Genomic DNA, 141342 nt, shown 5'->3' on the forward strand with positions numbered 1-141342 from the left:
AAGAAATGATGTAATTTAGTTGAACATATCTGTATGAAATGGTGCTATTTGAAAGGGAGTCATAAATGCTAAAACATTTTTTAAAAATGTAGTTAAGTGTTTTGGAGCCAGGTTCTGAGGACAAGGTTCTGAGCACAAAAGGTTTTTTCTTTTTCTTTTATTGATGCTCTGGAAGTTAGGTAGGTGGGGACGATGTTGTAACATGAATCAGCAGAAGAAATGAGCATTACTAGAGTGAATTGACATTTGAATGTGGGCAACTGGTATAGTTATTTTTTCCAGCATGTACTTAGCATGTGCTGTGCTATTGTCAGAAAATTCTTTCTAGTATACTGAATGAGATTTGACAAATGATCCTTTATTTCTAATCCACTGGAGATGTGAGAACATTCTTCACAATAAATTTAAAACCCACTGCTTCACTAGACAAACAGCCAAATATTAGGTATTACAAGGTATTTTTATTTATAAAAATAATATATATATATATAATGATCTAGAAAAACTGACCATTGTTTATTTTCTATGGTATATAGTTCTCATTATTCTAGATTTTTTCCCTACTGCAAACAAACATGGACATGTTTGTGTATGTTAAATATATAGTCTTGAAACAAGCCTCATTTAGATCTGTGTGATTGTATGGTCACATTTTTGTCCTAATTTTGTGTCACATTTATAAAAATATATGTTTTATGATTGACTATGAGCTAATACTTCAAAGAGTTTTTAATTAATAATTTGTAATGTAGCTGTAGGAAAATATGAGGAGTTAAAATTTCAGAATAATTTTTATTTACAGTAGCATTGGAACGGCCCTGTGCTAAATTGGTTTATTGCTTAAGCTTGCAAACAGCACACTGAAATTTTATTGCAAAATAACAAGCCAAATGATTAATGCAGAATATTTTTTTTTTTTGTGATTATAACTTTTATTTCACTCATACCAAATTGAATATATGTGTGTCTTGGATTATTTTTTACATGGTCCTAAAGGAATCTTTTAATACAGTGAACCAGGCAACCTTTCAAAGAGATCCTATGCCCACTTTTAAGAGTCTGAACATTCAGCTGTTTGGAAATATCTGCAAATGATCTCATGTAGAGGTTCTCTTATTGCCTAGATAACTACAATCCAGAAAAAAATAATGGAAGATGTATAAATTGTCATTATATTTCATACAGTAAAGGAAAAAAATAGTAGTAAGGAGTGTATGTATGTGAGTGTATATATGCATCTATCTATCTCCATTTGCTTTATACTCAGTACTTTAATTTAGAATAAGTTGCTAGTAGTATTTTTATAGGCCTGGTTCTACTATGGTATACAGAATCCCCTCTTTTCCCTTTAGCTGGTTTCTATTGGGCACCCTGTGGAGAAAGATATTACTAACTACAAGATATGCATGTTTATGTTGTGACATTAGATGTTAAAACTTACTCTGCATTCTCAAGTGACTTCAGCAGGCTTCTCAAAGGTACAGATGGTGATCCTTCCTCTGAAGTTCATTGGAATTGCTAAACAGCTCTGGCTAGCTAGCTCAGAACTGGCTGATGATCACGAAGAATACCATTTTCCCTCTTGATTTGAAATGGACTTGGTACTGAAATGTTCATCATCAGTGTCAGGCACTGATGTTGGCCATGCTCTGTAAGCTGGCCAGATGCCTTGTTGTAGTTTCTCAAGCTGCACAAATCTCTCCTTTTGCTAGATCAGGCAGATCACATCTGACTGCTTTGAAGCACACGTTTGCCTGCATAGACAATATATTTTGTTGATTTTAATACTTAGAGACTCTTGGCCAGCACATTGTAAGGTAAAACCTGTCCAGTTCTACAATAAAACCATTTCTGCAGCTACTAGCAGAGTGCTGATTTTTAGACTTCTCCATTCTTCCACTGGGAGCTCTAACCTACTTAATGCTTTGTTCAGACCCAGAATCATCCTGGGGAGACTGCATTGTGTATACTGACTGAGAAATACCTTTGAAATATTCTAGCATTAAAATCTTTTATTCCAAGTTTTTTTTTCTTGCAGTTTCAAATTATTAAAATCTATAATACCCAACATAGCAACACTACTACTAATAATAATGCTAAAGCTTTGTTTTAAGTGGTCATCTGTCAAATATCCTTTATCTTTGTGGTTGGTAATTGTGGTTTAGCCCCAGCAAGCAACTCCACTTCACACAGACACTTGCTCACACTCACCAGAGGATGGAGGAAAGAATTGGAAAGGCAAAAGTGCCAGAACTCATGGGTTGGGATAAAGACAATTTACTAAGTTAAGCAAAAGCTGTTCATGCAAGCAAAATGGAACAAGGAATTCATTCACTGCTTCCCATCAGCAGGCCATCTTGAGGAGAGCAGGGATCATCATGTGTAAGTGTTCCTTGGGAAGACAATCGTCATCACCTCAACATCCCGCCTTCCTCTTCCTTTCCCTCAGCTGCTGTTGCTGAGCATGGCGCCACACTGTGTGGGACATCCCTTTGGGCAGCCTGGACCAGCTGTCCTGGCCATGTCCCTTCCCAGCTCCTGGGGCACCCCCAGCCTCCTTGCTGGCCGGGCAGCATCAGGAGCATGAAAGGCCTTGGCTCTGCGAGTGCTGCTCTGCACCAACTGAAACATCCCTCTGGTATCACCACTATTTTAATCACAAATCCAAAAAACAGCATTGTGTGAACCTCTACGAAGAAAATTAACTCTGTCCCAGCCAAAAACATGACAGTAGTATGTCTTGTTCATTTGTTTTATCTATGCATGTTTGAAAATTTACATTAAAAACTTCTTGGGACTACACTGGATTAGCCTACACGAGTTTGCCAGGCTTCAAAAGAATTTGTGTTTGTAATCTGTGTAATGGTGGTGAGTAGGAAAAGAGGAGGAAAGCATTTCTTGGCTTACGTAATTTCCAGTTTAGAAATTTAAAATGCCATTATTACTTTTTCCGAGCATTTCAGTGTGGAGCTGAGAAATGGATCTGGAGAACCTTTTGTCATTTGGGGGCTGGCAGTTATTCCTAACAGACTCTCATTTTGCTCACATTCTTTCCTTAACAGATTTTTTTTTTCATGAAAAAAAAATCCATGGATAATTAGCTGTATAATTTTCCTTTGCTGCATGCGTTTATCCCTGTATTGCTGATCTCCTTCATGCATTAATGGGACAACAAAGTTAAGCTTTTGGTGGAAGTATACGCTACAAATCATTAACCAGTTTCATCCCACCCAGTTCTGGATACTTAAATAAGGTATTGAGTTGAGAGTTACCAGTGACCAAACACGTAATATTCAGAAGGCAAATGCCTAGAGAAAGCAGGTAAGTCCAAAAAGGGTCTCTGAAGCTTATTGTCTTACTTCATTGACTTGAAAAGGACTCTCATATGGTTAGCCTTCAAATTTAGTACATGAGCTGGAATGCTCAAATGTGGATGGGTTAAAACTTGTCTAAGGTGTTTGTAATACCACAGTTGAAGAAAGAAATCCTCATTTCTTGAATTATTAGCATTTTTTTGCTTCTCAAATGAGAGCATTTCATTGTCTTCACTGTCTTTTCAAAGAAGTAGGTGTGATCTTGAATTCTTCACTTTTAGTCATCCCCTCTCCTGTTTGAAACAATGAGTTTCACAGCTTGGTAAGTATCCTAACCTGCCTGTGGACCTTGTATTCAGGGTAGTGTTGATAAAGTCTGAAGTTCTGACACTGTTCATTCCAGCTGAACTGTGTATTGTGGAAGTACTTGTGGTGTCATACATCTGTATTCCCACCACAATGCTGAAGATTTTCCAAAGGGACTAGGCAGGCATGAGAGAGTAAATCCAGCAGGCTAACATTGGTATGGCATTTATTTTTCTAAAGCCAGTGGGAAAAATTAAATGTGCCTCACCAACCTGACAACCCAGGTACTAGTTTCCACTAAGATGAGTAGAGTGGTTGAAGCAAGACTGGAGTGAGTCTTGTGATGGTGTGTCTGGATTGATACATGAAGCACACTGCTATCCAGACATCATCTTACACCAAAAAAAAAAAAAAAAAAAAAAGAGAAAATTTATATTCAAGAAGTATTGCTGAGCTCTTAATGGGTAAAGGAGATAGGGCATCTGTTCTGTAGTGTTCAGCTCAGATGTCGTTGTGGCAAAGACCAAGGTTTCTCAAAATTTCCTCTTGTGTTTTTAATAGCGCCTCTTAAAAATGAACAACAGATGTTTGCCACCTATGCAGCGTATACAAATGAGGGAAGGGATTTACACTTGGACCTTTGAAATATGAGACTCAAAAAGTAAGCTATTCCATACCTAACTACAGTTCTAGGCTCCTGTGATAGAGTACAATGTTTGCAAATAAGTAGCTAAACCCTGACTGACAAGCAAAGCCATATAATGCCTAGCAGGTGCAGCTGCAAAGCAAAGTAGCTATTAAAATGGGCAGAAGGCATCCCTTAGTAACAGTGCCTCTGCCCACTTTGTTATGTGTGACCCTAGGCTAATCATTTACTTCTCTGTCACTGCATCCGTGCTTAAGAATGAAAGTAATATATGACATACTTGCTTTCTTAATAGTGTTGCTTGGAAAAATAATTATCTGAAGTGTACACAGAGTTCTGAAAATGTAAAATTCTGTATGAATCCACAGATGGCATTTGATTCCCAGCCTAGAGAGACAGCTGTGTTTCTTCATATGCTACATTGTTAATTATTATAAACACATCCACAACACCAGTAATAAGTTTAGGTAATACCAAAGGGACTGCTATAAGGCCTCCTTAGAGGAAGTAAAAAGACAAAAATGGCTGCTGAATCACTGGTTGGGATGGAGTTGATAAGTTATTGCTAATAATAATAATAATAATAATAATAATAATAATAATAATAATAATAATAATAATAATAATAATAATAATAATAATAATCTATACATTACTAAAAATAAACTGAATATTGCTCAGATATACTACATTTTTGAATTTGTCCTTAGTGACAGGCTTTCTGAGTTTGAGATGTTAGAGAATTGCATCTCCCACATTTACTAAACAAAATGTTCTTCTCATGCATTCAGGCTATAAAATTGCCCTTTGTATAGATTTCATGGTTTTGAGCATTCCGTATATAAGCAGAAATGATGATGAGTTAGTGTCCTTACACAATTGTTTTAAAGTGACTGCTTATTGCTGACTGTATTTCTTCCATTATACCGGGAATTAAAGACTAAAGAGGCTTGTTTAAAGAGTGCTTATGATTTTTTTTAGCATGGAGAGTTCTAATTTGCCATTGTAAAAAAATTTAAAAGTACAGTGATTCCTCATCATTTTGTGGTCTGCATTGAAATTAACTCTTGTGAGAAGAGAGAGAGATTTGAGGGCACTTCTGGAATAGGTGTAAAAGCATTAAATGAGTCATAAAACAATCAACAGCGGCAGCTATATACATAATCTGTTGGGCACTATAAAGGAGGCCAAGAATAATCTGTTATTTTCACATGTAGCATCAGGAGTTACTAATAGTGAAATGGTGCCTTAACTCCCCAAATAGGCATCAAGTGAAAGAAAATAGCTCGATAAAGAGGCCTGAGCCATCTTGCTAGCTGAAATTCTAAAAGGCATCCTCTTCTAGAGAAATCTGTCTCCACAAGCTGAGTGATTTCTGACAGAGCAGTGTGTGCCCTCACACTAGTTTCCCATGCCAACTACAGTTTATTTGTAGAGAAGTTATAAAGGGGCTCTTGTCATCTTTTTGTCTAGACTTCTTTCCCCTGTTCTGCTCCTTGCCAGAGGCTTAGAACTGAGAAGGTCTCTATCAGAGGTTCTGCAGTTCTGAGGCACCATTTCCAGAGGCAGTTTAATTTTATATGTTATATTGCTCTTCCGAATAAAACAAGTAAAATCTTCATCTAGGCTTGTGATGACTATTGTTTTCAAAGTTTAAATCAAAGGCAGCAAGTGAGATGCCTTTAGAAACATTTTGGAAATTTTAAAATTTTACTCTTGCATTTCCCATTCTTGAACCTTTACTGACAATATGATTTGGTCTTCCACTTGCCTTCACCAAAAAAAAAAAAAGCCAGTCAAGTATGCAAGAAGTTGACATGTTACTGGAATAACTGAGTGCTTCTTTCTTTCGATCAGAGTAGGTAAACTGCAGGATTTTTTTCATTTGGAGATTTTTTGTTTGTTTATTATTTTGTGTGTTTCTGCTGAGTATGAGTGTTCATCATCTGTTGAGTAGTTTCATCAAAAAAGGTGTTCCAACAAATTTCTGCTTTTTTTTTTTTTCTTTTTTTGATTCATGAGTACTTGGAAATTCATTAGGCACTCTATCTCAACTCCTTCTTCTTATATTAACATTTTTTTATGAACCTATTTTGTTGGTGTCTTCATTGGTTCTACTGGAGTAAGCAAAAAATAGCTTTAAAGAAAATCATATTACAGACATATCAAGAAAGGTCCTCTAAGACAGAGGAAATTAGGCTTATGGACATCTTGCCTGTCTTTTTCTCCCTGAAGGCTTCTATTTTGATTTATCCCCGAGATATGATTTAGGTTGGACAGCTGAAATGCTTTAAATCAGCTGTCTCATTTAAATACCATACTCTGGAAATTCTGACAACATCCAAGACTGAACTTTTTTGGCATGAAACCTACTGTATAATAATTTATTTGTTGGCCCAGTAAAAGATATTGCATTATCTACCTTGTCAGTAGATTCTGACATTTACAGTGCTTGGCCCTTACCCTGGGACACATAAAACCCTCTTGATAAATTGCTTATTAAAAGGCTGGGTAGACAATAGGCACAATGACAGTAGCATATCTCTATTCCCTACCTCATTATTGTGGTAGCCTCTACGAAGAAATTAACTCTGTCTCAGCCAAAACCAGGACAATATCTACCTCTTACTCCACACCATTTTCATCATACTCAACACTTCAACACTTTCCAACACTTTCTATTACAACCTAACCTTCTACACCACCTGTCCTGCATTTTGATATATACACATGGATATCATTCCCTTAGTCTATGGGCCATCCCTCTAAAATGTCTGTTGAATTTATTTGGTCCATGACTTTGGGCTCCATCTGTTATAACAGTCAGAAGAGGAGAGGGTGTGTGGTGTTAGACTGTTGTATGCTGAAGCCAGTTCTGGTTCTATCACCACTGTGCTTGTTCAGTTCTATCACTGACACGCTTTGCTTGGTTCCATCAAAATTTATTCTTCATTAATCACAGAATCACAGAATGGTTTGGGCTGGAAGGGGCCTTATAGATCATCTAGTTCCAACAACCCTGCTGTGGGCAGAGACACCTCCCACTAGATCAGGTTGCCCAGGGCCCCATCCAGCTTGGCCTTGAACACCTCCAGGGATGGGGCATCCACAGCCTCTCTGGGCAGCCTGTGCCAGTGCCTCACCACTCTCTGAGTGAAGAATTTCCTCCTAACATCCATTCTAAATCTCCCCTCTTTTATTTTAAAACCATTCCCCCTTGTCCTGTCATTATCTACCCAAGTAAAAAGTTGTTCTCCATCTTTCTTATAAGCCTCCTTTGAGTATTGAAAAGCTGAAATAAGGTCTCCCCAGAGCCTTCTCTTCTTCAGTCTGAACATCTACAGCTTTCTCAGCCTTTCTTCCGAGGAGAGGTGCTCCAGCCCTCTGATCAGCTTCATGGCTCCTCTGGACCCATTCTACAAGATCCACTTCCTTCTTGTGCTAGGTGCCCCAGACCTGTATGCAGTACTCCAATCTATGTAACTCTTACTGTAATACCATTGATATGGCATAGAGCAACTAGTGATGTTGTACAGCATCATATAGCAATTAACATCATTCCATTCAAATCATTGGCTGTTCTCACCCAAAATCAATCTCCTTGAAGTGCACATTGGAATTCCTCATCCTTCCACATTACCCACCAAGTTCACCCAGGTCCTTGAGCAAAAGCAATCCCACAGATGGGTTTGCTTTTGACAAGGCAGGAATAACCCAGACTGTCTTCCCCAGCACATTTTTAATGTGAACTATGGGGATTGTAGCCCTTCATGCAGTACATAAGTGTTTTGATTGAGCACAGCCAGCTCAATTGGCAGATCTTCTAGTGTTGACTAACTAGGTGGCTTTTGCTAAATATGTATCCCAATATTTGAATGTTCCAGCACCTATTGCTCTCCATGTAATCTTTAACAGTCCATTGTATCATTTGATTTTCCAGGATGCTGGTGCATGACAGGGGATGTGATGTACCCACTCGATGCCATGCTCTTTGGCCCATGTGTCTATGAAGTTGTTTCAAAAATGAGTCTCATTGTCTGATTCAATTCCTTCCAGGGTGTGATGTCACCATAAGAATTGCTTTTCAAGGCCCAGGATACTGTTCCAGGTGGTGGCATGGGGAATGGGATATGTTTCCAGCCATCTGTTCATTGCTTCCACCATTGTAAGTACATGGCACTTGCTGTGGTGGGTCTGTAGGATTGTGATATAATCAATCTGCCAGGTCTCCCTGTATCTGTATGTCAGCCGTTGTCTTCCATACCAGAGATGCAGTGTATGTTTCACATTCATGGATAACTTGTGTAATAGCGTCCATGCTCAGGTCCACCCCTCGATCACGAGCCCATCTGTATGTTGCATCTCTTCCTTGATGGCCTGAGGTGCCATGGGCTCACTGAGTTCTAAATAATTCACTCTTTTGTTGTCAGTCCAGGTCCACCTGAGCCACTTTGGTCTTAGGAGCCTGATCAACATGCTGGTCGTTGTGATGTTCTTCAGTGGCCCGACTCAGGTATATGAGCATCTACATGGCATGCTTTTAAAACCAGGTTCTCTACCTGGCCATTTTTCTTGATGCTGTCATCAACAATGTCAGATAACCAGAATAGTGTGTGTTTGTTTTGTTTTGTTTGTTTGTTTTGAAATAATACCTTTGCACTTATTTCAAATGACTTTGCATTCATTTAGTCTCATAACTCTCTTACAAGAAAGAAAAGTATTAGCCTTCTGTTGTGGATAGAAAAAGTGACATACAATGTGATTCATATAACTTCTATCAGGTCATACATGGAGTTACTGCAGAGTCACTATGATGCAAAATTGCTGAGTGTATTCTTTTCTCCATATGTGTTTTGCCTGTTCTCACACACAGACCATATTGCCTTCCAGGAGAATGGAGATATCAGTGGGATGCTTTGTCTTCTAATGAATGGTAGATGAAATATTGAATAATACATATAAAATGGGAGCTTTTGCTTCATTGTGAAAGATGAAAGAAGAAAGATGATATTTTTGCTTTAGAGCAACCAAACAAAACATTTAGTATAGCAGGAATCCCATAACTAATTAGAACCACTGATCACTCACTTAAGACATTATCTTAATGAAAAAAATAATAATAATAGAAGAATGGAAGAATGAAACAACAAACTTTGGAATGTAGTTCAACTTTCTGATACACAAGTAAGAATTAGAATAAGATATTTATAAGATGAGAGTTCTTCCCAAGAATTTTTGTCAGTGTTTGGTTAAAAAAAAAGGACTACAGTTTGGGCAATGATTTCCAACTTATGCTATCACTTTTAACAGTTGCATGTTGGAGCTCTTCTCTAGCAAAGCCATTTATCTATAAATAAATAAAAAACATGCTACACTTGAAAGATGCATCCAGGGATAAAAATGAGTTACCATCTGCACTAGAACATGCATGGTCCTTGGATGCAGGAGCAGAATTATACCAATGAAGATGTCCACAATTTAAAGAGCACATTTTAAAATTGGAAAGGGTTTAACAAAGAAATCAGGTGATTTTAGTGCTAGAGGAAAAAAAATAAAAAATAAAAAACCCCACAACAGTAAAGACTCCACTTTAGTGAGAGATTTAAGAAGCTCAGTCAGCTTAGTGCTTGCTTTATTTTAAAGTGACAAAAGGTGAATTGACTACAATATGGAGATACCTAGATACTGTGATTTCTGAAACCAAGTAGCTTATTAAAATAGCAGAAAAAAAGCAAAACATTAAAGAAGGGTAGAGTTCAACCAGATATGTCTGCATAATAAAAATTATACTGCTACTTTTCGCTTATCTTAAGGATAGCAATTAAATATGGCCATCAAGCAGCATGACTACCCTTTAATACCTGAGCCTTAAATCAAGACTTTGAGGTAGAGATCAAATAGAAGTTGTCAGTTGGGTAAGGTGTGTGGCCTGTGTTAAGTACAGAGGCAGTACACAGTCATAAATGATTTATTTGGCCTGAAGATTTGTGAATTTTCTGTCAAAGCATTTTTCTTATTAGTTCTTTAATCCTTATTTCCAAGGAAAAGAGCTTTACCCTTTAATCTTCAGTTTATCTACAACTAGGTTTGTTCAGAGTATTTATGCTGTGCTTTTTGGAGTGGTCCTGATTGAACTTATACTACTCATTCCCTCAAAATTGTCCATACAGCCTAGATGCTGTGTATACGCAGGCTTTTTCATTATGTGATGAGGAGACTTGAGCATGATAGAAAACAGATGGTGGTAACTTTAGACATGTCTATTGCTTTTCCTTGGTTCTTGTGAAGGTAGGGATGTATTCTATGTATCACTAGATAGATTTGGGATCAAGGTGCTTGGCTCTCGGACTAAGTAGCAGTTTGGTTTTGGGGCAGAGATAAGGAAAGACCCCCAGTGAGCAGTAAAGAGGCAAGTAAACAGTACCCTGAATATTCAGAACCAGTGCATTTTCCCTGGCAACACATTTACATTCAAGGCATTCAATGTCACATCTCCTACTTTGATCTTAGATAGTAGAAAGCAGAACCTTTTTTACAATGCGTATTAACTTTTGCTGGGCAGGTGCAGAAGTATCACAGTCCAGTTCTTTGCTGTCATCATGGGATAGGATGGGAATATTGTAGATGGTTGGACTATGTAATCATGCAGAACATTTGGACTGCCAAAGAGATGCTACCACAAGGGAGTTGTTGTCCTCTTACTTCACCTGTTGTCCATGCAGGTAAACTGGTGCCTAAACAGAACAAGACTATAGTCTTTCATTGATGCAATTATTATTCAACCCCAACAATAAAAATAGAGAGCCGGTGACTGCAGACAGAAAGATTCCTACTGAAGTGGGTTTTTGTCATACCATGTAGTGTTTCATCTTAACAAGGACTTGGCCAGTTTTCTTTATGCAGTCCCCATGCATCTGTCCATCAGTGGAGATAGTGGGGGTCTGCCTACTCAGAGATGAAGTGACAGCTAAAAGACATGGTCTCCATCCTCATTTAATTTAGCTCCAGATTGATGAGATTCAGGCAGTTTTCCTTTCGTTCCAAGGTGAAAATCTTTTAACCGTACTTCAAATAGAAGAAAGCTACTCACTTTGTTTCTGACAGAAAACCCAGCAGGGAAGAATCATTACTGAAGTGGTAAAAACAAAACAGTCTGTGCTGTCTTCACTCAGTCAAGTAAGATTAGTTTCTTTCAGGTCTGTGTATTACACATCCAGAGGCTGGGTATACGTTCTGAGGGAAGCCAGAAGCAATGAGTAAGTCAGTCTCACTTCTTTATAATGCTAGCATCATTTGGGTTTATAGTGCCCTCATTAGCTAAATCAGAATAAGTCACATAAGTCAAAGTTATGACATCTCATCCCCTAAAACCAGGAGGAAATCGTTGTCTTTTATACTGAATTATCACCTTCCACATGGGCTGTGCTTTCCAGATGTGGCCTGAAACAATTTTCACAGCAGTTGAAACCTCCTGTATTTATTGAGTGTAAGGGAACTAGAGGCCAAATGCACTACATCTTTTCAGCTGAATTCAATTTGTGATTCTAGAATGGAGACTAGGCTTTTACTAATAAAGCTTGGAGTGAGGCTGAGAACAGAAAAGATAAGCCCTTTTTGCTCTTTTTGCTACTCATTTCTGTGACTGAAATGTGAAGTCTGAACTTTTGCAAAGGTGCAGAACAGCACTTTAGGATTTCTTGAATAGCCCATTCTTCTTAATGGGCTTTTGAAAATCCTATTCTGAGTGGTTTTCAAATTGTAGCTTATTTCAGCTTTTGTGTAACACTTCTACCTATACTCCACACTAACTCTCATTGTGATAACCAGAGACTGTCTGCATAACATATGTGTGTTGCAGAGAAAGGCAGAAAGAAGTTTTGTTTTGCTTTGTTTTTTACGTAAGGCATCACGTTACATCACATCACAACATTACAATACCCATGCATTTTCTTGCTTATATACATACACATTGCTTATTGCTGACATCATTGTTCAGGCTTATTCCTCGTTATGATCCTCACTGCAGTTGAAGTAACAGTTCCTGAGATGGGTTAATTTTTGTAGATGCCATGAATTTAGACAAAACCATGACCACTCAATATCAACACAGCATTGGCTCTGCTCAGATTTAATGTTTCATCCATCTTGCCAGGAGTTTTCTCATCTCTTCTTGAAAGAAAAATGGAGTTATAGGACAGAGACAATATTCTCAGTAACTGTAAATCATTGTAGAATTGATTTTAGTGGGATGGGGGGAATGAGAGGATGAAGGTGTAATGGTTTATTAGAGTTGAGATATGTGACCATAATAGGTAGATGAAATAGACATTCATTGCAGTACAGTACCATGTATTCCTTCTTTCAGGAAAGACCTTTCTCACGCAAAGGGGACATCTATATGTGTTTGTAAGGTGTATAGCCTGCATGTACTGCAGTGGGTGAGGGAGCTGGGGTGGAATTGCACTAAGCCACCCTGCTTGTATTCTGCCCATGGGTTTGGCTTTGTGAGGATGGTGGGAGCTCAATGCCCTAGAAAATGCCAATGGGCTGAATTAAATTCAGGAAAGGGTGATTTCCTTGTCAAATTGTGCTAGTCTGAACAGAAAGGCATCAGTATTCCCTATGAACTGATAACAGCTTTGAAAGATGTAGTATAACCACCACTGCCAGGAGACAGCATGGGAGAATCATTCCTTTGCTGTTGTAGAATAGAAATTACACTGTCCCAAAAGGCTGTGTAGAAATAGATCTTCAAACCAGTGTTTTGTGCTTTATAAAAAGTTGTGATGCTTGGGGGTTGGTGAACCAAAACTTTTCCCTTTTCCCTTCCCCTTCCCCTTCCCCTTCCCCTTCCCCTTCCCCTTCCCCTTCCCCTTCCCCTTCCCCTTCCCCTTCCCCTTCCCCTTCCCCTTCCCCTTCCCCTTCCCCTTCCCCTTCCCCTTCCCCTTCCCCTTCCCCTTTTCATCTGCGGAAGTGGGAGAAGTTTTAGTATAGGGATATTTGCTAACAGGAGTTGTTGAGTGTGTCAGTATATTATAATGCCTAAAGCAGGAAGCAACAACTTAGCCTAAGGGAATGCTTTTTGGACTCTAGGTTACCTGATAGGCTATGTTTTGAGGGTTGCTCTTGATTTTACTGAAGTTAAAGAAAGAACAAAAGGGAATAGTTTTTCAGCAAAGGTCTTTCCAAGTTGAGCCTGTAAATGTCTTACTCTTGAGGCTCTGCTGCATGAATCATAAGGAGATCAGCAATGTCAGGTGTTATGTTTGCACAAATAAATAACAAAATATGAAACAGTTTTCTGTAGCTTAGTTGCGAATCATAAAAGCTAAAGATCTATTAGAGGCATCTGCACACTTTCTTGGAAGGAGAAGCACAGGCTGGCACCCTACATCATTAAGTCTGTGTGGTGTTTTTTTTCCATCTGGCTCACTTTTAAGAGTACACCAGTTTAGCATTTGATACCCAGAGTTACCTTATAATTCTGTGCTACTGTGGAATTTACTTTTGCATAAGTGATGTGGACTAAGGTGAGCATTGCCCACAGGAAAAAAAAAAAAAAAAAAAAAAAAAAGAAAAAAAAAGTAGGTCTGAGCTATGAAATTTGCATCACGAAATGGTGGGTCATAAAGTTTTTTAAATATCTGAGTGTCCTGTTAGTTTTGCATAGGATCACTTTGTTTAATGAGATAATCATGGAGCCATAAATTAGCTTCATTATTAATAAAAGAATAAATCAGGACTTCACAATAATGGGAAAAAAAAAAAAAAAAGAAGTGGTATTTCTTATTCTTCCTAAGATACTAACAATGTATAGAAATTTTCAGTTTTCTCTTCTGTTGGCATATAAGAGAAGGGGAAAGAATAATCAACTTTTGAGACTTTTAGCCATGCACTGTAAAGGTTTCTGCATGCGCTGATTATGTTCAGAATCATAACTTTTATTTATGGAAATGTAATCTTTCGATATATTTCGTAAAGACAAGTTTCATTCTGAGTGAGGGTAAGGAATGGTAATCTAATGAGAGTCAGCTATGTTCACAGCAAATAACTGACAGCTTGTAAAGGAAGGCTCCCTGAAGAGTTGCATCACTTCTTAAATGGGCTGGGAAAGCAATATGAATAGTTACTTATTTTCCTCATCTGCCTTTTTAGCTGTCTGAGTTAGTTTTGCTATACCAAATCAATTCATTGGCAGTGACACCCAGTGAAAAGAGTCTCATTTCCTGTCAGTCACGCACTAAAAAACCCATTGTTCAAGACCACAGTGTCAGGCAAAATGAACAAATTATATTTCACCCCTATCTAGAAGGCTGAGCTTCTGATGATGACTTTCATTTCTCTTAAAAGGAATTATGTTTCACATATTTCTGAGAGCATGGAGAATCATCCTAAGTACCTCAAAGAGGCTAAGGCACCAAGTCTTTTCTATAGTTGAAAAATGATCAATTCTTGTAATCAACAGGAAGCAAATGTCAATTCCCCTGACACACTGTGTATCCAACATTGATTTATTGCTCATGAAGTCCTTCTGTTTTTTTCTCACTGATGCTATAGGATTACCAGGCATCCTCACAGCTAGAAGAGTAGATCGCACCGTGGTGTGTAGTCAACTCAAGGTAGGATGACATTAAAAGGCTTGGGATGAACTATCTGGGACCTTCAAAAATCCAACCCTTGGCAAAGCTGGCCTTGGTGTAGTGCAGGTGTGCCATGCTAGGTGTTTAGCACTAAATTAAAGCTAATCATTACAGGCAACATTGTAAGGCAGGAAGAACAAAAAAAAAAAAAGACAATCAAATAAAGCAAAGTACATTTGAACTAAATAAGGAAGGATTTAATGTGTGGCTCTTTTTTTTTTTTTTTTTCTTTGTATGTGTGTGTATTGAAAAAGTGTTTTTCTTACTGACTTATTGCTAAAGTCAGTAACAATAAAATGAAACTGGACTGTTAATAACATAAATAATTTTGATGATTCAGACTTAGTGCACCTTTAATTAATTTTATTGGAACAAGTGCTTTGCTTTTCTTGGAAAGGTGAGAAATATTGATAATTGGTAATTTGAGATCTGCATTTTTGTAACAATCAATGCAATTAGTGAGGGTTGCTTGGATAGTTTGAAGCAAAATGTAACATTTGAAGTGTTTTCTCTAATCATTTTACATGTGTAACTAGTAAATAAGATAGTTGTAACAGTAAGATGATTATTCCTTCTTAAAAAAAAAAAATAAAAAAATCTCTGTGCTCTCCCTACAGCAAGTACTGCCACTATTATTAAAAGAACAGTAAGAAAAAAAAAAAAAAAAAAAAAAAGACTGAGTTGACAAAGGGAAACAAAATGTATCTGTATCATTTCCACTTTGTGTATGTGAACGATGTGCCATTAAATCTTACCTTCTACATAAAAACAAAGGTGGAAAAACAAAAGGTGAATTACCAAGTTACTGAAATTGCTGAGAAAACTACCCTGACATTATTGGAGGCCACTGTGAACTCAGCATGAACGCTTAATGGCTGAAAGTTCATGTCTGGCAGTAGGTACTGAAAGTACACCTGGCTGGCTGATGCACACCTCAGCACATTAATGCCTGTCCACTTGCCTGAAGAAGATGTAAAATGCTTACATGGTGATGGTAGGCTCCTTATGAAGTCTGATCTCCAAGGGAAAAAAGAAAATGCTAAGAATATTGGTAATGCAAAGGAGCTTCTGCTCTCATTAAAGCCCTCCTGATGCTGGTATATGGTGCAGTTTGGTACTCCGTGTTGTTTCAAGACATGATCCACTATCAGGGAAAGAATCCTCCTGAACCGTAAACACTGGGTTATGTCAATGGATGGTAGTAATGACTCCCCTGGGGCTGTCTTTGTAAACGGCATTAAGGTCTGCTGTGGTATACTCAGTATTGGTTTGCTTGATACAGAAGAATTTGTATCAGTAATATGCTCTAAAACAGAAAAGAAAAGAAAAGAAAAGAAAAGAAAAGAAAAGAAAAGAAAAGAAAAGAAAAGAAAAGAAAAGAAAAGAAAAGAAAAGAAAAGAAAAGAAAAGAAAAGAAAAGAAAAGAAAAGAAAAAAAAAAAAAGGTATCCAATAAGATACTACTTATAAGATACTTTTTTTTTTTTTTTTTTTTCCAAACCAGTCATTACTGTTCAGCAACAGGGGTGCACCCACCTCTGAAACACCAGTTAGGTTAAGATTAAATTTTGTTGGTTGTTGGATGTTTTTTGAAACAGAAATGCCAGAGGCACTTCTGCTTTCCAGGTATTCTGTGCTCAGTAAAATCAGAAGTTGCTGAATACCATACATGCTCATGGGCTAAGGAAGTTTTTAGCTTTGTGAATTTACATACTTCCATGACAATATTAATCATAGGAAGTACATACCATGGAGTAAAACCACTTTTAGGTATAGAAATGAAAATACCTAGTACTGATAGATGACATATTGAACTATTAATCTGTTTTTTAAAATGGGTGGAGAAAGCAATGTCTGCAATATGTGAAAAAGTGCTGTGAATTCCAGAGTAAAGCTATGCATGGTGAGAAGAAGGGTGCTTGGACTGGAGGCAGCAGGATACTTGTGTGTTCTGATATAACAACAAACATTGCTAACCAAAAAGTCCTAAAGCTAGTTGTCTTACTTGTCCAAACAGTATAGTACATGTACGTGTATATGGAGAAACATTTCAAGAGAAGAGGAATGTTATAAACTGAAAAAGAAAAATCAAACATATACAAATGAAGTTAACATAGAGATATTAAATGAGTAGTCGAGGAAATATTGTGTATATAAATTCTTTTAATGAGCCTCTGCCATACAGAATGAATTTTTAGTTGCCCTGTAGTAAGCATGTGTAGCAGTCGTCATTAAGGTGTGCAGACATTTTCAGAAACTGCCTCTGAGGAAACATCATTTAGGGTTTTTAAGGATGTCAGGTGACAGTCCCAGGGTGATAACAAAAGCCTTGAAAGTACAGGCACAGGACAACACAACAGGACCTCAGACTATAAACACAGCGGACTATTTATCGATCAGTCTGAATGCAACCTGGTTTTAGAGCATGACAAAAAAAAAACTCACATTGTTTGGTTTATCTGTACTGATTACAGGCATTAGAGATGCCAAGGTGTATCCTGGAGAGTGTTGAGGTAAACAGGAATCTCCTGCTGGAAGAAACTGTATGTTGTGAAAGATTGGTAAAGCAAAACAGAAATTTTGTTAGATCTTTTGCCAAGATTTTATATGGAGCATTCAGATAACTTAATCAGAAACAGAATTGTGTATCAGCTTGTGAATATTGACTATAACTTAGCGTATAGGTGGAGGTGTCTTTAGACTGTGTTTGCAAGTCTGCATGACAAATTGGTGGGCTTGCTGGTACCATACTTCAGAAGTGAATAAGCAGAATTGATCAGGCTGATATCTTGTACTGCACTAATACACATGCAAGTATCATCTTATCATTAAAGAACATTCTAGCAGTGAACACTTGAAAGGGATGTTGGAAGGAACAAAACTGAAAACTAATTCTAGCATTTGCTGAAGAAGGAGGGTGAAGGGAGGGGGAGAGAGCAGACAAAACGAAGCTGCAGTATTAATTTATACAGACGTCTGGGAGTGATCACCAAAGTATTCTTACTGCTTTGTTCTTGGTGTGGTTTCCATAGGAGGTTGTGGGGGTGCCTTCCTTGTTGCTTTTGAAGTTTGAAATCATAGCTTCAAATGCAAAATGCCTAGTTCATATTTGGCAAAGGTTCAAAAAACCATTTTAAAGAAAAACGAAGGCCTTTTATCTTTCAAATGATCTACTCAGCAGGGTTGAACCCATGTTGGAAACAGCATATGCCATGATGGAACCCCTACCAAATTATGGCCTCACACAGCCTACAGCTCTGCAAACTCCTGCCTGGCTCCTGGAGACTAAGCAGAAAAAGAATGAGTAGAAATGTTACTTAAGTATGTATCTAAAGTGCTAATATAATTCTGGGTCAGTCATTAGATATAAAGCTTACACCAGAGAACTCTGGCTTGCAATGAGTGAACTTCTATTGCTTAAACTACAGGTCTTGATGAGCCTACTGCATCCCTGCTGTTACAGGCAAACAGCTAGAGGGGAACTGAAGCAACACAAATGAGGACTGGTGTCAGGTGCACGGTGGCCTTAGACTGGTTGTAAAAAATGAGCCCTTAGAGTTTCTTTAGAAACGTAATACATGTAGCTAGTTTAAATTTGTTTTACTGATCTCTTTTGTACATGGGCAGATAGACTGATAATACACCTAAAATTTAGGTATAATACTGTACAGCTTTAGGAATTATGGAATATTCAAGTGTAAATTTTAGAATTTTAGTAAGGTTTTGGCTGCAGCTTGCATCTTTTGATTAGAGCAAGGGCTTAAAATGGGGTTGGGCTCAGTATGGAAATCTCCCTAGCTGAAATTTCAGAGCCTGAAGTATCTACTGAGTTAGATCAGAGATTAGCAGTGATTTTGACAATATCAAAGGCAAATTAACAAAAAGGTTCATATATAGCTTGGTCCTAATACCTTTGGTATTGTGGAAAATTGCCTTTATTGTAATATCATCACAATTATAAAATAAAAATACATTTCTCCTATTGGCATCAGAGTGAGATGTGGACCAGAAACTCTTTAAAAAAGAGAATGAGAAAATGTTTCCTATCCAATCTCCAGTTTTATCTTTCTGTCTGGGCTGGGCCTTGTTGGCTTACAGCCTGAGCTGCAAGTCTGTCTGATGTTGCAAGATGAGTACATGTATGTTCTTTGCTCCTGCTGGGGTTTGCCAGCACTCCCAGAGCAGACAGGATGGGAGAATGGGAAGAGCTTGATCTCAGGTAGGCCAAGCAGGGTTTTTAATACCTGCTTCGGGTTTATGCAAAACTCTTCATTCTAAGGTGTTTCAAAAGAGATGCCTGAAGCTCAACACACTGTCAGTTTTATCAAAACGGTTCTGTCAAGAAACTGTCAGCTGCATAAACACAAGGCAACATTGCACAGAAGGCACTGTTCTCCAATAGGGCGAGAGCTCTGTTGATTTCATATACCCCTTGAGGTTGGTTTTTGTTGCAAGCGGATAATACTTTCATATCCATTGGAACTGCAAATTTAAATTCTGATTGTCTCTGTTGTGCTCTGATTATTTTATGAAGGCCCTTGCTTTCCAACTCCATGCTGGCATACTAATTTGATAGTTATTTCTTTTCTAATTTCTTAGTCTCAGACCTAATGTTTACACTCCCTCTAATTGTTTTTTATTATTACATTTACTGTTTTAAATTCTGGTTTCTCTCTGTACCTTAAGTAGCTTGCTGCCATTGCAGCATCTTTGCTACACCACTGTGCACACAGTGTTCACTGTCTGCATTTGCATAATGAGCTAATCTTTGTTGGCTGATTACTTTGTGGAAAGAATTGAACATTTAACTGGTAATAATTGCAATCTATCAAACTGCACAGTCACCTCAGAAGTGATCACAGTATGTTTGCTGGAACTTCTGCTGAATTTTATGAGCTCTCACTCGCCATATTGACGTCTGACTAGAAACTTTACCTAACATTTAACTCTGTCAGAAGAAAACCTTGGATCTTAACAGGCCAGTTGTTCTGAAACTAATAAAAGCAAGAGATTTCTCTCAAAAAAAAAAAAAAAAAAAAGTTAAAGGTAATGATGTATCTTAATATAATGTTAGTCTGAGACCAACAGAGATCTATGTACTTTTCCAAGGTGCTGTTTTAAATTATCTGCTCTGCACTGGTGTTCACCAAACTCATAATTTTAGTATTTTCTTTGCAAGCAGAACACCTAAAGCTTTAATTTCTTTAGCTAGATTAAATGACTCTAAAGTTACATATTGACTTAACCATCACATCTAGCCTAAAATCATCAATCTGCCTTTTTGCAGAGTTGATTTATCAGGTTTTAGCATGGTATTCTGTATTCACTGATGACACTGTTGAGGTTAAATCTAGGGAAAAATAAAAATAAAATAAAAATAAAATAAAAATAAAATAAAAATAAAAACAAACAAACAAAAAAAACAACACCAAAATCACCAACGTAATCTCAGTAAAATTACAATTTGGATTAAATAAGGAAAAGATATGTCAATATTAACCTCTACTACATGGCAAAATGTGGTAGGACAAGGAATTAAACACAACTCTGTCTTGAGTCTCTGCTGACAAAAGACCTATGAAGACATATACGTAGACTTTCCCATATAGCTCATACCTTTTTTTTTCCTTCTTCTTCTTTTTTTTTTTTTTTTTCTTAAGTAACTACCTCTCATTTAGAGACTGTGTTTAGAACATTCACTTTGAAAAAAACTCTAGACAGATTTCTGTAGGAGCTGTCATAAATTTTAAACAGTAACAGGCTGAGCAAAAACTTGTAAATCCTTGTGCAAGGAGTTAGTGACTGTAGTCAGGGAAGCTGGGGAAAGGCTAAACCTGGCTGATCCACAGCACACATCCCTGCCCCCACGTCACGACAAGCTGACCCCACATCACGACAAGCTGACTGTATTGTCATTAACCTGGATTTTGCAATTAATGGTTTGGGTATTTTATAGCTACTGGTTCAAAAACACCCTTCTGCTTCAGGCTTAACAATTTGGTAAAATGAATTCCTCATCTTATACTGTTGCAGTCATTGCATAACTTGCTATTGTTTCATTGTTGTTTTGTTTGTTTGTTTTTAAAAAAGTATGTTGGGTATAGAAGGACCCTAGGGATACATGCTGGCAACTGTGGCATTAGTGGAGGAAAAGGACAGTTCAATCAGCAAGCTGAAATCAAACTACATGGAAATCTACTGTGGATCTCAGCCAGGATTTTCCCAAAGGGTGCTGTGTTGTAGGTGCTGATCTAGCTTTCTTGGTTAGAACAGGAAAGAACATTTGGCTGTTGCTGGTTTATTAGCTATTCATATCTTCTGAGGGATTCATTTGGAAGACACAATTCTGATTGCTTACCTCTGCTGCTCTCCAAAGTCATGTCAAACTTGCTGCTTACAACCCATACCACAAAGTACGTTAATGTATTTCTTCAGATCTTTCAAACTTCTTCTTTAATAGCTGAAATTTGTAGTAGGAATATCTTTATATAGCGGGAAAGCAAGCCATTCTGTACTGGAGTCTTGACGATTTCATTTTCTTTGCTCTAACAAAGGACAGTTTAACTGCACATGACACAGGTGGAGGTAAGGAAATTTTTCCATGTGTGCACACAGGTTCATCACACAGGTTCATTACTCATCACACAGGTTCAGCTTGCAAGCCTGATGTCACTCCTAGCACCTCAAAAGCAACCCCACAACATAAGCAGATGTCCGTCTGTTATTTTGATGATAAAAAAACAGCTAGTGGAAGGGTCTGGAAAAAGTCAAGGTGGCTCAAGCACTGGCAGTGTATAATATAGGAGCCAGGGGATTGTGGGAGACAGCAGCTTCACAGGTTGTTCTAGCTGTGAGTAAGAGCATGTCCTGGAAGTTCTTTACTACTCTTTTCCTCCAAGGAGTGTTATATTTTAAATAAATCCTTGTTATTTTGGGGGGTAGTGATGATTGAAGGGGAGTGAGTGGTGGGTACGTGAAACATTTAAGAGGTTTTCCTCCTCTGAAAAGAATCTGGAAAATATTTGAGGAAAATATCATGTCAGAATGTTGTTGCAGTGACCAGTTCCGTTATTATTCACAAAAGTGAATGAGACAGCAGCCTGCAGATGGAATACGATGCTCTTCTCCTCAGCATAGCATGTTAGTCTTGCACAATGTTGTCAGTAGCTGCTTCCAGATCTGACCTCGTAGATGAAAAGCAGCTGGCACTATGAACAACCACAGTGGCAGCCTGCAGCAGCACTGCAGAATAAATCTAGAGCAGTGGCTGTCGTGTGCTGTGCTGAGATTCCACCATTCCTGCACTGAAGGATGTTTTGGAAGCTTCAAGTCTGCTTACTGCATGTTGAAGGCAATCATTCAGGATATATAATTAATTTCTCTAAGGGAGAAAGCAATTTGGCTCCAAGTGTTTTGGCTGGAAAGTCATTATATTTAATTTTCCTGGGAGTCTAAAGAAGTTGAGGTATCTAGAGGTCACGTTTTCCCCTCCTCTCCATGATCTTATGAAAATGGACTTCCTAAGAGTATCTGAATGCCTCTGAAGTGATTTAAACAGATGGTCTAACTAGCTTTATGGGTATATAATTTCCCTCAGAAAGAATTCCTTGCCAAAGTTGTGTTTGTTCCAAACCTTGCATTCCTATTTTCTAACAGGAAGCTTTTCTTTGTTGACATATAGCTGGAGAAAAATAATATCATAACTAAACACCACACCAAATCAAAGTAAGGAATAAGTTCTTCTGGACCTGAAAGCTTACAGGCACAAAGTGGGAGAGTATACTGGGCTGTTCATAACATGGGGTTTCACAAACTAAAAAGAGGTTAATCTGAGAAATACTTGTAATGTGCCTTCTGAGTGAAAATTGTGCTGCAGAAGGTAGTCTTGATAATTCCATAAAATGCACTTTATCTAAACAATCAAGAATTTGGAGAAGAAGGCAATTCAATTAGATGAATGCAGATAAGACAAAATGGGCACAATTAGTTAAATGATTATATTCTCTGTGATTTTTTTTTTCATCGCTTTTTCCTACTTTGCTTGAACCTTTCATCTTCAGCTCTAGAGAACAGCTGACAAATGGATTTTGTTATTAGGCACTCCTTTCCCTTTCAATTAATGTTCATTTTACCAGCATGGCGAGACCCTCAGCCTCCAGGTTTTATTAGGAATATTGCTTTCTTACAGCAGTGACCTTACCTGCAGCCGTGATGCAGAGGGATGCTGCTGTGTATACGGATTGTTGTATTGGCTTATGAATGTCTGCATTAATATAAAGCAACATTTATAAAACAGAGTCCATTTTAAAAGCAGCTAGTTCCCACATCATGGATGAATGTGATACCATGATGGGCTCTGACTTAGAAACAGGAAATACCGAGAGCAGATAAAAGCTTTTGAGAGAAACATTGATTTCTTTCAAATGGTTAATTTACCCTGGAGTTTTTATTTTTGCTGTGTTCATTTCTTTAAAAATCTACCACAAAAATCCCTGCTTTTCCTATTCATCATTCTGAGGTAGTTTCATATGTTCTCCCTGTCTCGTTCTATTTCTGAGCAGGAAACCGACCTGATGAAATATTAGTCAAGTGTCAGTGCCGAATTTAACCCCATCTGAACTAATTTTTCAAATCATGCTGCTACCTCCCTATGCACCAGTGCATTTGTATGTTAAGCTTTAAACCTTTTTTTTTTTACTTTTTTTTCTTTTTCCCCTGCTGAAACAGAATCAAACAGTATCATGCTTTTTCAATTTACTGGTTGCTTGGTATTGGAGGAATAGAGGTGGTATGGTTTTTTTTCCTGTCAGTCCACTCAGTATATGAAACTTTTAGAGCAGTTCTTGTTAGTTGAAGCACTAAAGCTGGTACCTCATTCATGATCTGAAAATAAAATATTTGTTCTGTGTTAGCTCAGAATTTGATCAAAAGTGGAATCCGAAAGCACATGGTCTATGTGTCCAGAAATAACATTGTAAGTGATTGGAAACTAGGTGCAATAAGCTAGCTTTGAAACAAGAATTATACCTTTTCTATTTAGGTATAGCCAGTTAATAAGTAAAATGCCAGAAGAGGTGTCATGAATATATTTCTCTGATTTGCAGAAATGGTACAAATTTTGCAGCTCTCCAAATGACTTCCTTGCAGGGAATAAATGCTAGTTGCTTCTTCTGACACTAATGTAATGATGTTATGTTTCAAACAAGTTTTGATTTTTCATCTGCTCAGGCTACTTAAAATTGTATCTACAGTTCTACTCCAATGTGGTATACATTGTAGTTTGACATGGGAAATTTGCTCCATCATTATCACCTACTGTTAAATTATTATCTATTTATTTATTGCTCTTCCACCTCAGATATGAGATATGTCCATTTCAAACTCTTTTTGTTGCTGTTATTTACCTAAAATGCATCAAAGATAACTGGAAAATATCACATCCCATTTAATAATAAATGAATGCAATTTAAAAAAAATACATATTCTAGAAATAAAACTATGAAAAACAGGCTGTGGAACTTGGAACAAATTATATACTTTAGTATGGCCTGTGTTCTAGAGCAGCACGTATCTCAAAATACCAGATCTTGACTGTTGATATTGATCTGATGATTTACTATGTTAGAAGCAAACCTGTTCTAGTGGATAGTTACCTTCCTTGTACAAATAACTATCCCTACCCAGGTGCCCAGCCCTCATACCCAAGTCATGGGGCTCCATCTGGTCCAGCCTGGAGCTCACTGCTCCCATGCGGCACTCGCACACTCTCCCCTTGTCCCACCACCCACAACTCCCCCAGGCACACTGCAAGGCCACCGCCTGGTAGCTAGTGGCAGCCAACCCCACTCGCTACAGCAGCCAGCACTGTGGGCCAGGGTGCCAGGGTGCCTAAAGTTCCTAATGTTATGAATAGAGAAGATAGTCTCTTTATTCACAAATTAGGATTACTTTCTTAGCCACAACTCACAAATTTCTCTGTTGCAACAGTATGGGATTCTTTGTGGATAGCAAACTTGTCCTTGCCCTTGTCCCTGCCTTTCACAACAAAGTCCTTCATGTTTAAACACGGTGCTAACCCTGGTTGAGATATATGGTCTGGCAGTTGGCTGTATTAAAATGCAATTAAAATTAGCCTGCTTCACCAACTGACCCAGATAAATCTCTATGACTTAGTTGTCTCAGTCTTTATTTACCACTCCATCAGTTTTTGGGTCATCTGGAAGTGTTCTGAAAGCAGGTGTTAACATTTCTCCCATATCACTGGGTAGGTTGCATTTCCTGCTGGTGGTGCAAGTCCTGCTATGTGTCCTTGCTCTGGGCATGTGGATAAGGATAAGCCTGTTTCCTTAGGAGCTGTAGCTTGACATAATTGCTCTTAGCAGTTGTTTTTTTTTAGTAATGATGTCCAATAACACACCTTGTTGGCAGATGCCCTGACAGTCTTCCTCGGGAGCTGCTGCTCTAACTCACTAGTGAGTGAAGGACCTGCTGTAATCTGAGTTTGATGTTAACCAAAGTTAGCTTCTTTTGAAATCAATGGAATATCACTGTGGATTAGCTGGACAGTGTTGAGATAACACAAAATGGTTTAGAGGAGCTGAGACTGTTTCTCTGTTGACCTAGTGGCTGTTTGAGTTGGACATCTTAAAACAATCAAAAACAGTTTAGAGTATAACTGTCTTAACTCTGATCTAGTGTTTTTTTCCTACTAAATGTGAAGTGTTTTTTTGTTTGTTTGTTTGGTTGGTTGGTTGTTGTTGTTTTTGTTTTTTTTCTTCTATTTGCTTTCAAATCTGGTATTCCTCTTGTTGCATGAACACAATATACAGTAATGAGGAAGCTAACTGCTTCCACCTGCAGATCTGTCATTTGAACAAAAACGAGTAAACATTACTTGCATTTTTGTAGATGACAGATACGCAAAACTTTCAGAAGTAAAATAACTTGGCAAAAGGCAACATGGTAGACATGACCAGGTGAAAATTATTTCTGTATATTACTGATTTCTTTCCAAATGGCTGAGTCATGCTGCAGAGGCTGATGAAGGAGGTGGTCTGGAAACTCCTTTTCTCTTAGGAATAATACAGATGTTTCTAATCAGCTTGGCATCCCAGCTGATGCTTGGGGGGATGGGATGAGAGAGAGAGGTGGAGGCAGCAGTGGTTTGGTAGCTCCCTGCAGTAGGAGTGTGGGTCAGGACTGCATAGCTGGAGGGATGTGTCTGCTTACAATTTTTTCTTAACATATCCAAGTTGGGGTTTTATTTAGTGTTTCCTGTGCTTCTTTGGTTGGTTGTGTGTTTGTTTGTTTTTGTTGTTGGTAGTGTTTGTGTCATATTCTTCTGTGTCCACCCCACCCCTTATGTTTCCTTTAAATCACGTTTAATTACACTTGTTAGATATAAGCAAGGAAAAACTTCTTATCCTTCAGTGCTTAGACTAGGGGCATGTTGGGGACTGGGTACAATGAAAGCTGAAAATAAGAGAGAGAAAAAGACTGAGAGAGGTAAGTATGATTGAGATAGAAAGCAGAGAAAAGGAAACTGGAAATATATAGAGACTTAGAGACAGAAAATGCTTACATCTTAGTAGACTTACTGGCTGTTTATTTTATAGTTTTCCTATGCTTAATTATTTTCACGAAAGAAAGGGGGATTTGAGTGAAGGAAGAAATTTATATGTAAGCCAGCAAAGCTGAGTGAGGGACTCTTCAAACCAGAGGTAACATGGCATGTCAGCATGTCTTCAGATATCTCTTGCTTAAATGGTCATTTGTTTTTACATTACCCTTGATCCAAAGAAGATACTAGCGGTTTCCCTGACTACCATCACTTCAAACTGTTTCAGTCTCCTAGTACTGTGTGTCAACGTACTGCTTCTGTTATAATGGCACAATGGAATTTTAGGTTATTTTCAGGTACTAATATTTAGCACTTACATTTTCATGCATTAAATGTTTTACAAATACTCCAATATACCATCCCAGCTCCTACATGGACTGTTTGCTATTGTAAGCTGTTTTGCAGATGAGGAAACTGCAACTGATTTAATTGCTGGAGGCAATGTAAAAAGCGCTTTTGCCTGAGCAATTGGGTGCTAAGGGTGTTGGCTTTATATTAGCATTCGACTCATCTTTCTGATTATTGTGTGCTGTACTTTGCATTGAGTGATGCAATATTGATGAAACTCATTGGTATTAAGGGTCAGCTCTGCAGTACCTCTCTCTTTCTTAGGGGATAAGGAATATAAAGCGGCAGCTATTTAGCTGTTAAGAGTCCCTGGGTTACTCAAATGTATAGTACAGGAGCTAATTTTCTGGACAAATATCTCCTGCTGATAAAGGAATTGATAGCTTTATAATTGGTATGTTAATAACTACCAAAAATCTCTTTAAAAATGTGCAGAATTCTTAAAATCACACGTTTTCTAGTGCTTATTCGCAATTTGGTTGTTTGTCATTTGGTTGCTTAGGGAAGTAAGCCAACACAGTTGTCTTATTTTTTAAAAAGAGATTTTTTTTAAAAAAAGAGACTGTTTTTTTTTTGTTTGTTTGTTTGTTTTTTTAAAAACTAACAGATTTTATGTGAGTCTTAACATTCTTTGGCCCTGGTGTCAGGCAAGAACTTGTTGTCATAACTCTTTCCTCATACTTGCCAGCCTCTTTTATCAATGTAGGTAAGCCAACATAGTTCACAGCAGTCCAAAAATATTTTAAACATTTTTTTGTAGATAGGAAAAAAAGTTAAACCCATGAACTTATGAAATGCACAGTCAGGAAAATAGAAATTAGCGGCAAAACCTTTGTCAGTAGTGCTCACTCTCAGGTTACATGTAATTACAGAAATTCACTGCAGGTTCTAATGTAGTTTTATAATTTGAATGTGTATGTGCTCACACATTCATTTTATCCAGTGAAGTGATTTTTCAAGAATTTCACAGTAATGTTTAACTCATGGTGAAGTGTGGAATGAAATTGGTAAGTCTAAATTCAACACTTGTCGTTTCTGTTGGTGTTACAAAAATGTTTTATTATATCTGAATTCTAATCAAAATGTTTTTGAAAAGCTAATCTGTAAAGAGAATGTTATTGCAGGTGTCAATAAAATATCGAATTTTCCTTTGTTCTTTAACTGAATAAGGAACTTCTTAATGCTTAACTCTATGCAACATCACCTGGTAAACATAACTAGCATGCATTTGGGGAATTTATACCGCTTAATAATTAAAGTAGCCATAGCAGACAGTTGACCAATTATGCTGGCTATTTATACTTCACCCAACAAAGACTTACTCCTATAAGAATAGAGCTGAAAAATAACTTTTTGCTAGAGAAGCTGAATCTTGTTTCATTTGATAAAGAAATGTCATTGAAAATATCACAGTACTGAACATCTGATATTGTACGATACAGAACTTGCTAGGTGAAGTAATTACAAAAAAAAAATCTTTAAAGGTAGCTGTAAGAACAGGTTATTTCACTCTGGACTGAAATAGTACGAAAATTATTTTGGCTGAAACTTAAACTGAAATCTGAAGAAAGGATATATCTGGTAAGAAAAAGATATATTTGGTATTTTGGGGATAGGAGGGTGTATACAGATGAAGCTCTCAAAGCAAAATCTCCACTAAAGCCATTAATTGGTTTATTTAATTAAGTCAACTTTCATCTAAGACTTGCCTACTAACTGTGACATTTCTGAAAGCAGACTGCTTCCCACCTCTAAACAGGAAGATAAAATGATAGTCATTGCTTAATCAACTGCTTGGGAGCCAACTCATCACGCAGGAATAAGATTCCTTAGTGAATTTCTTCAGAGTAGTTATACACCAATTTCAGAATCTATCCAGAGGCCTTTTGGCCTTTTTATGTACAGTTGTGATATAAAATTATTAATAGACAACCTAGAAAATGTCATCTAGTTGTATTCCAGGCCACTTTTAGAAAAGATGGGTACCCTGCACCAGTGCAAAAGGATTTCCAGATGCTCTGAAGTAAACATAGCATTTAAAGCCAGTTCTACAGCTACTGCAGCATGTTCTGAATCCCAGCATGACTCCTGAACAGTTGGTTTGATGACAGCTGGTTCTGTTATGATAGTTCTCACCTCCTTCTTCTGGTATATCAGATTTGGACGCTCTGGAAGCCATTATAGTAGAAATTTCCTCAACAGCCTTTCTTTAGCTGCTTCTTTCCAACCGCCACCAGCACGAAGATGCCCTGTACTAGATATTACCCTTGAACAATCCCAGAAAGAATGAAATGCTATGTAGAAAGTGGCACTGCATATTAGCTTAAGAGAGTCAATATAGAGGGGTATGATATACTGCTGGTATTTATAAAACATAATGCCTACAGCAGAGTGAATTGTCAGACCACCAGATTTGTAAAATATTTGCAAAACACAAACCCAGCCTTCAGGACACAGTCATAGATGATCAGATGTCATAGATGATAAACTACCTTGGCAGATGAATGGGTATTCTAGCAACATCACTACTATTACTGAGGAAAGCACAAATGGAAAACCCTAAATAGAGGAGCCCACCAAAATACAGAACTGAGCAAGTAAAATTCTTGCAAAGCGAAAAGAACAAGCAATCTCCAAATACTGTGGAGGGTGCGAGGCAAGACAGGAGAGAAAGCTTCAGCTTGGCCAGTGATTGCTAGGATGTGCTTTATTCATTTTTTTCACTGGTAGAGGGAGTAAGAAGAGAAATGAGACATAAAACAATGTCTACAGTGACCACTACAGTTAGTATTAAGTATTTGCAAAGAAAAGTGCTTTTTTTTTTTTTTCTTCCCTGGATTAGATATCTATTTAAGAGTTATATAATGTAATATAGAAAAGAAAGCTGTTAGAATGTTTAATCAACTCAGCTGCCCACTGACTTATCTAAAATCTGTCCCAGAGCAAATGGGATACAGTGCTCTTCAAGAAAACATGTTTCCTCTGAAATTGGGAATTTCAATCAACTTCAACAACTTTAAACTTTTACCTACATTGTACCGGTGTTAGAAAACACAGATTTAATTCTAGCAGCCTTAATTCTTGCATTTCACAGATGATGAAAGGGAAGTGTAGATTAAACTTTATATCAGTGTTTCCCTGTTTGAATGAAATCAAAATCTTTAAAGAGGATTGTTTTCAGAGATATGAAAAGCAGGCTGCCTAGGGACTTCTCATTCACTTATGCATACCAGAATTATATGTTACAAATAGATGTTTTAAGACACAAAATGATTTATTTATTTATTAAAAAAAAAAAAAAAAGGGAATATCAGTCTTGTTTCATTGCATGCATTTGATCACTCTTTTCTCAACCTTATCCACAAATTCAGAACGGCTGTGTACAGAGAATTTATTTTTAATTTGTTCAGTTCTCATGCATATGAATACATACTAACAGTTGCTTCTAAGAAAAATCACTTTGTCAGACCCTTACAATATAGGAAGCTTTTAGGACTGTGCTACAAGGATATGACAATAATGAATTGATTTGGAAACAGGTTCTAGGCATTTTAAGGAAGACACTTCCAACAATCTACAGGTGATTTCTGAAGCTTTCTCTCAAATAAAAATGAGGCTATGCATATAGCCTGTCTGGGAAAATATGATTACTGTAAGTCATCCAATTTAAATGAAGTCCTTTTTCAAAAACTATATTCTGAAAACCCTCCTTATTTATTTTACAGTATATACATTTACACAGCCTGACTTGTATTAGTGCAGACTGATATATCAAATAATCAGTATTCTTTTAAAGAATGTAACCAAAACTGCAAAAAATCTATCTTGCTTGATCTATGTATTCTGTACTCTGATGTTCTTCATGTCTTTCAGTAGCACTGGTCTGTAGATCAGCTCCAGGCTTTGCATGTATTCTAGATAATCACTCACTCGAAATCCATGGAGTGCTTCTTCCTGCACAAATACACACAGAGAACATTTATTAGATAAGAAAAAGGATGCATGACTCAAATGTAATGAATTCCAGGCTGCTGAATAGAGTTAGTTTTGTTCTGTTTGCCATGGCTTGAGTACTTAAAGTACACACATTAAAATATATTTAGAAATAAATAATAAGCATATCTGTTCCAGAAGGTACTTCCAGTAATTCCTTAACTCTTGGTAACAAATAGTTTTTTCACAAAGAAGTTGTTCATCTCATTTTTGGAAAGTATGACATATGAAGATTTTTAATGAAAATAAAGTGAGCTTTAAAAAGGCAACATCAGGTACTAAAATACTCTTTTTTTTAAAAAAGGCATAACATCATCTTAATTCACAGCAAAGTTGTCTCCAACCTCTTTCTTTATGTGCAAATTTAAATATATATATATTAAGAAAAATAATATTTGTTTTTAATTTTACTAGCTACATGTAACTACTCATTAGATAATAGCAACAAAGGTGTATTGCTATCAAATCATAATTTTTTCATGAAATATAATGTAGGTTAGAAGCTTGAAAAATTACTATCAGTTCTTTGAAGGAAAACAGGCAGAAGGACTTCTTCATATGCTAAGTGACCACTGCTAGTATGAAATTGTGACATTACTTAAGAAAATATAAAATGAATACTCAAAGGTTGTTTTTTATTATTATTATTATTAATTTTGTTTGCTTTTGTTTTTTAAACTTGGATTATGTTCTTAGAATAGTTTAGACTTCCATTTTTGGGGGAATTGCTCCACTACAGCAATTAACATTTGTGAATGCTGTGCTGAGAAGTTACAGGCTAAAGCTCAAACCTAAATTTTTGTATTTCAACAGAATGGTAACTGACCAATACCTTTGCAAGTGTTAAACCCAGGTGACTGAGCTGACATATTGTTCATATTTAGAATAGTTCACTTGGAAGGGACCTACACAGATCATCAGCTCCAACCACCTGACCACTTCAGGGATAACCAAAAGTTAGCACAATACGGAAGGCGTTGTCCTTATGCCTCTTGAACACTAACAGGCATGGGGCATCAACCACTCCTCTAGGAAGCTTGTTCCAGTGACCACTCTCTGCGTGCAGAACCTTTCCCTAACCCCCAGCCTGACCCTCCCCTGTCCCAGCTCCATGCCGTTCCCTCAGGTCCAGTCACTGTCCCCAGAGAGCAGAGCTCAGCGCCTGCCCCTCCACTCCCCTCGTGAGGGAGCTGCAGGCCGCCATGAGGCCTCCCCTCAGCCTGCTCTGCTCGGGGCTGAACAAACCAAGGGGCCTCAGCCGCTCCTCACATGTCTTGCCCTCCAGACCCTTCATCATTTTCATAACCCTCCTATGGACACACTCTAATACTTTTATGTACTTTTTATCCTGTGGTGCCCCAAACTGCACATGGTGCTTGAGGTGACGCCACGCCAACGCAAAGCAGAGCAAGAAAATCCCTTCCCTTGACTGATTAAATATGCCGTGCCTGATGCACCCAGGATATGGATGGCCCTGTTGTCTGCAATACCACACTGTTGACTCAACTTGCCACTGACCAGAAATCCCATACAGGATCACAAAAGAAAAATAAAACCACACACATACTCACTCTGGACGTTGAAATAACCCAAAGGATGAATATTATTGTATCAGAAGAATTGCACAAACAACTTTCAAAATCCAGAGCTGCCACAAATTTAATAAATTAATTGAATTAGAAGTCTACCATTGTTAAATGGATGTAGTTATATCCAAAATAACCGTAATTAAACTAGAGATCAAAATCACTGATTTTTGCAATGACTTGCTGTTAACTGATGACTTCATTTTAATGTAAAGTTTAGGTGGTATCAGATATGTCAAGATCTTGCCAAAGGAGTATGTATCAATCTCATCCCGCCTTACTTATATATACTCAGCACAATAGAAAGAAAGACAAACAATAAATCAGATTCCAAGTTGAGTTCACTGTTTTTCCCCCAATTGCTGTGCTTTTGCTTTAGTATACTGGCAGAATGCAGTTGCCTATTATCTAAGAAAGGCTGATTGTATAGTAATTGGCATGTGTTCAGAATAACAAAGATCACTGAGCTTTGTGCCACATCTCTTCAGGCTTCAGAAGGAGACCACTGCATAAACCCACCCTTCTGAAGAATATCAACTTTAAGGAGATCAGGGCCACATATATGGAATTGAAACAAATGCCCTAGTAAATTAATGCGGCTATTTAAGTTGCTTACAAGGAGAGGTGATCAGGACAATATGCAGGAAAACCATTCTCTGGAAAATACTAAACCACAATTTCCTGCCAGGAAGAAAATAAAATTAAAGTGTTATTTCACTCAGTTAAAATCAATAGGTGAAATTCAGTAAGTGCTTCAGATTAAGTAGTATATTAATTTTCAGTATAGAGAATTTTCCTTCCCTTTGGCAATTGAAAGAAATTCAAAAAGAAACCCTTACTTTAAGAAAGACCTGAAGATCTTGGGCTTCAGTGTGCTTCAGGATGTCTTGCTCTAGATGTTTGAACACAGAAATACACATATATACCTGATAATCAGGACCAAGGAAAATACATGTAGCAATGTAGTGAGAGATCTCACTCCAGTCCATGTAATTCCAGAAACACTGAGTTATCCATTGCAGACAAATCTAGGTGAGAATAAAATTATAATTAAATTGCTGTAGATATTCAGTCATAATTTATCAGTATTATCTCCTAATTTTTCTATACTAATGCCCTTTTCCTATAACATTACCCTACTTACAAAAATAAAAGGTACAAAAGAGGCCAAGAATCCCTTTTTCTTCCTGCAAAAGCACAGCTTCAAAATAGTTTCACTGAGTTCTGCTATACCTCACACCCTGCTTCTGTTCATATCATATCTGTTCATATACATTGTACCTGAATATATAGCAACTGTTGAAGTTGAGGCATAAAACTTCAAGACCAGTGAAATACAAGATGATTTTTCATCACCTAATTATAGGCACCTCATTATTCCTATGCTGAGATAAAATCCCTTATTTGCCACTCTTCTCAAAAAAGAAATCCTAAACTGACTATTTAAAGCTGGCATCTGCCCCCCTCTTATGCTGCAAATCCTGGCAAAAGGGAATTTTGAAAGCATAATATGAAAAATATATTTCTTGCCTTGGAACGGAAATAAGCTCTCTTACTCCAGTGAGATATCCTATGCATTGGCATGAAGCTGTTTATGCTTCATCGTGACTGTAGTATAAGCAACGTTCTGTACAAACATGTAGAATTCGGTATTTCCAAAGCACTGTATTAAGTATGTAAAATAAAAAGTAACTAAATAAAAACTAACTAGAGAATATTTTTCTCTAGTAACATTTCATTATTATAAAAGTTTTTGGTTTGTTTTATCTTTTTTACCTGATTGTAATAGTTATAGTAGTCCTTAAAAAGTATATATTTTTTTTCTAATATAAACTGAACTGCTTTCTGTTACATATCTGTCCCAAATTTATCATTTCCTCCCCGTGGAAAACAGTGAAAATTATTCTGGAGAATAAGATATTCTATAGTTTTTAATGATAAATCTGAGTTTTTAGTATCTCACTTTTATCAGATTTTCTGCATGAACTTGTAATGGAAGATCATCAGTTGCAGTATACTGTCATTACTCTACAGAAGATAGTTAATATTTATGTTAAAATGCCCTGAGTCACTATGCATTCAACAATCTCTTATGCTGTTTCAGAACCACCACGCACGTGTATAGAAAAACCACAGTAGTTCCAACTTTAACTCTGAACATCTTTGATTTTGTGGATTTAAATCAAGAAGTTGAAGATACTTTGATATTTCATCAGTTACCTGGGATGGAGCAAAACCAGCCATATGGAAGGCAGAGGAGACAAGTGGTAACTCAGCTTTCATCAACATCTCAACATAGTGTGCACTGCAGAAATAGACTGGATGGATGCCAGATTCCACTGTGGTAATAGGCAGGTGCACCTGATTAACAACAAAATTGGGGAAAATGATTATAGATCACAGAACTGTGTTACTTTAAAATACCTTTCTGAGAAAAATATATATACTTGTAACATAAGTCATCACAATTATTTTAGAGACAGGAAATAAAATAAGTGAATACGGAAAAAGATTGCATTGACATCTTAAAAACACGTAGTTAAACTAAAGAAAATCCAAAGCTAGAAACTGTTGTAAAACATATCTTAACTAATCCTTTACAATCTTAAGTCTTTATTGCATTTATGCTTTAATTCTCAAAGCAGGGAGGGAGAAAATGTTGCTGCATTTTAAACAAACAACAACAATTCATTTTTGTTGGATTTTTTTCCCTTTTACTGGTGGATAAAAAGTCGAACTTCTGCGGTATTTAAAGTTGTTTTCTAGGTGCATGTTTCTTTGCAGTACGTGTGGTGAGTATGAGAGAAATTTTGTTATGAGCTGCAAAAGAAACAGAGGTTATCATTATGGAAAGCTTTGGGTATCCGTGTTTGGTTTCTAGGTAATGAATCTTTGGCTTCGTGCTAGAAGGTTAGTGCACATCCTTGGGAATTTTCCACCTTCCTAAGGCAGTCTAATGCTTCCTAAAGCATTACAGTCTAATGGCTGGATAATTCCTCATTTATGTTTTGACATTTTATTTTAGTTTACATTGTGGAAATTATGCAAATAGGTTAATTATTTAGTTTTCTCTTTGTTTCTTCAAGATATATTGTGAAAGAGAAATCATTTAGGTATTTAGAATGGACATTAGTAATGCAGCAACTTTGCAATGCTGTCTAGCTCTTGTACGGAAGAAGACACTTAAATTCTCAGCACTGAGAATTTAGCACAATTATATTCACATAATGGAGCAAAATTTAATTGTGTTGGAACAGCCTTAGGGCTGGCCTTGGCGTTGTGAGTGGAGCAATACAATCATTGCTGGTGAAAAGACAGACCAACTCGTCTTAACAGAGGTTTGCATACAGAAGAGGCACAAAATCTAGATGGTGCATCCTATGCCCCAAAACTCTGTAGTAAAGACAACAGTTATTTGATAATTTGTGGTCAAAACATTCAAGACAATGTGAAAATGTATGAAGTCAAACTGAAAGATGAAAGATTTTTGTTTTACACTGATGATTCCACATGCAATCAAAGATGGAAATCATGCTGCCTATACTACAAACTTGATCAAAATACTAATTTCAAATTGCAAAGCATTCAGAATTTGGGCGTTCAGAATTCAGTAATAATTCTTCAAATTTAATAAATACATGTTAGTGCTTTTAACCATAAAACTGAGTTTTACTGAAAATCAGAAGGATAAACTTCACATTGTAATACTACTGCTACTAATAAAAGGTCTTGCATCAGAATTAGATGCCACTAACAAGGTTTATTTTACTGTCAGCTTTAAAACTTGGTAACATTGCCTTTACCATCAGTCTACCTGTTATTTCACTACTTTTAAACAACCATTTGAGCAAATCTGTATTTTTCTGGAAAAAAAAAAAAAATCAGGGTTATGCATTCAGTTAGAGGGCTTTAATGAAAACTTAATGCAATTTTTAAAAAGGGGGAAATTGATAACATGTATTTTAACTTTCAAAGTTGTCTTTCAGAAAGAATCAGCTTTTAAACTCTTACAGATACATGCAGTCTTTGTAGCCAGAGAAATGCTGAAACAAGAAGATGAGAAAATTGCTGAAGAAACGTTAGAGTCTTCTCCCTGTCCCCTGACATAATGAGGAACACAGAAGATGCAAACCAGTCATAGCCAGCATAGCGTCCCTGCAAGCAGTCTGCATTAAAAAGTTAAGGAACTTGGGCAAAAAACTTCTCTGCGCTGCCATGCAGGAATTGCAGCCTTCCTCACTCCCCAGGCCCGAACATACAGAGTTAAGAGCTTGTTTGTTATAGATGGGACAACGGAATATAGCTGCACAGAAAGCAGATTTCTAGAGACACACCTGTCTCTACAACTGAATTAAGAGAAACAATTTAAGCTGTTTTCCCTGTAGTCTACTCTTTTCCAGTCCATAAGCAAATGTTTCAAATCAGGAAAAAACAACAACAAAAAAACCTAGAGAAATATGTAAGTACAAAATATGTAAATACAAAACCCTCACACAAAAACAAGTGTGCCCACAGTACAGGAACAGAGGATGGTAGGGGAAGAGGAGGAAGACAAGAGTTGTGAAGATTATGGGGGGAAAAAAAAAGAAAAAGTAAAATAAAAGCTTTCAAAAAAGAATTAAAGTATATGCTGACTACCTGAAGTATATTTTAATAGAGATACATTAAGCCTAATGCTTGAAGAAAAAAGCTTATTGGAAACAGTTATCATTGCTATATTAAAAATATAGATATATAATGTTCCACAGTACGTATGTACTACATAACACATATGCAGTACATCTACATAGTACATAGCACCAGAACATTGATACTGCGGGAGTACCACAAATATTTATTAATGCTCAAAGGTATATTGCTTCAGACTCTTTAGCATATACAGCGATATGTGACCCTACACCAAAAAACTTTATGACAAAAATGAATGAGAAACAATTTTAACAAAATATGGAACAGAATGACAAATATTTTATGGAGTGCATTGTGTGTGCATTTTAACTTAACAAAATTTCAAAGAAAGTGCCTTTTTTTCTTCTTCTTTCAGGATATATTTACACGTATAACACCACCATCATAAACCCAAATTGAGGGCTCAAGTTCCACTAGCATTCTTAGGCCACACAATTTATGCAATCAAGAAGGATACGAAGTGAGGATACCACAGTTGTCTGCTGTTGTTTCAGAAATTGCTCACAATTCATTAAGACGAAGCACAGATCATTTTCAGCATGTTCTTTTAGCAAATTCAGGTATTTTCCATATCTAACACAAGAAATTAAAAACTGAAATTGCTTAAATACGTTAAAATAAATAAATAAAATAAAAATAAAAAGAAAGAATTCATACTTAATAGGCCTGTAAAAGTTAAGCAGTCATCACACTGAACATCAAAACCACAATGTTGTAGATATATAAAAAATGGTTTAATAAAAGCTATGTTTCTTCATTTGGGAATGGCAGACTATTATACTCAGTGTTACAATTTCTTACCCAAATTCCTTGTAGTTCAAAGTTTTAGCAACTGTGATGGGAAGGAACAAGGACTTTGTCTATGATACATGACTCATTTTCTTCACGTATGTTGTTTAGAATTCCAGCTAAGTATATTTTTATATGTAATTAAAGTATATTTTATATGTAACTATTGGCATCAGAATTCAAATATTAATGCTAAAGAAAACAATCTGTGGAAGTACAGACACATTAACTTTTCTTTCATCATAGCTCTGCAAATTATGAGCGAAATAAAATGTGTTAATGGCATATAACTAAGCTTAGCTAAACAGAACCATTTAGAGAAGTTATGTGAGAAGGAAAAGAAACATAACTCAGGATAATGTAATTTAAGTGGTAAATCTTACTAACAAGTTACAATTAGCCTTTGCAGCAATCAAGGACAATAACCTATATAATCTGTAAAGATAATTTAATTATGTACTAGTACCTTTTTCATTTTGAAATTTAGAATTCATTTTCTCAAAAGATTATCTTTAGATTTAGATGGCATAAAACACTGAGTTAATGGATTAAGTATCATTAAAGTCATTCCATGAAATCAAACAAATTCTAGAAATACACTAGGGAAATATTTTAATACCATGTACCTGACTGTCATTTCAACACCAAGCAGCTGCACAGATGAAAGGCGTTCCTTCTTCACATCTGCATCCATGGCTAAAACAAAAGAAAAATATAATAAAGTATTATGAAAAATATGATTTAAACTGAATACTAATGTAAAGTTTCCATGCACAGATACTAATTTTGGAGATCTGTTTCATATTTAAGTGAGTTTAGCAGTATTTGCAAAGAAACATCAAGAACCTGTATTCCTCATACACTTTTTTTTTTTAAATTAAAATCACTTTCTTTACAGGAAAATGTTCACTTTTAATATGGTTATCATTATCTTTAAAGCATGATGAGAACAAACATCATCTTCAGACCCATTTCTTGGCAGAGCTTCATTCCTTCTTGCCAAGAAATCAAAGCTGCATTTTCTGGTTTACTTTCTTCCATTCCAGTGGCCTTAAAGTCACCAAGCTGTAAAGCCAACCTTGCTAACAAAAATTCTATTTTGATATTAATCTCATTGAACATTTTATAATCGATTGTTTCTTAAATATCCTGTAGTTCCATATTTTTTCTTTCACACAGTAATATATACCACCATTCTTTTGCATTTATTTAAATGAGAAATCCAAGTTAGATAAACAAATTAATAAATCGTGAATTAAAACAACCCCGTTAGTAACATTTTCTCAACATGCTAAATTTTAAATGCAAAAGATGAAGTTCTGTCTATTTCGTGTTCTCATCTCATCTAAGATAACGACACCTCAAAAAAAAATTCACTACAGTAATACTATGAGCTAAAAGCTGAGGTCTTAAGCCTTTAATATACTTCTTTGAGACAAAGTGCTAATAAAAAAGAAAAAAAAATGAACTTAATTAAAAAATTGTCTAAAAAAGAAAGAAAGAAAGAAGAAGTGTCCTGCTCAGATGAGCTGTAGACTGAAATTATCTTGAATTTATTCAATAAACTGATGAGATTGAAATAGTAATCTCAAGTCAAAGCTTTTTTTTTTTTTTTCAACCCCAGAACAGAAGTTCAAGAAAAACAGTATTTGAAAGAATACATATAAAATCACAGGGCATTTCAGTTATAAAGCCCTGGAGATGCTTGAAACAGTTGCTAACTTTTTACAGCTACTGTTCCAAGCTACCTTTTTTCTCAAGCTGCAAATACCACCTAAACAGTGCATCCATTTCCAGGTTCCTATTTGCAATTGTGCAGGCCAGAGCTATACTGTAACATAGAAGCCATGTTAGAAGACAAGCCAAGGAGAATTTGAATGAGTTGACTAATGGTAACTAATGGTTAATTCAGTCCTGGCATGACTGTATATATTCAGTCCTGCATGACTGCAGGAGAGAAGGAAACAGCCTAACAATCTCTACACCAAGGAAGCTCTACTTCCTTTTCAAGATGAGCCTTGTGTGGGTGGAAATGCTGGAACTGCTCTCAGAGTCCAACAAGGGTGTCGTGAGAAACAGCCATATGACAGCACACCATCTGAACCAGTTTCCACTTTGTAACAGCTTACAGCAAGTACTGAATGCTTACTTCCTACCAACATTACAAGAACACAACTGATTTCATTCATTCTCATTGCCTTTTATTTTCTGGTATAATAATTCTTAGTTGCTGAAAAGGATCTTTTCCTTATCAGTTTTCCCTTTGATATTTTCCCCTGTATTATGAAAGAAGATAAAATTAACATAGAGTTTGGACCGAATAATTCTATATTATGCAGTATCTCATCAAGGCAAAAACTCTCACTTTCTTACACCAGTGTACTTGATATAATCATAGCTCTGTACACTACGCAGTTGAGTTACTACCAATCGACAACTCACACTATGAACACAGAAATTGAGGTTCCTTGTCAAAATTTTTGATTTCCATTTTGCTTTTCCAATTAACAAACCGGGAACACTAGGCGTTAGAAAACTACAAAGCCATTTAGAATACACAAAGGACCACTTCCTACTGATTAAAAACTGGACCTAGAAACCTTGAATGTTCCATTAAGCTAGTGAATTATTATTAAGAATAAGTTGGGTATGAAGATATTGCATATTGCAATCCATCGATAAAAAGCTTACTAGCAAGCTTGCAGTCGTATGTTGTGACTGTACTATTATAATGATGCTCATGACTCTGTGGATTTAGTACACAATTTGATATTCTACAAAACATATTTGACAATTATTTATCAATATACCTGAAAACTAACTGTCTTGAAAAGCAGAAGGCATTGATGGAACAATTTTCTAAACAAGAATGCCATTTACCCTCAAACAAATGGCAGAACACCTCTCTGAACTGTAAATTAGATAAGAACATGATACTGCGCTGTGACTATTATTAAACGGAATGAACAACATGCTTTAGTAACTTCCTTTTTATTTATCTAATAAAAGAAAAATCTATGTCAAATAGGCATTTTATACTTCTTATTTTAAAAATCAAAATATGGTAAAATGGAAATTAACCCAAATTGAAACTTGAAGGATGACTTGAAAGATATTCCACATGTTCCTTTAGGAGCTGTATAGACTTACAATTAAAATAATAATAGTTACAATGGGAAGATGACATTGTCTCTCATTCTAAAATACATATGACTCCACAGCAGTAGGTATGGACCACTTTAGGATGTAAACAATTCATTTTGTTTAACCCTGCAACTACTCTTTACATTAGCAACCTACCATGCACTCTTCTAAGAAGCTGATCATAAAAAAAAAATATATCAGTATGGCTGCTCTTAAAACAGGAAGGCATAATTTATGTTTTTGGAAGCCATAATTTAATACAATCTTATTAATTCAAAAGAGAAAAAGATTCCTTTGAAACATCAATGACTGCAAACTCTTAATTGCCAATAATGACTTTAAACATGAGAATATAAACACTACGTATGAAAAAATGTAGAATAATAAGTTTTTCTACAATAAGGAAGTACTTATTTTTATCATTTTGTGATCTTCCCTTATTTCCAACCTTTCCTTGTCTTCTTGTTTTATTGCAAATTCCTTTCCTTGGCTTTCATGCTTTCCCAAAAAGTTAGGGGAAGCAGGAAGAACAGGAAAAAGGGAAGACAAGGAGCAATTCTTTATGCAATCTCAGTGTTTTCTTGCTTTGAGGTTATGATTGATCAGTTGTACTATGGTTACGCCCATTTCAAGTGCTTCAATGCACAGCACTTTGCAAAAGTTTTGTAACATTCAGGAGCATAAAAACAGACATTCTGAAAAAGCACGACTTGCAAAGGCAAGTAAATAGTACTATTAAAGTCAATCTTTAGCTACAGATACTTCAGAGTGAGTTAAGTGGCACACACAATCCAATAGTATTCTTCCTGATCAGGCTAAACTTCAATGCATCAACTTTACGACTCATCTGAAAGGTTTTCTTATTCATTTTTCCTCTTACCACAAAGAAACTTTTATGTGGTTAAGTCAGAAAATGGGCTACATTGCATTCACAATGAAGCGACTGGATGCCAAGCTGAAACAGCTTTACAGTACATTTCATACAACTTGTATGGTCTTTGGGTAATAATTTATTCCCATTTCACTGCTGTTATCCCAAAGAAACTATTGCCTTTCCTTTTGTGGTAAGTGGGAAAAATGACTAATGCTGTACTTACAGTATTGACTTACCTTTTTTCACTTGTTGATGTTCAGGCCAAATCTTTTTATGGTAACATAAATAACCTCCGCAAAATTCTAAATTTTAACTCAGTCTATTTTTAGGTAACAAATATTAGTTTTCTTTGTATAGATAGAAATTACATGGTTCCTTTAATCAAAGGTAAGTAAAAAAAATGCAAACAGCTACTGAATATCCCATGATGGTCAGAGGCACCTGCATAATTCTTGTATGAGCTTCAAGGAACTTTACAATACGTAGTTATTTTTCCTATCAGATCTCTAGTCTTTGGCTTTGTCCATAAAAACTAGAATTGTGAAACCGACCAAATCTTTTATTTAAATAAAAATCAGCTTTTCTTTTTATTTTTCTTCTTTAGTATGTGTCTAAACATTGGCACTGTAAAGGTACCCAAGGAGGCAGTATAAAACACTGTGTGATATCCTTATGAAAATTATCTATTTTAAAACATATTTTTTTGGAGTTGGGGAAGAGTGGAAATCATACTTTTATCACCATATTCTCTTCTGCCATTTTGCTACTGTTCTTTAATGAACATCAAAACATCATCTCCTCCAAAAAATTATCCATCTATAACGCTTCTGACAAGATTCTGACTGAATCTTGTATTCATTGTTTGAATTGTCTCTAAAAAAATCCCATTTCAAAGAAATATATTATTATTGTTGTTTTTAAACTGTGAATGAAGACAGACAATGGCTCCTCATCAGAGGTAAGTAAGTAATCTCAAGTGCAATTCTACTCTAATTGCTGAAAATATCTGCTAGGTCATCAGAAAGATTCCTCATCATAATAGAAGATCAAAATATTCGTATCTAGAACTTCTCTGAGTATTGGTCATCACAAATACTCAAGCTGTTTTTGGCAGCAACATCTTTAAGAATAAACTACATTTTCAGTCCAGTTACATAACAACTAGGAAAGGGCAAAATGCTTTTTGGTAATAGCACCTATCTTTAAAGAAATGCATCCAACAAATGATGCAGGAGGAAGGGATGAATGCCCCTCCTTCCGTCCTTCCCTCTCAGCCCAATTTGTGATGTAGTCCTGTATTTCTCATTCATTGCTCCCTCTAAGAAGCTTCCCATTGGCATTTTTAAAATTTCTGTTCATCACCCAATCCACCTGATCCTTAGTAGACTAAGCTTATTAAATGGTAGAAAGTTCCTACGAGATTTTGTTCATCTGGAGAACTGAGCCTCAACTAGAGAAGGAACAGAGCAGGATATTTCAATTTTATTCCTAAGGCCTGAATACCTGCGATTCTATTGCTTCAGCTGTTTCAGAGGTAGAGGTCAGTGGAAATAGAAAACTCAACTGCAAGGTCACCTGCACCAACAGAGCTACCCAAAAGAACAGTTAACCATGAGAGGTCATAGCATTCCTGAGTCTGGGAAGTTTGCAACACGTGGTGGAGACCATGACACTAGCATATTACAGAATCACAGAATGACCGAGGTTGGAAGGGAGCTCTGAAGATATCTAGTTCAACCCTCCCTGCTGAGCAGGATCACCTGGAGTACATTGTGCAGGACGACATCCAGGCGGATTTTCAATATCTTCAGAGGAGACTCCACAGCCTCTCTGGGCAACCTGCACCAGTGCTCTGTCACCCTCACGGTAAAGAAAAAGATAACACTACAAGTGGAGTTCTTTGAGAAATAGGCTTGCTGGAACCTTGAGAAAACTAATACATTTACAAAAAACATTTGTGTTTCAATGAACTGGAATTTGCTGGTAACAGGAAGATAAAGTAGCTATTTTAGTAACTTCATATCCCTAATGCATAACGCCAGTTTTACTGCTATAGCAAATTTCAATTCCTTGCCTCCTGCATCCTATTGCCATCCTATTGCCTCTGACAGCTAGGCATCAAGGATTGGCTTTCAATGTTCATATCTTTTTCAGAAGAAAGACAAATAAAAGCAAACTGTAAAGTATTAATCTTGGGAAAGGGGGTGGACAGAGTTCATTAACATTTAACATACGTACTGTATATTATTTTCCTCATCTGAATCCACATCACTGCAGTATCATTGCTGCTAGCAAAAAGTACACTTCAAGTAAGATTTGTATTACTGTTTATAATTAAGCACTGCAAATGCATAGTGGTTTATCAGTTATTTTTTCTTATCCCTTATCTTCAAAATGATAACAACCCAAACTAATTTGATTTTTCCATATTTGCAGATATTATAATAGACTGAAATCCTGAGGGATTCCACAGCAGATGGATGACTGTGTTATTCTAATTACAACTACCTACGGGTTTAGAAAGCTGTCATTTTTTTAAGATAATCTATTTCCCATTTCAAGGAACATGATAAACACTGAATATCTATACCCTATACTGGATCCAGTTTCATGAAAATTGTGGCTTCTCTTCATTAAGACTAAACATTAGTTAGAAATTGTTTCCCCAAATCCCGATTTATTGAAGATAGTGAATGGGGGACACATGCAATTGCAAAATGCATTTTTGGCTTACTTAGATATTGAGCTAGGAAGATGCATCCATTTCTCCCTTCTGTGCAAATACTGGAAGTGTAATACAGAGTTGTGGCCTCTCAGCACATTCCTTCTTCATAGGAATGCCACGCTGTATATTTTATTGGGTAAGAAAGAGTGAAATGAGTGTAAATTTAGCTATACAACTGATTCATACAGTCAAGCTTTTTTAATCTACCAGAGTGTTGTATAATCCTAGATTCAATTTTGGAATCATATTTTTGTTTCACCTTCTTGACAATCGGCATGAGTTTATTGGTCTTAGCTGGTTTTACTGGAAAATACTCATTGCTACACCTGTCTGAAAAATGTGTTACGAAATGTTATTAACTGACTTCCTGTAAAACATAAAATAAACCTTTGATGAATCACACCGTTTGACTGAGCAACACTTTTTCCTGGACTGGAGAACTCTTCACAAAAAGAGTGTGTGATGATGGCACTGTTGACCGGGGGGTAAAACATTAAGAGAATACCTGCCCTTTGCCTCCAGTTCACATCAGTGTCTTATCTCCAGACTACTGACAATCCTTCAGAAGGCCTCTCGCTATCCCATTTCTAACCTTATATTTATTAAGACAGGGCATATCAAAATTTGCAAAAGAAAATTGTTCATCATCCAACCTGATTTTTTTTTTTTTACTGTGAAAGTGTCATCTTTAATTTCTGATCTTAAATGTATTTACTCTAGCTTCAAACTCCTGTTATTTTATTTGGGTCACTTTAGGGTTTAATTTATCATCTAGTAGTTCTGAAGGAATAAGTTCGTCATAATCAGAGCAAATTAGTATAATTTAGAGAGAATGAGATATCTGATAAAACTAGTCATTTTAAATTATTTGGGAGATACAACAAATCTTCCTGTAGAAAAGCAGGAGGACTTTGCATACTGCTGAATTCTGAGATTCACTTTTTTTCTCTTTGCAGCTAAAGCAGTGAGGTCACAATGCATCATTGAACTTTTATTTGAGAACTGTATACATAAACTTCTTTAGAGAATTCATGTCCAATACTGCCTGTATAATTATGCATGAAAAAGTGATTCATAAAATACAGAAAGGAATATTATACAGACTGGACTGGTTTTCTGAAAAATATATTAAAAAAGAATTTTTAAAAATGGGTTGGTTTGTTGAAAACCTGTCCAGCCCAAGATTTTCAAGAGCTTTTAATTTGTTATATTTGTTTTGTCTCTGTATCTATCTTTTAAGAACAGAAAATCACAAGGTATAATTTCATGTATGTGATTGTCATACAATTTTCAATCTTGGTTTCTTTAAAGTTGGCGTTAAATTTTAGATGAACAGTATGTTATTGTTGACAGCTCCATCTGATCAATGGTTCATGTTGAAATCATAGGTTAATGAAGTAGAAGATTCAAGTTCAACCTTCCTGAACTTGTTTTAAATACTCATTTTGAACAATGGGTGGACAAGAGTGGATTGAAAATAAGGTTCTGCACTTCTAAGTGCAGAGGGTACAGATGTGTCCCTTCATTAGAGTTTTTCCACATTAGATGGGAACACTTAATGATTAAGTGTTGTGATTAAGAAACAGCACGAATGCTCTGCATTGCTGGGCAAGACATCCACTTGGAAGTTACAGAATCACAGAATCACAGAATTTCTAGGTTGGAAGAGACCTCAAGATCATCGAGTCCAACCTCTGACCTAACGCTAGCAGTCCCCACTAAACCATATCCCTAAGCTCTACATCTAAACGTCTTTTGAAGACTTCCAGGGATGGTGACTCCACCACTTCCCTGGGCAGCCTGTTCCAATGCCTCACAACCCTTTCAGTAAAGAAGTTCTTCCTAACATCTAACCTAAAACTCCCCTGGCTCAACTTAAGCCCATTCCCCCTCATCCTGTCACCAGGCACGTGGGAGAACAGGCCAACCCCCACCTCGCTACAGCCTCCCTTGAGGTACCCATAGAGAGCGATAAGGTCGCCCCTGAGACTCCTCTTCTCCAGGCTGAACAAGCCCAGCTCCCTCAGCCGCTCCTCGTAGGACTTGTTCTCCAGGCCCCTCACCAGCTTCGTCGCCCTTCTCTGCACAGTTGCACAGTTCCTCCTCTGTTCTTCTTTCAGTTAAGTTTTTGCCTTATTCAGATCAAATCAAACAGACAACATCTAACAGGAAGAACTTTTATAGTCTGTAGGCTGTACTATCCTCTAAAGAACCAAGAGATAGGCAGCCCCCACGGCAGGACAAGAAATTGCACCTGAGCCTTTAATATCATTGGAGATAGTACAATACCTTAAACTTTGACCCAAAAAGAAAAATGTACAGAGAGGAGCAAGTTGGGAAGTTGGGAAGTCTAGGTGTCAAAACTTTTAAGTTGTGAAGATGTTATACTTTTAACAGAGTAGCTGAAATAATGATTTGAATTGAGACAGATCTATGCAAATAGCAAGTTTTATGAGTCAATAGCAAGTTTTATGAGTCAATGAAAAATTTTTTGTTGCTCATTATGCCTCTTGAGAAGTCAAAAAGTAAGTAATAAACTGATGAAGGACAATAGGGTTTAGAAGAATCTTTCAGTACTGATCTTTTAAGGAGGAATAAAAAAATGACAGAACTGGCACTTAGCAACTCTCTTCCTTAAGCAAAGAGAAAGATTTTCAAATAAAATGCTCTGTTAAAGTATTCAGAAGATACTTGGCTAAATGGCAACACCACTACATAAAAGAAAGAGATCTAAATTACTAAAGGTGTTTTATGCTTTGAAATTTCAAAGGCATGTCTGAAGACATTATATTTTCATCCTATGGATGTGAGAACAAAATAGAAGTATAAATAATAGGTCCTCCCCAAAGATGGCTTGGGTCTCTAGAACTCCAAATAAGTAAACTACGACCTAGGAAAGAAGTCTTTACAGATATTAAAGAATGAAACTGCATTTTCCAGTAGTTATTAACTATGCTTTTGTATCTTCTGATTTTATAAGTAAACATATAAAAGTAAAACATATAAAACATATAAAAAGTAATATAAAACATATTACTTTACATTCAGAATAAATTAACTTTATCATTCCTCCTTTGTTCCTGGCTGTAAGCATGATATCTGTATGAAACTAACACTCAGATTGCTCTGCCAACAATAACAATTCTACTAATGCGATATAAATGGCATACTTAGGGGCTGATTACATAATAAAGGGTTTTCAAAAGGTACACCAGATTGCTTAAGCTTGTTTAAATATTTATGCCACCAGGTCTGCAAATCATCCTGAAATAGGTGTCAACAAATACTTTGAATGACACCCTTGCCTGTTCTTCATCTCCTTTCCACTGCACACTAGAAATGTGAAAATATCACTAATAATTGTCTGTACTGCTTCCTCAAGTACATCATCTTTTGCTCCAAACTGAGGTACATCAGTTAAGTAATGAATTTCTGAGTTGTTAAGGAAAATTTTCACCAATCCCCAAACCACTACAGAAATATTTAAAAGGAAGGTAATTTGAATATGAAGAGGCTTCACAGCAATAAATTATTAGGAAACTGACCTTTATAGCTTTCCATGCTGAAATAACAATCCAATCGGCTTTCAGAAAGATGTGACACGAACTTTTCAATTAATTCTGCCAAAACTGCAAAAAGAATAAAAATATTTAAATGTTAAAGGCAATGAACAAAGTGGGGAACTGTATTGCCTAACAAGATAACTAAAGCTATTTGAATTTCTGCATGTTTATTCATGTTTTTATGGGGGAACAATTCAAAGCATACTTAGTGCTTTTGCATTCCTACCACCATTCCTAGCTTAAATTAGATTTTAAATAGCTTTATTTAGAATATATTCAGTGTAAACTGAAAGAGAATTCCCTATTATCTTTGTATTACTTCAGAATTTGCTACATTATTTCAATATAAAATTACAATTAACTATAATTAAACTACAATATTTTATCTTTTTTTTTTTCTGTTTATGTAGACCAAAAAAAAACAAACAACAACAACAACAACAAAAAAATGCCAAGAAAAGTGAATAAAGTTTTAAGGGCTGTTTCCAACATGACCTATGACCCCAAAAGATAAAACCTATACACTTAACTATAAAAGCTATACACTGAAAGTTAAGTGAGTAGAGTATTTCCATTTGGAAAATCTGTAATATGATGGCTGGAATGTTGTTATTCAGTTCTTTCTGTGGAATTTTGAGTCTGCACATACTGCACAGAGAAGCCCAATGCTGAAATCTTGTCACTACATAAGAAATTACATATCCCACCTTAACAGAATGTTAGCCAGGAAGTTAGTGACAACTTTCAATGATCTTCAATTCTGCAAGTTTGAGGCTCCTGCAACTGAACACACTAGCACCCTACAGAGGTAAACTACAGGATACAAGGAAGTCTTTATAAATATTGCATGGAGGATATTGAGATTAGCCATATTAAGAACTTGATATAGCAATGATGAACATTTTTGATAAGTAAATGCTATTGTTATAATAAGCTGGTTTTAAAGAATAGCGATATAACTTTTTGCAGTAATGCAAAGCAAGGGAGCATTCTTACAGAGTAAAAAAGAGTTGGGATTTCCCGTTTTAAGTCTGCACTTTACAATTTCCTTGACATCACCTCAAATGCAACTCAACAGTGTTGAAGCTTCAGCACCTAGCCCCATAAAACTTCATGCATGCACAGGTCTTGTCATTTTTAAGCTGAATAATTCCGATAAAATATTTTAGCATGTAGCTGTATGTACAGTCATAGCAACACAAGCGAAGCATAACAATCTGTGGTGGAGATGGCAACGGAGAAAAGCAGAAAACTGTTGGTAGGAAAACTGACAGAGAAGGAGTGCAAGCTTGCAGTGCATGAGGAGAAGGAGAAGGACAGAACCTCCATGCACAGTCTGATGCTTGTTATGCCAGAAAAATAATGAAGAAAAGAATCTCAAAGACAATAACTAACTCTTATTCCAACCATTTGGAAGCTAACAACCATTTTTTAAGCTAATATACTGACATTAAATTGTGTGTTTTTGTTTGTTTGTTTGTTTGTTTTAATGATTAACTGGATAAAAACATTTATGGAAATTTATCTAGAACTAATCCAGTTTTGTTTTGAAGTTTTTTAAATGCTGAGTTTGGGTATTCCCCTATATGTGAAAAAGAAGTTTCACTACAACAGCTAAAAACAGGTTTACAGTTATAGTAACCAGGTCCAACAGTAAAAAAAAAAAAAAGAAAAAGAAAAAAAAATTTGCATTGCAAAGGATTAGCAAATCAAAATGAAAAATATTACACATATTATTTATATTGTTATGCATTTTTATGAAAAGAACTATTTGAGTCACACCTTTAAGAAACCACATAGGGCTAGCAAAAAAAAAATATTTTGTAGAAGAGCGATGGTTTATTTATTTTGTAAGAATAAACAATCTCACATCTTCACTAATAGGCTTAGTGAAATTTGGTCCACAAACATTGTAACAAATATTTGTGTAAGTAAAGCAAGAAAAAAAAATAGCAAAGAGGAATAAAGTATTTCATAATTCAATGTAAGTCAAGTCAGAACACTGTGTTTTTCTTCCCCTTTTTGTTGGAAGCCATCCACACGCTTGACCTAACAGTTAAATATACCAGTTCAGTGCTTGAGTTAATATGAGAAGTGACAGCTCAACAACTGCTAAGCAATTTTTTGAAACTCAAGCACAAAATTGATTTCCACCATTTGAAAGTATTTATCTAAGTGCCTATCAGGATCTTTGAAAAGCTTTTAATCAAGTTTGAGAGGAGAAAAGATGCAGAAGAGTTTATCAAAACAAATTTGGTTAATATGGAAATAGAGGGTTTTCACAGGACATTTTCTCTTTCACAAGAATGTTCATGTGAAATGACAAGTAGTTATTTTAATTTTTGTCTTATAATACTAAATCATTTAGCTGCCATGTAGACACAATCAGGGAACCTTTGTAAAGATGGAGACTGGCTCAGTGATTTTTCATTTAATTGGAAAAGGAGACAAATGAAATTTAGAAAAGTGCATTGTACAACACAGTCAGTGTTGTCACAATAGCCCACATCTCACGCAGAGATTATGTCCATATACAAAAATTAGTGTCAAGGCCTACCAATTTGTTTACAATGTTAATTTTCTTAAATTATGGTAGCTTGGCAGTATAAATATCAAAGTTTTTAAAACACTGACAATTACCTCATGTAAATTGAATCCACGCATCCGAAATAAAGAGAATTGTAGCTTGGGAGTGTGTAATCATATACAAAATAAATGGAAGAACTTTGAAATCTACTAAACTATTTCAGTATGCCATAAAACAGTTGTATTCCTACAGGACATTTGTTTTGTTTTGTTTTGTTATTTTTTCTTGAAGAATTAATGTACAAAAGGAAGGTAATTCAAATTGCTTCTAAACTGCGTAAGAACACTGATTTAAAAAATTATGATTCCAACTGTTTTATTAGGTAACAACCAGAAGAGGTTACTTAATTACTTCTCTGAGGGGTTTAAGCCAAAAAGGTCAAAAATCACAGCACATATTAGAAAATTTTTGATCCTCTAATGTAACTAGTATTAGGGGGTCGTATTCTATACCAACTGACAGATACTTCAAAGGAATTTAGAAGAAAAAGAACTCTCTTAAGAGTCAACAGTAGTCCTTCTTGACTTGTGTTAGAGGTTAAAAATTCATGAATGAAAACCTTGGACAGTTGACTTTTTTATAAGTAGCATCAGAAATTTTCAACTCCATCAACCATAGATCGTGACAATAAATCTATGAAAAACGCAGTCAGCAACTCCATTCCTAAAGGCAACAAGAAGGAGGACTTTTCTGAATTCCCAAGACAACGGAGAGACTTCAGTTATTATACATTGAAATGGCAAAAGCACAACTTGCATTTTGTTTGAATATAAGAAAACGAGGCAATAAAAATTCTGACAGTGTCTCCATTAGAGATGATGGTCGCATATCTTTTATCAATATACTTGTATCTTCTTTATCAACAGAAAAACAAGACTATCAGATCCTACACTCATCAAACGGTGTAATCTTTACACACAAGCATGAATGTTTACATGCATTTACACCACTTACTGTATATTCCTTTGGATGTTTTCAAACTGTTTTGGGGGCAGAAGTTTAGATCCACTATTGTTCTTCCTGTGTGACATGGAATACCTACTGTTTCACTCTAATTCTGAAGCAAGCCCCCTTGAAAAATCAAGTAAAGACACAAAAAGGTAAAAATCTTTTTTTTTTTTTTTTTTTTTTTTTTTTGTATTATTCCAAAGCCCTCTGCTGCAAATCCAGTATTTTGCAATTGGTCATACAGAAAATGAGAGCAGACCACTGACAGAATCAAGATCTGATTGCATGATCTTTGAGGCAGTAGATTTGGTCCATATTTTAAAAGACTAAGCTCAAATTAGAGAATCTAGGTTCTTCTTATAGGCTCCTCTGGAGATCAGTTCAGAAGGGCAATCTAATGCAGTTACTCTGATTTGTCTTTTTGAAATCATAGCTTAGAAAATTTTCTGTCACACACTTTAAAAAGAGAATCTATGGAAGATTACTCTGCAGACTGAAGTTAGTCAAGTCTTCTTTAGTAGCACCAACTGAAGGCTGAAATTTAAATAATTTTCAACCTCCAAAAGTAGCAACATGTTCTAATAATGGTAGAAACATAGTATTTCATTGTCTTTGAATCCAGAAGACCCTTTTCATCAAAAACGAAAGTCTGTAACTATTATCTTAACTTCTACAGCAGAGTGCTGACAACTGAAATACTCTCTTTGCTGCGATTCAGATAGCTGTCAAGTGTGTCTTGATATAAGCTACATTTTCAACCCTTGACTGGGTTATTTTGAAAATAACCAAGTCTATTGTCTTCTGATACTGAAGAGAAAAAAATAGTCATACCTATTGAAAATATTCATCTTTTTCATTGCCCATCCCATGGAGTAAGATCTGATGTTACTTTCAACTTTTTGCAGTGATTGCTAAAGGCTGTAGCACAGGAACATCACAATGACTTTTCATGAATTCCAAAACACTGTGTTGATTGTAATGACTCTATTGTCATTAAACATTCAACTCATTGTAAAAGATAAAGAAAAATCCTGTGTTTTCTAGTATGATTTCAGATGCAATTTCAAGAGCTTCTGATTATGTTTTTTGTATCTTTGAAGCCAATCAATGGTTGCTGAGACCAAAATAATAACTACCTGAAGGTAAAAATTGCTCCAAAAAAGAAATATCCTTCCCACATTTATTTTTTGTTTGTTTGTTCACTTTTTAAGAGAGAACATTTTGGAAGTAGATGGATAGATCCTAAAGAATACTCCTGATCTAAGTCCAGATTCCTGAGGGAATCATGCCATGATGACTGAATGCCCCCCAAGGAGCAAGTCATTGTAGCTGAGCTTGTTATCTCTATCCGTATCCACGTATAGATATAAAGCTTGACGAAAATGATTAGGATTTGGGGATGGATTACCTCTCATTATAAATGAAAGAATGTTACTATATAATTACATGATCTTTGCAACACCCTCAATTTCTCTTATGTAGAGTTTAAAGTCTCCTAAGATAAGAGTGGACTAAGGATGTTGGATTGCCCCCAGACAGGAGAGAGGTCAGCTGCTGATACAACACCGACTGGGAAAAGATAAGTGAGATTTCTTGGGCTAAAAACCAACAACAACAGCAACAACAACATAATAAAAAGCTTCTGCAAATCCCGATGGATGAGGGATGAGACGGGTTTTTTGAAACAGGCCAAAAAAATAGTTTGCTATCACACAAACGATTTGAACATTCAATACACTAAGCCTAGATACACAGCCCTGCAATTTTCCATGTAAATCTAATCTTTTTTGGGGGAGAGTTGATTTACCTGTTTCTCTTCCTGCTAAAGCCTAGGTTCAAATACAGAGAAAGCCCTGATGTGCTAAAGATGCTTCAGGGAGACTGCAAAGACTATTCCAAAAAGACTTAGCTTGACTAAGGACTGTATCAGTGGTCCTCTAGCTGATCTGAGCAACCCAGAGACACGCAAAACTGCACTATAAGCAGCTATTTCCTGAGCATGCACAAATCTATGGAACGTTTACAGAAGGAATGATTGGAATGTTTCTGTCTGAGCTTATTGTGCTTAGAGCTGTGGAATGTTGAAGCTGCTTCTCTATTTTTTTATTTTCTTTTAGAAGAAAATATTATTTTCTTTTAGAAGACCAAAAGAAATTCTGTACTTTCAGTCCTGCTGCACCAGAAGACATACATGTAAAATTCTGAGGAATGTTCGTATCTCCTTTTAGCAAATCAAGAAAGCCATTCAAAATATAACATAATCCTCAATAAAACTTTAAAGAACCATTGCTTACCAATGGCTTTACGTTTACTTGCTTTTTTCAACTCTGTAAGTCATACTTACTTGTTCCACTGATGATATCCGGTCTGGCTTTCATGACTTTGCAGAACTGTCTTCTACAAATATCTGCCCACCCACTTTGTTTATCTGGATTTTTTAGGAGTGATAACAGCTTGTCAAGGTCTTTATCTAGAAGAAATTAAACTAGTGTTATTTTTTAGTGACAACCTTGGGTTCTTTTTGTTCATTTTTCTTTCTTGTTTAAAATTTAACTATGGTAAGTAATAAGCAGCTACTAGATACAAAGTACCACAGAGACAAAGTAGATGCATTCAGAAGCACGAAACCGTACCAAGTATCAGGGAAGTCAGACACATATAAGAGCATTATCATTGCCTGGTATTTTTGGCAGACCTCACGCATAATAAAGAAAAGACTAACTAAATATCCCCTATCCATGACAATTAAACTGGAGAAACAACTAGTCTTAAAGCTGATGATGTTCTGCTTTACACAGAACAGAAATATTCATTTTAATTATTGAAGGGTTTTGAACATTTAAGATGTTCTTGAAGCACATTTTATAACTCCACTATATTTATTCCTCATTTGTCCCAAAATGATAAGAACTGGAAACTTATTTTAAAGATAGAAGTTAAACCTAAACTAAAACCTAAAATTTCATCACAGAAGCTAAAAGAGAAAAAATGGACAAAGAACCTTTATCATACATACGCGGATTAATAAAAAAAAACAAACTGTGAGGTGGCAGCATTATTTTGTTGAACACAAAATGAAGCATGCTAGATAAACTGCAAAGTAACAATGTTCCTCAGAAAATTTCTACTTCTTTCAGTGAGCAGATTTCCTTCAGATGCTTCTGCTATGGGTGGATATAAAGGCATATATGTGTATGCCTTCAGATTGCTAGGCATACCTATCAAGTAAATTTTGTGAAAATATACTGGATTGTCAATGGTATGAGAACTCCTATCTTCAGTGTTTCCCAACTTTAGCACAAATACACAAAACTTTGCAGAAGACTACACTGAATGTATATGTTTGCTGTCACTGAAACACGCCCTAATAGCCACCTTGCCTATTTATTTTAACATTTAGAGAAATTTAGAATGTCACACTCAGTTCTCTGAAGAATCTAGGTGAACCCAGCATGTTCCACAGCCAAGGGCCACAGATTCTTCATTGGTGCTGTCAGGATACAAGAATATAACTCAGGAATTTTCTGAATTCCGAATGCTTGAATTTTACCTGAGCGCTACTAAAGTACAGTATATAATTCTGCTATATATGAGGCTCAAAAATATCAGATAACATTTTTCATTAAAAGTTCAGCCTGCTTATAAAACAAACTCAAGGAATAGTTTACAAAAGGATTTTTATGAAAGAATCCTTTTTAATGCAAAGATAGAACTTCAAAGATTGCTCCTTACTGTTATTCTCACCTTGTTATTAAAGCCATATTCTCTCTTTCTTTACAATAGGAACACATCTTCAATATTAATATTGCCATTGATGCAATGACAAAAGACCAGTAAGTATGTACGTTCTTTTCTCTTGTCTAAAAAGTTTGTGTTGTGGTTTTTTATTATTATTATTACTATTTTCTACTAAGTTGGAGGAAATTACACATACTCTATCATTTTTCTAGAACAATCTCAGACTGAGCCAGTAAGTTTCACAACTGGCTGAGTCTAATAGAGGTTTGAAAACAGAAGAACCACAGTGACAAATGCAAAACCAGCTTGTGTAATCATACATGAAAATGTTAAGTTGGCTTTCAACAATACGGTATCTGTACTTAAAGTCTGAATATATTTTTCTTTAAATGAAACATCTTCAGCAACCAAAATTTCTATCTTGGAATTCAGATTGAACAATGAATACTAGCAATCCATCTCTTGACACATGAGACTGCACACTGAATAATGCATACAAAGTACTGATTAAAAGAATGCATACATATGCTTTGGTTAATCAAAGAGGAAATATTTTCTTCCCATATCCAAGATTTGTTAAAAAAGAAAAATGCTAATATTAATGTGAAAGACTTGCTCTTCTACTCTTTTTTTTTTTTTTCCCCTGAAGGCAGAACAAATTTCAAGTTAAAATGCAAACTAATTTTATAAAGTAATTATATGTAAGATAAGACTGATCAAACCCAGTTTTCTAGCATAAAATACTGGCCCTACAAAACGGAAACAATCAGTAAGACCATCTCTCCTCAGGCTACTTGGTTCCCAGAGCACCTGGGAGTGCTATGAAATATTTTGTGGTCAACTAGAGGGAAGAAAAATGTTGGTATCCTGCAGCAAGGTAAATGCACATGAGTTCACTTCAACTGTGCACATTCCCTTTGCTGCGGGATCATGCAGTTCCTATTGTTATGAAAGATCATAGCCTGCACTACCACTAAGCATCCACTATGATGACAGAGTTTCTTCATATGTTTCAAACTTTCTTTTGCTCTGTTTTTATGTTTGGGGTAAAATAAAACAAAAAAAAAAAAACAACAATCACTACAGAAATGACTTCTGTCATGAAAGGTGACTTCTAATTAAAGATTCAAAAAGCATTTGAGCCACTCTATGGCTATTTACAAATCTTGCTGTAATTTCAAAGAGTAACAACAGAAAGAGTGATTGGGCATTGGAACGGGTTGCCGATGGTGGAGTCACCATCAATGGGGGTGTTTAAGGAAAGGTTGCACCTGGTGCTTACGGATGTGGTTTAGTGGGTGATATTGGGGAGGAGAAGGGGAGGGGGGGACTGTTGGACCAGATGATCTTGGAGGTCTTATACAACCTTAATGACTCTATGATTCTGTGATTTTACACCTTCACAGTGTTTCAGTATTCAGTTTTCCACTACACCTTAATTGTTTCTACAATCAAAATACATTTTTCAAATGATCTTATTCTTTTAAGCTGATTAAAGGATTTTCAACAGAATTACTATACTGCAAATAATTTATTTTAAGCTGGTCTAATGACCTTAATGATGTATAATCAGCAAATTGTCTCCCTGTCACTGGAATTTATTAAAACAATACATAGTATTTTTAAAAAAGCTGATTACAGTAACTTAATTATCATTAATAATTCTTCCAAACTAATTAACATTAAATTCCTTTGTTATCCTCAAATAACTAAATCCTCAGTTAGTATCTTTCCAAATAACATGGCACTGATGCTTAGAACAGCTTATGTGAGTACAAAAATTTAATGCAAAGAATGATTTACTCTTACAGTATTATCAACAGGATTCTTAGTTCTTTTTCTCTCTTCCTCTGCCATTTCCATAACAGGTGAAAGTTGAAGAAAATCATAGAACAGCAAAGCAACATAGCTCTACAAGTTAAACAGGTTTTCACTTCCTAAGGACTGTAGTAATTCAGTTTGGCAGCTGAGGATCAGAAAATACAAGCTGGGATTTAAGAAGTCAACTTACCAAACAGAGACCAGGGTGAAATTTTGATACCACTGAAGGAAATAAAACTACTAAAAAAAATCCCCCAATAATTTCAAGAAAGTAGCATTTCAAGAACATGGCCCATCCATCTTTGCTGCTTCCTCCTGGCTTCTTGATTTGACCCCTATTTTTCTTTGCAGATAGTCTCTATCATACTCTTCCTCTCCTGCAAGTTATACAAAATTAAATCTTTATTTTATTTTGTGACTGCTGAAAAGCACGCAAGCTAATAGCTAGCAGCATCAATGTGTCTAAAACTATACTGTTTAAATGCTTTTTAAATTGGTCTTTTGCAATGCTAATTTATGCTCCAACAACAGAATAAGGAAATAAAGCTTACTGTACTACAGTCTTTTCTGAAACTTTGCTAGAGACCATAGACTACTGCATTTGCCTTAAGGTTTCTCTGGGAAGGTAATACTTACTAATTAAAAACAACAACAGAAAAAGGAACTTACGCAACTTCAAATATGTACCAAATATAAGAAACATAGATATGTTTGTATGTATCTACTAAAGGTCTGCAAAAGTAACAAAACCCAAGAATAAATACTCTCAGTAAAGTATTCAATACCCCTGCCGTGTCAACACTTATTTTTCATTTCTGACAGAGAAACTAGCTTGAGATCCATGCAACCAGGATACTAACATAACCATGTATTTAATATACCCATTACAGTCTGTAACGGGTAACTCTTTTTCTTCCAGCTAAAGCATTTGCTTCTCCTAAGTTTGTCATTAAACATGGACTAGCACCTCCTCCAACAGGTCGTTGTAGTACAAAAAACTGTGTCTAAGAGCATCTTAATTTTATTTTTGAATGAAAATTTCTTCCAACAAACTTATGATACCAAATAAACGCCATCCCAATTTCATGAGTTAGTAGGTAACTGTAACTTGCCCAGCAGTGACTAGCTGGAAGTCGTATCACCACACAGTCCTCAGCAAAGGAGGAAGCCTACTGCACGTTACTAAGGGTGGAGTTTCACATTATTGCTAGAAGCGTTCTAAAAACATACTGATGCCAAATCTTGATCTTCTTTTACCTCTCTTCTGGTATGTTTCTAAATGGGTTCACTAGTTATCCTAGATAAATGGCATGAATAGGTTTATTCTGTAAGAAATGCCAGAACTGCTGAAAGATGGGAAAGACAGAAAGTAAGGAGGGCAGAGGAAGAAAATAAACAAGAGAAAGGAAAGAAAAGGTGAGGAAGGAAATAAGTGAGTCCTTCCTTTCCCAATGATAGTGACCTATTAAATAGGCCAAAAAATAACAAAAAATCATACCTTAACAGGGTGATTGAAGTGAAGCTTATGTCAATTTAATTCATATGCTGCAGTCCCGCCCTTTTCCTTGTATGTGGTTGTTTTCCCACCCCTTCCATTCCTTTGTGCTAGCACTAGTTTTTCAATGTAGCCTTATTAAAAGAATAACCACATGTACCAGTTCATGAGGTTTTGGCTGGGATAGAGCTAATGTTCTTCCTAGCAGTTGGTATGGTGAAGAGCTTTGGATTTAGGATGAGAACAATGCTGATAACAGGGGGATGTTTCAGTTGCTGCAGAGCAGTGCTTGTACAGAACCAAGGCTTCTCCTGCTCCTGGTGCTGCCCAGCCAGCAAGGAGGCTGGGGGTGCCCCAGGAGCTGGGAGGGGACATGGCCAGAACAGCTGGCCCAGGCTGCCCAAAGGGATGTCCCACACCATGTGGTGCTGTGCTCAACAATAAAACCAGGGGAGTTGGCCAGGGCAGGCAGCTGCTGCTTGGGGACTGGCTGGGTATCAGTCAGTGGGTGGTGAGCAATTGCATTGTGCATCACTTGCTTTGTATGATTTTTTTAATCATTACTAATATTTTTCCTTCCTCTTCTGTCATTCTGTCTCTAGGTGACCTGTTAAACTGTCTTTACCTGAACCCACGAGATTTACCTTTTTTTCCTTTTTCCGATTCTCTCTCCCATCCCACTGGTGGTGGTAGTGAGTGAACAGCTGTGTGGTGCTTGCTGTCTTCTGGGTTTTAACTACAACTCACTACAGCTGCATGTGTGAGATTTAAATCACCACACCATAGCTTCCTGCAACTTTAAACTGATTTAACTCCCTGAAATATGTTGCTTTATAATTCTTTAAATTATTCTTGTGTTTAAAGCAGGCAAAGCAGAGGAAAATTCATAAATGCTTTACAAAACATCAGAAATGCCACAACCCCCTTCTCATTTGATTATGTTCACAACAAAAGTGGTTTTCTGTTACAAAGAAATTCAGATCCGTAAAGCCATGTGTATCTTATTCAAAATCTGAAGTAAGAGATAATGAATAACCTGACCATATCATATTGCACTATCACATGAAAACAAATCCCTGCAAGGGTTATTATGAATTCCTTATTTTAGGAAAATCTGTGCTCATTTCAGATTTGCCTGTACGCTTACTCTTTCACCTTTCATTAATGGAGTAGAATTTCTTCAAGTGGAAAAAAGCAGCTCATATGTGAAGACTGCCAAAAATAAAATAGAGGACAAATCACAAAGTGCAGGTGACGAAAGTAACAGGAAAGCTATCACAGCTGGTTCACTGACAGAGGACCAGGGGTGGGGGTTCCATTCACATTAGAGGATAAGGTAAAGGCAGAACAATGGATAAGATAAAACATTAAAAGTCTGTAAGAACATGATTACAGAAGACTTTTGGTAGCGATTCTGAATTCTAACAGTCACAGAGACAAAACGTATGATGGGGTGTGTATGTACATTGAAAATTCTAAGCAGTGACTGTAATTGTAGGAAAATTATGGACACAATTCTTCAGTCACACTCATCACCAACTGTCACAACGGCAGAGCTACGAGAAGAAAAGGACAACAGATCTGTGCTAATAGAAGAATGAATATTACATGGAATATCATTTTAAAAGTTTAACTTTTAATAACCCACGGTGTAGTTAATAGTACAAGTCAAAAACAAAACAAAACAAAACACAACATTATTTTTAAGAGTTGTAACCTGAATAACAAAGAATTATATCACTCTGAAAAGCTCTTGAAAATTCTTCCTCAAATTACATTACTGAAATTGTAATTGAACAACTATAACAAAAGAAAAGCAACAGGATATCTTGCAGCAGTGTAAACAGGTGGAAATGGCATAATTAATTTCCACACTTAAATAATGATCTGTAGAAATAATTTGAAGTTTCATTATAAATTGTATTTGACAGAGGTGAGCCATTAATACACTGCTATCCAACAGATTTGCAACTTTAAATACTGGCTGAAACAATTAATGCACATTAAAGCACAACTCGTCAAGTTGATTTTTCCATATATCCTTTCCTACAGCTATGTACATCATTCAGGCAAGTGCCTAACTAACACCTGCTAAACCAGGGCAGATATTTGTAAAGAATGAAGCACTACAGATTTTCCTCAAACACACACAGTCCACACCTTCCACAAACACCCCAAAAGTTGAGTCTACCCATTGAAAGTATCATCATGAAATGGAGGAATGTAATTTTACCAGCATAAATTATGATTGCTTCATTTTTGATCCAGTGAGGCAAAATATCCAGGTGCCAGTCCACACCCAAAATGCACAACCAGAAAGGTACCACTGCTGCATGTATACTTCAAAAGAATTTAGAGATGGAAGAATAAACTATTTCTTGGATTTTCTTCATCATAAACACAGCATGAGTAAGTTCTTTTCAATGACCACCCATCAATATTCTACTTCAACTTTTATCTATGACTTCCATTACCTTTGCTACTTTCATAAGCTACTTCAGGTCTGGGAGTGTGAAAATGAAGCTCTACGGTTCCCTGACTTCAGTAGTACATAATCTTTACAGAAAGCAACAGCCATACTAGTTCCAAAATATTCAATCTAATTTCAGCTTGCATTCAAAAAGGCAACTTCCATCTTTTTTTTTTTTTTTTTTTTTTTTTTTTACAGCTGACACCACAATTATAAGACAAGAACCAATTTTGAAAGGAAAAAAGAAAGGTAAACTTCTCTTCAGGTGTCCATGTCACCTGGGTAAGAATAGGGGAGGTTAAAAAGAGGTCAGGACAGTCAGAATAAAACCTACAGTTAAAACCTTTTCCACTTCAGCCAAAGAAATTGTACATTCTTTAACAGTGCTAAGAATCTAGTAGTTTTAATTATTTATGTAGTATAAGCACCCCAAGAAGAAGACAGAAATGATACCATAGAAGTTACATAACATCACAGCGTGAAATCTGAACACCAACAACTTCAGGGAATCACAGAAGAACTGTACTAGCCTTTGTTCTTTAGTGATGGATATAACAAGCATTTAAACATCCCCACTCATATGATGTACAATTTTTTGAATGGCTGCAGAACTCTTGCCATACAGATGAAGTCTGTGTGAGCCCTGTCCAGCTATTTGCACTGAAAAAGAAATAATGCCTAACGAAAATGTCTTAAACTTTCTAGCAAGCTGTGTAACAGCTATACAACATGAATGCTGAATAAATACAACTCCAAAGAGGTTGCTTTTAAAATCTCCACTGATGATTTCATGACTTCTAGATGCATCCTAATAAATTGTTTTAAGTTAATTTGTAACAAATCTTCATTGCCAAATAAACCAACTACTTTTTCTGCACAGGGACATGGAAGAGCTAACTGTCCTCCTTAAAATTGCTTTTTATATACTGAGAGACTTGCCTTTGCTTTTTCAACATCAGCCAGTTGCAATTATTCCTTAATACTAGGGCCTAAGCAAACAGCATGAAGTTGTGTAAAGGGAGGTTCATGCTGAATGTTAGGAAAAGGTTCATCATTGAGAGGGTGGTCAGGCACTGCAACAGGCTCCCCAGGGCAGTGATCATGGCACCGAGCCTACTAGAGTTCAAGAAGTGTTTGACAATGGTTTAACTTTTAGGTAGTCCTGTGTGGAGGGAGTTGAACTCAAGGATACTTGTGTTTCTTTCCCGCTCAAAATATTATGTGATACTGTGATTTCATTCTATATTCATACATAACATCTCAAAGGCACGATTTGTAGCTCTGCTCTAGAATCCCCCTAATGTACTTGTTTTTCTTAGACTGCTATACCCATGCTAGAGGCATTCCACTCAAGGACTCACCGGCTTCAACTGGCAAACAATTATCTTCTGTCCTGTACAAACATAACCCATAGATATTAATCATAACTTGTTCCTATCTCTTGTGAAAGAACCCTCATATCACTGTCATATTATAGTATTGAAAAATTGAGTCCAGATATACCCCATTTTCTAATCTTGCTCTTGATTTCTTTTTTTCCAATTACAGGAATCTGTAATTTATGAATTTAATTCTTTTCATATTTGATCTATTCATTCTCATGCTTTTTTTCCACAAGAACTTACACATCCTGAAAGCTTCAGCCCAGCACATCAGAGATTCACAGTTTGATGAAGAATAATTCATTTTAAAAAATTAGAATTGAAACAGAACACACTCAGTAGTGTCTTTTTTTTCCCAAGTAAAAAGCATTAAATGTTTTGTTTGACTATAAAACCAAATGCACTGTTCATTTTTGAGTTATATAGTATTTTATAATATAAAAATGCCATTTGAAATAAAATATATTTCCATACCTCTATCTAACATACTTGCATATCTTTGAAACTTAATTCTAGTAAATTTACTGTTAGTCAAAAAGTTTTAACCAAGCTTTCCTAACTGGTTGTCATCCTGTAAAGCAACAAACACCAACCCCATTCCATTAGGCCACTTGTTAATGACAAGCAACAGAATTGCTCTGAACAAGACAAGAGAAGTTCTGAGAGATACAGCAAATATTGAAGAGTAAGGCCACCTGCCTTCTTGAAGACATTTTTAAAAGAACTGGGCACCCATTTTACAGTGATTTGATCTAAAAATTTAGTGTCTTATGAAAATTACCATGGGAAACCTGAACAGTATTACTAAAGTAAATAAAATTCCCTTCTTTTATAACTACACTGCCTTTTCTCTTATCAGAGAAAGGAATCAGAGTATTCTGTTCTTTACAAATTTTGTCAACTGCTTTATTTTTCTTGATATCTATATAGAGAATATTATCTAAACTTCATTTGATGTAGAACTTCTATCACTTCTGAAAATCTACATTGGCTGAAGAAACAAGTAAGTTTAATAAGAACATCTCAAGGATATAGTGAACATGAACAAATACAAAAGACAATTTACTTATTATAACTCATTCACCAGGTTCTTTTGCATTGTCTATGCAAATTAAAATCTTAAAATGTTTTCTCCGTATGAACTAAACTGCTTTGCCTAGATAGTTCTTCAAAGGATTCTTTAGTCTACCCACATGACAAATTGATATTCAATGTGGAAACCAACTATCCTAAACACTGTCTATTTCACACACCAACAAGTTTTGTAAACACGGGGATCTGAATCAAGAAAATAGTGTACAAAAGATATGTAGCTTAACCATAATGTCTTGCTTCAGTTACTAGAGAGATGATATAAATATATCTCATGACTCACCCACCTGAGACAAGCCAAAAGGTTAATCTTTAAGTTTGCATTGGAATTAGATTAGTAAACAGAGCTTTGCAGATTGACAGTTGCACAAAGCCAGACATGGAAAACCAAACCAACTTACTTAGCTACAAATGCAGCCAACAATGAAAAATCCTTAGGTATTTATGAGATCATAATCTAAGGAAAAAAAAATAAAAAAAATAAAATGACAGATGTTTGTTCAACATCTACACTATTTGAATGCTTTGTACATACCTTGTCTGAATTCAGTTTTCCTAGGAATTTCTGCAAGATAGCACTTTGGCAAAGGGAACGATGAAAACATTGGCCAAGGATATGGATCACTGCCCTAGAAACAGGACCAAAAAAGAAATTAAATTAGGTCAAGTTCCCAGAACTATTGATTATATAAGAAAATAGGCTTGATATACAATTCAAGATGATATACTTCATAACTAAAATAAAAGTTAAAGGACACAAAATCCACAAAGACTTTGAGCCAAAACTTGTTCCAGTATGTACCATTGACAGTTTTGATGTTACAATTCTTTTTTCAACCAAAAGGGAAATTGGAAGGTTTTTTTTTAAAAAAAACAAAAAAAACAAAAAAAAACCCTTGTAATTCCAATTTTATGCATTGATCTAGCTGTCTTTCCTGTGCTGACAGTAATTTGTGTTCCATTTTTGTAAGAGTTACTTCATAAGAAGTAGAACATTTAAAGGAACTGTTTAACGAACACTGTACTGTTAGAACATTGATGAAAGCTCCAAGTATTAAGTACCACAAATGAAAACTCAAGCATGGAAAAAACATGATATAACAAATGAAAATGTAATAAAGAAAAAACAGAAATATAGAAGTAAAAAATGGACAAATTGCATTCATTCTTATAGTGAGAAAAGTATTACTAAAATGCATCAATACAAAAACTTCATCTGATTGTGGAGTGTCCTAGGCACATGCCAACAGTGCATCCATTAAAAAAAAAGTATTTGTTTCAGTGTCAGTGTTAGCCCTTTATAAAGCTAAAGGTGGACTGCTATTTTATAATGTTAAATAATTTTTCATGTCCTAAAATATCAACAAAATGTTCAATTAATGAGGATAAGAGGTAAAGAAACAGAAATTAATAAATTTTAAATTCTAACCTTATCTAGTACTCTCTGAGGCAAAATCCTTTCCTGTGGTCCTCCAATAAGATATACTCTAACAAGAACATGGTTTCTCTCAACTGATAGGCCATCAATTATAATATCTCTGGAAAACAAAACAACACACAAAAAAAATTTAAAAATCACTATTACTTTGATTTACCAATCAAAGTTTACCAAGTTTAATTCAGAAAACTGTGTTGAGCAAGAATAACTTCAGCGCAGAGTTAAAACATGACTTGGGCAATAAATAGGCATAAAGAAATAAACAGAAACATGAAGTGTTTTGAGATGTCTGCAAGTATTACTCTAATTTTGTACTCCTCTACCTAATACTGGCTGGAAACATCTAAGCAATTAGGGGAAACAAAAGAGTAGAAAGGAGGGTTCCAAAGCTGGTGAAGGGTCTAGTGTCCAAAGGAGGACTATGAAGATGGTACAGGGTCTGTAGGGCAAGACATGTGAGGAGCGGCTGAGGCCCCTTGGTTTGTTCAGCCCAGAGCAGAGCAGGCTGAGGGGAGGCCTCATGGCGGCCTGCAGCTCCCTCACGAGGGGAGCAGAGGGGCAGGCGCTGAGCTCTGCTCTCTGGGGACAGCGACAGGACCCGAGGGAATGGCATGGAGCTGGGACAGGGGCAGTTAAGGCTTGATATCAGGACAAGGTTCTTCACTGGGAGGATGGTTGGGTACTGAATCAAGCCCCCCAGGGAGCTTGGTCATGGGCACTGAGCCTACCGGAGTTCAAGAAGCATTTGTACAGTGCTTTCAAACAAATGGTCTAATTTTTTGGGCGGTCCTTTGGGGACCCAGGAGTTGAACTCAACAATCCTCATGGGTCCGTTCCAACTTGGGATATTCTATGATTCTAAAACTTCAGGCTTTGTTATACCCACATGCTCAGTAACTAGGGCAGAAACAGTTAACAGCATCAAAATCTGTTACCTTTTTTGGCCTATCAGCAATTTCTGCTTTCCCAAATAAGCAGTTATTCAGAACTTAACACACACCTAACTTGCTGTCTTAAATCAATTTGTACCTCAGGGTACAAATTTTTTTTTTAAAGGAACTAAAAATCAATTTTTATATACCGAGTTTTTTAGAATACAGTATCTATTGTTTAAGGAAACAATAGGTCTCCTGTTCAAATAGTATATAACAATAATGTTTATCTGCTGAGATTTTAGCCCATACTGTTTGATTCAAGCTCTGTACTGGTCCCATACAGCAAACAGAAAGAGTTAAGTTTTTAACATTAAACATGTTGAGAGAAAGGACAAAGTGGTTGGGACTAAACGAACATCCACTTCAATCCCCAAAATACACTTTCATTTTTTAAAAGATAAATTGTGCAATTTTACTTAAAAGTCAGCAATAGGATCTCACAGAAGCTGGAGAGCTGACTAAGGTACAAATAAAAAAAAAATTCAAAGTACTGGTGATGCCTTTAATATGCCTTTAATACATACATACCCTTATTTTATATTATATACATAGAAGAGTAACATCAAGTAATTTGAAAAGACACAATTGCACCAACAAATTTTGCACTCCCTTTTTAAAAAAAAACAAAAAATAAATAACTTAAGATTTATGCAAATGAAAAGGAGAAAAATACTTGCCTTTCACTTTTACACTTTTGAGTTGGAAGTAGGAAAAAGAATGAAGTATCTTCTGACAATTTAAGATTGATGATAAACATGCTCGTAAATAAACATATACATTAGATGCTAACTACAGTGAGAGCATCTCTATGTTCAAAGCCACGAAGGAACTCATATATACTCAGGAAAAAAGTCTGACAATTAAAATAACATTTACATAGGCCAATTCTTACCCTGGTCCTTCAGAAGTTTCTGTGACATTTTCTTCCTGAGCAGTTAGTAAAACTTGTGATACTTTATAGCGAGTCTCCAAGAACAAAAGGGTATTAAGCTCACAGCAAAGCACATTTAACAACCTGCAGGACACATTGAAGTGATAGCGCATCAGTCAGAATTCCAGTAATGCACAATAAAACAAAGGTGAACATGTTTATGAGATCTCAAAATGGGGTGAGGGAGGAAGGGGGGGAAGACTTTCAGTATCAGAAAAATACCCAGACAGAATTGGGTCAGGAACGGTTCTGTATCCTCTTTAGCCACTCAAGTGTCACAGACTTGAGCAAACAGGGAACGGGTTCCCAATAGATTTTACATGTACACTGAACAACCATAGAAAATAATCACTGGTCAGTTCAGTCTGGTTTTGAATTTCTATCACAGAACACAGAAGTGACACAGACTTAATAAGACATTCCATGGGACATGTGAAGAAATTATATAATAGGTAAGGTAACTCAAGATCGGGTTACCATGGGCAATGCAGGTGTCAGGGAGAGACAAGATAAAAACACATCTTTCCTTTAGAAAAAAGGCTCTTAAACGGTTCTGTACTATCAAATTTAACACAGCTCAAAGGCAATAAAAGATTTAACATGCAACAGAACCAACAAATCTACTTTTTTATTTCAGAAAAGCAAGAAAATGGTAAATTAAGTCAATAATCACAACAGCATGACAGCACATTACACACAATTTTGTTTTGTAACTTCAGAGTAAATTAACAGTGAAACTAATCCAACATATTTCACATAAATCTGAGCCAGGTCAAGTCCAAGGTTTTTTTTTATTATTATTATTTTATTTTTTTTAAACTAATCTGTTCACTATAACACAGAAACAAATTGCATTGAAGGTTTACTGTTCATGGAAAATGATACAACTAAACATTCTTGTTGTTACTCTTATATTGTTCTATCACAATCATAAAACTCATCATAAATTAAGTCTGATCAGAATTATATTTTGCATTCACGTAAGACTTGGTATGAACTAGAGAATACATATTTGAAATTTTTCATCTGTTAGTCAGTGCTCATTTTTTCCATGTAGTTCCCAATATGCTTCTACTGACAATAGCAAAAAATCATGGGCCATCCATAAGTAATTTAACGCCTGAAAATTCAAACAGTTGTGACCAAAGAGTAAATAGACATGATGAAAGTATGTCTTTTTTGTTGTTGCTGCTTTTTTAGTATTACTTTAAACTGCTCACATTTCAAATTTCTGCATGTTCTATTTATTTTACATTAACTAGTTCCTGACATTGATTCATTCTCAGTACTTCTCCAAATCACAAAAGAAGAAATGATAGTTCAACTATGTTTTTTTATTGCAATATAGGAGAAAAATCCACAAAAAGAGCACTGGAGCCATTACGAAGACGGACCATTTCTCCCATTAAGTACGATGACTTTAAATGGTAAAGAACCTGTTTGATGTTTCCAGCAGTCAAAAACAACCAGGAGAATACTGATGGCTAAGAATGCTTAGAACATCCTTGGTACACAGGGCAGAGCAGAAAAATAAAACAAACCATAGTCAAACAGAAGGGATAGCGGTAGGATAAATGACAAAATATAAGAGACATGAATATGAACAGCCTCTGCTTGGGTATTCAAATGACATTTTAAAGGTTTAGGCCATCTAACATGGAGAGTGGCTGAGAAAGCTGTGATTGTTCAGTCTGGAAAAGAGAAGGCTTTGCAGTGTTCATAAAAAGCTGATAATCGAGTATGAAAAGATGGAGCCAGACCCTTCTCAGTGGTATACAATGGAGAGAGGCCACGGGCATTAAGCAAAATATAGGAAATGCCTTTTTTACATACTGTAATGTTGTTGAAACAGTGAAACAGGTTACCTAGAGATGTTGCAGAATTTCCAGCATTGGAGATACTGTATACCAGCCTGTTCACAGCCCTAAGCAATGCTCTCTAGTTGAACATACTTTGAGCAGAGCAGTTGGACTAGACAATATCCAGTGTCCCTTCCAATCCCAAATGATTGTATAATTATGTGAAAATAATAGTAAGATATACTATACTCTCAGGAAGAAAATGCAATACAGATAAAACCTCATCTGAGGGCAGTCTTTTATAGAACACCGATTTTTAATGAAATTCAGAAAAAGGTAAAATAGTTGTGAAAATATGGCAATGATAAATAATTTGGTTTCTGAATTCTGCATTTCCTGTCCCATGTCATTGCTGTCTTTCTTGGAGGGTGCTTCCTGAATTCTTCCCCTTCCACTTACAATCACAACTGCTACTTTAGAGTAGCACTTTCTAGTCTGAAAGAAAGCATGTTAACTGGTACTTGTGTAACTATGTAAACTGGCTATCCCCTTAGTTTTGGTAGACGGAATCATAATGATTTCTAGAATTATGGCAGAACAGTCAGTCCTTCATGGGAAACACAAATCTATCTGCTAAAAATAAAAATAAATAAAAATCAATTCTTAAGTTGCCTATTTTTTTCACCTAAAATAACAAAATAATAAAAACACATATAAATTTCTGATTTACTAACAAGCACCCATTACGAAGATATCTTATTCTTCTCACTTTTTTCCTGTGAGTTTCCTTTTTAAAAAACATATATATATATACATGCATATTCTTTGTACTCCCCTTTTCTTGATTGTCTATTTTTTCCCAACTTCAAGTGATACTTCTCTCACACACTATCTTTTATTATGGTTAAACCCAATTCTGATTTTCTCCAGCTCTCACTACACCCCGTAGACTATTTGTCCTTACTTTCCTAGCACGTTCGTTCCAATCCCTATCTGATACTCTGTTCTCACTTCAGGCATACCTGCGAGTATTCCCTTGGCAGAAAAACATGTAAGATATACTATTGGATAGAGTAAGATATGGTAGTTGTACTGTCTGTGGTGGGTTGAACCTCACCAGCAACTAAGCACCAACACAGTTCTTGTTCACTGCCCAATGGGCTGGAGAGAAAAACAGAAGAGTTGAAGTGAGAAAACTCATGGGTAAAGATAGGCAGAAAAGATGATGGCGGGGAGGGGGGGGAGGGAAGAAGAAAAAAACAGTGATGCAAAGGCAATCACACACCACTTCCCACGAGCAGACTAGCTCCCAGACAGTCACGTAGCAACAGCTATCTTCAAGACCAACTTCCCATCCCACCTCACCTTGGTTTTATTGCCGAGTTTCATACAGTATATCTCTTTGGCCAGTCTGGGTCAGCTGTTTTGGCTGTGTTCAATCCTATCTTCCTGCATACCAGCCTACTTGCAAGGAAGTGGGATAAAGAGAAAGTCCTGCTCCTGAGCAGTACTCACACAGAGTCAGCCAAAACATTAGGGAGTTATCGACACTACTTTATGCACAAATCCAAAACACAGCACCACATAGGTGGCTGCGAGGAAAATTACCTCCATTGCAGCCAGACACAGTATATTATCTGAGTAAAAGAATATAAAAAAAATGTGGCATAAACAGAACCAGTCCATGCACCATAGGGAAAAAAGAATCTGGCACATCCAAATTAATCTATACTGCTATATCAATACCGTGTCTGTTCAGGCAGGGAACAATGGTTAGCCAAACCGGAAACGTGTGCATCGATATTTTCAGTAAGTCATTCCAGTGATGCAACCCCAAAATGGTAGGATAAACTGGTCTTCAGAAAAAGATTTTCTTTTGGCTTGCAGTTTCTGCCTGCTCTAAATACAGGCATGGATGATTCAGCTCAGTTAAAATATACAGTGTAACATTTACAGAGAGTATGGGTCTTTGTTTCTCTCTCAGAAATCAATATTCAAAACATGAGGGGAAAAATGAGGATTGGGACCTCTTTACAGTAGCATGATTTCCTTCTTGCTAAATGAATATGGATACCAACACAGAAACCCAAAGCAAAATTTTCATTAAATAATTCCAGTGTCATCATCATAGGTGATTAACATTAAAATGTTTAACATCAAAGCCTACATTACCAATTTGATTTATTTTTTATTACTCTGAGTAACTGCCTGAGCTCCAATGAGAACATTGATCCAAAAAGTGAGTTGCAATTACTATCATGCGTGCCAGACCAGTACAGAAAAGCTAGCAAAAAGAAGCCAAAATCCAAGTTGGCTTTACAGCAGAATGGGCACAACCATGCAAAGCTTCACAAGCTGCCTTTACAGACTGAACAGAAGTCAGTAATAATGAGCAGAGAGAGTATGCCTCCACACATCATTTTTTAAAGAATCAAGGCTTTTAGTTGTCCTACTGAAAGCAAAGCTGATTGGGGTATTGAAGAAATATGAGATGATGTGGGTACAGTGTATTTATCAATACCCTGAGTTACACCTCAGATGCCTTGCCCATTGGAAGTTCGACTACCTACACTGTAAGAAGACTATTTTTGGGTAGTCACGTTTTTCCCAGTAAGGGAGCTCAGGGACTTATGTATTTCTTATTACGTTTTCCTCATTAAAAGATTTTCAAAAGAGCACTTCTGCTCCAATGTATTTACAAATCACATGTAACATGATTGTTAATGGTAAGAGTCTCTCTCCCTAGACAAACAGAAATGTTTTTCATGAGCCTCACTTGCCAGCCTAGAGGACTTAAAGTGAAGTTGATTTTAAATTTCAGGAAGTGAACTGTTTTAATTTCCTCCAGTATGTATGAAGAAAAACAAAAAACAAACAAACAAACAAACAAAAAAAAAACAAATAAGTGATAGAATCCAATCACAGAATCTGCTATTCCCATTCCATTCAGTATAAGTTGTTCTACATTAATATACTTAACAAATATATTGGCATACAAACTAACAAAAAAAAAATGAATTAACATAGTATGTAACGTGGAAGCAGATGAACATAATCTTGTTGCAGCTCCCCATCACTAGTAATGTAGACTCTGTTCTCTTGTACTTTTAGATTATTAAACAGGTGTCAAATTTACAGGATATATGTGCAATCTCCAGTGACCACTACTGATCAAGTCTTGCCCATAAACAGCATGCACTTCCAGTGGGAAGAGGCTGGTTTCCAAAGAATTGCATATCACTTGCTAAACAGAAAATACAATTAAAATAGTAAAAAATGGCTCACTAATTATTAATCACTTCTCCTTATTCAGCTTTAAAAGGCTTGGCATAAAATATTTGGAGGATTACACAGTCTTTCATGTTTCCAACATAAGATTTGAATGTGGCAGAATAAGAGGAAAAAATACATAATATCAGACGCAATTCCCCCCTCTCTCACCATACCGTTTTCTCCCCTTGAGAGAAAGAACTCAATGAACATGGTTTGCTTTCATTCCCAAATACATAATGACATAGGACGTGTCATGCAAAGAGTTTCTTCAGTACATCCAGCCAATAGCATCACAAATTTTGTTGCAGGACTTGATGTCCTAGCCCTGTCATTCAAATGCTAGTGATCAAAAGATTTATCAGACACATTAGACAACAGTGTTCATGAGCTCACAGGAAGTATATTCAGAAGACAGATATGCGGAAGACAAGATGTACAACAAGGAAGATGGAAAAAAAAACATGAAACTGGTAAAAGAACACTGCTTTTTCTAAATGGGAAGTTTAATTTGTTTAAATAGAAGATATAAGTCATATAAAGAAAACAGTTTTAAATAAAAAGTCTTCCTTCAATTTGAAATGCATGAAATCTTGGAGAATTATAAGAAAACCGTCTGCTGATCATAAGGCTTTTTAATAAAACGAGGTCAATCTAAATAGCATGTTGACCTACGGAAAAAGAATTATAAGGATTCATACAGTCTACCTTTATAAAACATGAGAATCAATACTCTTTCTGTTGTGTTACAAGCATTAAAGTCAAATGATTTAATTAACAATATACATAATGTAAGTACAAAAGGAACAAATTATTTCATATGCAGCAGCTACCTCATTATTAAAATGCAATTATATTTATGGGGGCATGTTTACAATGCTGATGAAAATAGTAAAAGAATGCAGGGGTGTTTATTATCTACTCTTCCTAAACATGCAGTTATCTCTTGCCTAACAATCATATATTTGTTCGTCTCCCAGCTCCTGTAGGATTTAATTCATTCACTTGGATTTCACTGGAATGCACTAGAGGAAGTTTAGATTAATACATTCTGTTTTGAGGCAAATTTCAAGAGCCTGATTGATTTTGATGTCAATATAGTATAAGCCATTAAAATTTTCTTTCCTAAATCTTTCCCTTACTAATTTTGTAGAACAATAGAAATAGATATAATGCATTTTTATAATCTTCTGCACCCATTCAGCAAGTAAAAAAATGAGCATTAGAAGAAAAAAATGTATTCACTGTGATATACTATGAAACAACAAAAAAATACAACTTAACAATGTCAGAATATTTATTACACTAATCTAATAATAATACAATACCCACTTTCTACTGTGGCAAGCTCTATAGCTCTACAACTTGAAGCTGATATTGACGAACTTGTGACTTAGACTAATATTTCCAATTTTCTCTAATTTTTCATAAACATATACATTTAAAAGTACCATACAGAGCACTGTAACAGATACTCTTTTTTTCAGCTTTACCTTACACATGCCTGAAATTAATCTACTTTTCATTGCAGTTCAAATTATGATTCTACAAAACACACTGTATTCAGAAGTCTCTAATGCTAAGCAAGCATATTTTGTCTTTAAAATTAAACAGCCCCAGTTTGCCTATCTGAAGGAAGAGGATTTGATTCTCTGAGTTTTCCAGGTATTTTCCTGCAGGAAGACAAACTCTTGAACAGAGTACTGTTATTTTTGCTTAATGCCTACTAGCACAAGGTGTTTCAATGAACAAGTGCAGGGCTAACAACTAATGTTCTTCTAATTCTGAAAGTACATACACAAGATCTTTTGACTTCATAACATTTAGGAGCTTTACTGACTTATAACCAAAGAAATCCCCTATGGGGGAAAAAAAAAAAAAAAAAAAGGCTGAGGGTTGTAGTATATGTATGTAAGAATATAAGATTGATAAGGAAAAAAAAGAAACATGGAACCATGTCCATGTCTATTCTCAGTAACAGTATTCTTCTGTTTTATGCAAGTCAGAACTGACTGGATGACTTTGAACTTATTTTGGACTATTGATACTTTTTAGAGACTGGGGGTTCATTATCTAAGGTAAAAAATTGGTACTTTGCCATGCTTTAATCCAGTTAACAATACAGTATCACTCCAAAATTCACAGAAAACTGGATTTCTGAATAGAGAGCACAGCTATATGTTAATGCCTGAATAATGCTTTAGGCAGAGGCTTTGAAAATACATATATTATGCATACATTTTCTCAGCATGAGAAAAAACTCGACTCACAGATGTATTCACCCTACTGAAATACTATGAGTTGCCTTGATGTGGGATATTCATTGGTCTGAAAGAAAAAAGTATGTTACCACTGTTTACTCAACTCCTTTGTTAATAAAAGTTACAGTGATTCAAAGAGATCAGCCTTGAAAGGGAGGTGGTTAAGTGTCACACCTTTATGAAAATTGTTCTCTCTCACATCCAATAACTTTTAAGATACAATCAATATGTATGCTTGTATCAAAGAAATTAAGTTGATCAGTAAATTAAGGAAATTCTCTCCATAAATAAAACATTCAAATTTCTTAGTTTGATTACTGCTGTTAATTCCCTTTTCCTAGGATTTGTGCTCTGATGGCAATTCAAGTTAAGAATCTTCTAAAATAGAAAGTCTACCGAGAATTTTTGTATGGGTTACTGTGCACCCAGATTTTCAGGCTGTACAGCGACTGAAAAAGTCTTCAATGCTCTTTTATCAGCCAATGTTGACTGCTTGAAAAAAAATTCCTCCTGCTTCTAAATAAGTCCAAATCTGCTTTGAAGTTGAACTGACAGTTCGAAAATCATTCTATATATACATTAGGAACTATGTGCTTTCATTTTTCTATTCTTATCTCCAATTTCTTGTCTAAAGTTTCCCTTTTTGAGTAATAATAATATAAAAAAATATGAAAAGTGCCTTCAGGTGAATAGATCTTATCCTGGAAATATGCAATAGCTGCAATAAAAGAAAACTGGATCAGAAAAATAAAAAATAAAAAAATAAAAAAATAAAAAAAATGGATTTAATTGCAAAATCACAAAATGATTCAGTTTGGAAGGGACCTCTGGAGATCAGATACCTAGAAAGCAGGTTGCCAAGGACCATGTTCAAGTCGTTTTTGAAGATGTCGAAGGAAGGAGAAGTCTCCACTGCCTTTCTGGGCAATATATACCAGTGCTCCCATGGGAGAGCAAAATGTATGGGATTTATGTCATTCACCTTTGTGGGTCAAGAAATTACCTGTTTAAACCCTGACTAGAAAACAGACACCTAGAAGAGTGCTCAGAAAACTACACTTGAGAGCATCTGAAACGTTAAGACTCAATGGGCTTCAAAAAATCAAGATCCAAGAGCCTTTGGATCTCTCTGGATCAGATCAGAAATGACCTGCCAAAAGTCCAAGAACAATGAACCATCTGTGCCTGCTGAAGAAGGTTCTTAGGCCAAACCACTTCCTAGCTGAGAGTTACAAAAAAGGAGCCTCCCACTAGGATAACTTACTGTGGAACTGATATTTTACTTGTCTGTACAAATGCACTCTCAGGAACGTTCTTTATAGGCTAAGAGATACTGGCTATGCAAAACCCTATCGAGCTTCCCTACAATTTACCTTTGATTTTTCCCTGACACTACTTCTCAGAGGAGGAAAGCGTGAAAAAGAAAGCTGTCAGTAGAGTCTCTGCAGAGGTGTCCATCAGTGTAATACTTCAGAATTCATACTTAATCAAAATTAAAACAATCAGCCACCAGAAAATGTAATAACACTGAAGAGATAAATGAATACACCTATACTTTTTTGTTTAAATAAACCATGGAAACACATATATTTTAAATTGCATATAGTTAAACAGTTAATAAACTAAACATTTTTAAATCACTGAAGCACAGTACACACATGAAAAAAAATACAGTGGTAAATGGCAGAAGTTGCTTAGCATTCAAATAAAAAATTTTGTAACACTTTTGAGCAATAGAAAGGTTTTACAGGACCTGAGAATATAACCTATAAGTTAAACAGATCAAAGTTCAGCACTCGGCTCTAGGCAAGCCACAGTACAATGGTACCTGACCAAATATCAAAGTACATGGCTGTGCAGATGCTGTGAAAAATTAGATAAAGTGGTTTGGGCTGTTTACTAGTATTAAAGTCATTGGGGGAAAAAAAAATAAAAATCTAGGTAACATTTTACCAAAATCCTACAAAACAATTCAGTTTTTCAATGTCACAGTTATCATAAAAATTTAAGTGTTTTATTTCTACATAGCAGCAGAGAAATACAGTTCTTTTACTCCTTTTAATGAGCTACCTACATTTTCAGATCTGTTCAACATTTGATACTGTATTTGATCTAAGTGCTGCTAAGCTTGATATTCTTGATGGGATTTGGTCAAGGAGCATACCAAGTAGACAATAAAAGGTTTACTTTTCAGAACACAGATGTCCGTAGTCAGCAGGGTTCACAGAAAAGCTCATGGAACTCACTTTCAAAATGTATTTAACAGCAACTGTATACCTCTCACATTAAAATAATATAGACTAGGGTTTCTTGCAAGGCATAATACTGTAAACAATACCATAAGCATGGAAAATACCAGATTCATTCAGAATTCTAGTATTATTGTAATAGAAAATTTTGAGTAACTACATAATATTATATATTTGCCTTGTGCAGGCATTTGGATTTGCCATAATAGAAGGCTTGTATGTGCCAATTCTCAATTATTTGGAAAAAAATAAAAATAACAGCAAGCCCCACAAGCTCATAAAAGGCTACTTAATCAATAACAAAACAGTTCATTACTTTTTTTTTACTTTCTTTTTTTGGTGTACATAGGCCTGTATTATAATCCCTAGACTTGAATCATCCTTTCTTTTATAGGAAAGGCAATGAAGGGGTAAGAAGGTAACAGGACTTTTGAACAACAACAAAAATAAAAATTTAAAATAAAAAAAAAAGGAAGAATCTGGCGATTTGGCTCTGCATATTAAGTGAAAAGAGGAATATCAGACATCTTCTGGATTTCTGCTTATTTTTTGACTTTGTCTGTTTTCAGTAGAAAATGCCATTTCCACAGTGAACTCTAAAGCCCATCTTATCTGCTTAACCATATGGCTTCTTTTGACTGATTATGGATGATTTTTTTACATTGCTCGTATGTGTAGTTACAGGTAGTTCTGTTACCTCACAGAGCAGAGGCTGTGTTAAAAATGTTGTAGGCATTAAACACAACTTCACCACATGATTCACGGATTTGTATAACAGCCTTTGCCTTACAGCATGGGAATCAACTGCTTACATGCTCAGATTCAGTAAATCATTTTTGCCTACAAAGAAAAGCATTCCAATATCACGGTACAAGAAGTGCATTCTTTTACCTTATATGTCTAGAACACAATCTAAAAGCAAATTATTAATTTAAACTTTAAAACAGCTCACTTTCCCTCATCTTTATTTAAGTCATTGGGGTTTCTGTCAAGCTTTTTATGGAGTCAGGATAAACCTAAATGCCTCATAACATGTTAATTTTCAAATAATATCTTAGAATTTCTCATTCCTATCCAACCACTGATTTCCCCCAAACAACATTTATAAATCCCGATTTAGAAGACAAAATCATTTTATCTCCCACCTACGAATTCTGCCACTGTTCATATCTTCCATACTCATACTTATCAGCAAATTACACTACATCTTATCATTAGTCATACATAGTATAAAATAATTTTACCTTGGTATTAAAGTAAAGATACAGTTGCAGAAAGCTAATGTTGCAGTCCTTAACCAACTGGGCTATACCCTGCCCAAGCAAGATTATCAAATTTTTCCATACTATGAAGCACAATCCAAGACAGTTTTTATTTCAATTGCACAAAACATGTTACTAATAAATAAGTCAATTAAAGGATTTATATATACATCTTTGGAAAACAGGGGGGAAAAAGCACAAAAAATGCAGAAACTCTAATTAGTATGTTAAAATATTATAAAACAGTGAAAATATGCTGACATTGTCATGTTCATGTTTTCTAATATTAATATTACTTCAGGTTACAGAAATAATTGTGATCTGCTATTTTCAAAATAAGTATGGGTGAAATTGGTGATACTTAAACCAATGTACTAAAAAATAATTCTAAGTAGAGGAAGACTATATATAGTAAAACCTCATATAGTTTAAAATACTTGGCTTACTATAGTACTTCAATATGATTTTTGTTGTATGCACAACATGCACTACAATCATTGTAACACGTTCTTTTCAATCAGCTACACAAAATAACAACACACAATTTCTATTATTGCTTATCATATTACAATATATCCATTTACAGATAATAAGATTAGATTCATTGCCATTTTCATTTTGTAGAACATTTTTCATTCAATCTTCTTCTGTTAAAAAAGGGGGGGGAGGGGGGAGTGTAGAATTTCACCTTCATGCATAATAAAAACCAAATATTATCTTATCAGAAGCAACACATCCAAGCATGCTATATCCTATTTTGTTAATGTGACCAGAGAATAAAAATAAAAGAGCATCTTACCTCAAACCAAAGATATGTGATTGTTCATAACTGAATAAGGAATGAATTTTAGCTTCTGAATTCAAAATAATAAGCCTGTCAATGATATCCTGCAAAAGAAAGACAAATGTAAAAAAAAAAACACCTCTGTATTTCACACAGATAACAGTTCTTTAGGGATGTTTACTATAAAATGAAACCTATTATTAAAAATATATATATTTAAATTATTTCTGTAAAAAGAGGTGCCATTGACTTTTTTTTGGTGGAAAGCAAGAAGAAACCACAGAGAATGTTAGGAAAATAACATAGTAATTAGATTTAAAAAATCACTGAATATACAAAAAGATCCTGGCATGGCATGTATTTGAGTTCTTATTCAGTATTAAATCACAAGACAAATGTTAAACTATTTTATGTGTGTGTGTGTGTGTTGTTTTTTTTTCATGTTTGAAATGTGTTTATATCTAATTTAATTGAAAAAACAGCAAGTCCTTTAGTATAACACCCTCTCTAACACTGGTACAAAACACTGTCACTTACCTTCAGAGGCCAGCATCCAAGGCCATCCATGATGACTAGGCTTGAATGTTGAGGTTTATATCTTTGATCCTACATCATTTAATGTAATAGAGAGTTTTCTGAGTATTCAGACTCAACCATTATATGTTAATGTTAGATGAACACCCCCGTTTTAATGCCTATTTTCCTTCTGTTAACTACACAGTCTTGATTGTCTAACTTGGACTTATACAGTATTGCTATACCTGGAAACCTAGAGAATTCCAGAAAATTGTTGGAAGTTCCACAAAAGCCAAAGTAACATACGCTTTCAAAAGCCATAAAAAAAATACTTAAGATCTACCACAGTTTGAAAACTATGAAATATTTATCATCTTCAGCATACATCTTCCCTGCTTCCAGTAGCTCAAAAAACTTTATGACTTTACTTTAGTAGTACCTATCAGTGGACATGCCAACACTGAGTGAATTGGAAAAAAAAAAAAAAAGAAACTTTTCACACCATTCACTCTTGAAATCAACAAAATGGTGTTACAGAAAAACAAACACACACACCAAAAAAAAAGTACAAAAATATTTTCCAAACGTAACGTACACTATTATGATATACACAGTCTAAACAACAACTTAAACTATCACCAATCCAGCTTGTTTGCACTAAGCAAACACTTTAATGCAACAGCAATTCAAAGTGCTAGCTCATTAGCAAAGATCTAATTTTAACTGCCACTCAAGGTCACAGATTAAAGTTGCCTGTGCTTCACAGATGAGAAAAAAATAAATGGATTGTGGCTGGAAGAAGTGATACCAAATGATACTAACATAATACTATTTTTCTTAAGACTAAAATATGCCTTGATCAGTAATTTTCCGGTTAGTGTTTTGTTTGCATGAATCATCTGTGCTATTAAGAAAGCCTGAGGTGCTTCTATTTTTATCTTTTTTTTTTGAATCCACAGTCTAATAAAGCAATATTATATAAATACAAATATATAGGTGTTTTCCAGCATTTGCTAGCATGCATGCACACACAGAGATAACAATGTCACTTTTTCCATGGAAAAACACACTCTCATACAAGCCAGGAAATAGGATCTTTAAATTACGCATCAAATTGTTTATTATCTTTAGGATTTCAAAATGAAAATTTTGGTTAACATGAACTAATACGTGCATATACTGCCCTCATGCTGTATATAATACAAAATGCAGAAAATTTCAAAGGAGAAGTAATAACTTACTTTTTATTACAGTAATAATTTCTCAATAAAAATATCCTCATGTAACTATTATTTTTCTTTAAAATCTATAAAACTCTACTTACAATAATATCTGTAGGTACTTCACGGAGTGAATACATTGGTTTATTTGGTATATCCTGTTTACTCAGGAGCTCAAGAACTGCAGGATAAGTGAGCAAGTTTATCAGAGACAGAAAAGACTAGAAAAAGAAAATAAGAAGGATGACAAAAGGTATTGTTAGTCAGCTAAGTATAACAAAATGTATGTTAAAAATTATTTACTTTAAGTTTGTTCTTATCCTTCTGTGTAGTCTGGAATTGACATAAATAGAGCTGCCAAAATCACTGCAAACCTGCCAGGTGTATACAAGCAAAAAGGCCAGTAGTCTCTGGGAAGCATGTACAAGCAATCAAATTTTACAAGTGGTGGCTTAGTAAAGTTGAATTTTTTTCCAATGGAGTAAATGAAATATAATTCTGGAAATAACTTCAGAATTATCTGTAAAATCCTAACACTTGTACTACCAAGCAATTCTAAATTTTAGAGACACAGCACACTCTAAAAACACATCTTCCTCCCTGATCTTACTACTATAATTCAAGACTTGAACTGATAGCTAGTATTTTGAGATATTCACTTCTGTCATGCCTATTTACTGTTATATCATCTTTAATGGAACATTGGCATTGTGATCTGCCAGGTAACAAAAGAATTTTTTCAATGAACCATTATTTGACTAGCATATTACATCACTTTCGCCCCATATGACAGAAAACAGGCATAGTTGCATTAAAAAACTAGTGAAAGTTATGTATCATAATATCTGAAACACAGTACTGTTTTTTTCCACGTCAGTAAAGAAGATTATTAATTAACTTCTCACCTTCTGACAGCTTTGGTCAATAGGGTCAACTGGAGTAGATTTGGGTTGAGTTATCCTCACATCATCTTTTCCACACTCCAAAAGAGTCCATAATTCAGTTACAAGGGCCTTTATAAACCCTAAAACAATTTTTTTGTTTTAATCATGAGAATGGTAAGAATACCAGAAAAACAATTTTACATATTAAAAAACATTTTATACCACAGTTCTAACTCAGATTCTCAAAATTTTCTACACTATGTACTAAAATTTCACAGGACAGACTGCCTGAGTCTTACCCTCTCCCTTCTATTCTCAATCCTTTGGTCAAATTACCTTTCTACAGCAGTGTGCTGATATTCAATTTTACAGTAGCAGTTCACAAAGAATATTGTACTACAGTAGGATGATATTTATATATATTGCATGTTTCATGTAAATGAGCAGCTGATGTTTCTTAACTAGTTAACTTCTCAAGACTACCTAGCATTGGCTCTGTGGTTTTATTGGTAAGATATTGTAAATCTGTATTTATGCACAATTTATTGGTGAGTTATAGTATGAAAAGGGTATGAAAACATACTATAATGACCGAAAAATATTTGTAAGGGAAACACTACTAGCTGAATTTAAGTAGTTTAGTAATAATATTTTTTAAAAAAAGCAAAAATAGACATCTACATTTGAAATCTCCAAGTCTAAGTTACAAACTTACTATAAACTTCACAGACATTACACAACCTGCTCTAAGGGCTGAAAATCAATGCTGATTATTTTTGATCTACCATTTTTCTTTGATGCTGAAGGCCATAAAAAGCAAGAGAACCTTAAATAGGACAGATGGATTTACTCAAGTAAGTCTGTTCCTTGCTCTCTGAAAAATCCCAGAGGCATAAATAATAAACAAATAACAATCAGTTTCCTTGACTGGCAGAATTTCCCTGCCTTTGTAATAATCTTTCAGCCAAGCCACTTTAATTACACACCAACTATTTCTAGATACTCAAAGAGAATATAAGCAATTTCTGTACCTCACCGAATTCCTCAGCAACTTGAGGATAGCTTTACTTTATTGCTAAGATTCTAATTAACACAACGACTACCTAGACACATGTGTGGTATGACAACAGTTAATTTCTCTGAACATGAATCAAAAAAATCTCAGTTCTGTCTCATTGTTGCACCAGAGCATAAACGACATTCAGGTCTATAAAGCTTCTCACTCTGAGTTGTCAGTAGCCATGGAAAAGTGCATATATAAATTACATAAATCAGCACTTAATAATTCTGATCTGCCAATCAATAAGTACTTGCAAATTATTAACAGCTTTTTTTTATTATTATTATTATTAACAGTCATAAATGCACAAGCAGGAAATTTCTGGAAATCACAATGAAACAAAAATTTGTGTAATGTGGGGGCGGGGGGGAGCTTTCATTGAGATAAGTGAATGACTTTCAAGTCTGAAAGAATAAATTTCCCTGAATAATAATAATAAAAAACGATAGGCATGTAAAGAGCCTTTGCTAATAATGCATAATTATTCCAGTCAGTTCATCTTTTTAATACCTTTCCCACCATTTTTTTTCTACTGTGCAAGACTACAGCGCATAACTATTCTTGTAACTTCCTTCTTAAAATTACCTGAACTCTGTAGAGCTACTGCACCTGTTGGTGTTGTTGCCAGTTGTGCAATAATCACTCCATTACCAAACTCTTCACATTTGTTTGTCTGTTAGTAACAAATATAAAAGCACAGAGTTAATATGGCAGAGGACATGAAACTCTCAAAAGATCTCTTAAATATTTATATTTCCTACCCATGTTTATAGAATTTAATCCACTGTAATATTAGACTTGAACAGTTCACAGATATTATCTTGTACAGACTTGCCAGGGTCAGATTCCAAACAAAACATCAAGTAAAGTATCTTATCAAAATTTAAATGATAAATTCTATGTTTGGGAGATGCAACATCAGCAAATAATAAAAACTTTGGTATTATAAATTTCTTTGCACACTTTCAGTAGGATGTCCACTACGTTTTTTCTCCTAAAATGCATATAAGCTGATTTTCGGTTACATGCTAACATTTTATCTAGATCTCAACAATGCCTACCAACAAGATTTTACTTTGAACTTCTCAGTAAAAAGTCATAAAAACTCAATATATGTCTGGCATTCTAAAGATGGTTAACATCCAACAAAATTATATCTATAGGACACTAACATCAAAGATCATTATCTGTAATTAAAATTAATTTTCTGTGCAGTATAAACGACAAAAGTTCTTCTGGATTTATTTTCTTATTATTTTCTTTCTTCTTTATTTTATTGTAACCATTAAAGGAAAGAAATACTGTACCTGCTCTGTAATGCTTACCTGGAGTTTTTTTGATAAACTGTTGAACATAAAGCTCACACAGTCATTCATGGCCCCTGTACTATGAAGCAGAAAAAGTCCTTTCGGTGTGGCAGAAAAATTTAACAAGGCATCTAGCAAGGTTTCTTCCCATAATAAACTGTAGGAGTAGCAAAATAATCATTTCATATATATATATATATTTATATATTTTTTATATATATATATAAATCATGAAAAAAGGAAAAACTATAAATTAACTTTAAAAAGCAAAAGGTTTCATTCACTTTACTACATTTAGTCTATGTTATCTTTATAATAATAATAATAATAATAATAATAATAATAATAATAATAATAATAATAATAATAATAATAATGCACAAACATCCAAACTCATCCTGGCAGAAGGATTAGGTTACATGGTAAGGAAGGAGCATGGAACAGACAGATGAAGCAGAAGGGAACCGAGAAGACCTGTGTCATCCATACATGTACCTATGATTTACTGTTTAATTCTGGACAAGTCTTTTAAGGCATTAATGTGGCAGTTGCGAAGTGGCAAAGCTGGCAAAGACTTTCTCACTGATGTAAATACACTGTGAGTGACTAATAAAAATCCATGTTTGAAGAGAGAAAGACTCCTGCTAGAAAACTAGTACAGAATTATGAAAATAAGGAGCAATATATACAACAGTTTGTTTGTTTTTTTTTAAAGCAGTAATACTTTCTACCAACATGGCAGGGAAAACAGCAATTACAAGAAGGAAGTATGATGATGCTTTCTGCCCTATAAAATATTCTGTCCCCCAAAATAAAAGTGAATCAATTCCATGACCTTTGAGAAGGTACTGCTGACCACTTCAGGCGTCACTAGACTCATATGATTCTGCTTCCCTAAAAGCACTTGCTTAATGGATTCTCACTTGTAGTTCTCATTTTCCCTCTTTTGATTCCTATCACTAAGAATCCTATCCTTGTGCAGCAAGCAGCTTTTCTCATAGCAGTCAACCATTACCCCAAACTTTAATCACTGCTGCACAATCCTTGCCATTCTGTGTTCTGAAGCAAAAATTTCACACAGAAATTTATCAGTTTCTTTCGTTCTGTAATGTAATAGAAAATCTAGATGATAGAAGGAAATTGTAGCTTATGCCAATGGTACTGATTAGTGATAGCCTCCTTAGTAAGAGCTCTGCATTTCTGAATTTCTTTTCACCACTAGTTTGGAATTGCTATCCAGTCCACATGCCACCACTACAGGCTGCAGTCAAAACTGTTGTGGTATGTTTGCAAATTATACATGAGATCTATGTTAAAGTATAATAAAAAATCTGCTTAAATAACTGGCTCTGCACTAACACCAACATAAATCTCAATTTTAAGGCTCACAGGTCTGTATGCTTCCAGATAAGAAATATACAGGTTTATATATATATATATATATATATATATATATATACACACACACATAAGGGGCATTAAATTGCAATATAAAAGCAAGGATGTCTTTGTCTTAACATGTAAGATAGCCTACATTCTGACTTTCAGCCAGAATGTAGGCAATCTTGTTACATAGTATTATGAAGGTATAGATACCATGTAGCAGAAAAGTTTTAAATTAACATCCCATCAGAGCCACTCAGATGAGACTCATGCTAGGATGACCATGCTCCTGGCAAAAACCCTAAAAAATACAGGGTTATAAAATGTTGAATTGTGAATAAAATTGCAGTGTCCATTCATACTTGTGCACATGCATAAATTAAGCATCAACACTTACACATTTTTTGACTCTAGACTTATTGATGAAGTAGAGTCTGCACCAGTTACAGGAGTGGGTACTCTTTCTGAAAGCAAGCTCATCTGTGAAATTAAAGTAATAATAATAAACAACCCTTCTTACACTGTTTATTTACACCATTTTTAAGCTCCAGATCTTGCTCATTTTACTTTAAAAAACAAACAAATTAATAAAAAAAAAAAAACAACAGTGATCAGATTCTGAGTCTAGCCTTTGGTATAGAATATATCATTCTACTACATTTTTTATTCCAGGAAAGCTCACTTTCCATTTTTAACTCAGGCATAAACCATTTTAAAGCTATTACTTTTTTTTTTTTTTTAAGTTTTTATTCTTTAATTTTTGAAATTAAAAAAATGTATTTTTTAATCAGATTTTTTTTTAGCCAAAATTTTCATGCAAAAACTAAAGAAACAGAACAACATTTTAATTCTGCTTTTGCCACAGGTAATGGAAATAACAACCTCCGGAACCAATGACTCAATGCCACATTTATTGAGTAATTCTGCCTATTTTAATTTTATTTATAATATTCATTTTATTTATAATATTTGTTTTTATATTTATATTTATTTATATTTTATTTATAATTTTATTTATATGATTTATGTGTATAGGTATGGATATACATGAAGCTACAGAGAGATAAAGATTCTATATATATGTGTGTGCATGCACACATAAAAACATATTTGATGGTGTTTTAATTAAAAAGATGTCTAAAATTAACTTGTGTGAAAAGCACCTTATATTTCGGATTAATGGTTTAAAATTTTTATGTTTCTAGGGATAAGGACCATATTATAATATTCTAATGTAAGTGAGAAGTTGTTAATTTCAGTTAACTTACCCTCTTATAAATGTGATCTAAGACATCCACAAAAGATTCCTGAATTAAATTAATTAGTTACCTTGGCCCTGGTAAGTTTCCCCTTTTTCATCATCTGTACAAAAACGCCAGTTTCTCCCTCAAAATTCCAGTAAGATCTGCCATGTAAGACAGGTGGTAAATCTTTGTAACTAATGCTTGGATTTTATTTTTATTTTATTCATGGTCTGCCATTTCTGATCAAGAATAAATGGTAGAATATCTTAAACTGCAGATGTTTTGAAATTGAACAACAGAAAAATATTAAAAAAAATCAAGATGGCAGAGTTGAAAACATGACTTTGCTGTCCTAAACTGTTGATTCCTGAAGCCGATTCCCCTTGATCTCCAAACCAATATGAAGAAATAGAATTTTGTCAGTTAAATGTTTCATGATTCAATTCCACACACTTATGCTATTTATCCTTTATGTGTCAAAACAATTTGTCTAAATGATGTTATTTATCATAATAAAATCTTTTGATGTGCAAAGTTTTTTTGTTGTTGTTTTTTTTTGTGTATGTGTAGATGCTATGGTACTTTAGAGCAAATAAATGGAAATACCCATCAAAAGTATATGACAGTCTGACTGATAAACATTAAACAGGGTAACAAGTTAGTTCAAGTAAGACTTACTTCACTACTTACATACCAGGAAAGCACAGAAAGATTGACAGATTTTTGAGTTATGTGAATTACAGCATGATTAAATTGAACTAAACTCCAAAGTTTTCAATGCAAGGAAGAACATTTCAAAACCAACATTTTCTGATGGGAAATAGAGTTTACTGTGATATAATTATGGTTGTAATATTTTATTTTCAATCAAGATTTATGCTTTTGTGATAATACTTGTATACGAAAGTAGTGAAAAATATCCACAAGGTAATGATTCAAGTCTTCTTTCATGCTTTATCTTTCTGATACGTTCTGCCTTAGTTTACATTGTGACTGTGTTTCTAAGCATTATAAAAGTGTACAGCATTTGACAAGAACAGATGTTCCATTTTGTTTCCCTTGCATTCAATCTCTCTCCTGCTTCCTTGACTTCCAAAAAAAAGGTTTAGCATTTTAAACATTTTTTTTCCAGCTTGGTCTGATCCTTCTCCTCTAAGAAAGTATTTTACAAACACTGGAGAGGGGAAAAAAAAGTTTCAATTTTTCAGAATAAAGTACTGTCGCACAGCTTGTCTTTCCACAAAGAGTTCTAGTATCTGTTGTTTAAATATACTGTTTCAGTTTTGCTGGAACCCAAAGTTGAAGTTTAATACACTATCCTTATCTAAATATTGACGCTGTAATTTTAGTGATTCCAACCTCTGTTTGATTTTTACTTCACTGTGAACTTTCTGAAAACTGCTCTTGCCGCATCTGCTGCCATTTTTCCATATTAACAATAACATAATAAATGATAAGAATTTTCAAACTGCACATAGGAACTCTGCTATAGGAACAATGAAAATAGAAAAGTTTAGTGAATAAAGCAAGGATCTACACTTCTTGTTCAGTAAATTTATAATAGAAAGCAAAATTGTCAGAGCTGTTGGACCCAAGTTCTCTCAGGCAGAATAAACACTAGACTAGCATCAGACAGAAGTTAAAATGCAAGCTCTATACTTCATAAGATATCCATGTACAGGTATGACAAGAACACCTGCTTGCACATCTCATTATGGTCTCTTGAGAATATTTCAATGGCATCTAAGCATTTCAGTCAAATATTTGTAATCTCCTATTTTTCTCTGTATCTTCCACTAAACCTAACCAAAAATTATTCCTAACACACAATCTAAACCTCCCCTGGTGCAGCTTGAGACCATTTCTTCATGTCCTACCACATGTCACCTGAGAAAGGAGATGGATATCCTTCTCACTACAACCTTCTTTCAGGTAGCTGTAGAGAGTGATAAGGTCTCCCCCTCAGCCTCCTCCATCTAAACAACCCCAATGCCTTTAGTCATTCCTCACAACTCTTGTTTTCTCATCCCTTCACCAGCTTTATCGGTCTTTTCTGCATATGCCTGAGCAGCTCAATATCTTTCTTGCAGTGAGAGGCCCAAAACTGAACACAGTATTTGAGGTGCAGTCTCAAGGAGACCTTGTTGCGTACAAGGAGACAATTGTTTCCATAGTCCTGCTGGCCACACTATTTCTGATGCTGGCCATGGTGCAATTGGCCTTCTTGCCCACTACTGGCTCATGTTTAAGCAGCTGCTGACCAGCCACTCTTCTGGCCTATACCACTGCATGTGGTTGTTATGAGCCAGGCACAGGACCTGGCATTTACCCTTACTGAACATTATGTGTTTGAGCACAGCCCATCAGTCCAGCCTATCCAGATCCCTCTGCAAAGCCTTCCTGCCCTCAAGCAGATCTACAGTCCCACTAACTTGGTATTGTCTGTAAGAGTGCACTTGATCCCCTCATCCAGATCACTGATAAAAATGTCAAACAAAAAACTTACACCAGTACTGATCACTGGGGAACACTGCTGGTGACCAGCTGTCAGGTGGATTGAACTTCATGCACTACAACTCTTTGAGCCTGGCAATCCAGCCTGCTCTTCACCCAGCAAACTAGGCGCCTGTCCAAGCCATGAGCAGCCAGTTTCTCCAGGAGAATACTTTGGGAAACAATTTTTACTAAAATCCTACAATAAGTAGACAAATTGTGAACATCAGATGACCTCTAGCAGCAAGGACAGTATTTAAAGAAGAATTGATCAATGAATGACAGGTCTTCCTATACATCCTCAGAGATCCTGGTTTAATCTTCAAGCACATAAGGCTTAAAATTAGTGTCTGCTAGGTTCACATATAGAAGCAAATTTTGAAAAGTAGAACTTCATTTTTAGAACAATTCTTATCTCACTATTTAAGTATAGGGAATCTAAAGCACAGAACAACTATTACATAACCTGAACCTCTTACAGTAATTTTTTTTCTGATCTTCCCAATCCAAAGCAAGATTTACCTTTTTCCAGGCCTCTCCAATAGATTCATGCAAGCCATAAGGAATTAGCATCTGCAGGCCTTCACATGTTCTGTACATCTGACGACATACAAAAATGAAAGCTCCTTTAACAACTGGCAAAAGCTCGGATCCAGATAAAAGAGAAATGTCGTCATGAAGAAGTTTCTTTGTAAACTGAACAATTACATGAACAGCTGTAGGACTAGAAATAAAATAACATTTTTTAAATGTTGGTTTGTAGTCATCAATGAGCCTTGAAACAAATCCTTTGATAGAGCTTATAAAAATTGTTCTAGGGGTAATGGAAAAAAACTATAACCCACTATGGAGCGACCAACTATATTAATACTCGCAACAGCAGTCAGAATAAAAGAAATGCATAGCAAGTGATTTTACTTTGGTTACGGGTTAACATAAAACAAAAATGCAGTCACAACCTTCCATCTTGTCCACATGGCCACAATCTACACAAACTGCGTGTTTTATAAGAGTCCAGTTGGGAAAAGTAACAAGACAATCATTTTAGCTTTTACTTAATCAAAAAGACTATTAGTATTCTTGAAGCACATCAGGCAAGATTTATCTTTGTTCTTCCTCTTTCCTATCTGAGAACTGCTTCTGAAATCTTCTAGGTTAAAAACACAAAATACGACTCCTTCCCCAAAAGAGATCAGATTCACCACCATTTTCCTCCAAAAAGCTTTTATGTCCATACTCCCATAAAAATGTACACAACTTCTGAGCTTTCCCCTCTCAGAAGACATATATTCCAAATAATTGACAGTCACAGACATAAGGGTTATTTTAATGACCTGCAGCTTAGATACTTTTAAATGCTAGTCTCAATTTTACTGCCCAATTTCATACTTTAGCATCAGCTAAGAATGCACTACACACAGGATTAGAATATTATACAGATACTATATTAGGCACGCTGTTACAAATGTCAGTTTCTGATACAAGATCTGCCTCTACATGTATTAATAAGTGAATGTTACAATAAATCTATTGTTTCAGTAAATTAGGTTGATTTTTAATATTTATTCTAAAAACAAGCGAAATAGACAATATTAGACTTTGGTCTGAACAGCAGCACTATGAATATACTGGAACTACATTCAGAGAAAAAGAAAGCCCTCAAATGAATAGGAAAAACAAAGAAACCATGGAAATCTTCCTTAATAAAAGTATTTTAAAGTGTATTTTACCTGTTTATACACGTAAATATTTCCCTTACACATTCTCCAAAACAATTCCTACTTTAATTGATAATGAGATATTTTTACTCCAAACATAAACAAAACATATCATGCTACAAAAAAAAAAACTGAAATGAGTCTCGCTTCATAAGACTAATGTAATTCATTACTCACTAATGTTATTCATTAATGTTCTCTTACCTATCTTCTTTAGCAGAGTTTTTATTTCCTCCATAAAGAAGAATAGAAAGACCTTCTTCTACAGCAGCAAACCTTGCCAAAATATCAGCTACATCAATTAAAGTGGTTTCAAGGCAATTTATATATACCTGTTTGGAAGCCAAAAAAGAAGTTTTAAATTCAATGCTTTTGTGAAAGCTGTTTATTCAAGTCTGGCTTATCTATGCAGAACCTGAATGAAGGTCACCTTTCTGATGTCTGCTTAATGGTTTAAACAAGAAGTAAGTAGCCTACGTTCAAATGCCATCATATAAAAACCTTCATCACAGAAGGTTGTAATTGCTACTTTTAATGATTATGGCAGAAATCTAATGACTACACAGACACAGAGAACACACATTTCTAAACTCTCTTCTCTTTTCCCACAATGAACGTGGAAAGACTCTTGATAAGTCACTTAGGAATGCAAGAACAGTATCTGAGTCAAGGTGAAATACATGCTAACTCCCTCTTTGCTGTATATGCATTGGCAACTCTTTGGCAAGATACGGAATTCCAATTTCACAGGAAAATCTTGTGTGTCCACCTCATTTCTTGGCAGCAGTAGGTCTAAACAGCCCCTTGCTTTGGAACCATGAGGGAAGCCTTCCACACTGGAGCAAAGCAGAAGTCATCTGCTAATTCCTTATTCACTTCAGAGCACTGCACCTCTGAGCTGTAATCAAGGGGACCTGAACACTTAACATTAGGATTCAGTTTAGTCTAGTACTATCACTAGCGAATGTCCTACCTGAATAAAGGCTAAACTAGCTATTGCTCATTAGTAAGTAAACTCACTATTTCAATAGTAGACAAGCAAAATTCATGTATTCCATGAAGGACCTGTCAGGGAGCAGAAAGGGCAAATTGCTCTGCAAGAGAAGGGAAGTCAGGAGCCAAGAGTGATAACAAGGCAGCCAGAGGCAGTGGCTCTCCATCTGATTGGCAGGTATTCCCACCATACCCAAGCAAGTTGAGCAGACCAGGTCCAGTGATGGTAAGCAAGTTCACTCAACAATTCAGATCCCTTCCATGGAGATGAGAGAGGTCTGAGGTTAAGCCATGAAGCTGAATCAGTGAGCGATCAGGGTCAGACAGACCAGTGATCACTAGGCAACTTTACAGTAACAAGGCTGAGGTAAAACAAGCCAACAAGTCTCGTCTGTGGGATGGGGTTCAGATAAATGGGATGCCTGGCTTCAATGCTGCTACAACATAGTACAGGCAGGAAATGAGGGGGAGAACCTCAACTTAAAACCCACTCCAGAGATGGAGTGAGTTCACGCTGAGACATTACAAGAGACATTTCTGTGGGGGGTCTCCAATGAGGCTTCCTCACAGAGCTTTATCAAACAGCTGTCTTCAAGGTTTGACATCCATACCGCTACCTATGTTGGCCCTGAGCCCAAGCAAATAAGCCCAGGGATGGGATAATCAGGGAGGAGATGTGTCCAGGGCCTGCCAGTACACAGCAGCTATAATTCTGCAGAACTTATTCCAGGGTCCTAAAGGTGGTCACAAAAACCCTGTTCCTGTCCGTATGCCTCAATCTAAACATGAGGAAACATTTTTTTTATTGTTATTGTTATGAGGGTGACTGAGCACTGGCATAGATTGCCCAGAAAGCTTGCAGAGTCTCCCTTCTTGGAAACATTCAGAAGTTGTCTGGACATGGTCCTGTGCAAGTGGCTTGAGTGGGAGAGCATGGACCAGATGACCTCCAGAGGTCTCTTCTAACCTCAGCCATTCTGTGATTCTGTGAATATACAGAATGAACACACAGTCATGAAATAACTGGAGCTGTTTTCACCCAGAAACCAAGAAACACTCCAAATTACCAGAATTCATGAACAGATGTACTTACAAAAAAGAATAACAGTTTTCAAAGCAAGAAAAAAATACCCTTTGGTAATTTCCCCCTATACGCACCCAGGAAAACAGAATGGAGTCAACAGTGAGATGAATTTTAGGCAAGGATGAACTAAGGAGGATTACTGCTCCCAGTAATGCTTGTTGAATACTTTATACATCAGAGCAGGGAATAAGGCACCACTATCCTGAAGCTGAAGTCCACTGCTTAAATCCTCTCCACTCTTCTGTTATTCATCAAGGAAAGCTGGACTCCTGGGAGCAGGGATTTTTACAGTGCTATGCAATCCAGCTCCTGCTTCTTCCCTCACAGGTAGCTCTATATTTTATACACTGCACCAAGGAAAAATAAATGGTATTTACTTTACAATTTAAGTAATTTACTATTATTGCCAGTGCTCAAGGTAATCAGAGAAAAATATAACTTTATTTCAAAACTTGACCTAGTTGCAGAAGTACATATAGATACTGTATTATTAGGTAGATGGGGAATCATTTAATTTCCTGATTCTTCTTGTGTAAAAGGTCATGAAGCAAGAGTGTAGAAAAGCATAGAGTAAGTTCCTTCTTTTCTCTTTAGAATTTATTGTTTTCTTAGTCAGGCTTTGTTTTTGTTTCTTTTTTTTTTTTTTTTTGTTAAATTTTCATGTTAAATAGAGGGTTAAAAAACTCTCTCTGACCATTTATTTTTAGAGTACATGGTATAATTGTTCAGAATTTTAAGAAAGGAACATACTGTGCTGTCATTGTCTCTTCAAAAGTGTATTGTTATTATTTTGTTTTCCCTGTGCAAGACAAAAACACACATAGTACTTTGTTTATTTACAATGGGAATACTATGATCTGTACCAGCTATGTTTCAGCAGCAACTTAAAAGACTACAGAGCTCCCAAAGTCAACACTACTACCTACAAACCAATCCTTCTGACTACTCCTGCTCATAGCCACCAAGTTTCTTCTTCCCTCTCTACTGCATATATGGAAGACTACTCTGCTTAAAAAAACAAAAACAAACAAAACAAAACAAACAGGCAAAAAAAACCAACAGCATAACTTTTTCATCAGGCCTATTCTGCAACTGAGGAGCCGTATACCCACAATCCAGCACTGGAGAGACAGACAATAGATCCTTCATAGGGACGTGTGATTCTTAAGTGTCTAAGAAGTGCCAGTGGTTTGGCTGGGAAACAAAACCAATCCCACTTTTTGTAAAAGAGGAACAGGGTTACCCTGACTTTTCCTACCTTTTCCAGCTATTGGTTTGCCAGAACTGATATAAAACAATTTGCACTTTCATTGGAACAAATATGACACGTTCCAGATTTACGACACATACACAGCCTACTACAGCCACTGTGCAATAAATATTCCTGAATATGACCTGTTTTGTTTTGTTTTCTTTTAAAGAAAGAAAAGGTCCAGACGGGCCTTGAATATCTCCAGAGAAGGAGACTCCACAACCTCCCTGGGCAGCCTGCTCCAGTGCTCCATCACCCTCACCATGAAGAAGTTCTTTCGCATGTTGGTGCGGAACTTCCTGTGCTCTATCTTGTGGCCACTACCCCTTGTCCTGTCCCCACAAGCCACTGAAAAGAGGTTGGCCAAATCCCTCTGTCTCCCACAGTTCAGGTATTTATAAACATTGATGAGATCCCCAAAGATTACCAGTGTCCAAGCTATATGCAGGCTCAGTGACTTCTTGTCTTTTAAAAAAATCTGTGCTACAGTTCTGCAGCCTACAATAAGATCAAGACAACTTAACGTGCTAACCCTGCAAAGCATTCATAGATAGCCTTAAATAAAATGCTAGTATGCCTTAAATAAAATGCAGTGCTTGTAAACTCAGTACAGATACTTGCAAAGGAGTATCACAGAATGGCCAAGGTTGGAAGGGACCTCTGAAAATCATCTAGTCCAACCCCCCTGCTGAGCAGGATCACCTAGAGCACATACTGCAGAATGGCATCTAGGCAGGGTTTGAATACCTACAGAGAAGGAGACTCCACAGCCTCTCTGGGCAACCTGTTCCAGTGCTCTGTCCCGCACACAGCAAAGAAGTAAAGAAGTATTGACATGATCAAGCTTTTCTAAGACTATGGTTTTAAATGTTAAGTAAATATATACTTTAAAATATTTATTTGGAAATATTATTTACACTTTTTCAAAAAGCACTGGCATATTTTGATAAATTAAAATATTTACAGGCATTAATATGAAGAACCTTTCCTGAAAAATAAACAAACTGCACTGAAAAAATAATCAGGAGAATGTTGAAAAAATTTAACTTTAAGAATCTGGATGAGGTATTTAAGTTAGGAACCTAAACTGTCTTTACAAGCTTTCATCTCAGGAAATTAAAAAATTCTCAGTTATTAACTTCTCTCAAAATAAGACAGCTCAGGCAGCTAGCGCATGCCATCTGCAGTTCAGGCCCTCAAATTCTTTGTCTTGAGACTAACAGTCATCTAGATGGATGTAAGCATCTCCATCAAAACAAAAACAATAGGATGGGCTGAAACTTAAACTTTTTTGCAGGCAAGTGCAACTAGGCTTTCAAGAACTTAAAGGTAGGTAACATTACACAAAATATTTACAATTCTAATAGAGACATTTAAAATAAAAGAAAAAAAAATGAAAAGAATAAAAGCTCTTTCCTCTAACATTTCAGAAAACTACAGTTTTCTATAAGGAATTACATACTTTACCCATAATAATTACTGAAACAATTTTATTTCAAGTTGCCAGCCAAATTTAAAAATTAATAGAAGTTTCCTTTTAAATAGCAGACAGAGCTGATAAGAAAGATAATATGCAAAATACACCTGTGAACATAGGAAAAAAATCAAGTAAGCTTCCAAAGGGAATAGTCTCACTACTATTCAATTTCTGTTACTATTCACAAGATTTGAAAAAGAACACTTTTGTCAGACAACTCATAATGACAGCATGCACAACTTAAGGAACACTGTAATAGCTAATGTAGAAAACACTACAGAAGTTACCACATGATTACATAAATCTTCAATGTAGAAAATATATTAAAATGATTCTGCATTTTAATTACATCTACATTTTAATTACATCTAGAAAAATTCTACAAATTTAAAAATTATTTTGAAGACTACTACAAACCTTTGTACCACTCAGTAAACTTTGAACAGGATGAAGTAGGGCATTTATCACTGCATCTGTATATAAACATTCAGCAGCACAACCTGTTTGATCACAAAAAACTTGCAGGATCTCCATAACAAGACTTGCTGGAGAATAATTGTCTGTCAAATACAAGAAGTATTAATTTATATTTCAACTTACACAAACATTCCTATATAGCATATGCAAATGCTTTTGAATCATAATTTCATTAAGCACTGATTTAACAGAGAGATGAAGAAAAGCTAGGAGAGGAAGAAAATATAAAAATCTTCACAAGAAACAGACCCAAAATTAAAAATTGAAAAAAACAGTTACCAAAGGCCTCATTACTATTATACATAGTAGCATATATTAAAAACAAACATTTACCTGTATGCACTGCCAAAGTTGTCTTTGAATAACTTGGAGAGCAATAAATAAGCTGAGTAAATAACACCAACAGATCGGTTAGGGATACACAATCTATTAAAAAAAAAATCAAAAGAAAGCACTCTTGAAATTAAAGTGTGACTTTAATTTTATAAATAAAATGAATTATGTAAATATGTAATAAACAGTTTGTTTTGCTGAGAAAAATCAACATTATGCATAGAATCAGAATGGTGTGGGTTGGAAGAGACCTTAAAGATCATCTAATTCCAAACCCCTGCCATGTGGGCAGCAACATCTACCACTTGATCAGGTTGCCCAAAGCCTCATTCAACCTGACCTTGAACACTTTCAGGGATGGGGCATCTACCAACTTCTCCGAGCAACTAACTATGCCTTCATAGTAAATAACAGGTAAATGTACAACTGATACATCAAAGGACAAGCACTTCCCAGGAAATCTACTGGGTTAATTCATGATCAACTTTTAAGGCTTAATCTTGCTCCTAGTTTAGCCAATTACATTTTCACCACGTCTTTCATTGAAGCAGGTGGCAGCCAGAGTTTGAAAAAACTGAATGTACATGGCTGTTGGAAAATGCATGACCTTGCCACTACATTAAGTGATACGGATGGAAAAGGGACAAGCTGTCAGATACAACCCTTCTTCAGGTCTCAAATGAAAAACAATGATTAGCCAAATGCATGCTGGGAAGTATTGCTCCAAGTTTAATGCAATTATATTAATAAATCTGACAATTTGTGAGGAAAGGATTGGTATCCATAGAGCAGAGAAGGAGCAGAGAAGACAGATGATAAGATCATTACTTTTATGGGGGAGAGAAAAAAAAGTAAGCATCATCAATGGATCACTGGCTAAATGGAGTTATACAGATAATCCATAAATGACAAAAGGACTTGATTAGTGGATGTTTCTTCCTCACCACTGTTCTATACAGGGTGTAAAGTTATGATCCTCAAGCCAGAGGTATAAATTACCTTCAAAAGACAAAAGAATTACTATCCAGAAACATTATGAATTCTGTATTGGATTAATAGAGATATTAATAGAATGCAAAGCTACAATTGTTACCACACAATGTATCACTACATGTAGATTTCTCTGGACTTGCAAAGGCTTTTACATCTGAGCTCCCTTGCCCTTATTGACACCTCTGTTCCACAGGTACTGAGTTTATTCTACACTTTTTTATCTTAATTATGTTAGTAAGTCAAACTCAGTGCAATTACTTTCAATTTACATTTAGCTTGAAGTACTGATTTTGTTTCACATCTGAAAAACTGTCTGGGTGCCTGAACATGGCTCTTTTCCAACCAATTATATCAACTGCCTTGACAAAATATATTACTCGTACCTAAAAAGACTGAAGCACTTACATACTGAGCCACATCCCCTTCAACATGAAATTAGTATATTAGACATAAAGAAAAAAGTGTCTATTCAACCATATCCATTAAAGATTTTAAAAAAAATGTGATGATGCTCAAAATTCTCCATACCATCTTTTAACAAAGTTTTACAGGCACAGAATCACTAAAACAGAACATCATCCTACAATATTCACAACATTGCAGTGGAAACATCAGGTATAGGCATACTGTTGCTCAACAGGTTCCATTTTCCTCACCCCTCCCTCTTACCTTTTTTATTCTTCAGCTGTACTGGAAAGAGACTTCGGCCTTGCTTATAGATCAACAATCTGCCTAAAAGGCACAGCGAATGAACAAAGTAGACATACTGTAATTCTGGTCCAGTGTAAGAAAATTTCTGCTTATCACCTACAACAATAAAACCAAAAAATTAGAACTTGTCTTTATTAATTTGCTTGCCAGTAGTTGGCTACTACCTGTAACATATATGAGTCATTTTGTATATAAAAGCAGAGAGCATTAGTAGTTAACCACTGTTATCAGTACTCTCAAAAGACAGACAAAATACTTTTGAAAGAAGAAAATCATATAGGATGTCTTTATCTTGAGGCAGCATGCTTAAAGACAGAGAGAATGTGAATACATGTGCAAACAATGTAATACATGCAAAGATACTCACTAGAATACTGCTGGGAAAAGTCATTGACTCTAGAAGTTGTATTAACTGCTGCCTTGCAAAATTCAAAATAATCAAGACATTGCTGGACAGCTGCGTTAATCTGTGGAAAAAATAATAACAATAATAATAAAATGTCTGGCATTTTACAAGAAATGTGTTTACTTTTGTATTCTAGTATTGTCCATTAACACAAGAATGTAAACTCTCACATCACTGCAACTACCTCATGTTTCAGCGCCTTGGTTGGGGTAACCATCAAAGAGGATACAAAATTTTACATGGCTACTAAAACACAGTAACACAAACTTCAGCTATATAAACATTAAGACAATCAATCTACAAAAAAAGAGTACAGAGAACATGCAAGTACTCTGAGAAGTTAATAACAATCTGTGATTATTATATGGTTAATACAGAAGATTTTCATTATTCACGTGGAAAAAACCTCTGTTTACACTACAAGTACTAAATTGTAAGTTTGGTTACTGGGTGCTGCCAGTGTTATTACTGACATTTGCAAAGGTCAGTATATACAAGTATATAACTGTATATACAAGTTGAAATTGTATCATTGTGCATCACAGAATCACAGAATTATAGGGGTTGGAAAGGACCTCAGAAGATCATCAGGTCCAACCCTCCTGCCAAAGCAGGTTCCTTAGAGTAGGCTGCCCAGGTAGGCGTCCAGACTGGCCTTGAATATCTCCAGAGAAGGAGACTCCACAACCTCCCTGGGCAGCCTGCTCCAGTGCTCCATCACCCTCACCATGAAGAAGTTCTTTCGCATGTTGGTGCGGAACTTCCTGTGCTCTATCTTGTGGCCATTACCCCTTGTCCTGTCCCCACAAACCACTGAAAAGAGGTTGGCCAAATCCCTCTGTCTCCCACAGCTCAGGTATTTATACACATTGATGAGATCCCCTCTCAGTCTTCTTTTCTCCAGGCTGCACAGACCCAGGTCTCTCAGCCTTTCTTCATAGGGAAGATGCTCCAGGCCCCGTATCATCTTTGTGGTCCTCCGCTGGACTCTTTTCCAGGAGAATGTATTTAGAAACAAATCACAATACAGCATATGCAATAAATTTAAACTTTTTTCATTTTGGAGCTGCTAATTTTTTTACACACTGAAAAGGTAAAGCATACAGATGTGCTAAAAAAAACACACTTTTACTCCATGCTTACTCATTATATTATTCTACTCTGCTAATGAACTTCCTATCATAAACTTTTTGTTCCACGGAGTTTCATTTTACTTTGCTGACACTCTGAACCCATGTTTCATAACAAAACTTAAAGAAAACAATGTTTTTCTGAGTCTCTTTTCATCAAAAATCCAAATTCAGCATTGAGTTTTTGCATTTTTTCATCTTCTATTTTTATACACTGATAGAAATAATTCTAAATTTAATTCTAAATAATTCTTATGTTGCATGTGGATGCAACATAAGAAATTAACAGAAAATAATCCTAATTAAATACTTGCCATAAAACAATCAAATTTCTACTTACCCAAAACAGAACACATACCTTTCTTCATAATTTAATCAGAGATAAAATTAGGAAAGAAAAAAAAAAAGGCTAATCTAGATAAAGAACATAGAACAGCTCTGACAAAAAGGACAAAGCAAAAACAAGTTCCAAGTAAAATTTCCTCGGGAAATACTTACCAAAGATTTATATTTCTTTTCCAAAAGCCTAAGTACCACTGTTCTGCTGTAATACGCGTGCTAAAATCACAAAGAATAGAAACTAGAGTCAACTCCAAAAATATAAATTTTACTTTTGAATCAAAAAGTCAAAATTATCTCCAATTTTGTTCCATTAGGAATCCTGTGCACAGTACATATTCAACGTATTAAACTCCAGCTCATGTAAACCAGTATTATACCCAACTGGGCCTTTTTTTGCAGTAGATTAAGATTTAAAAAAAAGGTCATTAGAAAAATTCTGAAATGTGCAGAACATACAGTAAAACAGAAAAATCAGTAATAATGTTGAAATGCTAGATTACATGTCTAGCATTTACATTGACATGACAATTTACATTGTCATGTAAATTTTAAGTTATAAATTTATACATGGTAGTCTGCAAAATTCTCTAACATCCACTACAGCAGACAATTTCTGTAAGATAACATAACTGTACTCTCATGCTCAGCACGTCTTCCAAAGAAATATTTGAGTCTTTTGGCAGATATCAATCAATTACAGCAAATGGACAGAAAAAATGGCCTGAAAAGCAGCAAGTTCCCCAAAGATTTATGTAGATTAGTAACCAAACAGAAAGGGACGGAGCAGTGTTAAGGGGCAAAGGACTTAAATGCCTAAAACAATACACTTCCTTTATTATAGCTCTTATAATAGGTTGTTATCAAGGTCACAATATGTCTCTGATAACAGTAGTTATAAATCAAGCTTTTCAAAATACATCTGACATCAACAAGTTTGTTTGCTTTTTTTCCCCTTTGCTTTCTTTTTGCTTACCGTCCACTTTTTAAACCACACAGCTTTGATATCTAGCAGAGCCAAAAAGTAGACTGGACTCAAAAAGTCTTGAGAGTCAGGATGATTAGGATCGTGTTTTACTGACAACAATGACAAGGTACTCTCCACTATTTCTTCCATATACCTTATGATACAAATAAGAAAAAAATAAAACAAAAATCACTTTCCATCAGTAATATTCATACCCAAAATTTATTGTAAATCCTTGTTGTTCATGCATATCTTAAATATTAACCACATTATCTTTAATTTGGTCTTGTAAGGATATTAATTATTTGTGTTACCATAAATAAAATGAACAGCAACATACATGTATATTCTCTTATATGATTACATATTTCATAAGCACTAAATGTTACACTTATGACATTGCAAAATGCTTTGAAAGCTAAATTTGCAGCCTAATAGGATCCATGACCACTCCTATATAACTTCCCTATTCCACTTTTCCTTAGCACTGACCAGTGATGTGTGGAGCCTGTGAAAATATAGTCATGTAATTTTAGCAAAATACATAGAAAAAAAAAACACTAAACTAAGAGACAGTGAAGGTGACATACTTTTCAGGATAACGAATCCAGGAAGAAGGAGCTTCCTTTTGGTACTCATTTAAAAGACGGACCTGTTAATATTAGTATAATTAGAAAAGATTACATGATGTTTCAGTAACAACAAAAATTTTAAGAGGTATGGAAAGTTCATTTATACCTTTTTAAGTAAATGATTTATGTTTGCATTAGATACATCCAGACCTGCTGAAATACGAAGTGAATATTCTTCAGAAAGAAAGTAAAATTCCAAGTGTTGTGCTAAAACAGAAGAAATAAAACCGATCTCAATGACAAGAGTGGCAAAACAGACCATATAATAGTCTCACAGTAAAAGGTAATCGATTTTCAGGAAGTACATGACTCTTGGAGTCTTAAATATAATTTAATGCACATACCTAAACTTGTATAGACTTCTCGTGTCATATTAAATGGGGATGAAGAAAATGTTCTTGCATAAAACCTAAGAATTTTCTCCTACGGAGAAAAAAAAAAAAAAAAAAAAAAAAAAAGCAATGTATTAAATATATTATATAACCATGGAACTGTATATTAGTACTGCACAATAACGAATATGTAATGACATTATTCTTAATATATTGCTCAGTTATCTATACAGATGTGAAGCACATTTTATAAATATATAGTTTGGGACCACAGGAGCACACAGTATGGAAGACGTTTTTCTTGAATACTTCTACTGACAGCACCTGTGTAAAGCCTCACTGAGATACAAAGAAGCAGATCAAGTAATATTGCTATACTTTTCCATTATCTTTAATGTTTTTATGTCATTAACATGCCAATGACTTGTAACTAGCATTATTTTAAAAACAACTGTAGACCTAAACTGAAAGAATAATACATAGCAGCAGCTGAGACAACATTCATTTCTCTGAAAATCACTTTAAAATTGGGAGGAAAAAAAAAAAAGAAAAAAGGCTTGATTGACCTAATAAATAATCTGAAAGTAGTTTAAGAAGCTACCACATTTTGTTTTCATCAATGCCTGTGTAATATTAATATGTATCATTTTCTTATCATCATGGAGTATACACCTAACTTAAATAGGAAATATTTACATTATATGTTTTACATGAGTTTTGGCAACATGTGTTTTATTGTTTTTTTTTTAAACCATTCAAACCCCTTCACTCCCCATTAAAAATATATAATGGAGTACAGCAGTCTCTAAAATTCTATGAATCGCTGCTGTAATCTTTTAAATCAAGACCTGCTGGAATTAAACAAAGTTTTTGAAAAGAAAACAACAACAACAACAAAAAAAAACTATATGATACACACGCACATAATAAGTGTCTTTGGATCCTGCTAAAACAATCATAACACATACACAACTTCTTGCTCCTCCTGAGTACTGTTTACAACAGCTACATAACTGATAACTAAACATAGAAGAACATCAGCTTACACTGAATGTTGCATCAGGATCTGACAGAGACATTGTTAGATGCTTACGCAGATTTGGCCAACCCGCAGAGTTGAGTACATTCGAGGGAGGGGCAAAGCAGAGTGTCTGCAATGCTTCTTGGCGAACCTGAAGTGGTCAAAAAGACAAACAATACAAATCTGTTCAGAGCAACCTCTCAGATAGGTAATTTACAATATAAGTTGTAGGAAGGAAGAAATATGACTTAGTTGTACATCAGATAAGGAGTCCCAAAATACTTACCTTCTGCTACGTTATCATGGTGATTTGGACAAAACAATACATCAGTGAGAAGAGGAAAAAAAATACGTTTTAAGAAGCAACAAAACCATTTTAAAATATTAGGTTTCAATACTGCATGTATTATATTAATTTCTGGTTTACTTTCTGCTTGTAATGAATGATTTTGTTATCAAGAATTATAGGAAAATTACCTTATCTCTGAATGCTACAATTGCACCTAGCAGTTCATAAAAAAGTCTATAAGGAAAACTGGAAATAAAACACTCTGTATTTTACTGCAGAACCTTCATCACGTTCATAATTAAGTAATTTAAAATAACTTTTTCTTTGTTGTTCTATTTGTAGACAACTAATCGCTAGCCCTTTATTTCATATTGCTGAAACCAACTGTAGGAAATTTTAAGCATATTTAATAGCATCAGACTTTTTACCTAGTTTTCTAAGAAAATATGGCGTACATTTATACCAGTTCCCATCTACCATGACTATTTCAATTGCTAGACAATCACATGCAAAATTTAATGAGAGAGAGCGAGACAGATTGATCAAAACAATAATGATTTTCCAAGCTTCAAAAATATTAAAAGCTTACTGATGGTCAGAGACCCAAATTAGTACTGACACTGACAGAAAGGCAAACCTAACTTGGACATTATATATTCTACCTGGCAGCAGCTTGTTGATGAAACAGCAGGCACCCCTCTCTTCTGAGGACTCAAAAGGACACTCAAAGGACAACGGGGAAGGTATCAAGAAGGGCAGAGGATACATGTGCAGGAAACCAAGGTTGAATAATTTTACTTCTCACATAATTAAAATTCCCATCTATAACACAAACTCCCAACCAAAAAAATAAGATACTTGCTGCAACTAGTTTTTGAGCCAAATGGTTATAAAGAATGAAATATTGCACTGCAGTGCACTTACCACGCTGAAGCCAAGATATATGAACCAACACAAGATTCTACTTACATATGTAAGAACAATTACATGCATATAGTCTGTTCTCCAATATGCCATAAACATTCATTTGTATTAAAATTTCTTCTTTTAAACTTACTTCTTTAGGCTGAATAGGGTCAAGTCTTTCTACAAGCATTTGCAATTGTTCTTGACTCATGAATGTATAACTCTGTAATACACATTATAAAATGATCATTAGTGTATTTTATTAAACTGAACAGCAGAAGATTAAAATCATCAGTCTTTTTGATATCTAATTTGCTTTTAATAATTTGGACTTCATCCTTTATACTAATTTAAATTAAAGTAAACATTCTGAATATTGTCTGAGGTTTGGCCAAAGTTAAATTTTCAGCAACAAAATTATTCCTTACGCATTTTTCTTTGTTTTACTTAGAAGTTTCCTTTATCTTCAGAAAATGCCTTATAATAACTCATTAAGTAATACAATACAGTGCAGTACTCTGGAAAAACTACATCGTATTTGGCTCCTAAAAATCACAAAAAGTTGGATGAGACGTAGCTTTTACCATTATATTCTCTTGTTTACTTTCCATTATTTTCAGTACTTGCATAGGCACTTTAGAGTATATGCAGAGGATTCACCTCATCTAGTATATGCTGTCTAAAGGTTAGACAGCTAGTATAAACTCAGTAGTTCAATTTGCAAGAAAGGCAATTCATTCATTTATCAAAGATAGGAAGGATGAATCATTTTCTAGGGCTGCTTCTCAATTTCCACTAGCAGAAACTTAACAGTTGTGCAGTATCATGCTTATTTTATAATGTAGAGAGAAAATACATTTACTTGGTTGAATGAAGAGTCACTGTCAGAACAGTTGTCTGTATAATAGCCGCTCTGACATTCTTTCTTTGTTTTACTATCCATCTCCTTATTACGCATTTGATCTTCTTCAAACTTATTAATTAAAGACTCTACCACAACCATCATGATGTTCTTCAAGGCATGCATCATTTCTCTGTATCTTCAAAGTAAAGAGGATTTTAATATTAAAGAGCATAAAAATCACATTTAAAAAAAAAATCACTAATTAAGTCATGAATAACTGAATATGGCATAACGTTACTTAGACCCAAACTCATTGAAGGAACAGAAATGAACAAAAAACAAATGCAAATCCAAAACAAGCAATAAAACATGCAGGTATCTAGATCTTCCAGGAAACTAAATTTTAAAATTGTAATAAAACTCTTTTGCCCTTCTAAAGCCATTCAATGAAATCATCACATGGTAATCCTGTACTGAGAGTTTTTTAAGAAGGAACGATGTGAACCCACCCGAAGGGAGAATGTGTCCCTGACAGAACAGATCAGTTCATTGTTACTGTTTATGTTTTCCCATTTTTTCTTTTGCTATAAGCCTTGAACAGAACCCAGCAGAAGAGAACATGTCAATCCTGACTCTTGAGTACAGGCCATGCACACAGAACTGTTTAGAAACAACAAAACCATGATTTTTCCAGATTACAAAACAAAAGAATAATAACATCCATGCAGAAGCAATTCAAAATGAAAACCTTTGGTGCTTTAGAAAAACATTCTATTTTAAAACTGGTATTTTATTTCAAGTTACTTCTTACTTTAAGGCTATTAGTACTAATTTTAAGGTCACCAAGGACATCATAAAGTAGAACTGAAGTACTGCATAAAATCATTTTAGTGGTTAAAACATAAAAAGCCAAAAATTATTGTTTTTTCTCTCTGCTTTTAATTTTACTGTTTTCACATTGTACAAGTTTAACTTCAATGAAGTCCTTATCATGTTTCTCAATGATAGCTAATATTAGCTACAAGCCCTTGTATTCCAAAGGGAAGTTCCCTTCCCAATGCCCACAAGAAGGGAAGAAAGTTTGTAGGGAAGAGATGAACAAGAAAATAACTGGTGCTCGCAGAGGTTTGTCTATTTAAAGTTTCTTTACTAAATATGGTGTTCAAAACCAATGAATCTGGACCACAGACTGTAATATGCTGTACTATGCCATGTAATATGCCATGTAAAATGCTGAGGTAGTTTTCCACACTAACCTACTAATCTCTGCCTGGCTGACTTCTGACTCAGGATGACATTTTGGGTCAAACATACAAAAAATCTTAGATAATTCTACACAGTTGATATATGTAACAATTGTACCACAGACAGACAGCATTGCAGAGGTATCTTTGAATCCAAGGAAGAACGCTCAAACATCAATTTCTAAACTTGCCAGTGATCTAAACATACTACTCTCAAAAGACACCTCGCTAGATCTCAATGAAGCAATCTTCAAAACACACCTGTATTCCAATGCTTGCTATGCAGAATCTCCGTTTATATCTAAGGAAATTACCATACTGTAATACTTGATAAGAATACAATATTTCACTTAGGCCACCTTCCATATTAGAACTGAATTTCGTATGCAAATAATGAACAAACATGAAATAGTGACTCTCATCTTTCAAACCTTATTCCTACCTAACTCTATTCTCAGATATCTCAGAAGCTTCATAGATTTGATACTTATCATTTTATGCAATGGTTCACACTCTTCATTCCAGAGTGAGCTGAAACATGACAAACTGAAATGTAAAGAGTGGGAATATCTTAATTGTTTAGCACTGATTTTTGAATGCAAAGAATCACATTTGTTACCATTATGTTTCAGAAGTTATGTTTTTCAAAACACATTCTGGAAAGAAAAAAGTAAGACAAAGACCAAGAAGTAACAAAAATGTGAATTGCATGCATGTACTTACTCTTTGGATTCACGAGTCTTCTTTGTAACATGTTGAACGAAAGTGTCATAGCCAGATACTTCACCCTGATTTTGAGCAGCAGTACATTTTTCTGTTTCTTCTTCAATCACAGAGCCCAGAGTATTGTTTATATATTGTCTAAGGTATTTCACAAATTCATAGCTGAAACAAATGTGTAAAATTAAAATGTAATTACTTTGAGCTCACCCTCAAACATTTTCAATGTTGCATTAATATTAGCCATCTCCTTTCCTGACTTTAAAGTAAGGGTTTATGACTTTCAGAGAAATAAACTTCAGCTGTGAAAACACACAATAAAGTTTGATTTTCTTCAATACAGTCCTTCTCAGCATGTTCTAGGAAGGAACAATATCAAATAGCTTCTAATTTCCCGTTGTGCTTCTTCTAAGACTTACGTAAAAGTCTACTCGAACAGATTAATGTTTTACAGACAAAAACAAAATAACAAGAAATCTCAAATTTAAAATTCTAAAAGAAACATTACTTTCAGCATCCTGAATATACTGCTGTCTTATGTTATCCTCATCTGGTATTATTCATTTTAAAGTGAGCATAAAAAAGGAAAAGAAACACAGAAAACTCAGCTTATAAATTCATCCAACATAAAGGCATGTATAAGACTTTAAAACTGTCTCATGATGATAACGCCAAAAGTCTCACCCAAGCTCATAGACTATCTGTCTATGATATGGACGTGTAAAATGGAAAGAAACTGGCACTTCACATTCTTATTATTAGATACTTACACAAACAAAACATTAAATAATAATAAAAAAAAAACCTCACTGGACATACTTCAGAACACATCTTCACTAAAGAAATTGATAAAAAATCATTTTCAGAATATTTTGTGGTTTTTTTTGTTAACCTTCTAATTTGCATAAAAGACAAGGCAAACAGAATCACATGAAAAAAATAACTATATTCACCACTAGGTGCATCATTGTATTTTCATTTTATCAAATGCAGATCTGCAACTACTTTCATTAATTACAATAAATTAGTAGTGAGAAATTTTTTTTAAAAGTCAGTTGACCATGAAAATATAGAGTCTAAAGCTATAAAATGTAGAAGTAAACAAAAGCTACTGCTATAAATTATCAGCTTTTGCTTTTCGGTATTAAAACAAAAATTTACACTCAAGATACAGAAAAAATAAAATCACAGGAAATCTTGTCTTCTATCGTGCTATCGTGATACGTACTTTCTCACCGAGTTGTCTACCTCAAGTTCCATCAGGTGTAACTGCCCTGTATTTTTCCCCCGATTATTTCCTTTCCCACATCACTTTTGTTCTCAATGAAAGTAATGGAAACGCATTTCAAGAAAGATACAAACATATTTATTTGCATTTTCATTTGTCAAGGCTAGCTTCAAGGCTAGCTTTTTACTCCTGCAATAATGAAATTGCATGAATCTCCACTGAATGAAAGCTTTCATAAAACTTTCTTCCTTTTTTTTTTTTAATGACAGTAACATTTCCATCATTTCCGTGGTATACATCTTTGCAGTGACTGCTTCACTCTGAAATACACAATTACATCATTATTCATGCCACAAAGTCTATGTCTGCTTGATGTCCTACAGCTATCTTCTGCATCACTCTTCCAGTTTAAAAACATTTTGTGAGCGTTTCAGACATTTCAAAACTACTTCTTAACATGCAAAAGCAGATCAGACTGTTTAGGCTTACAAAAGACGCTCCAGGAAAATAAAAGTGTTAAGAACGCTCTAAGGCTTAGATTAAAGAAAAAAAAGTACTAATTATATAGTGTAAAAAAAAAAAAATCTGAGTTTTACTACTGCATATAAATTTCAAATTAGATTCAAATTTTCTTTTTGTTATTTTCTGAGGTCCCTGTGTCTCTCTTTTCTACATCACAGTGGGAACAAAAGATAGAGTAGATAGGTCTCAAAACTTGGCAGGTAACCAGCTTTCTCACGAGAAATCAAGTCACAGAACTCTGATCATGAAAATGTCTTCAAGGTCATTTAAGCTTGGTATTCTCTTGACTTGTCACAGATGCATCCTGAAAATCCTCCATATAGTAAAAAACAAACATGTACGAGTACCATGGAAAGGAAAAGAGGAGTATGGGCTCCAGAAATTTAGGGCAGCATGTAAGAGAGGCCACACAGTCAAATCTGATTTAATAAAAAAATGTGATGCATTTCTGCTTTATTCAAAACAAATTAAAGAACAACTTACTGATAAGATATACAAAGGTTCAGCAATATATGATAGACAGAACAATCAAAAATGGAAGCCAGAATAACTTAAATTTTTAAAAAGGTACCTGACAAACACAATTATACGGTCTTGCAGCTGTCAGAAACACTCCCTGACAGTCTTCAGTCAGGATTTTTTCTAAATTCTGTTTGCATTTAGTACATTATCATTGAAGCATTTAGGTTGGAAAAGACCTCTAAGATTACCTTGTCCAACCTTTAACCTAGCACTGCCAAGTCTACCATTAAACCACGTCACTAAGTTTTACATCTACATGTTTTTTGAAGATCTGATTACATGTGCATGTGCATTACTGTTGACAATGTTTAGTAGGAATTGTTGAGCTGCTTTTAAGAGAGAAACTTACAAAACAATTACAGTAAAAATAGTGTGTTGCCAAGAGTAGGGGGAAAAAAATCAGGAAAAAGGCAAAATTCATTGTATTCTCTTTTGAAATCTTTTGCGATTTCATTAGTGTCAAGAATCCGTATATAAAAAATACATACACACTCACACATCAATACCAATTGCAAACACTTCCCATGAATAACAAAGCTCATCAAATTTCATCTCCTTCAAAATATTAAAAATAGCAAAATAGTTTTACTTGTGAAAGTTTTCATCAGTTTCCTCCAAATGCAAGAGAATCTCTTCTGCACTTTCCACTGATGGGGCTCCAGTGATTTTTTCCTTCACACTTTGCAGCAACTGTCGAAGCATAGACTGCAACAGAGCTTCATCTTCACTTGTAAATTGAGACATCTGTATGAAGCAAATACAAAAATAACATGCTTTCACAGATTCTTTTTTCTTTCCTCACCTTAAGATGAGGAAAATCATAGAATCATAGAACAGCATGTGTTGGAAAGGGACCTTAAAGATCATCTAGTTATAACCCTCCTGCCATAGTCTGGGATGCCACCCACTAGATCAGGTTGCTCAGGGCCTCATCTAACCTCATCTTGCTCACCACCAGGGATTGAGCATCCACAACCTCTCTGGGCAACCTGTGCCATTGCCCCAATACCCTTACAGTGCAGAATTTCATCCTATTGTCTAATCTATATCTATCCTCTTTTACTTTAAGACCATTCCCCCTTGTCCTATCACTTTTTACCTAAGTAAAAAGTCCTTCTCCAACCTTTTTGTAAGACCCCTTTAAGTATTAAAAGCCCATGATGAGGTCTCCCCGGATCCTTCTCTTCTCCAGGCTGAACAGCCCCAGCTCTCCCAGATTTTCTACATAGGAGAGTTGTTCCAGCCCTCTGATCATCTTTGTTGCCCTTCTCTGGACTGACTCTAACAGGTCCAAAAGCATGAAAAGCATGAAATCTTCAAATGCTCACTTTTTTCCTGTTACACACAGCATGAGGTTATGGTATCAAAACACACGACCATGGTAACAAAACACATGATATGAAATATTCAATAGAGTCTATTTCAGACAAACTGGAATTGATACAATTAAATCAGTTTTAATGGACCTCCTGTCATCTTGGGGCAATATTCTTACTGAGAATATTGTATTAAGAAATCCTACAGTTCTGTGTGCAGTTGCTTGAAGAACAGTCCACCGAATAGGCACAAAACTATGGCATAACTACCAAAAAAAAAAAAAAAAAAAAGGTTTCAGAGATGTAACAACTACCTTGATGAGAAACCTCTAAGAGTCTTGCACTTTCTTCTCAGATAGTTTTGGTGCCCCGTCCTGATTTTTTGGATCCCTCTATTCAGAGCTATTGCAGTGCCCATGGTGAAAGGTGTTGGCAGCTTTTGCAAGCAACACGGGCCAGGTGGAAATGTTAGATTTTTATTTTTTTTTCCTATAGTATCAACAAAATGACCCGACAGAGTCCTCCCATTTCAAAACTACAGCTACTAGGAAAAACTAGGAGCAGCAGCAGTGAGAAACTGGAAATATCTATCAAGTACAGAAGGCAGTGTCTTAACAGTTCAGTTCTCAAGGGCTGCCCGCTTCAGTCCCTGTACCATCCCCCATTAAAAAAAAAAAAAAAAAAGGCATTTTTAAAGACAGATTATGGAGATACCAGCTTCATCTCTAGCTCCCTCTGAAAAGTCTCATTTGACTTAATCACTAGCTTGCTTATCTTAAAATTCACTTGTAATGGCTTGCGTTTGGGTTTATTTCAGCAGGGATGTGACTCACTGAGTTTCCCTGAAATTGTTAAATGATCTTTTTCTCTCTGGGAATCCTTATGCCAAGCCTGGCTTGTGCAGCCTCTTCAAGCTCAAAGTTCATTTCAGTGCAATCGCCCCACAGCTGAAAGCCTGCCCCAAAATCCTACAGGATGACCGAAGAAGCGCCCTGTAGCGGCCCTATTTACCCACCGCAGGAGGCATTTCACACCAGCCTTTGCCTGGGCAAGGTGTTGGTCACAGACGCGACCATTTTAGCAGCCACCCACCGATTCCAGACAGCAGCAATCGGGCCGGCATTCCCACCTCTCCCAGTTCCCACCGCCTGTCATTCCAGCAGCTCGCAGCCTTCGGCACCAAGCTGAATTGCTCACCACACTGCCCGAGAGCCCTCCCTCACCCGCCACCCCTACGGGGAAGAGCCGTGCCCGGGCCCCCGCGCCCCCCGGCCCGCCCGTCGCCCCCGGCCCGCCGGGGATCGATCACCTTGCGGCGGCGGCGGCCCTTAGCAACCGGCGGCGCCCGCTGCCGGCTCTCGCTGGGCCCGCAGCGACATCGCGAGAGGCCGCCGGGGCGACGAGGGACGGGCCGCGGCCGGCTCCTCCCTGCCCGCCCCGGGAAGCCGCGGCCGTGGGCCCCGCGCCGGACGCAGCCGCCAGCCCTCCCCAGCAGCTCTGCCCCTTTTGTTCCCTGCAGGGTTTCTGTCGAAATCACGTTTGCTAACGTTATCCCAATTTGCACCGACATTTCTATTTTCTGGTGCCCTATAACTGGTAGCATGGAATGGTGGGAATGCTACAAAGTGGTCAAAAATATATTATTATTTTTTTTTTTTCTGCGAATAAGTGCAAAACCAAAAAGAGCAAAATCATTTTGACCTGAAATCATTTCCTCTTAGCTTAGCTATAACAAGCCCAGAATGAGCTATAGTGGGCACTCACAGTAAATCATGTTTGACAGCGCCTGCACGTAAAGTGACACACTGCATTTTTATCCTTTACTCTTTGCTAATGATTTCGATCATGTCAGTGTTTCTAATCTTCCATGGTGAGATATTTCTGTAAGGGCATCTGTAGTCCCTCCCAAGAAGTGTTGGGTCTGCTGTCTTACAGTAGAGCTACCGCCAAATTGGGTTCAAACATGAAAGATGCAGTATTTCTATTGAAGAGTGATGGTTCAGGAATTAAAACATACACCTGCTTTATTGTTGGCTCCTCCGAAAAAAGGCTGTGGTCAGCTGCAATGGAGTCTCTTCACCTGTTAGCAGTGCTATTCACAAAACAAACAGCAGAATAATTCTCTACTGACTGCTGCCTGCAAGGATCTTGAGCCACCAGTCTTGCTAGCTCAGCCATGCACTCTCCAGATGTCATAAATGCAGTGTTTTGGCTACAATCAACAGCAACTTATTCTTGGTCTATGTTGTACTCCTCTTTCATGGAAAAGAGAGAGTTTTTTTTTTTTTTTTTTTTTTTTTTTTTTTTTTTTGTCTAGATAACAACTGAGACTTACTTTATTGTGGTACATCACTTCTGATTTCTCCCATTGTACATGTTGCTTTACAAGTGCTCATTTAAGTAACAGCATCTCAGTTTCTTGGCTGGTATAGAATAAAGGAACAATAAAATTAATATTCAGGATTCCTAGTCCTTAATGAAAGACGCTTCATTTTAGTATGCCTTTGCTATCTTATAGAACACCTTAACAAACTGCATCCATAGCAGCTTCATGGGAGGTTGCCATCCTACCTTCTGGAACCTTTCTATTCCTTTCTATTCTCTTCCACTTTATGTGTTTCATTCAGCTGCTTATGCTACATGTTAGCCGCTACTGGAACCTGGAGTCTTCCTGATCAGAGCTGGCAGATCTCAGGTGCTGTTTGGCATGACCATTAGTGTGCATCCAAGCAGATACCTATTGAGGGTGATACTCCACACTGAGAAAAGTTCATTATGTTTACATTCTATTCTGAAGTTCGTTATGTTTACATGGATGGGTGTGAGTCACATGAGAGAGGTTGCAGTCACTGAAATTGATCATGCTGATTGACTTCACTGATTTCACACTGGTGAAATTCCACTGTCTCTTATAGCCAAGGCATCCTTCTCAAAGGCAAAAAATACTCCAGATTTTCTCTCCCAGCAGTACAAACAGGAAGACCTCTCCTAGATCAGGAAGACAAGCAATACAAACAAGCCTTCTTAGGATTTCCAGGTTCTTAGTGCTGACTTCAATGATTTTAGGAACTTAGAGGAACACACAAATGAACCAGTTCTTCAAATATGTGGCATATAAGGTAAGCAAAGTTTCGAAGTGTGAAATATTACAGGGATATGAGTCATTTAAGTGCTACAGATATGTTTATCTCCTATACCTGATGATTAATAAGATTCTCTCCTCATACCTTAAAATTTGAATGACTGTTTTCAGAACAAGTTTATTCCAAATTTCTGTAAGGATAAAATATTCCTGCAATGTTTTCAGTGTAGCTGTTCAGAGAGGAGAAACCACAGACAACAAAGCAATCTTCTTTACAGCTAATGGTAGTGGTAGAAACAGCTGGTCTTAGTGCTAGTGACATTATACCAGTTATATTCTTTCCTCTCCTTCTGTTCTGCTCTGCTGTGCCCTGTTCTCTTCTCTTGTCTTTCATTGTAACTGTCCACAAGACAACTCTTTTGTGGATAGCACACAAAGGTCAGTAGAGATTTAGGTTTAGGTAGTTAGGTGATACACGGCCATCAGCATCTCCAAGAATGTTTAATTAAGAATTTCAGCAACAAAATGAGCTTTACTTTAGAAAACGAAAGGAATCGCTTTTTGAGTATCAGGTAGAATAACTTATCATAACCAATATGTATTGAAATCTGACTGTATGCTTTTGTTTGCCTGATAAGGTTTTCAAAGGAGCATATACCAAAGAAAAGCTAAAGGGGAGGGAAAACAACACTTGAGGGGAAAAAATAAAAAATAAAAAAGCAACTTTTTAAACTCCATTCCAGAGCTAAATCAAGACCATGTGGAGCCAGGATATCCCCACTTTAGAGTTTTGCAAACTAGGACTAAGATAGATGTCAGGAAAGGAGAAGTAAGTGTGAAATCTGTCTCTGCAGATAACACAAGAAGCCTATCCCACAGTTCTAAATACTTTGACATCCTTTAAGCAATTCTTGAGCCCTACAAAAATGATGACACTTCATCAACCCTTTTATGACCAACGTAGCATTTGTTGCACTGTCACATCACTATTCATGGAAGTTTCCCAAATCTAGAGGAACAATGAGCATGTTTTAAGAATTCATTAGATCATAATCTAATCATAAATATCAAAAAGGAAATGGCTTAAAATATTACTGCTGATGGGAAAGTCTTTTTAAATAATCTCCAAAGGAAATTTTCTATTTCAGAGACCATCTGTCCTTTCCTCCCTGTGCACTCTGGGGAAATGCTAACCCATTGCTAGATGTTTCCTTCTAAAAAAAAAACAATAAGGAAACAGTGGGTAAATGGACAGGATTATAGTAGGCTGGATCATTTAATATTTTCAACTCAACTTGGAAGAATTTTGTTAAAATGTCTGTACAGAATTTACATCAGCTCAATTACAAATAAATAAATAAACTACCATGATTTTAGTGTAAAGTTACATCCAATGAGTTTGTATCTTCCTAGTATCTTCCTAGTGAGAGCTAAGTCAATATAAGCCACATGTAAATTCTTACAACAATCAAATATAAAATTGTGTCAGTTTACAGTTTCCTTATTTACACTTATTTACTTATTTTCAGTAATTGCACTTCAATAATTCTAATACTGACTGAAGACTGAAGATCTTACATTGCTATTCCTGATTTCTTTTGTCTGAGAAAAAGTGGAAAACTGGCAGAAAATCAATACTACTCTCACATAACATTATAAAGCAACTACTCAGAAACATCCTATCCAATAATAACAAGGAATGTTATTGATTAAAAATTTAACTTAGTGAATATATAGAGTCTGATTTTTCCATCCCGATTTTATGAAGCAGTTTGCAACAGATACTCTGCGTGTGATTGTTAAAGTAACTACTGAAACTGAGATCCAAATGCCAATAAAATTATTTTCTGATCCACAAATCTTTCATGGTGAAACTTCAAGAAGCTAAGGGTATATTTGTCACTGACTCTGAATGGCCTTGGACAAATCTCTTAGCACTGGACTTACTTCATTGGAATTTGAGAATAATAAAATGAACATTATATACTATTGTGAAAATTAATGTTACAGAAGTACAAAATAATTAGCAGGCATCATCTTAAATCTCTGATTTATTTACCATCTCTTTTATAATTAATATTTCCAGCTTTCTTTTTATCATGCTTCCTGAAGGTGGCAGCAATACTCAGGAGTTGCATGCATGTCTGACTTTTTAACCTCTTGACCTATATGGTGTTTCTTTCAATGTACATGTATTTGTATTTATTTTTATTTATGATATACTGTAGTCAAATTTCACTGGCATAGATATTGTAGTTGGGGACTTATGATGTGCAGTATCATCACATACTAAAGAAAATATGTTTACTTGGGGTGGGGCTGGTGGGTTGCTTTTTCTTTTGTCTGGTAAAAATTAAGAAGCTAAAGGAATGTGTTTAAGTATTAAATGTTTTCAGTTATCATTTTACTTTGCTTGCAGTTAAAGTTATCCATTCCATGGACTTCAGTGAAGTTTGGTTCATGTACATTTTATGAAGTGAACTCTTAGCTAGTTTGTGGGCACTACATTAGCACTTCAAAACACTGAACGTTATCTGTGATCACTGAAAGGTTGTAGCCTGTCTATAGGGTTTCTTTCAGTGCCATTCCTCTGATCAGAATTATTTCTAATCATTGTTAGAGTCACTCAGGCCAACTGTATCTCATAGCACCAACACGTGATTTTAATTCAGAAATAATCTTTAATACTAGCTTCCCCACTTCACCTTTTGCCTTAGACTCAATACAGTTCACATAATCATGAAATATATTTGCTACTGAGGCAAGGCAATAACATCAACTTTAGAAATAGGAAACCAATTAGAAAACTGTTTTCCTTCCAATTTGTGAGCAGTTGACTGATGTGGAGCTTGCATATTCGAGACGCAGCTTCAGTGGGGAATCACGAAGCCAGCAATGATGCCCCTGCAGCAGGGCTCTCCTCCCTTCCCTTGTCACCCCAGGACTGCAGGGTATTAGGTGCCTTACAACTTGTATTTTAATATCCTGAAGTTGGATATTTTTATAATTGCATGACTTTATGCTCATCTTTTTTACAGTATCACTGATCAATAGTAGCTTCCTTCAGATTTTCTCAAAAGTTTAGCATTAATTCTTGCACCAACCACAGTGACTTTTAGAATTTATTCATCAGCTCTTCTTAGTTGCTGATGTGTTGATTCTGTTGCAGACACCTACTTTTGTTCCTTTTTGGATTTCTACCCTTCTTAGGTTTACTTAAAATGTGGGATTGCTGTCATTTCCTTTACTATTCTAACTGTACTATAGAAAACTGTACTGAGCCTCTACACCTTCTCTATCCTCTGTTTCCCATTCTTCTAAAAATTGCATCCCTCCAGATTAACTCTACAGTTTACCTTGTCCAATGGTTTATCCTTCTATAGCTCTGAATAACACTGTCAACCAAAATGTAATTTCCTCGCTGCACCATCACATCAAGTGCTTTCTGTAATCCTAATATTTGCAGGGAGCCAAATACTTGAGACATTTACTATGTAAACATTTGCTTTATATTATGTAGTTAACACAACTTACAGTCATTTTTTTTTCAGGGTTTCTTCTTCCAGAAGCACAGATTAATCTAGCAGGATATGACAAACAGAAAAGTTTGATCTCTTCATTTTTGGAATGCTAATAAATGCTCGAAAAGTAAGTCAATTGTGCTCTTCACTGCCTATTTGTAGGTATACCCTTTTATAAGTCATGCCTGGTAAAACAGAAAGCCTTTGCTTTGCCTTGCTGTATTCTTCTGTGAACTTTCAACAATATGTGCTTTGTTTTTCAAATATTTTGTGTCCTAGGAAATTGTGACCTCATCAGTCATCAAAATGATGTTCTATAGAAAAGGTGCAAGCAAACATTGCTTAGTAACAACACTGTTTATTTAAATTCTGGAAAATGCTTTTTTTACTTTCCTTTAAAATAGATTGTAACATATGGGATTCTAACAGAGTTTTGCATCTGAGAAAAGCTTTTGGAGCTTCTCTGAACAAATACAGTATCTGTAGTAAAGAAAGACTGATAAAGAAAAACATCAGTTCTGAATGCCTTCACACACAAAAAAAAATGTGTTTTTATTTAAAAAAAAATCCTACTTTGCAATTGTTGTGTAACAGAATCTGTTGTGCAATGGAATCTAGCTGTCAAAGCACAGACATCCCTTAAGATAATGAATCTCATTTTTTTTTTGAGAAATAAAAAAATATATGTGTTATAGTTCTGTATTGTTCTAGTCAATAGGCCACACTCTTCTCTGGTATAATTCCCATGAATGTTAGTGTTAAGGATAAGTTCGATCAGTAGGTCTACAAATCTATTTCTCTGACATAAATAATAATATCTAAGTAACAAATAGAATAGTTAATATTTTCATTGACATTTATTTTAGTGACATGAGTAAAATTCCAATAGAGACACGGTTTATCAGTCAAACTCATTTCAGCAAAGAATAAGACACATACCTCTATATTTCTATATACCTCTGCAGTAACTATGACAAATTTTGTAATGCGTATTTTATCCCAGACTAAATCATTGTCCCCAGATGTTGGCAAGGAAATAAAATACTAGTTATGTTCTACTTTATTTTAGTATTTTGAGAAAAAAATGCAATTTAATGGAAGCCATATGGCTTAGAGCAAAATGAGGAAATTTATCTACAGACTAGGCATAACAGAGATTATTAGGACTCTCTGCTAGTGATTTAGGAAAAGTGCAAATGTACAGTCAGGTGGACAGATCTAGTCTCCCGCCAACCACAACTTTGAATATTCAGCCTCTCAGACATGAAATCTCTTGAGTTTTTAATATCTGTTTGTAAACTCAGAAGAAAATTGGAAAAAAAAAAATGCAGAGTGTATTTCTTCTCTGCCTCTTCTTCAGGTCAGAAGATTTCTTCTCTTCAATTCCTTCATCCATCTAGGCTCATCCATCTAGGCAATTGCACTTATGCGTACCCACTTAGGATAACTACCTGAAAAAAAAACGTACACCAGCTCCCTGTTTTCCTGGGTCAGAAGTTTATTTAAATCCACATGGTGGCATTCAGGTCCCTTGATTTAAGATGCAGCTTATTTTCTGGTCTTGAGTGGTCTCAGTTACCTTACCAGACTTGCAATGTACTACTGAGGAGGAAAAGAGATCTGACTGTGAGATGCAAGAAGTCAGCTAGTGATGGGAACCAGGAACCTCCATCACCACCTGGCTTTACAGACAAAAAAAATACAAGCACATATTGTTCCGATAAGGCTAAGTCAAACCTTCAGTCCTTCCACATAATGAATATCTCATCTGTAGCATTGGTTTTGTGAACATGTGATGACTTGATTGAAGACTGATTAATCTGTTTGGAATTCTTGGAGAGCTCCAGTAGCAATGCAAAGTATGTAAATAATGCGTTAATTACTATTTTAAAGTTTGTTTCCAATTTGGTATGTGCTTTCTGCTTAACAGTGGTTCCTGGGCTTGCACTGGAGAGCACTGCAGCAGCTCACAGGAAGAATCTGTGTGGATACAGTCTATAAGCTGCTATATGTTGGTTGACTTGATTTGTGCTGGTGGATCGATGGTTATTTTTGCCAGTGGAGGATTCACCCCCAGTTTTAAGTAGGATGTACTTACTGCTGAGCCGTTCTTGGCAAAATTATCCCAAAACTTTAAAAATACATATCTGCTTAGTTTTCAGCATAATTTCACTAGCTTCTCTGATGCTTTATAGTGTTTATAGCACTAAATAATTGTAATGCCATTGTGTTTCATACCCTTTATTTTCCTGTTTATGCACCATATGGTATTGATGTGTGTTATATTGCATATAACTCAATACAATAAACATAGCATTACAAAACAGAGTTGCTGCATTTTTTTTATTACAGGTAGGTTGCCTACTGTGATGAAAATAATAAAAAAATATAGGCAAATTATTATTCCCTTTCTTCCTACTTTTTATTCAAGAAATAACCCATGGTAAATTAGGTGCAATTTTCATGGAATTTTATACAAACATAGATCTTGGTATAAAGTAGTAAATAAGCTCTGCAATAATTTTATGGTTTTTACACTTGCTTTTTAAAATTAGCTTATGTTTGTAATGTTTTTCCTCAGAGGTTACTTGAAGAACATTCCTGAGGCTTATTGCAAATTCTCTTTTTTTTTCTGAAGGGAATGGATGCCAAGAATCTCACTTTTCAGAATTGAAACATTTATTCTTTTATACCCATTTGTAGATTTTTTTTTTCAATTTAACTAGAACACTCCAATGCTTATCCATCAGAGGTTCAAATTCTTAGTTAAGCTTACCGAGATGAGTTTTCCACTGCAGATGGTATAATCACTTAGAGAAATACCCTGCATGGCTTTAACGTTATGCACTTGATTCCAGAATTGGACCCAATATACAAAAAGGACAATGAAATAGCATTTTTTTAGGCAGTGCATGGAAAGGTTCAGAGGCCCACAGCCTTCAGCTTGTTTTTTGCCTTCCCCCAGCATAATAAGCAAGATGCAGGTAGAAAATATAAAGTGAGGCACTGTCCATCAAACCCTACTGTGGAGCATAGGTGCCTTGTTCAGGGCTGCAGGTATGTGTCTCTCTCTGCTATTGGCATCAAGAGTCCACATTCTCTCCTGAGGGTAAGTGCTCATGAAGATGGGCTTGAATAAATGAGGCAAAGCTCCTGATATGTCCTAGCTCTGTCTGAGGAGATCTTTGCAGTGGTAGATGCACCCAAAGCATCCTCCAACATGAGAGAACCCAAGCCTTCCTGTCAGCAAAGCCCCTGTCAGCTGCTTTAATGTGAGCACCACAGGGAGGGGAAGGAAGTAGCCTAAAGCAATTGCTAAATTCCTGTAGCAGGATGGAGCTTGACTCTGTTATGGTTAAGTACTGATGTGGGAGTGTCGGTACTTTTCCTGTTGCTACTCTTAAATCCAATGACTGTTTAATATAAAATGCAAAGTCTGTTCCATCATTTCATTCCCACCCACAAAGCCTAGTGATTATGCAGGGCCACGTTCCCCTTTATTGGCTTTCCATCCCTCTCTGGTGGATCCTGAACTCCTTTGCAAATCCTCAGCAGGGAAGGGGAAAGTCCTGCTCAGCCCAGCCTTCTCTTCATTGACTATAACATTCTTCTAGGAGTGTGATTGTGTTGAATTCCTAGTTTCTAAGACTGGTGGATAAACATAGAATCACAGAATCATGGAATGGTTTGGGTTGGAAGGGACCTTAAAGCTCATCCAATTCCAAGCCCCTGCCATGGGCAGAGACACCTTCCACCAGACCAGGTTGCCCAAAGACCCATCCAGCCTGGCCTTGAACACTTCAAGGGATGGGGCGTCCACAGCTTCTCAGAGCAACCTGTGCAAGGGCCTCACTCTCACAGAAAATGTCTTCTTCCTTATATCTAATCTAAACCTACCCTTTTTTAGTTTCAAGCCATTCCCCCTTGTTTTATCACTACACACCCTGACAGAGTCCCACCCCAGCTTTCCTGTAGGACTCTTCTCAGCACTGTAAGGACTCTATAAGGTCTCCCCAGAGCCTTCTCTTTTCCAGGCTGAACAACCTGATCTCCCTCAGCCTGTCTTCATAGGAGAGGTTCTCAAGCCCCTTGATCATCTTTGTGGCCCTCCTCTGGACTCATTCTAACACTTCCATGTCCTTCTTGTGCTGGGGGCCCCAGAGCTGAACGCAGTGCTCCAGGTGGGGGCTCACGTGAGCAGAGGAGAGGGGGAGAATCACCTCCCTCAACCTGCTGGCCACACTTATTATGATGCAGCCAAGGAAACGGTTGGCTTTCTGGGCTGCAAGCACACATTGCTGGCTCATGTTTTACTTCTCATCACCCAACACCCCCAGGTCCTTCTCAGGGCTGTTCTCAATCCATTCTCCACCCAGCCTGTATTTGTGCTTGCAATTGCCCTGACCCATATACAGGACCTTGAGGTTCACACAGGCCCACCTCTTGAGCCTGTCCAGGCCCTTCCGGATGGCACCTCTTCCCTCCAGTGTGTCAACCACACCACACAGCTTGGTGTCATCAGCAGTCTTGCTGAGGGTGCACTCAATTTCACTGTCCGTGTCATGGACAAAGATGTTAAACAGTGCTGGTCCCAATACTGACCCGTGAGGAACACCACTCATTGCTGATCTCCACTTGGATATTGAGCTATTGACCACAACTCTTTGAGTGTGACCATGCAGCCAATTCCTTGTGGTGGTTTTACCCTGTTGGGCAGCCAAACTCCACCACAACCAATCTCTCACTCCCCCTGCTCAAAAGAAGAGAGGAAGAGAAGAAAGTATACTGGGGAAAAGAAAAAAAAAAAATGCCTGCATAGAAGCATAGATGAAAGAAAAAATTTATATTATTCTCTACTTCCCATCAATGAGCAATGTTCAGCCACATAGTGAAAAGCCAGGCCTCAATATGCATACCAGTTGTTTTGGAGGACAGATATCTTCATAATGAGAGTCACTCCCTCTCCCTCTCCTTTCCCACCTTTTATTGCTGAGTGTGACACCGTATGGCATGGAGTATTCCTTTGTTAGGTTTAGGTCCCTGGCAATGTCCCCTCCCCACATCTTGCCTACCCCCAGTCTACTGGCTTGGGGGGGGTGGGGGTAGGGGAGGTTGGAGAGAGACTTGATACTGTGCCAGCAGTGCTCAACAGTAGACAAAACTGTTGTGATATCAGGGCTGTTGTAGCTGCAAGTGTGGAGCACAACACTATATGGGTCGCTGCTGGGAAAGTTAACTCCATCCCAGCCAGACTCAGTACACCCACCAAGTGGTCCATCCATCAAATCCATGTCTTTCCAAATCAGAGACAAGGATATCATGGGGGACAGTGTCAGGGGGCACTTTGAGACATACAGAAAGAGGTAGGGGGGCATTTGGGATCTTCATAACCAGAGAGGAGGGTGCATCCTAATTTTCATTTTGGCTTATAAAGTTTACCTAATCTCATTTATACCAGAGTCTGTGTTGAGTCTGGTTTTCCACATTTCACATGTGTCTGTTTCTCTGCTCAATTCTCTCTAGGTCAATGACAGTTCTTATACCAATTTCTGATACCAAGAATATAACATAATAAGGATAAGATGTAAAGAATGTATTATATCTTCATGTAAGTAAGGTGATCTTTTTCAATTTGTCACTTATTTTGTATAAATGAAAGGCTTTTTATCAGACAGATAAATATAGCAATTTACAACCTATATGGTACACAAAAGGGAATAAAATGCAAAAGGGATCAAATGCACAAGGAACTACTTATCTGTGCTGTATTCTAGAAGTTTTAATCTGAAAGAGGAGCAGCATGTAAGCAAATTCCAGCTAGCTTCTCACATCATCTGTTTGTCAAAGATGATTTGTGTGTTGTTTACATGTTAGGAGAACCTGTCATCTTTTAACACTCTATATTGCTTATATCAGAGCACTAAGCCTTTGTTGGTAATACATAATGGAAATTCATGTGTCCTGGATAATTTTTCCAATGTCAGTAACCCTGCCTTTGTCTTAACCCCCTTATGATTTAACAGGAACACAAGAAGAATGAAGCTACATCACCTGAATCCCCTTTTACTTCAGTTTTACACATGTGTAACTTAACCACCAGGAGTAAATCATATCTATCTGCATTAGTGATCTAGTCGTACTTGGTAGTACAAAAAGCATGTAGTGCAGGTCCCGCAGAAGGAAGACTAAGACCAAGTTCTCTACAGTCATTACTATTCAGCCTGCTGCAGCTGTGGCCCCCCTGGAATTTTAAGCAGAGACACTGCAGCGGCTCATTGGGAACAAGTGAAGCTGTTCCAAGTGCTGATTACTGCAGCAGAGCCTGAGCAAATTAATTAATAATTAGGTGTGAAATTAATGTACACCTTCTGTTTTCCCTAGTACTTTTCACATACTGATAACTTGCTTCTGTACCACCAAGGGACAAAGTAGATTTAAACAACATATGTGGGAATGAGCTAAAACTCTCCCCAGGTAAACCTTGTTACATTTGTTAGTTGTTTTTTTTTTTTTTTACTATTGTTTAGAGCTTTGTCTTAACTCTTTAAAATGTCTGATTTCTTAAGTATTAAATATTTTAGTACCTATTTAAATGAGGCTTAATTTGTTGATAAGGAGAAAGTGATATTTTGTCTCTAAGTGATATTAAATTACATTATGGAGAGATATGGTGTATTATTTAATTATATCTTATCCTGTTTTTTTGCGTTTTAAATATATTGTTTGAAGGTGCTTATATAGGATTGCTATCAGAAAATGGTGCAAGTTGATGTTAGGCCTGCAGTGCTATGTATAATTTAGCAATGTGTTGTTGGAGAGGTTTTATGTGTTTCTGTATGCCTAACAGATTTTATACAGAATGTTTTGTGAATCTTTCTTATGCAAAATACATGAGTGAAACTAAGCAGACCTGGCACCTTCCATATGAGCACCTAGTTATAGGCTGCACCAAAATGCAGTATGAATATTATAGGCATTTTAGTGAAATCATAGCTCTGACTGTCAACTGCAATATAGGGTGTAGAAAAATATCCTGGAAATCTAAAGCAACATAAACTGAAGTTTGAATCTTGTTCCTCTCAAAAGCTGAGGGTAGGGACTTCTTGATCTAACTGGATGACTCTGGTCCCTTTACTGTGTATACCCAATTTTTATGTCACTGCTCACCCTGTTAACTCAGACTGTGACTTTAGCTTTATTGATTTTTTGGATCTCTCCAGGCTCCTGGAGAGAGATTATGATACGTGTAGTACAAGGAAAATTTATGTAAGTGTGGAAACTTCTATAAAAGTGAGTAGAAATATGTTTCTAATATGGCTGGAGTTTAAAGAGCTTTTTCCCCTTTCATAGAACAGTAGAGAATTGGAAATCCTTTCATATACAGAGGTTTCACTGCAGTTCCAGGCTCATGAGTACCATTTTGGTAAACTAGGAACATCAGAAGATAAAACGACTTTTGACACACTCTAGCAGTCTTTGAAGTAGCTCGTTTATAATGCAGATAACTGCCTGAACTGTTCTTACTGTGTATACTAAGCAAATAATATGAGTGAAATCGAGCTAACCAGTCTTGTTCAGATTAGCTTTCTTGTCAGCTTGTTAGCAGAGGGACTTTCATGATCCCCAAGCTTGTTTGTTTTAGTGATGTACCAAAAGGTAACACTTTCCTTATTTTAGATGCTATTTACCATCAAAAGACCTAGGAATAATCTGCAAGGTAAATACTTAGGCTACTTGTAAACTGTGTTAATAAAATATTCCAGCACTTTAGGTTTACAAAGGGTAGTATTTGCATATAAATCCAAAGAACAGTTTACGTAAAGATTTTTAAAAGTCTGATTCATCAAAAATAAGTTACAATAATATGTTAGGATTAAATAAAATCTAAACATTATGACTGGACTTAAGTGGCTTGATTATACTTTTAAATTTCTGGCAATGTTTCCACTGTCCTAACAAAGTGATTTTCTATTTTTTCCTTTTATTTTATTATTTTCTGCTGTTTTCCTACTTGACTAAATATTTGTGCTGCACTGGCTGGCAGGGGGTGGCAGGCAAAACCCTTCCACTGCAGTTGCTGCTTGTGAAAGCCCTGTACATCACCTGCCACATGGAAGATGACTCCTGCCCTAATGAAGGACTGTACCCTCTCCAGGAGTTACAGAGTTGGTTTGTGACTTGCCACATCCCAGAAAGACATATTTTAAAGCTATCTTTTGTGCATTATAAGGAAGATCTTGATACACTCTTGGGTTAAAACATTATTAACACAAACTCCATCTCAGAAATATGCCAATGCATTCTTTACTGCAGGCAATACCTTCAGTAGAGCAGATAAAAGGTTTTGTGTTGTTGAGTCTTTTATTGTTTTTCTTTTTTTTGGGGGGTGTTTTTAATGAGTGGAATAGTCGTTCTTCTTTTAAGAACACTATAACTACAGGGTAGTCTTGACTTTTTCTTAAGGATTTCTAAACTAAAGTACAGATAGTTTCAGAGAGGTATATGTTATGCTGCAGGAAACTTTTTAAGGTTTGTCTCAGTTGCAGGTAATCAGCCTCATAGACATTTTGCTAGCCTTGTAAAATAGGTAGGTTAAACCATTTTCTAATATTAATTTATGAAATAAACTGTAGAGAACATGAGTAGGAAGAGAAAGCTGAGGTACAATAGATTATTTTTAGATACACTACTTCCCTTGGATATCCTTCAGTTTGGACGTGTAGTCAATTCACTTTTGTTCCATGAGCTGAAGAAGCTACAGAGTCAGTCTAACTGCTTATTCTGTTGTTTCACTTATGCTGCTAGATTATTATTGATGTCAACAGATCTCTAATGTGGATGTTGTGTTTCTTCCCATTTCTTCTCATAATTCCTTTCAAAGTTCATCCATTCTACTTCATCCATGCTGGAATCTCTTGAGTAATAAAAGTTTATTTATTCCATGCCCATTTTTCATCATCTTTTCTGATTATGGGCCTTTTGCTGTAACCACAAAGTCTTTTTCTGAGCAAAACCCTTCTCTTCTGTGTAAACATGTAAATATTCAGGTATACCTATGGTTGTAGAAAGAATAGCTTTTAATTATAATAATATTTCTTGATTTCATCAAACTTTCTCATACAAAGAGAGACTGGGAGATCTGGGCCTGTGTAGCTTGGAGAATAGAAAACTGAGAGGGGATCTTATCAATGTGTATAAATATCTGAAGGGATGGTGTCAAGAGGGTTGGGCCAGACTTTTTTCAGTGGGTACAAACTGAAACAAAGGAATGCCCAGCTGAATATGAGGGGGCACATCTTTACTGTGTGGGTAACAGAGCACTGAAACAGGTTGCCCAGAGAGGCTGTGGAGTCTCCTTCTCTGGAGATGTTCAAACCCCACCTGGATGCCATCCTGTGCAGTGTGCTCTAGGTGGGCCTGTTTGGCAGGGAGGTTGGACCAGATGATCTATAGAAGGCACTTCCAGCCACAGCCATTCTATGATTCTGTGATTCTGTGTAAGTAACAAAAAAAACCTGTCTTTCATTAATAACTCGGGTCCCTTTTGCTTTTCACCCTCTGGTGAATATATTTGCTTGCTGAAGGGAAGGAAATTTTTCCCTCTTTTCCCCTTTTTTTGCCTTTTTTTTTTTTTTTTTTTTTTTTATAGCTCATCTACCAGTAGGCCAGTAGATACATGTATCTGGGAATAAATAAATAAACCTCTCTATCTCAGTGAATGTGAAAAATAACTTTTACTGAACTTACTGAAAATGCTTGTAGTCTATGATTGCTCTGTGCCTTCAGTTGTCCTGTGTGTCCAAGGGCCTGTGACATGTGGTATGTGATTTTTTTTTTCATGGCAGATTCAATTTCAGACTTCTGTCTCTGCTTATATAAGGCACAAGCCCCATACCAGGGAACAATATTAAAATCTCTAAAACAACAGGATGACATGGATGTGTGGCATGCTTCAGATTTTCATTTCCACCACTTGAAGTCAGTGGGGCATGTTGAGGCACACAAAACTGCTGCTTTTAGATGGGACCTTCTCAAGTGTTTGCTTGTCCTCTGTTTCACTGCTTATGGTAAATCTACACTGGGCACACACCACTTGCCATTCACTCGTTTCTTTTACTGATCAGAGCATCAGGAATCTTTGGGATTAAGCTGCAATCTGTTCTTCATCTTCTAAAGAATTGAAGGCAGGGGTAACTCAGGGAATCTCTGCTCTCCTGTGTCCTTTTGAATCAGTACTGAAAAGATGCTGACTTTCCTGCAGTGCATTTTCTTTTTTTGTGTGTGCTTATTTAGTCCTTACACCTTTTCTTAGGAAAAGTGAAGCCATGAACTCTGGTCAGCTGATACAAATGCAATTCTTTCTGTGTTCAGAACAGTCTTCTCTGAGGCAGAGAACCTTAGAGAAAGTATTGAAGTACCTTCCCAGGATAACATCCAGAGCTGCTTTCAAACAGATTGCTAGGGCAAAAGCCAGACGTATGTCTTATTTTGACACCTAGCAGTTAGTGCTTTCAATGCTTGAATAAGAGAAAGAACCAAATGCCATTATCTACTGAAAAATATCAAACCTGAGAATGTAAGTTTCATCTCCATTTATTTTGTCATATACATTTCCTCGTCTTTCCAATCTGTATGTAGTTCACAGAAGCTTTGGGTTCTTAACAATCCTGAAGTTCACAAGATTTCAGTATATACTACTATAGTAGTAAAACACAAGACATTGCATTTTATGTCTTTAATTTGCTTTTTTTTTTTTTTTTTTTTTTTCCCCTCAGTTCCAGCCTATTTCTTTCTGTTCACCACCAGAAAACATCTGTTCCTCTTTGTCTCTTCTGCTGTACAGTTTTGCTTGATTTTTGTCATAGGAATAGGAGAGCAGGGTGGATTCAAAAGGTACCTGGATTATTTTAAATCCATGCAGCTCTTTCCTGAGCTTCATGGAAGTTCTGCCAGGATCTTCTTTCCTCTTCCTTGACCCAGCCTCTTACAGTCCCTCTTCCCTTTTAATGTAGGTCAAGGGTCTGAAGCATCTCTCCGGTGAGAAGAAGCTGAGAGAGCTGGGGCTGTTTAGCCTGGAGCTAAACAGGCTAAAAGGCTCAGGGGGGCATCTCATAGATGAATATCAATATGTGAAATGAGGGTGCAAAGAAGACAGATCCATGCTCTTTTCAGTGTTGCCTACTGCCAGGCAAGGGGCGATGGGCATAAACTAGAATGCAGGAAGTGCCAACTGAATATCAAGAAGTACTTCTTTACTGTGAGGGTGACTGAGCACTGGCACAGTTCACCCGGTGAGGTTGTGGAGTCTCCTTTCTTGGAAATCTTCAAAAGCCACCTAGATGTGGTCCTAGGCAACCTGCTTTGGGTGGTCATGCTTAAGCAGGTGGTTGGACCAGATGGCTTCCAACCATTTTGTGATTTCCAAGTTCCGAAAAGAGTTTGGAAAAGAGCCCCAGCATGTATCATTACATTAGACATGCTTCAGAGAAGAAAGCCCCAAAACTGCTATTATAAGGCTTGCCTAGTCTTCTCCCTTACATTTTCCTCCTTCCTAGCATTTTCCCTATGTTGTGCGTAGAAAGGTCAGCCCTTTGTCCTCTGAACTTTCCTGAACTTTGTGTGCTAGCCATAAGTTCACTTTATTATGAGAGGACGTCAAAGTCTATTTAAGTCAGTGGAAAGAGTCCTGATGATTTGGGAGGTTTGGATAAAGACCATCGTACCATAGAACTGGTGCTGCTGCATAGGATTTGTTTCTGTGCACAATAATGACCTCATCCAGCAAGTCAGAGGAATGCTCACCCTAATATTCCCCTGTACGTTTGTGTGTTGTTATAGGTAGTGTCAGCTAGAGTTGCAGTGAGGAGCTCTTTCTTGACTTGTGTCTTGAGCTTTATGAAAACTAATTGCCTTCTCAGTGATGGTAATATCAAGAATTTTTGCTCCTTTTTCACAAAGTTTATATATATATATTTAGTGCAGCAGCCAACCAATTCATACAGTCTATCTATAAATTTACAGTGCTGCCTCACATACCAAATATTTCCAGGCTATGCAACTTCCTCTAATTTTCATCAGGAAAAGCAGAAAACATCCATTCTCAATTGTTACTGATATTTAGCCAATTTTTTCCAGCTTTACTTTATCCTTTTATATATATATATATATCTGTGGCTATGGTTACATTACCCCTTAGTCAAAGTTTTCCTAAGTTTGATGTATTTAGGACTTTTAATTCTAGTTTATGATTAGTCCTAGCCTTCTGACCCTTGTTGCTCCTCTCTGAACCTCTTCTTCATTCAGTGATGTTCTTCTGCTTATTGAAGTGAATTTAAAAACTTCCAATTCCTTAGCTAAGTTATCCCATTCAAACTTTGTCAATTTGTCAAACTTTTTCATTTGACAGATAAAATGACACAGCAAGATGAACATCTGACATTTATGTTTTTAATGAACCATTAAAAAAATCACTGTGCAAAGCTTGGAGTTTCTTTTTGCCACATGTAACTGTGTGCACCTGGGTATTCATGAGTTCTTGGCTTAACGATCACAAGATTTTTCCTCTGTAAACCTATCTTGCCAGTTACTTTTGACCCTGCAATGTAATTTTAAAATTTTACAAGGCTTTCAAACTAAATCAGAATAGTCTCTGGGGTCTTTTATTTCTTCCCAATAACTAGAATTGCGTATGTTTTTAAATCCTTGTGTGTGTCATGTGCTGGATTTGTTCTTTAAAGTTATGTTGAATAAATACAGTACAAACTCTAGGTAAGCAGGTCCACAGATAATGTTTTTGTTGTTGATATTTACAATCCTTTCCTCTCATTTTATTAAGATTTCTCAACTTTTTTTTTTTTTTCTGCCAACTTATATGATCAATGCAGTTTATATTAGAAAAAAAAAAATCCTTCATCAAGGAGAAAAGGGGTGACTGTACAAATGATAATTTTGCTACTTTACACAGCCAGCAGTCACACTGTCAAAAAATCATCCTGTGAAGCAGGTAAGCTGTTTGTTCAGTGATAACTGTGAATCAGAGCCAAGAGAGAAGACAATATCATTCATGTCAAAACCAAAACCTCAAATAATTTATCACATTTAGTTTATAGTCCAAGAGAATTTAAAAGAGGATAAGACAAAGAAAATGATTAAACATTGCGGAGAGATTGCTGATGTTTTCTCATTCAGGTAAGTAAATGGTGAATTGTCCCTCTACTTCTTAATGTCAGGCTTGGAGAGGATTCCTGCAGGTCTTCTTTTAAGGCATATTCAGACCTCTATCACTTGAAGCTGAGAAAAGACACAGGACAGCCTTTGCTGTTGTTGCCATACACCACGTAAGGAAGTGACACTATGAAGCCTCATGGAAAGGAGAACACTGGAACACTTGATCCTTCATTTCTACCTAGGTGTGCATTGATCCCCTTCTCTTATTCTCATGAGGAGAATCTGCTGATGTGATGCTCTCTGAAGAGTGCTGTGTGTTAATAACAAGATTGTGTGGATGATTTCTTAATCAAAGTTGCACAACCAAATGTTGGTGAGAACCTTAGTATAGCTTGGATCAGATTGCCAGTCTAAGAACTGATTCCTTAGTCTTTCTGTCACCCTGGTAGCGTATTACTGTTTTCTTTCTTTTTTTTTTTTTTTTTCTTCTTTTTTCCATCAGCAATCTTCCTTTCTTAATTTATGGCAAATTCACAGAATCACAGAATTTCTAGGTTGGAAGAGACCTCAAGATCATCGAGTCCAACCTCTGACCTAACACTAACAGTCCCCACTAAACCATATCCCTAAGCTCTACATCTAAACGTCTTTTAAAGACTTCCAGGGATGGTGACTCCACCACTTCCCTGGGCAGCTTGTTCCAATGTCTAACAACCCTTTCAGTAAAGAAGTTCTTCCTAATATCCAACCTAAAATTCCCCTGGCGCAACTTAAGCCCATTCCCCCCATTCATTACAAAACCCCTTTGAGAGTAATGAGCCTTAATAGCAGCCTCTCATTATTTTTCTTTTTTTTTTTTAATTTTTTTGCTTGCTTTTTTTGTTTGTTTGTTTGTTTTTGTTTTTAATCTGTTTATTGATATCGCTGCTGGATATCTTTTCAGCAGTAGCATTGGGTTTGGAAATCGCTCTGAGAACTAATATTTGAACAAAGGGTCCCTACTGAACCCAAGGCTCTAAAAACTAGGAAGCTAAATTACCATCTTCCTTGGAGTCCAAATATTCTGACAATGTGTGTGTGGTGGCCTGCAGCAGTGTTTTATAGGTGAAAGGAAGACACCACTGGAGTGTACAAGGGGGATAATAATTGCTTAAAGGCCATGAAAGCCAGAAGGTGTTCAAACACAAAGCATCCTGAATGATCAGAACAGGTAGTTTACCCACAGGCAGAAGGTAAAGGAATGCAGGATTTTTCTGTTTATTTATTTTTGACTCTCTTCTTGAAAAAAATCATTAACATTACATGAAAAAAAAATGTGGAGGAATGGAGATTTGAATTGAACAGAAAATAAGATGTTATTTTGTGGGGTTAAGAACAGGTATATTCTTTGGAAGTTTCTGTTGTGATTGTACTTCTCACTTGGTGCTCCTGATTTTATTTTATTTTATTTTTTTTTTTTACTTTTCATAAGAAGTCCTACTGATTTTAAATAAAATGTTGTGAAACAGCATCTTTTGCAGCCGTGTCCATTTTGTTTCAAAGGTTGTTGAGAAAAAGTATATTTGGAGACAACATCATTGAATTTGACTGAATTGTTATTTCAGCAATGAAAATGAATCTGTTATGTTGTCTTATGAAAATTCTGGTGGACTTTAAAAACAGTCTTCATTTGGCTTAGTGAATGCGGTTCTGAATATGGTGCTGAAGCACATTCTCATTTATGTTGGCTAATGGCACAGTTAAGAAATAACCTTTGGAAACATATTTTAGAGTGATAATTAGTTACTCTCCTTTTCCTACGTTGAAACTGAAATCTTTCCATCTCCAGAGTATTAGGTTCTGCCCACCTTTATTGCTATAAGGACAGAAAGTGAAGTAGGGATGATCTTAGCTTTTTAACACTTTCCATTAATAACATTCATGCAGGTCTTTCTGAAATATTTTCTTATCGTATTATTTGCAGGAGGATTTTGACAGGAAAATCATGCTTTATGAAATATTCCTTCTTTATCCTGTTAAATTCTGGCTGGCTTCTACTGAGATATAAATGCTTAATATTGCCATTTCCTTTCTTTCATCCAGAAAAGAAAGAATATTGGCAGGAAGATGAAATAATCATGAATTGTGAAGCTCTATGGCTCAGCTGATTCTGCCAAAGCAGAAAACAATTTCTCTTTCCAATGCAACCCATATATGATGCCAAAATACCATGTTAAGACAGTAGAATGAGATCTACTCCAAATCTGCTGCAGAACCCACCAAGATCCATGTATGATGCAGATAGGGAGGAGGAGAGAAAAAAAAAGTCCATGTTTTTAATTATCTTCCTGACCCTCGGATGGGCAGACCAGATAATTAGCATCCCTGTTTTCATCACATGAAGATGTATGGAGATGAAGACGGGAAGAAAGTTGTGGCAAAATCAGTTTGGGCAGTGAAACATAACCTAGAAGTGTCTCAAAACTTAGCAGCTACACATCTGTTGTATATCCCTCTATCCCTCCCTTCTACTGTTGGTAGGAAACTCACTCATTCACGCGAACTGCATTGCCCCAGGTGCTGTCTAAACACAAAACAGAAAGACTGGCAGTCCCTGGCCTGGTTTACAATCACAGCATACAAATAACAGGAACAAGCAAGAAGCTGTGTACATTAAAAAGAAAAAAATAGATATAGACCTAAGTTGAAATTTGGAAGTGTTACATGAACATTTCCTGTAAAACTGCCTTCCAGACATCTCAGTAGACATTTAAGTATACTAGGATTGGGCACATACCCTAAACACAGGTTTAATATGCAAAGAAATGTTAAACGTAATATTTCTTTTTCATATTTAACATTTCAAGCGATAAATCAGATTTGCCTGACATGGTTAAAAATATGCAAACAAATGTGTATATACAAGTTTAATAATAAATGAAACTAAAGGCATTGTTTTGATAATGAATTAATTTTAATGGACTATGCTCATCATTGTTTTTTGGAGGTGGGGATAAAAAAAAAAAAAGAAAAAAAAAGGGCTTCCCTCAGATCCATGTACAGATTTCGGCAGCTTTGGTGGGATGTTATATCCCAAGCCTTAAATTCCACTGTCAGGCAATGTGAGAAAGAGATCATGAAAGCAGTGGAATTTAATGAATTGGATTCCCAAAGACATCCAGTTAAAATGAATTTGCGTAGTTAACTAAATGCTGCATCCACTCATAAGTTTTCCAATTCATCTAGTAAAGTAAAAGGAAATGTAAGAGGATATTTTTTATGGAGAAGATGAAATGATCTATGAACAGAATAGTCTCTAGGACACTGATCCCTGGAAAAATCATGGACTGAGTCCCCCTGGAACACATTTCTGGGCATGTGAAGGAGCAGAAAGTGACTGGCAAAAAACTAGGATGGATTTACCTTCTTTACTTTTTTTTTTTTTTTTTTTTAAATAAAATTTTGGCTGACCAACCTGATTGCCTTCTATCTTAAAATTGCTAATTTTATGGAACTGGTGAGAGCAAAGAATGCCATTTACCATGATTTAGCAAGGCTTCCAGCAGTATCTCCTACAATAATGTTGAATCTAAGCTGAGGTGTTACAGTGTGAGTGAGTGTTTACTAGATGGGTAAAAAGCTGTGTGGGTGGTTGGTCTCAGACAGTAGTTAATGGATCATACTTATGCAGGCCGGTGACAGTGGATTACTGCCAGGATCTACCTGGGGACCCATTCTGTTTTATCATCACTGCTAACAACCTGGAGGAGATGATGGACAACACTCCCACCAAGTTTGCAGCACACCCCCCTCCCCCGCCCACCTCCCCAGTACCTACAGGGAGCTGGTTAAGAGGGAGTGAGGCTTTTCACAATGGTGAAATGTGTGAGGATGAGCGACAGCTGAACCAAGCGAGAGAGGTTCAGAATGTAAAGAGGGAGAGACTTCCTCCCTGAGTGGTCAGCTGCCCAGAAAAGCTGTACCAGCTCCATCCTTGAGGTAACCAGCCCCAGCCTCACACAGCCCTGAGCAGCCCAGCCTGGTCTCAGGGCTGAGCCTAGGCCACGGACATCCTGAGTGCCCATCCAACCTCTGCTGTTTGTGACTCTGTGCTTCTGTAGCTTCTCCTGAGATTTTTGATAAAACATTGGGTCTGTGGGTAGTCCTGAACAGGACAAAAGATGTCACAGACCACAGATTTTATTTTATTTTATTTTATTTTATTTTATTTTATTTTATTTTATTTTATTTTATTTTATTTTATTTTATTTTATTTTATTTTATTTTATTTTATTTTATTTTATTTTATTTTATTTTTCCCTTGGCCAGGGTATGGCATCACAGAAAAACACTGGTGATTTTTGAAGCATTTTGATGGGTATCTTTTGTACAACTGTCACTTGCTGCATTCTGACAAAGACTGTCAGAAAATGATGCTAGGTTTTTGCTACTGAAAGGCTTATTATGTAAGTAACTTTTAAACTACTTACATGAGACACCAGATGTTGTTAAAATCTATTAATGCTGAACAATATGTTACTCACCTGAAAATTTAATCTACTGTGGGCTCTGAACAGTTCTTAAAAATGAGGTCCTTTTTTTTTTTTTTTCTTAATTAAGAAAAAAAGAAGATAAAATCAAAGTGAATTAGAAATTCACCTATTTATTAATTTAAGAGGAACACTTGCTAAGTAGCAATTCTGCTTACTTAAAATTGAATTTATTTGCCTGAATGAACACTGAGTTAAAAAAAATTCATCATGAAACCAGATGAACACAAAAAGCCAAGTGCAGCACTCAAATGCATTCACACAGCTATTATTGACTTGGGACAGGATTGGCTCAGAGTGTGGAAATGGATAAACCTTTGCCAAGGGAAGAAAAACTGAGCCAAATTTCAGAAACCACATCACAGGAGCATTTCCCCGCTGTGCCTGTGGTTGTGGTCTGGTGGTCTGCTGAAGTGAGGGAGAACAGAAAAGCATGAAAATCAGAAAGACAGATATGTCTGCCGGCACCGAGCAGCAAGGGAGCTGCGCTGCAGTGGCAAGGTGCCTCAATGACTGCAAGTCTTTCCTAAAAGGTGAGAACTGCACTGGAAAATTATTATATATAATTTATATTATGTATTATTCATATATATAATAAAAATTAATTTAAAAAAAAGTTTATTAATTTATTAATTCTTTACAGTCATTTAAAGAATGGTGGATGGGTGTGCTTTGTAAAAATGGCATTGAATGGAAATCTGCTCCCAGAAATGAGGGGCAGGATTTTGGTAGGGCTAGGGGGCTCCTCCATTGGTAGTGATGAGCTCTGCCCTGTTGTGTGGACAGTACAATAAATCTCATGCTTCTACACTGATGCCAACGCCTGTGGCCATTGATCTGGGCACAAGCACCTGCCATTCGGCCCACTCTGACTATGAGTATACTGGCTAGGAAATTACCATGAAAGCAACAGCAGCTGCTCTGTGGTGTGAAGCTGTGGTGGTGGTAAAAATACTTAGGGAAAAGTAGGTGCTTCCATCACTTTAAGCTTTTCTTTCAGCACCCCACTGCACTGCCCCACATTCCTACTGATATACTATGCAAATAAAATGCAAAAATTTGAATTTCCCATGATGTGTGCTATAAATGAAGTCTCAACTCAACCTGAATTTAGTAATATTTATAAAAGAAATATTTATAAAAGGTATAAAAGGCAAGTAAACAGCGCTGGGTGTGCGGGGAGTCTACGCTCCACCAACACGCACACACGAACATCAAACATTCTAAAAATACAGAACATTGTTTTTACATACTGTTATATATGGAGTGGTAATTCGTGTCGAGAAAATGGTTGATATTAATAAAGAAGAGGGAAGTTTGGGAGTGTGGCCATGAGGGTTGGAAAGCCCTGTGGTTGAGATAACATTAGACTCTTAACGGTGAGGCCATCAGGAATGTAAAAGAGTTTAGAGGGAACAAAGAAAGGTGATTCAGGAGACTCTATGCAGTCTCAGGTTGCTTGTTCTCCAGCAGTTAAGGCATGGAAGTTTCTGGGTGCTTGCTGTTGTTGTTATATTCAAAGTTGTTTGACCAATGAAAAGTTGTTTTGAAGAGAACTGCTGTGGGGAGAAGGGTATAAGAGGGGATCCTGCCCTTAAGATAAAAAAAAAAAAAAAGAAAGACAATGCGATGTGATGAAGTTATGTCATCAGTAAAGAAGCAGAAAGAAGGAATGAAAAGGAACAGGCTAGCAGAATAGAATGGAGACCAGGACGGGAACAGGCACGTTGATCGCCTCATGAAGATAGGTTCGGCCAAACTCAGCAAACCGCTCAGAGAAGCTCATACTTGAAAGGAGTTGGAAATGGAGAGAAGCTCGAGCTGAGAGAAGCGGAGCCGCGCACACAACTGCCTCTTGCTGGTAAGCAGTTGCGCATTATGGGTAATCATACGCCCTTGGAAACAAAGACTGTCCTGGTAACCTTACAGCTTATTCTCCTTATTAACAATCGGACAGTTTATGATCCTGAAACATGGGACCAAACTGAGGTCAAGGTGTGGGACTCTGCAACTAAAAATGACAAGGTTGCAGTGGGATTGCTCGGCACCTGGCGAGCAGTCTCTGAGGCCTTAAAGAGCCATGTGGAGCCACAGTCACAAACGCGTGGCTTGCCAGATAGTGAGGGAGCTGTGGGCTCGTTTACTGATCCGACTGCTGCGCCATGGGCCCCTCTGCTGCTACAGCCATCGCAGGCTTTTGCTGTTACGCCCCCTGCTGACCTGGACGTGCCTTTTGACCCAGGCTTATTGGCCTTGAAAAGGAGATGGATATGCTTTTTCTTCGATCCAGGAAGAACGGGATACATAAGGCCGAAGATACTGAAGCCCGAGTTGCTTGACAACTTAAAGCGAGACATACTGTTCAAAAGGAATGGAAAATGGAGACTTGTATGTAATCAGGAAAAGGAATGGAAAATTGAGACTGTTAAGTCATGGAACTTAAAGGATTTTTTGTTACCTTTTCTAATTGTACATATGTATAGGCGTACTCAAGTTTAGTAAGTCATGGAACTTAGAAGATTGTTAACTTTCCTGATTGTACGTATGTATAGGCATACTTGGGTTTAGTATGTAAAGCAATGTTCTATATATTTAGAATGTTTGATGCTCGTGTGTGCGTGTTGGTGGAGCGTGGACTCCCCGCACACCCAGCGCTGTTTACTTGCCTTTTGTACCTTTTATAGCTTTTATACATTTTATAAGTATAAATATTACTAAATTCAACTTGAGTTGAGACTTCATTTGTAACAATACTAAACCCTAGTATGCCTATACAATCAGAAAAGGTAACAAACAATCCTTTAAGTTTTTAGTTGCAGAGTCCCACACCTTGACCTCAATTTGGTCCCATGTTTCAGGATCATAAACTGTCCGATTGTTAATAAGAAGAATAAGCTGTAAGGTTACCAGGACAGTCTGTTTCTAAGGATGTATGATTCCTCATAATGCGCAACTGCTTACCAGCGAGAGGCAGTTGTGTGCGCAGCTCCGCTTCTAATGTTATCTCAACCACGGGGCTTTCCAACCCCCATGGCCACACTCCCAAACTTCCCCCTTCTTTATTAATATCAACTATTTTCTCGACACGAATTACCACTCCATGTATAACAATGTGTATTAGAAATAGTGCTTACACCGTAAGTTAATGTATAACCCTTCCTGCTGTGAAACATTCAGCCTATGCCTGATTGCTGTGAAGAACAGGAAACCGTCGTCCATCAAAGAAAACAAGCAGGCAGCTTGGTTGCAGTGAGCTATAAGGCTCTCTGTCAGATGAGAGAAAGACAGAGCATGAGTCAACTGTGAAGCCTGCACTTCTACCACCAAGAGGGCAGTGCTTAGCCAATACTGCATATTAACTCAGCTGATTCAGCAGCTGTGTGAGCTGAGCACTGTCTGAAAGGTATTGTGCTGATACAAGCTTGCTATATGACTGGGTAGTGGATGTAGTGAAAAGTCACAGTATCTTTGCATCTCTCCACTGAGGCTGCTTTTATTTCCCACTGTACAGCTTTCATTGGAATGATGTAAACAAATGCAAAGCACTGATGTGGCTGTGCATTTGATTTTAAAGATGACCAGTGTATTACAGATATTTTAAGTATAATAAAATGCAATGTGAGAAAATATATTTTCTTTGCCCATTCAAAAAATGCTATCCAGACTGCACAATTGCTGTTTGGCCTCCTCTGACACAGCTGCTTGATGTTCTTTGCTACATTTACTTCATTTTTATATGTTGCTTCTAGCTAAGATTTTCTCTTAATTCTGAACTTTCTGTATTGTTCAGTGCAATTCTAATCCTCAGGGAACAGCCAGCCCTCACTGCACCCTGACAATGTCTTTGGAGGGCAAGGAGAACCAGAAATGAATTATGGATGCACAGTGATGTCTCAATACATTTTAATGACAAGACTAGATATGAAGAAAATACAGTCTATGGCCTGAATAACATGACAGTGGCGAACTCATCAAGGACAGAGAAAAGGCAGAGAGGCTGAACTTGTGCTCAACTGGTGAGATCATTTCTGCCACATGGATTTTGCAGTGGTTGCAGTGGCATGAAATAAAGCACCACCTGGTATCAGTTATTTAAAGTGAGAGAGGTGGCTCCTTTAAATGTAGCAAGCCACACAGTGGTTCTTCTGCCCACTTTGATCATATAACTCCAAAGAGGCCATGTTTGGAACAAGGTTCCACTAGCATGAGACAGGGGACAGTCCTTCAGAGCTCCTTCTGAGCACTCTGAAACACTGTGTATCCCTGTGTATCCATGCCCTGAAGCTCCTTGTTTCTCACTGATACTTGCATCAACTCTTGGAGATGAGAGAAGACTCACCAAAGAAACTAATTAAGAAAGGTATTGTGGTATTGCAAGAAAAAAACATACCTTATGAATAAAACACTCCAACTTCCTTTTTTTTTTATACCCATCTTCTCCAAATAATGGCATTTGTTCTGTGAGTGCACCAGTATATCCTGTGGTGCTTGTCCATAAAAATAGCAAATTGAATGTTGAAATTTCTTTTTAAGGAAGCTGGATTAAGAGCTTTCATTCTTCCAGTTTAACTAATTTTGAAAATAAAGCTACATCTTTAGGGATGCCAGAAAGCCCAGTAAAACTTGCAGCCTCTTGCAGACTCAGAACAGATTCTGTTGGTTGGAGTAGGAGGGGAGAAAGAAAGACCAGGAGAAAAAGAGGAAAAAGTTTGGAGGAACTTTAGTGAAAGAGGTAAATTGAAGGAGGAGCCACAGTGAAATTTAAGTTACCCTTATAAATAAACAATATACACATATATATAAATATATATATATATATATATATATTTTTTTTTTTTTCCAGAAATGCAAAGCTGTGAGCCAACGGATGGAGTAAACTAATTGCTTGGTGCCTTCTGCATTTGCTGATGGGAACTGTTTCTTGCTGGATGTAGAGCATGGAACATTCCTGAATACATTAATGCTATAAACTGTTCATAGATTAGCATTTGCTGTCACACAAAGACTTGAATTAGAGAAGGAAATGACCCAACATACCAACTTTACAAGAGACTGTTAAACTCTATGCAGATCCACTGCAGGCAAGTAAGTGACTGACCCAGCAGTGATCTGAGAGCATTGCAAAATCTTATCTGCAAGCATAGATCCTGTTTGTGCCTGCAGGCAGCATACTCGATTTACAGCCAAAGCCAAAAGCCCTTTGAAAGTTAGCCCTTAAGGTCATACCCTCTGTCCTTATGTCTGTCAAGGATTTTTCCCCTGGAGGTTATTTCAGAATTTTTTCTAGTGCATGCTTGTCCAATTTTATTGTCTGTTGTTTGGTGGATTTTTTTTTTTCCTTTTTTTTTTTTTTTTTTTTTTCTTTTTTTGGTTGGTTTAGTTTGGTTTGGTTTTTGTTTTTCCTGTGGCAGAAACAACAACTGTTGTTTGGGGGAGGCCAGATCATCCGATTTACATTTTGTTTATCCAGTCTCACTGCTCCTATCTTGAAAATAACTCCCAATGTAGTTTTATACTGCAATTCATTATCATAGTATCTGATCATCTTTCAAGCCAAACAACGACAACAATGAAGTCCCTAAAGGAATTCAAAGAGTCTCTGTCTTTTTTTTTTTTTTTTTTAATTATTATTATTATTATAGATCTTTGCTCATACTAAGGTTTGTGATTTTTAGCTGTTGTGATTTAAATTGTTTTAAGAATTATATTTTTCCATTTTGCAACGTGGGCCAGGAGGGTTAGGGTGGGATAAGAGGAAGTTGGGGGGAATTGATCTTTCTCAGCACAAAGCAGGGTGGTTCTTAGAAGAAGCAGAAAGTTTAAGGTTTTACTGTGTTTCCTAAAGGAGGTCAGATAATAATCTCTTCTGATTGTTTTCTTTTCCACAGCCGGATTCCTACAAGGAATGCTTTGTCTCTACACTCTCACAGGCTTTGCCCTATGCTTTTCAGCTTGGCACTGCTATAGAACAGCTGTCTCCATAGCAGATATTTTACCCTCTAAATGTTTGCATACACTTAGCACATCTCTTCAGAAATGCCACACTGACAGTATTGAGCTTTTCTGGTTTAATATTTTACCATGGCTTTCTCAATGCTCAAGGTTTTTTAATTTACCTGTTTTAGCTCTGTAAACTCACTGATTTGCATCCTTTCACTACATCTATTCTTTCCTACCATATCAACAAGAACTTTAAGTATCCTGCTAGGTAAATCTTAAGGCATTTAGAACTGTAAATCTCAAACACAATAAAGGCAGAAACCTTAATTTGTTTAAAGTATTTACATTAATTAAAACTGCTAAATGGAAGTATTTTATAAACTAGCTAGTTTATAAAATACTGAAGCCAGTTCCTTGAGATGATTCTAGGGGTCTAAGAATAACAAACAAGACAAAAAAATACTTTCTTTAATGGAGTAGCTGCTAACTAGGAGAATAAACAAAATGGATTCAGAAGGGATTAGTGGCACACTGGTAAATGCATACAAGACATGTAGGCAATCTAAAAATATTTTATTGTTTCTCTTGGTTTTGCTTACTTTACATTAGTAAATTTGTCCATTGGAAACCATCCTTCATTTACAATATTGGAACTGGTCGGAGTTCTGGCTAAAATAACTGGCTAAAATTAATTTTCAAAATCTCCATAATTATGAATCACATAAGCATGAGCTGAAAGAAAACACAAACTGAATTAATTCAGGTGTGGTCCATGTCAAGTTATGGATTCATAAACTTCAAGTTAAATAATTTTTCTGCTAGACCTCTTTTGGTATTAAACT

The 141342-nt window shown here is 36.1% G+C and overlaps 1 protein-coding gene across 8 annotated transcripts; it reads right to left on the bottom strand.

Annotated features, from left to right (window-relative positions):
* Positions 1-29804: 29804 nt before the first annotated feature.
* Positions 29805-111656, bottom strand: TBC1D32 (TBC1 domain family member 32). Of its 8 annotated transcripts, XM_082756353.1 has the most exons (36): positions 111571-111656; positions 110468-110527; positions 109535-109689; positions 106677-106838; positions 104728-104905; positions 104017-104088; positions 102696-102821; positions 101662-101740; positions 101424-101524; positions 101276-101337; positions 100695-100839; positions 99878-99937; positions 98211-98310; positions 97802-97939; positions 96140-96232; positions 95747-95889; positions 90728-90855; positions 89328-89529; positions 85466-85548; positions 83704-83842; positions 82964-83051; positions 81340-81458; positions 80539-80655; positions 79236-79304; positions 78714-78802; positions 67035-67157; positions 65199-65307; positions 64305-64398; positions 54116-54241; positions 48219-48302; positions 38557-38626; positions 37599-37714; positions 36464-36618; positions 34673-34813; positions 33292-33480; positions 29805-30827 (listed from the first exon to the last, which is right to left on the bottom strand). In XM_082756353.1, exons 3-36 carry the CDS (start codon positions 109687-109689, stop codon positions 30708-30710), a joined length of 3975 nt encoding a protein of 1324 aa, XP_082612479.1. In that variant the 5' UTR covers positions 110468-110527; positions 111571-111656; the 3' UTR covers positions 29805-30707. The 8 variants fall into 8 exon arrangements, 5 of the variants coding, with proteins under 5 accessions (XP_082612479.1, XP_082612478.1, XP_082612480.1 ...); XM_082756352.1 differs by lacking the exon at positions 110468-110527 and having other exon boundaries at positions 111571-111604; XR_014317140.1 differs by lacking the exon at positions 110468-110527 and having other exon boundaries at positions 30712-30827; positions 33069-33480; positions 111571-111604.
* Between the last annotated feature and the right edge of the window lie 29686 nt (positions 111657-141342).

This window comes from Aythya marila (genome assembly GCF_965140915.1).
Source record: "Aythya marila genome assembly, chromosome: 3".
Classification (NCBI taxonomy): Eukaryota; Metazoa; Chordata; class Aves; order Anseriformes; family Anatidae; genus Aythya; species Aythya marila.

Excerpts from the sequence above, each read along its gene's own strand:
- TBC1D32 (XM_082756353.1), bottom strand. The coding sequence starts at position 109,689 with ATGTCTCAATTTACAAGTGAAGATGAAGCTCTGTTGCAGTCTATGCTT. Across the intron at positions 104,089-104,727 it reads GTGACTCTTCATTCAACCAA|AGTTATACATTCATGAGTCA; the intron begins GTAAATGTATTT and ends TGTGTATTACAG. Across the intron at positions 81,459-82,963 it reads AGTAGCTCTACAGAGTTCAG|GGTTTATAAAGGCCCTTGTA; the intron begins GTAATTTTAAGA and ends AAATTGTTTTAG.